General features: G+C 32.2%; 1 protein-coding gene and 1 long non-coding RNA gene across 3 annotated transcripts; both read right to left on the bottom strand.

Annotated features, from left to right (window-relative positions):
- Window positions 1-14689: 14689 nt before the first annotated feature.
- Window positions 14690-16080, bottom strand: LOC114254958. Its single transcript, XR_003626263.2, has 2 exons — window positions 15676-16080; window positions 14690-15594 (listed from the first exon to the last, which is right to left on the bottom strand). It is a non-coding gene; the product is annotated as an uncharacterized LOC114254958 (long non-coding RNA).
- A 6586-nt stretch (window positions 16081-22666) lies between these two features.
- Window positions 22667-110667, bottom strand: LOC105837425. Of its 2 annotated transcripts, XM_036292961.1 has the most exons (6): window positions 110424-110666; window positions 109681-109857; window positions 63587-63619; window positions 52025-52289; window positions 23599-23773; window positions 22667-23491 (listed from the first exon to the last, which is right to left on the bottom strand). In XM_036292961.1, the coding sequence occupies exons 2-6, from the start codon at window positions 109772-109774 to the stop codon at window positions 23465-23467; spliced, it is 594 nt and encodes a 197-aa protein (XP_036148854.1). In that variant the 5' UTR covers window positions 109775-109857; window positions 110424-110666; the 3' UTR covers window positions 22667-23464. The 2 variants fall into 2 exon arrangements, with proteins under 2 accessions (XP_036148854.1, XP_036148855.1); XM_036292962.1 differs by lacking the exon at window positions 63587-63619 and having other exon boundaries at window positions 110424-110667.
- Window positions 110668-128784: the final 18117 nt, after the last annotated feature.

The raw sequence follows: 128784 nt of genomic DNA on the forward strand, positions 1-128784 counted from the left end.
GTGTGTGTGTGTGTGTGTGCAGGAGTGTCTTTCGGCGATCCGGCGCAATAATATTATACTGTGCAAAATATAACTATAACTGCAGGATAAAACCAACCCAGTTGCACATAGAGAAAGAGAAGTCCCGTATGGGCCGCGAGAAAAAGTTGACAAAGAACTTGATGATCTAGAAAGAAGTGGCATTATTTTCAAGATGAGATGCGACTGAGAATCTCCTTTAGTCGTAATTCCAAAAGCAGATGGAGGTGTTAGACTATGTGTTGATTACAAAATGGGAGTAAACCCAAAGGTTAGTTTCAGCTAAACATCCAATCAGAAAAATTAATGAAATATTAAACAGCCTCCGAGGATCCAGATTTTTCTGCCGCTTAGATTTATTTAAGGCATATCTACATTTCCGTGTTGATAATTAAAGCAGTGAAATTCAAGCAATATCGACACACCGAGGCACATATACAATAAATCGTCTTTTATTTGGTATTAAGACAGCACTTTCAGAATTAAAAAGAATTTTGAATCAAATTCTTTCAGGCCTTGATAAAACATCATATTTTGACAACATCATGATACATGGAGCAACAAAGGAAGAATGCAAGTCTAATTTATTTAAGTGTCTTGAAAGACTACACAAATTCGACTTACACTCAAACAGGAAAAAGTGTTCTTTTTTTCAAAAACAAATTGAATATCTTGAACATGTCAAATATAATAAAATTTCAAAAGTACCAAATAGATTGCAGCTATACTAAGAATGCCAAGACCAACTAACTTTGAAGGTCCTTGGATTAGTTACGTATTATAGCTGATTTATTCCAGACGCTTCAACTAAAACTTTTCCGTTACGTGAGCTGTTTCAAAAAAATTCGAAATTCATATGGACAACTAAACGTGAAAACGCCTTTCAAAATCTTAAATCTGAAATTGCCAGTGATACGGTATTAATGATCCTGATACTGATTAATGATCCCAAATACTCCATATGATCCTGAATTACTATTGACACTTACCTGTGCCAGCCCAACAGGAATACCTGGAGTACTATCGCATTAATATAAAAACGGGAATAAACCGATTGCATTTGCTTCAAGAGCCTTGACCCTGGCAGAAAGAAATTACAGCCAGCTGGATGTACTACACCACTAAAGCTTTAGTTATTATATTTGCTGTCGACCACTTTTTCATGTATCTATTTGGGCGTAAATTCAAACTTGTCGATAATCAACCTTTGTCAAGAATTCTCCATTAACATATGAAGTTGCCTGCGATGACACCAGCTAGATTACTGCGTTACGCATTCTTTTTATTTGGATTTAATTATAAAATTATTAATAAAAAGAAAACAGATTTGACTAACGCTGAATGTTTATCTAGCACCCCAATTCTACAAAAAAAATGCCAATGAATATATAGATATGTACCTTAATCAGAAAGTGCAAATTACATGTGCAACGGCTATATTTGAAATTTTTACTGAAGGATTGACAACAAACATAATTCGAAACAAAATCGATAAAGATGACCAGTTTTTGAAAATTAAACAAAATTTTGTAAAAGGACACACCAACTCCAGTCTAGACTTCACACATGAAGATGTGTTGTGGCCCTTATTGGGATAAAGGGTCACAGGTATTATGGGATCGTCTGTCGGTACTCCTGGGATCAGGTCTAGTAAAAGATTGTAGCCGTTGGTTGAGTAGCAATGTAGATATAGTATATTTACTCTCTTAATTACACTGATTCGTAATAACACTATAACTCGTGATGAGTATAAATAGACGAGCGACATACGTTCGTCGCTATGGCACGCAAGTAAGCCCGCTCGCTGTCTGTACCTCGGTGTTTATATACACCGTTTTTGGGCGTATGACCGGGGAAGGTACTTCCGCGGTCACTGGCCTTTGGACAGTGTACTTGCTTAGCCAGCGAGTGCTGGCTATGCGGATTCCACCCAGATGATTTTGGGTGTTATTGCTTAAGCAACCGGGTGCGTTTCTTGGTGCGATGCCCGGTATGTAGGCCGGGCGATATCCGCGCGCGAGGCGTCATTTGACACCTTCTATCGCTTGCAACATGCCGTATGTGAGTGTGATGCACTCACAACAGATGGAATATTATTCAAAGGTCATTGTGTGATTATTCCAAAAACCTTTCAGGAATTATACAAAAAAACACACATAGGAGCATAAAAAATGAAACAGTTAGCAAGACAATATTGTTATTGAAAAGGAATAAACGAAGACATAGAAAGGATCGTCAAATCTTACGAAACTTGTGAATATGTTAAATCTAACTCAGCAAAAGCAGCAATGCACCACTGGGAAGAACCAACAGATAATTGGAATTGAATACACATAGATTATGATGGACCTTTTCTAAACCATCATTTTCTAATTCTCGTTGGCGCAAAATCAAAATGGTTAGAAGTACAAATTGTACGAGATGCTCCTACTTTTTTGAAATTAATTGAGCTGTTACGTGATATTTTTGCAACTCGCGAATTCTCAAATGTAATGGTATCCAATGACGCAATAATTTTTACAAGTAACACCTTTAAGGATTTTTGCAGAGAAAACGGTATTTTCCAAAAGTTTATTGTACCAGGTTATTCAGCTACAAACGATTTGCCAGAAAGGAACGTGCAAACATTCAAGCGCAAACTTAAAACCAAATAACTGAGCCAACAACATTACAAAAAAAAGTCCAAGAAATAATGTTCCGATATAGATCAACACCATTGGCAAATGGGAAATCATCGGCCGAAATGTATCTTAAACGATCCAAATCTTCTTAGACGCCATCAGACTGTTCAAGGACCCAGAAAATCAAGAAATAATTCCAAGAACTCGCAGTTTAAGCGTGGAAGATCGAGTACAAGTCAAGATCTTTGAATACAACAAGCCAACATGGAAAAATGAAAGCACCTCACACAAATATGGTCACTTCATTACATGATAAAATTGGATAATGGATACAAAGTTAAACGTCACATTAATCAACTTCGGAAGACAAAGGTTAAGAAGAAAGTATCTTTTTCATCTGCTTGCAAAGAGAAGAATCAAACGACTACGGATCGTGAACCAGATTGACAATCTTTTGAAGCACGAATCCCAGATCGACCAAAAAATCTAGACTAAGCCCTACTCGAGGAGAACTGTTATTGAAGATGGAGAAAACTCAGGACCAACCGGAAGGCAATAATCTGATAAGACCAGATGCTGTAGTAAAATGTTCAAACCGAGAACGACAATTACCATCTACAAAGTTATATTTTGCATTAAAGCGTGGGAGAACTGTTATAACCCTTATTGTATCAGAGTGAGGGCACCAAAAGGTGGCGCTCTTGTAACACACACACACACGCGCACACGCACACGCGCGCGCGCGCACACACACACACACAGACACGCAACATTTAGCATCTTACGAGTGACGTTCTCTCTTAATGTAATATACAAAATCAAGTCTAAAAATACATAATATAGCATTGTGTGAAAACCCAAGCGTAACATTTAGTCGGACGCCTCTCCTAGAATATTCAAAGCAATTTCCACAATAATTAGATACATTCAACAAAAAAGTTAGAGCGCTGCAATTAATGCGGCTTCCAACTGACCAATGGGACTTTATACTGCTTAACACTTTATTTTAAAAAACTCACTCCATCTCTTCGGAAAAAGTTTAAAGCAGAAGAACATGGAAGATCCCGAAATTCCGACATACTCAGAAATTGCAGAATTTATTCGCAAATACTGCAAAGTTTTCGCCTTCGTTTCTGATACGACAATCCTGTTAGTCAAAGCGCAGGATCCTGCATCAAAATCTAAGGCTTCGGTTTTCACATTCGTGATAAACGTGAATGCCTGCTTGGTCTGCGCTTTACTTGGACACTGTTTATTTGGACATGTTGCAAGTGGATATGGTTCAAATGAACACGAAATTTTGGGCACGGTTCAATTGGACACCGTTCATTTGGACACGAAAGAAAATACGCGCTGTTCACTTGAACACCGTTCATTTGGACACCGTTTAATCGGATAACGTTTATTTGGACATCATTCATTAGGACATTGTTCACTTGGACACGAGTATAAAATGTAATAATATAAATATCCAATAAAAATTAAAATGTTAATGTTTAATTGAAAAAATTCATTCAAGCATTAAAATTCTGTAATTTGTATTTTTAGTTGAGAATTAAAATATGTATTTTCTCAATCAACAAAGAATCTTTAACATCTAATGTTTTTGTATTTTTAATTTTAATTAAAAATTAACATCTTAATTCTATATTTAAAAAAATATTTCAGTTTTTTAAAGTCAATTTTTTATGTTTTTTATTACACAATTAATTTTTTTATGACAATTTATTAAATTGTATATATTTATTTTTACAATTATGCGTCGATCGTAATAGTCGCGAGAGTCGGCAGCTCACGCGTGATAAACATATTCCGAAAAAAGCATTAGACGCCGCAATCGGGGTCAGAACGTTAGAAGGGGCAAAGGAGAAAGGGACAAACCGGCCGCGAACGTAGCCGAGTGCATGACGGCTCACGCCGAGCGCGCACGGCTTACGGATGGACGAAGTACGATGTGTGCGTGAGCATGCCCGGGCTCGGAATCTCAACACAGTGTGGAACCTGACCAAGAGCTATTCGCATCGGTCGGAAGTAACGACTCTATCAAAGCGTGATACTTAGCCTTCATGACGTAATGCCATCGATCAAATTGAATTCTGACCGCGTCTTTTTTGTCAAAGTCAACATCCATTTCCGCTTCTTAGATGACCTTCAAGTGCACTGCATCAAAGTGTTTCGCGAGCTTTTCCACATTAGAATGACGCACGATAAACTCTGAAGAGTGTCTTCAACCGTTAAGGAAATTTTGTGAAGTTCTTCGAGATTAATATAATTTGCGCTTGATTCTTGTGTTCTTTTGCGATATTTTATTTTGAAAGGCAAATGCGACAATAAAAAAAAAACAATGCAAACGGCAATTCACACACTGTACCTAAGTAAGCTAGCAACTGAACCAAACCACAACAAAATTTTGATTACAACGAAGTGAAATAACTTGTACGCGATACCTTAAAACAACCAGCGACGTTCTGCATACTTTTTCATAACTGTGATAACAAGGATTGATATATCCTGAATAAATTTGAGACGGTTTTATTTAACCTTCACCTGCCGCGGCCGGGGTCCTTCGGCTGGCAGGGCTCTAGTTCTTACTGATTATAATTCTATTAAATTTAAAGTCTATCTATTCCGAATAAAATTTGGGCGCCAATCAATTAACGGAACTGATAACCACACACGTGATGGGAAAGGACGAGACTCACAAGGCGGGTTCCATTGGAGGACCCAAGTAATAATCGATTGCAAGACCACTGAGAGTAGACGGAGACATGAATTTATTTAACTCACAATTTACATGGCCCCGGATCACAATCTCACAACGGTTCGTCTCTACCGGCACCACTCCACTATATTTAATTATAATTTGTTCGTTCGCAACTCAAGACAGCTCCCCGCGCACCAACGACTCGCCGCTTCAACAGACGGAAGGGAAGTGTCCCCTTCCCCTGTGCTTACAACACGGCTCGGCTTCTTTCGGGGTTCCACGATCTATGGAGTCGATACATGTCGATACGACCTGTCGATTTTCGGCGCGTCGCGCAACATTTAGACTATTACTACCATTCTACATTTAGGGCCACCAACACCAGGACAAAACGATCGAGCATAGAGTCCTCGGCGAACCCCGAGGAGCAAAATCGAGCGATGACGTCAGGGAAACTTTCTATTTCCTCCCTTTCTTTCTTTTCTTTTGTCACAAATTATTGTTATAAGAGCAGTCAATAACATGAGCAATAAACGACACGAACAGTCAATCTCGACAGATTTTGAATAACTCCCCAATCCGACCGTGAGCGCTCAAGGTCGACAAACTTCTATCCTTGGTTGGAGTATTACAAAAAGGATCATCAAGGATCCGTCGTGAATCACATATACGCGCTAAGACATGAGGTGCCCTGCACTCAAATTCCAGCGTCCAGAATAACACGTATTTAGAGAACGTTTTCAGCAGTGAAAACGCGTTCAACGACAATAATACATTGTTTTTTGTCTCAGTTGCTAAGTAAGGTCGTAAACACTACTTCACGCGCGGCCAACGTCGCCCATAATGCGGTGAGGCTTGATGCTCAAGAGTACAAATATTCGTTATTATAATTCGTGACTAATTGACTATCTAGGTATGTTCTGATATTTACTGCCAATATTAAAATTATATAATATATATTGAGCGTTCAACAGACAGAACAAATCAATGTGAGCTCTCAGATTCTTTATTATGAAAAGCTTTTTGATCCAACAAAGGAGAAAACACAAGAACTAATCATATTAAAAAATTATTAAGTGTTTAAAGATCTGTTTTTTTTTGCCGAATGTACTCATTTTTTGAACAGTTTAGAAGTCAAATTATAGTATTGTAACGTGCGTGCCGCGGAAAAAAAAGACATTTCTTTTATAGAACAGGCGACTTTATTAGTTTGATTGCAAAACACGTCTTAACGAGAGCGGGGCCGAGATTCAACTCGCTTGTTGACAAACGTTGCCAAGAGCGTAACAACTGACAACGCTCTCGGTAAAATCAATGTATCGATCGGCTACAGGACAGCTGAGTCGCAGTCGCGGAGTATACCGGGCGACGCTCGTAACAGTATTCCTTTAAATGTCATTTATGTGACATCTCTTTTTTTCTAAAATCAACGTATTAGAAGACTTATTGTCATTATTTTGTTGTCTTCAAGATATGTCCAACTTTCAAACCTAAGTACTTAGAGAACATTTTTAGACATTTTGCTTTGAGAAGTTAAATATTCGATCGTAGATAATGTAAATGTGCAGTTTCTCTGAGATCGCATCTTTTGTGACATTATTTTTAATAAATAAACAAGAATGCTGTTTAACCCTCTGGCTACACACTGAATTAGGTAGGTAACCCAGGTTGATTTTGAAATGCCCGCTACTTAAAACAGTGGAACCCCGCGTTAGTGAACTCCGCGTTAGAGTGCGTTCGGGGAGACGCTATTAGCGCTATTTAGCGCTACAGGCTGTTCATGGAGATGGATTTAGCGCTAACAAACGCAATCACTACTGATGGTGTGCTACGTCACAACTATCAACGCTATTTCTTCCGAGATAGTGCAATAGTAGCGTTTGCGTTTGCAAGTTTTGTAAACGCTTACAGTTGTACGGACTGTGTTGGAACTGTTGGGAGTTAGGACGTGTTTTAGTTTTGATTTTAGTTTTCAATCAACAATTCTAAAACTGTAGAAATAACACTTTTCGATATTGAATCTAAAGAACAATATAAATTACAACTCACCATCAAGTGCTCGCAAAGCAGAAACCGGTAGGTTTCTCCTACTTGATAAATCTATTAAATACTACCTAGGTTATGCTTATTGATTGTTTTTCAATTTATTTTATTCAGATTTTATTCTAATTACTTTTTATTTCTAAAGTTTCTAATAGTATTGTCATGTTGACCTGAGTAGGTTAAATATCCGAGTTTACTCGACTACCTGAGAGAATCAGGTACCTGAAATCACAGATATGTTTTAACTTCATTTAATTTTTAACAAAATATATCTCAGAGTAAAATGTGACATTAAATTATATATATATAAATATGTTCTTGAATATAATATTATTAATTAATTGATAAAGCCGAGAAAGTTTAAATGATCTACAACTAGATCTTGGTACTGATTATAATTTTTTAATATATTAATTTAGTAATCTCGGCTTAAACTACACGCCAACAAATTCGTCAGTCTTGAAACATGCAATTATGAATTAAACATCAATGCTTATAGGCATCTTGAAATCTCCCCTTACCCCAAAAATATTAAATATAATATTACTAAATTTAAAGCATACCTGTGATTTGGAGTATTTGGTTATCTCGATTAATACTCAATTACCCAACACAATCATGTACCCAGATAATATTTGTATATTGGGTACTATTTGGATACTAGCATATGTTGATTTTGACAGTACTAGTTTCTAAGATATGAGACACGATTTAAAATGTTCTTTGAATGCTATATATGTTATATTATTTTATGTGCAGATTTGGCTTTTGCAACTATATTACTAAATGTAGCATGTCAAGTGAATAAAAAAAGTCTGAAGGTGAAGGTAAGAATTATTTTAATAATTATGATTTATAAGAAATAATATTATGTGTATTAACAATTTTATGCATCTATAAAATAATCAATACAAACGATTAATATTATATTAAATAAGATTATTATCCTTTAGGGACATCTAAACAATGCGAACCTGAATATGTGCAAACTGATACGTCACAGGAAACGTTTGGTATGTAATTAATTTAATTGGAAGCTTCTCGGATGCACACTGTGTAAAACAGACACCACCAATCAAATTACTGTTTTAGTTAAAGTTAGGATAAATTTAGAATTAGATTAGTGGTGTCCGTTTTACACTGTGCGCATCTGGAATTTACTCATTTAATTTACTTTTTTTAGAGTAATTTAAAAGTAATAATTAAAAAGTATTTTTTTAAAGTAATTTACATGTATTATTTTTATAGTTGATGGGGATATATCAGCTTCTCAAAACCAAACAGAAGAAGAAATAGAAGATTTATTGATGGAAAATAAAGAAAGTGAGAAAATTGTATAAGAGATCATAACATTTTTAATGAATATTTATTACCCTATAATATAATTTTTAAATTGTGTTTCAGATTTAGGTTTTAGATGGTCTAATGCAGCCGTAATGTTGCTAATAGAAGAATATAGATTACGAAAACTTTTCATGTCATCTGGCAAAATAAGTCATAAAAAAGCATGGAATGAAATTGCGGTACTAATGAACAATAAAGGATATGATTTCTCCAGTAAATAATGCATGACGAGAATGAATACAATGAAACGAACCTATAAAACAATTAAAGATTATAATGCAAAATCTGGAAATAATAGACGCACCTGGAAATATTATGAAGTATTACTTTAGTTGTTACTTTTATCATACTCAATGCTTCAGTTTTTAATTTTAATAAAATTAAATATTTAAAAAATTAATAATATTATCTTAAAGATTGCTTATTAATTAAACCAAATATTATGAGTGCATGGTTCCTTATTTTCAAACAAAAATTTAACAAAAATTTCAAATTAAGTATTATACTATATTAATTTAATTAAATTAAAAAGAAAGATTTATCGTTACATTTTATTACTCTCTGAAGATGAATCAAAAGTTACGTTACAAAAAATCTACTGAAAAAAAGTTATATTTTTAATACAGTAATATAGAATTGATTTTCAATAACTTTATTCTTGTTAGAAAACTAGAAATTGTGCTTTCATAATGCTCTATTTAAGTAATAGACATCCTTAATTAGGTACCCTAACTACTTTTCTTTTTTTATTTAATATATTTTCAATAATAATTTCTTCATTATTACTGTCACTTGATGATATATCTTCGAGTTCTCACATTTTGCAGTGCTAATAGCATTAACAGTTGTTTTTTATTTGCTTCCATTTCTGTTTTAACAAAACAGATTAATATATTAATCTATTAAGAGATTTATCTATTAGTCTGACAAAATTCTAACGATTCTAACCTAAGATACAGATAAGAGACGCAACTGGACGCAGTAACGGCGTAATGCAAACACTACAGTAAACTGTTCATGGAACTCACTATCGCTAGCGCGCTACTGATTCCATGAACAATGTTGGTAGCGTTTGCGGTTATAGCGCTAATAGCGTCTCCCCGAACGCACCCTTAGTAAAACCCCACGCATTAAAGCCAAATCACACTAGCGGTTGGCGTTGGCGTTGGCCGTTGCGATTGCTGTTGCCGTTGCCGTTGGGTCAATTACACTATAACGTTGAGAATGCTGTTGTAAGCGTTGTTCAACGTTTTCAATGTAATAAAAATGTTACCGCCGCTTAATGATTTTTAATATGAAAATTGTAAAAGAAGTTAATTAAATAACGGAACCATCTTTTCTCCTGTTCCTTGTTTCATTAGCAACACTGATATTCAATTTTTAAAAATATTCTCTGGCTTGATTGTCTGCAGCTAAATATTAAATAGTAATTAAATTATAATTTCATTACTGAGATATTAATTTTCAATCATTAAATTAATCCGAAGAATTTCGGAGATCGGGAAATACAACAAAAAATAATAAATAGATTTGATTTAAGTTGATTCAAATAACGCTATACAATGGTTCCTCCAAAACAAATTCAGGAGTACTATAGAAAATTACATGCTTTTCGGAAAAAGAAAATATGTGTAGTTGCGTTATTTACGATTATGGTGGAGTTTTGGCGACGCATACGAAATCGTAGATTGTGGATTCATCACTGGATTGCAAGAAGAGGACTTCATGGTGCACAAAATAATTTATTTCTTACCCTTCGAAACGAAGATCCAGAAAAATATCGCAGGTATTTAATAAATATTTAAAATAAACCTATATATTGTGACGTCACAGCCGCAGGCTGCTGTCCGTCACAAGAGCCTCATTGGCCCTTACGCGTTAACATTACGCGGATCCTGCGTCCTCCCGCTCGGGAACGGATACAAAAGCGTATTGTCTCGTGTTTTTGTGTGTGTGACGTCCCGTGTGTTGTCTGCTATTAATCGTTAAGATTTTTGCGAGCGCTGCATCGCGAGTGCGGCGGAAATCGGTGGCCACAGCGATCAATCTTGTAATTTTTTGGCGTCTCGTCGCGATGTAGAACATTCCCGGAAGTCACCAAGTGAGTGGACACCGAGGGAATAACGAAGACCCTCTTCGAGCGAGGGTCCACAGGTAATACCGCCCTTGTCTTGCCTACAATTCTCATCACGTAAGAATTTCGATACTGCCGTCAAATCACGCTTTCAGGATCCAGCGAAGATGCGCGAGGCCGATGTTCCGACGAGGCGCCTACGAATCCGATCCCGCGCTAGTCCCGGCGGAGATCACGACAATTTGACATCAGTAAACGCCCTCGTCGAGGAGGAAATACCGCCCCGGTGGCGAAGAAGGCGCCCGACCAGGAGGAAGAAATCTGCCAGAGGAAAGCGCCAGAAATTCCCGCGCACGGGGCCCAACAGTATCGACTACTGCGCCTAGATCGATCAGCCAGCGACGGCGTGCACGCCGCGCGCTGCGCGAAAATCGATTTTTGGAAAATCGACCAATAAGGGCCCGGAGTATCGGAGGCAAGGCGGGGCGCGTCGCCAAGCGGCCCCCGCGGGATCTAGGATTCTTCACTCGAGCTGTGGACGTTGTATTGTCTTGTTCGTGCGATCCAGATCCCGAGCTGAGATATCATGTAAGAGGACGCAGGAGCCGGAAACCTCCCGATCCGGACGAGGCCGAGACGAAGGAGCCGGCTTGGTGAGACGAGCGTCGCAAATTGTAAAGCCACCGATTTTGCGATTGGGCGACTCACAATAGAGTCACAAAATTTATTACGATCTTGAAGTCATTAGATTAAAGTCGCGAATTTATTACGCTCTTGTAGTATTGGATTAGAGTTACGAATTTGTTGCGATCTTGTGGTCATTAGACTAGAGTCACTACTTTATTAAAGTATCGTTGTTTCGCCCGATCGCACCCGCCCGCGTGAGTTCGCTCCATGTTGTTCGTTTCGTGTTCTAATTACGTTGTGGTGCGTCCCGATCCGCAGCTGAGTCAATTGTGATTTTGTCCTATAGTTGTGTCGCGAGTTATTAATCGCGCTGTGAATTGTCGCGCATTTATGATTTATTGTTAGAAGAATTTGGTTTAATCTATCGCATCGATATCGCGAATCGTTGTTAATTGCGCTTTCGTCTGATTTCATATTCTTGTCTTGTACTACTTCGTTGGCGAGCTCAGAATAATTATCGCGCATATTACTCGCGGGATCTTGTAACGTGCGGAGGAGCACGAACCCGCCGCGTGTCGCGTGGGCTCGGAGCTACGGTTCGTCCCGATCGCCCTTGGCGACACTGTTATTCCATCGGGAGTTTGGCGTCCACCAACGGCGCCGGATAAAAAGCGTAGACCCGTCGGAGAATTCCCGCGTACGTAAAATTGATTGTCTCGTATTCGCGACATGTAATTTCAAGCGATCGTCAGCTTGTAACGCGCGCAGGTCACCATTGCCGCCCCATAGAGCCGTCTAATTCTGTATTACTTACTGTCAAATATATTTGTTAATTTTATTGTTAAATTTATGTTGCTTCAATAGTTCTCTCGCCTTCCCGATTCCATCCACCCGCGCCGAACCTCCCCCTCTGCCATTTTAGGGCTGAGCCGCTGGATATCGAAGCCGCTAACGCTCCGGTCGTCTAACGAGCGCCCGTCTTTTCCGCGATCTTATTAACGTAACGACAATTTGTAATTTGGTGTAAATAGAGTAGTACGCTTAACGTACCTGGCGCCCAACCGAATATTTGTGTAGAAAACTTTGCTAGAAAAGGTCGCCCCGACACCCGGGCGGCTAAGGGCCGCGACCAGGGACGGAGGCGAAGTTGGCCGTCGCTCGCGAGCACGGTTACAATATAAAACAGTATCGTAATTATCCTTTTGTATCAAAGAGAAGTTATGAACATTTTTCTATTTTTAAATGCCTGAGGATGACTCCAGACATGTTTGATTGGCTGGTGGAAAAAGTTTCTCTCTTAATCAAAAAACAAGATACTTATTTGCGTTTGAGCATTCCTCCTGCTGAAGGACTTGCAATAACGTTACGGCACCGTGCAACTGGTAATTAATTTCATAATATTATTAAAAGTCTTTTCAAAATTAAATGCTTGTTTTCAGGTGAAACACAAGAATTTTTATCCCTATTATTTCGAGTAGGTCAGAGTACCATTTCAGGGATTATTAAAGAAACGTGCAAAGCTTTGTACGTTTCTTTAATAATCCCTGAAATGGTACTCTGACCTACTCGAAATAATAGGGATAAAAATTCTTGTGTTCTAAAGGAAACATATTTGAAATTTCCATCAACTGAATAGAAATGGAAAACTGTGGCTACTGAATATAGTGACAGATGGAACTTCAGTAACTGCATTGGTGCAATGGACGGAAAACATATTGTAATTGCTCCACCATTAAAGTCTGGCTCATTATATTACAATTATAAAGAAACCTTCAGTATTGTCCTTCTTACTGTTGTGGATGCTTACCTACGTATCATCTATGCTGATGTTGGTACGAATGGGCGCATATTGGACAAAGGTGTTTGGAACAAGTGCTCATTGAAGCAGCATGTAGCATGTAATACAATAAATATTCCACAAGCGGCGCCTTTACCTGGCATTCAGAAACTCTTCCCATTTGTCATTGTTGCTGATGAAAGGTTTATGTTAACTAAAAGAATTTTAATTCCATACCCTAAAGGACAACTAAGAGGCAGAAAAGATAAACAAATATTCAACTACAGGTAAGCTTTGTGTCTGAAAAGTAATGAGAAATAAAATAAAATAAATCTATAATGCTATGTTTGTAATGTTATACCTTTATTTTAGGTTGTCTCAAGCCAGACGTTGCACCGAAAATGTTTTTGGCATAATATCAAATAGATTCCAAATATTGCGGTATCCCATGCGTTACGACTCAGACGATGCCCGTGTTATAGTCTTGGCTATTTTATGTTTACATAATCTATTACGTAGTAATGTAACGAATGCGCGATTTTAGATATTCGCGAATGCGAATATCTGTTACCGACATTCGCGAATGCGAATGCGAATGCGAATATTGACTTGCACGAACCTGTTTTTCGGTTCGGTGCAGCCAGTTGACCCGCGCGTAAGGACCATCACACATGAAATGACATAAGCTGCATAAGCATAGCATAAGAGCTCTAGGCCAATAAGCATCTTATGTATATCAATATGGCGACTTTATGCTGGGAACTGATTGGTTCAACGGTCTTATGCTATAATGCTCATGCAGCTTATGTCATTTCGTGTGTGATGGTCCTAAGACTGTAGCGCTACAGTAGCAGTGTCTTGCCGGAACGCAGTCATTGTTTACAATGTAATGTTGGCCTTAAGAATGGCCAACTTTAATATAAAAAAATTATTGAATTGTCTAGTTTTTTACATTATTTTTTTTTTCCTCTAAAGAGACCAACTTTTACTAAAGTAATATTTGCCAAACATTCGCATATTTTCTGCGAATGCGAGTGCGAATGCGAATACTTTGAAATCTGCGAATATTCGCAAATGCGAATGCAAATGCGAATATTCGTTACATCACTAGTATTATACAGTGATGCAATTAAACGTACACTATACACTCCTCCTACCATGATAGATCATGAAGATGAATTGTATGGGTTGATCCGCCCTGGAGAATGGCGTCAAGAAGTTGCCCCTTAAGGTTTCTTACCCCTTGGCAATCTTGGTAGGAATCGTCATACCAATGATGCATTGAGAAATAAATGGTGTGTATACTTCAATGGTGTTGGAGCAGTTCCTTGGCAGGATCAAATGATTCGTATTCAGAATAGAAACTAATTGTTTAATTACCTGGATTTAATTAGTCATAAATAATTTAGAATTTCAAAATTTGTGATGTTATAAATCATTATTTTTATAGGAAGAAATAAATTATGACAAGTTCATAAATATTTTTTATTACATATTATCTTATTTTATTATATTCTTTTATTAAATATTATGCAAATTATTGAATCATTGAACACAAAATATTTATTGTACGTATCAAATAGACAGTGACACATATTATAAAGAACAACATAAATAATCTAGTCAGTCTACGTAAATAACTAGTAATACAAACTTATATTAATTTATATTTAAAGCATATTAAATATAAATATCTATATGTAAATGTATGAGTTATACCATCTTTCAAATGTCATTTGAAAAAAAATGTATCACAGTAGTTTTAATACAAATTAAATACAAACTTAAATATTAAATTCTTATTATTAAGATAAAAACTAATAGCAAAGTAAAAGAACTCAATAAGTAATGAAGAGAAGCTTATTATAATCTTTCAATGTATTAATTTGTTTCAAATAGTTTCTTGTCATTTTTGGTCAAAAAATAAATTATTAGAAACAGATTAATACATCATTACAATTTTAAGAATCTCATTCTCATATTCTTTCTGAGTTTCTTCTTTCATGGTACGAAGTCTGCTAGCAATGAAAGAACATAAGGCCTTACTAGCATCCATTTCCACATTCACAGTAGGCATTTCCTGATTCGTAATTTTTTCCATGGTCTTCATAGCATCCTCAAGTAGTACTATGATGTTTTCTTCACAGAACCTCGTTTATTTAAAAAATAATCTAGCGCAGTCGAACGTTTGACTGCAGAAATGGAACAAAAGGCTGAACAGGTGTAGGAATACTAGTAGGTAATGAGGTTGATTTTGCACTAGCTGAACTTGATGAACTTGATCTAGCCTCTATCACAAAATTATTTTTCACAAATGTTTTGGAGCTTTCATTAGAACTGTTTCTGCTTGAGTGTAAGATGACTCTTCAGATAGCATTACACATTGCTACAGAAGTACAAAAATAAAAATTCAGAAGTTTCAGTAATTTAAATTATAAAATTAAACATATAAAATTAAACTTCTCACTTCTGTGCATGTTTCATCATAATAAAGACCATCCAGAATAAGAGCGTTGTTGCTGCCGTTTCTTTCCTTTCAAACTGCTGAAGACAAGGCTGGCAAATTTGACTCTGATTCCGCTTGTGCACAAGACTTCTCAAGAAACTTTAATTTTTCATACAATGGCCAAACAAGTTTGAAACTATCTTCCGTTCCATTTCCACTGCACTTATTTTTACTTTCCCTCACTTTAGCTAAATTCTTCATGAATGTTTCTTTCGTGTTTTTGAATCGCTTTAATACAACTTCAGCTACAACGCATGAAAGCAAATATTACAAACAAAAAATGTAAGAAAATATACAAATACAACGGCATTTTCGCTACTTAAAATTCAGATAATTGTTGCATTGCAGTGATATTGATAGGATAGGTGTGCATATATATATATATATATATATATGTATGTATATACACTGACGCAAAAAAAAAACAAGACAAAAATTTTGACCGATTTTTAGGCAATCTTCAAAGTAATGCAAATTTGCGAAAAATTATCCAAATTACACGTACTTTTTTTTAAATTAAAGGGCAAAAACTCTACTTTGAGAATCCCTAGGCGAAAGTTTGATTTGTTAAGTGCGAACCTTTTGTATAGCATGAAAACTAAACATGTTTTTTTTAATTGAAAAAAGTAAAAGTTTGTTATCATTTTTCACAAGTTCTCGTTAAAATCTGGCTAATATTAATCCAGATTCTTAAAGTTCATTCTTTTCTAAGCAATTTAAAAAAAAAACATGTCAATACGATGTTTTTTGTTGATTGCACACGAGTTTGAAATTTGCACTGCATTTTAGGGTATTTTAGTGAATAAATACGGTATTTTTTTAATATCGTGAATTTTGAGTATCAATATGATATTGCACATTGATTTTAATCGTGTTTAATTTAATCATACCGCCGTTATCAAAGTGACCTGATGTGCACGTGGAGAAAGACGGTCGGATTTTGTACTTCATGTGGCTCTGAAATTCATCAGTAGAAATTTGTACTTACTGATCTGAATATAACGGATAGCTGACGCACCAATTTCACTGAAGTCAACAGAAGATCACATTCCTCTATACTCATAAACCCACACATACACGTAAACATACATATACACATACTCATACATAAAAAATAAAAGTTCAAATTTTATTTAAAAAAATCAGCCTTTTCAGGACCACATGATGTACAAAATCCGACCGTCATTCTCCACGTGGTGCACATCGGGTCACTTTGATGACGGCGGTATGATTGAGTTCGCACTTAACAAATCAAACTTTCGCCTATATAAGGATCGATTCTCAAAGTAGAGTCTTTGCTCTTTAATTTAAAAAAAAGTACGTGTAATTTGGATAATTTTTCGCAAAGTTGCATTACTTTGAAGATTGCCTAAAAATCGGTCAAAATTTTTGTCTCTTTTTTTGCGCCAGTATATATATGTATATATATATATATATATATATACTTTCTTTTTAAATAAATAAATTTTAAACATTTTCATAAAAACTTACGACTTATAGGCGTTCCAAAAGCAGTAACAGCATTAGCAACTGCTGCTCACGCTGCAGGTTTTAAGTCTGCCCGTTTATAGTTTTTCGAAGTCACGTCCCACAATATTGGACGCCTTTCTATTTCAAAAATAATTTTTTCTTCGACGTCTGCAGAAAATACTTTAGCTTTGGGAGGCATAATAACAATTTTGTGTATTTGGTTCCTTCTCAAAACACTACACTCAGGTCTCAATACTCAAGTCTCAAACACTAAATCAAGTCCACGGGGTTTTTGAAGGTTAGTTTACGATAATCAGACGTGCTCGATCTTCCACAGGGATACGACCCCAGGTAGCAAGGTGACGTCTAATTGACGGCATTTTTTGGTCATTTTATGACGAACCAGACGTCATAATGTCGAGATAAAATGACGTCTAAATGTCGTAAAACTGACGTACATTTGTCTCATCTTAACGACGTCATATATTGACGTCAAAAATACGTCATTATTTTCATATTATTGACGTCATTTTCAAGAAGCTAGTATCGTACATTTGACGGTATTTTATTGTTATTTTTATGACAAAACATAGGTTTTTAGATTACATTTAATAAAGACGACATTTTAACGTCATTTTTATGACTATCCCAGGTAGTAAATGCCGTTATTTTGACGTTTTAGAAAATATTTCGGGTACATGTCCTATATATGCAGTACTTGCATTATGAAAATATTGAAATAACATAATTATAATGTAAAAAAAAATCTACGTTATTTCTCAACAAGCATCACGACCCACCACACCATAGTTACATTTGGAATTGCCTAACTTCCGCGGTTACCCATCCAACTCTGAACCGCCGTCGACGTTGCTTGACTTCGAAGATCGTACACTACCTAGCCCTTTGTGATGATCCATGAACACTTGATAATCGTGAATACATATTTGTTATAGATCAGTTCAATAGATGCGAGAAACATGAAACTTGTAGTTAACTAATATTTTTATAAATAAATATAAATTTACAGTTTTTTTCCTGATTTTTACATATGCAAAATAACATGTTGAATAACTTATAGAAATATGTTTTTGTTCTGTTTTTTTGATAAAGCTAAATTATACCTCAGACAAAACGCAATATTTACAAAATATTTATAAAATATTTATAATATTTATTTAAATATTTTATAAATATTTATCCAAATATTTTATAAATATTTTTGTGGTCTTAGATTTGACAAATCATAAAGATTTATCATAAATATTATAAAAATATTTATAAATATTTACAAAATATTACTTATACAAATCTTTATCTTTTATTTACCATAAATATTATATAAAATATTTAATCTATATTTTAATATGTTGAATAAAGATTTTTTTCTTCGTATATATAAAATATGTGTAAAATATTTATATAATATTTTGAAAAAATAAATATTAATAAATATTTATCATAAATATTATGTGCTGCCTGAGATGATTCTAAAATATTGATAGTATTAATTATATAAAATATTATATTAATTTTAATAATGTTGTTTATTAACCAATCTTTAAATAATGATAGTTATAGGTAGCAAGGTGTCGTCCACTAGACCTCAATAATTTGTCATTTGAGGTCAAATCGTCAATTATTACAAAGAATTATAGTTAACGTCAGTAATTAGTCACTAATGAAATCTTATTAATACGTCGTAAAATGATCAATTAACTGACGTTATTAATTAGTCAAGAATATGACGTCGGAAATACGTTGTAGGATGGATAAATAACTGACGTAATTAATAGGTCAAAAAATGACGTTACTATTACGTCTTAATTTGGTAACATGACGTCTGCGACCTTAAATGACGAATTATTGACGTCGTATTAACGTCACCTTGCTACCTGGGACGTCACTAGGGATACATCAACTCCACAAGATACAGAGAGGTTGGTTAACTCAGGCAGGTTAGAGAGTAGCAATTAGACAAAACTTTCCTGTTCACGTGTCCATGCATTCAACCGATGCATGGACACGTGAACAGGAAAGTTTTGTGATTAGTCGCCGTTGGCGTTGGCGTTAAGAAAAATAGACACACGGTTATTCTGAAGTAGTCAACAGCCAACGCTGGCTGCTTCTCTCTAATTGATCGAGACGCAACGGCTAAAGCCAACGCCAACCGCTAGTGTGATTCAGTGAACTCCGCGTTAGTAGAAACTATCTCCTCCATATGCTCTCGGTGTATATGAGTAACATGAATAGAGGACAGTAAGGCAGTCGCGTAATAAGCAGTTTTCGTAGTTATGACATGTTTATAAAAATCAAGATTTGTACGAGACTTACTTGATCTGAAACATCGCTCTGCTCGAAATTTTATGGTCGATAGATCCGGAAAAACAAAAAAAAAACTGCCAAAAAATGCGCAGTTTCGGAACTATGTTTGTAGCGGCCTGCCAAAGAGATCACTGTCGCCAATGCGCCGCCGAATGGATTATCGCGACACGAACACATTAAAGAAAATACGGAAGCAATAAAATTTCCTACATTTAAATATATTTTTTTGTTTTATAAATTAGGTACTGAATACATTTAGTCTTGAAGCGTAAACATAAACTGGCTAAATGACAATACCGCTACGTTTCTGAATTTCACAGAGTGAGAGTGAAACCAAGCAATAGAAGATTATCCGGCGTTAGTAGACTCAGAGCCCCGAACAGTTTACGCGAAGTTCCACTGTATTTAGCAAGGGGGCCCTGGGACTGAGGGGAGAAAAAATTAGTATTGTACTCTACTTACTTCTCTTTAGGCGTTGTTAGTGTTCCGAAATCATCAAAAGTAAAATCATTAAAAGTGTATGTATGTATAGGTTAGAGTTATCCAGTGTGTAGGGAACATAACGAGAAGTGGAAAAGTTCCAAGTTTGAAATGTAAGTAAAAGTAATTTTTTTGTTCATTAAGTATCATTTACGTATATTACAGTACTTATATATATTACAATTTATATATAAAAATATAAATCAACTATACAAGACATACCAATTTTACGCGTAAGCAAAACCTTGGATCAAAAAATTAAAAATACAAAAGTTTCTTATTTTTTGACGTGGAATAAAATAGCACTTTCGAATTTTTAAAAATAATATTGTTTAACAATTTGTTTAAACAATTAAATTTTGCGAAAAAAAACACGGGTAATTTTTTTTACTCATACTATAAATTTTGTAAGTAGTTTTGTATTATCAAGATTGTGTTAGGCATTAGCTTAAATGAATTAAAAAATGATTTTCTAATAAATTTTTTTGTAATAAATATCTTTTGTATTAAACAATTTCATAATAATTATATTTTTTAAATAAATATTACTATTTTTTCTTATTATATGTTTGGACTACATTCATTTTTTACTAAATTCACATCACAAAATATATTTTTTTAACAGAACCAAAAAACTGACCATAGATTCTTAAAATACAAATAGTCACCTTTTTATTGATTACCACTTTAATTACTTTATCTTTTTTTCTAATAAATACGAGCGTTTGAAAAAAGGCAAATTTTTACAAAAATTTTTTGTTTCTTTCTCATTCTTAAAAAAAATTTTTTTTTATATATTATCTTTAACTGTTTAACCAAAACCATCATAATTCTGAAATTTTTTACTTTTGATTTAAAAAAAATATTAAAATTGATTAAATACATTTGGAGATATGAGTCAACCAAATTTGTGGGTTAGCATAATCCATGTGTGTAGGAATCGGGAGAAAAATATAATGTGTAGGCAGAGGGTTAAAGAATACAGTTAAAAAACAGTCAATTTTAGTCCAAGCGGAAAATCTGAATTTTCACCGGTTTTCTATAGATATTGACATACTGAATACGATACTGCTATTAATTTTTGGGCAAAGTGAATAGAACATTATGTTTTTTAAACTAATGAACGATATTTTGATATTTGTCATAAGACCAGTTGCCACAGGACCTTTTATAAAAACGGTAATTTATTAAAGGAAGGTGGATAATAGGGAGTGAAGTTTGCAAGAATAATTCGTAGAACGCGAGGACGTACAACGTGGATTGCGTACATCGTGTGTTGAATAAACATGCGAGTGTGAAACTCAGGTCTAGGACGTTTAAATTAGTAACAGTTCGTCTAAGGATGTTTTGCTTAGGTCTATTTCGCCCGGTGGACGTTTTGCGTGCACAGGTTATAATAAGTTTGCAAGTAACCCATTCAATGATATTTTCGTACAAAAAAATAATCTACCTCCAATCCCAAATCCCCTCCAAGTTTAAAAAATAGTTTTTTGTCGGTTACGGTTTTTCTGACAAAACGTTCTCCTGGTACATCCACCTGACGAAACATCCGCCTAGCGAAAAGTCTGACGATGAAGTATTGAAGGAGGGTGGCATTTGTCGTATTCGTCCGCGTATGCATGTTTATGCACGCGTGCGTGTGCTTGCATGGCTGCGTGCATTTGCGCGTGTATGTGTGTATGTGAGCGTGTGTGTGCGTCCACTTGATTGTGTAAAATAGTGCCCTCAGAAGATATAGATGCATCCGCGTATATATAATGTAATACATGCTGTGTAGTATATATTGTATAATAAATATAAATCATAAATATAATATAAACATATATTTCACGTACATTTGCCTGCTTGAATCTGTATAGATTAAGTTGAATAAGTTGAATAAGTTGAATAAGTGCCGTCTTCACAAAAGGTCCTATGGCGATTAGGCTTCTGACAAAGTAAAAGTATCGTCCATTAGTCTGAGATGATATAATGTTCCTTTCACTTTGCTCAAAAATTAATAGCATAATCGTATTCAGGCCAAAATCTATAGAAAACCAGTAAAAATTTAGGTTTCCCACTTGGGCTAAAATCGATGGTTTTTAATATTATTTTTTGATCACATTTATTAAATGTGATCACATTTCATCACATTTTGTAACATTTATCATTATCATACTACTTACGATAGCAACTTACTTTTTATTTTTTGGAAATCGATATAACACTTTGTAACTGAACAAAGTAATATTGTAGAAATTTATTGAAACTTTGTTTTATCTATTGCTCGTACGATGATATTGTTGATCAATCGGTCAGGACAACTGACCAATCTAACAGACGCAACAATATTATGATTTATTTTTGTGAAATAAATGTCTACAAGAAATAGGATAATTTTATTAAAATATTATTAATTATTATTTATTCTTCTTACATTTTTGTAACAATTACAACAAGAACCATTAAAATTATGATATTAACATCGATACTACACTGAAAAGAAAAGTAATATATTCAATAAGATATGTTATTGCGGGCTGCCAATTACAGATATACTCAATACAATAATATATGCTATTGCAGTACCAACATTGTACTTGAATTAATAGCAAATATTATTGTATTAAGTATTTTATGTAGTTGGCAGCCCGCAATCACATATGTTATTGGCTGTATTACATTTTTTTTCTGTGTATTATATATTTGACTTGCATTTTATCTTATTTATCTCTCTCTTATACATAATGCGATAGTTTCACCAAAATTTGATACTTTTTATCAATTTAAAGCTGATTATTTTTTATGTAATAATTTATGTCACTATTTATTATATTGTAGTCAACAACTTTATTTATATTTTCGATATATTGTGTAAAGAATATGAGATAAAAATTAATAGACGCTAAGAGAGTGTCAAAACTAAATTAAATATTTGAACTTATTTTTACATTTTTACGTGTATATACTTTTAGAAAATTTTATTGTTACTGCTTTTTAATTCAGTTATTTTTCAATATGCATACATTAATTAAATATTATAAAATTAAGACTTTAGATTTATTCGGATAAAATTTACAGAGTGGCAGGAAGATAAAAAGCATTCAATTTCAAATAAATAATTGCTCTATAGTAAATATACATGTACAGTCTCTAGTTGAAACAGAATACTGTAAAAATTAGTTAAATTTTTATTATTGAATATTTTATGCAATTAAGATTAGAATAAAATCGCTATTATAAGTTACTGAAAGTTTTATGAGATAAATGTAATTTTCAATGTGAGATTTATAATCCGAAAAGAGAAGAGAAGCGAGAGAATGAGAGAGAGAGAGAGAGAGAAGGAGAGAGGGAGAACACCAAATCAAATTGGAATTTAATAAGAAAACATATACACATATTTTTTACAGAGAATTATTACATTATTACTTTAATGTTAAGATCTGTTCTTTGAAAACTGTTTTGTCGCAATTTTTTGCAGTCTTTTGTATTCCGTTTATTTCGTTTCTCCATTCCCCTCATTCTGAAAACAAATATTACATCTCGATAAGTAAGGGCCAGTATTTAATACATTAATATTTATAACTACTTAATCAATTAGGAAAAGTTAATACTTATTAATAGAATTACCAGAAATTTGAATATATCAGACTTTTGAGGACTGTTTATTGGCTTATCGTATTCATCAGGTGATATTAAAAAAATTTCCGGATTATCTTTAAATTTTTTGTTCATATTACGTATTGTATCTTGTGTGCTGCTAATTTTCCTACCATCGTTTTTATTTTCATTGTTAATTGGAATTCTGCAAATGTATATTAATATGTAATTATTATGTTAGCTTACTAATTATGAATAAAATACAACTATTAATTAGATTACAGTCTGTATGTTTTTATTATATACATACAATATCTGAGAATATTTTAGCTGGATGTATAATCTCAGTATAATCTTGCCTTAATAACATTTTTTGTAATATTATTAAAAAGAAGAAATATAAACTACTGGACAAAATTAGAGAAACAAAAGTTTAAAATAGCGCCAAGTTCGTAAAAGTTGAGCAAAAAATCAAAATTTTTGATATGATGTAGTCCGAAGTATTGACTTGATCCCTGTGAAGTCTCCCTGCTATGAGTAAAGTAGTTTCAGAGATACGCCCCTCAAAGCAATTCCTATCGAAAACAAAAGTTGTAAGGTTGCAAAGCGTAACTTCGAAACTACAGGATCTACAGCGGGGAGACTGTAAGAATCAAGTCAACATCGAGCTACATCATATTAAAAATTCTGATTTTTGCGCAACTTTTACGAACTAGGTGCTATTTCAAATTTTTGTTTCTCTAATTTTGTCCAGTAGTTTATTTATGTCAATAAATAAACATTAAATTACTTCCTAATTTCTGTTTATTTGTAGCAAAGATTAATATTTTTTAAAATTATTTGATATTTTTCAGAATTGATATTTTTTAACTTATTTAAAATAATATGAAGAAAAAAGCAGAAAAAATGAGGAAACTTTGATGCAAAGTAAGAATTAAAACTTTTACGTATTGCGTTCTTATTTTCCGCAAGCCTGTAATTTTGTTATTTCTTTGTGAACGATCTATAACATATCTAATCGAATGTTTATTTGATTTGCATTTTTTTATTTATACTAAACAGCAAAATTAGCGCAACAAAAATTTATACCAAAATTTTGCTCAAATAATGATAACTTCGCGAAAACTTATTATATTGAAAAGTTTTTTTTATTTTAAAGCTTGAAGTCTCTACCTTAAAGAGCATTTATCAGATTTTAATCCTTTCTTTTTCCCTTTCCGGCATGTCTTCAATAGTAAGATCGTGTTTTGTGTTCAAAAATTTTTATATTTTGACGCGTTCCACAGGATACAGTAAATTTTCTTCGTAAATAAGAATTATTGTAAAATATAAACCTTTCTCTACAAATTGAAAAAAATTAAAGTTTGTACGATTTTTTGGCAGAATTATGACATATCAAAATTACTTATGCATTTTAGTTTGTTTACGATTGTTACTACGAGCATTATCATTACCCGATGCGCACGAGAAGGTTACTGGTCAGATTTTGCGCATTGGTGTGTGCGCGCGCGCGCGCGCGCGTGTGTGTGTGTGTGTGCGTGTGTGTGTGTGTGTATGTTGGACAGAAGAAAATATTGTACGAAAATAGCAACTGGAGATGGCATTACAGCGCATATAGCATGACATTCCTTAGAATGCAATTAGATTCTGCATCGTGCATCTTCAAAAAGTTTCAGAGACAAAGAGGTAAAACACATGTATTTTTTCCGGGCAATATTTTCTCATTTCGTTCGTCCAACACACACACACACACACACACACACACACACACACACACACACACACACACACACACACACACACACACACACACACACACACGATGCGCAAATCTGCAACCTCTTCGCAGTGCGCATGCTCGAGAAGTGCTAATGCTAACAACAGCCATAAACAGACTAAAATGGATAGGTAACTTTGATATATTACAACTCCGCCAAAAAAAATATAACAAACCCCGTCCGCCGACAATCAGTGATTGCATACGGCCTGACCGAACATCCGCCAGGATATGGGCACCGGTCCGTCGTAAAATTTCACAGACCGTTGAGACGAAAATCGTCTCAACCGCTCGCGCGCTTTCCCCGCCGGCCTCCTGACCACCAGGAGGTCGAGCGCGGAGGGAACCAAGGACCTCTGAGAGTCCCCGAACTAGCGACGGTACCAGTATAATTTTGATGCTCAGTATATGCACATGTATTTATCAATAAATAAGGTAAATTTTTGCGAGATGGCGTTACAATTTTGTGATATATAGCCAGATAGCAACATTCTTTAAACTATCTCATACCAAGTTTTAGCTGAAAGCGACGCTTAGTTTACGTTTGACAGATGTTTGAAGTAAGCATGTCAATAGTTGTTATAAGAATAAAAAGAGACGAATTCTCCGGATTTGTGACTTTTTTCTACTCCCATGATCTGGCTTAGGGGAAGGAAATTTTTATCAGATGTGTGAATATTTTTTTAACGGTTTGAGACTTCCTACTTTTCTGAGGGGACAAAAAAATGAAACACCTGTGGACTAAGTGTGAAGCTCCAAGGAGATTACATCGAGAAATAAAAAAGAATTTTGTGGAAAAAGGTGATTTCATTATTTTCTTATCTTACTTACTGAACAATCCTTGTATATACACATGATAAATGATGAGTGCCATACACTAATTTATGGGAAGATATAAGGGATTGACGTAAATATAAACGTCCACCATTGTTTTGAGATACTGCCAAAATAACTGAGATATTAATTCAAATTATACGAAATGAGAGCGCGCCGAGGGAAGCGTTCAAGCCACTCGAGCTACTGCACGGCCTATTGTATCAAATATTGGTGAGACGAGAGAGCGACGAATTAAGCACGGATAATAGCGCGTTTTTTCTCCCTCCCCCCCCCTTGCTGCATTGTGCCAACGGCAATCAATGCTTGATCTAGTGGACCGTGCTATAGCTTGAGCAGCTGAAGTGCTTTTTTCAAAGAGCTTTTATTCGTATAATTTGAAAAATTAATATTTTGGTTATTATTGTAGATATTTCAAAATCATGGTAGACTTTTACATTCACCTTAAGGGGATCCTAAAGTCGTCTGTTTTACCGACGACCTTTTTGTTCAACCATTTAATTTTAAATTGAATTTATAGAATTGAAAATCCTGTTACATGTTTAAAGTACGTACATCTAACAAATAAATCTGAGGACGATAAGATCACAAGAAGACGACAAGATCAAAAATGCGAAAATTTTTTTAAAGTTTATTTGTTCATAAAAATATTTGCTTCAAAATACAAATTATGTAGCTTATACATACAAATAAATGGTATTTCGCAGTTTGGAATAAATTGAGTAATAAGATCATATTCGTCAAATTACGATTACAAGAAAAAGTTATTTGTATAATCAAATTTTATTTATTTAAGCGTTTTCACTACAGATTTCTCAGTGAAAGCGCTTAAATGAATAAAATTTGATTATACAAATAATTTTTTTTACATTGTTATACCTTTCGGTGCAACAAATATATTTTCAGAATCGTTCCCAAAGAGTTGGTACTCGTGAAAGGAGTGCTGGTAAAGGCCGAGTCCACAAGTCACTGAGATACTTGTCTTTATTTTAAAAAATGTTTATTTTTATTTGCATACAGCTTAACTTTTAACACACGCGGTCGTTTGAGATGCCGTGTCGGGTTTCACGCGTAGCGATAAAATACGACGTGCGGCATTGTGCTAGCGTGCTATTTGATTGCTCGTTCGAGATGTGTTTCAAGATTTGCTAAGTTCCGGCTAAGTTCCAAAACACCTTCGCATGTTATTCTATCTCCGGCCTGTATTTAATTTTCACACACACAACACGTGTGACAACACGATTGATTATTAACTGACCCGCTGCCCGTCAATGGGCAGCCACTTAAATAATATTGTGAAGTATGGATATTGGAGGGGTAATGGGCCCCAATATGACCATATATAGTCATAGCCACGCGCATTTGGCACGCGGGAAATATTCGCGCGTTTAACAACAATTGCAAACTTGCGTTTCCGCTAGAAATGTGGCGTGATCGTTGCTAAGCTGAGATCGGTGGAATTACGAATGATGCTTGGTGCGTTGACTGGTGCGATAGCCGGCCGGCAGACATGCACGAGGCATGTGTCATCTAATACCTCGCGATAATATGAAACCTTCCTTAAGAAGTTTGATATAATCATTGACGTAACTAGGAAACATTTCTGGGGGGGGGGGAGGGCATGGCCCTCTTTTAATCTAAGACATCTGAGCATTTCAATCTAAAGCATTTTTCTTTCAATGTAGCGCTTATCTACAAAAACTTACGTAATGACGTTGTGTAAAACTTGAAAATAAATTAGATAAGCTTCAATCTTTGATCTTTTTCGATAGAGACATCAAGCACCTGTTGTGCTGTTACCTTCTGCTTGATAATCTTGTTTTTAATATTCAACAGAGCCATATTTGAGAATCTTTTTTGATTCATTGTAGTTCTTAGCCATGTTTTGATACGTCGCATAGCAGAAAAACTCCTCTCGCAGCCAGCTTGAGCTCATAGATAGGTCTATTACAACTTGTAACAGCTTATATAAATTAAAGTGTAAAGTTTAATTATTTCCATTTTCAAATTCTCTAGTTTAACCTCCATATTTTTATTTTTCAAAATATTTTTGATAACCACAGTTTTAGCCTCAAGGACAAATGTGTCAATTTTCGTAGCATCTTTATAATTTTCTATAAAAGCTTTTCCAAGCTTTAGATCCAACTTTATAAAAGAATCAATTGATTGTGCCAAGAAAAGATTTTCAAATCTATACTTAAAATTACTTGTAATGTTGTCCATTACTTGGTAATAGAAGTTTATTTTTCAATACTCAGAGGATTATATATCCGACAGCAAATCCACCAAATTACTTTTACCGAGAGTTGATTTTATATGGAAATCATTTAGCTTTTCCGGTTTTCTTTTCCTTTTTGAAATTTGAACAGGTTCTAAAAAAATTTCACATTTTTCAGCAAAATTCTTGATTTCTTCCCAGAGGTTATTAAATTGATTTTATTTCTCCTGAAAAGTAATAATTACGCCCGTTATTATTTCACTCGCTCGACCAAGAGTTATATCTTTACTTTGGAAATATTTACTCAGTACATTTATAATTAGAAGCACTGTGTGAAATATAAATAAGCTGGCAAAATCTGATTTCTTAATGCAAGTTAGTATATCAAATGCTTCCACCGAATTCTTATCTTAGGTTTAGCTGATTTCTTCTTCCAGAACATCTTTAATTGTATCATAATTATTTAATAAAGTTTTGCAGTTTTCATAACGACAGTTCCATCTTGTGCTCAAACTTTCTATTTCACGGCTGGTCTTGATACTCAGAGCGTTATAAGCTTTCATAAAATAAGTATGATTACCAGTAAAAAGGTGACTATATAAGATTTCAAGAGTGTTAAAAAACGTTGTTGCTAATGAAATTTTTGCACAAGAATCAACAATTACTAAATTAAGCGTGTGTGCTAAGCAGTGAATGTACATATATTGCTTGAGGGTGGATTTCTTTTATTCTTGCTTGAAGACCTTGGTCTTTTCCTGACATAACATTGGTTCCATCATATGACTGTGCGATTATTGGTATATCAGTCATATTACATTTGTCTAAAAATTCTAAAATCAATTTTTGTTATCCTTATGCATCTCTGAAGGCGGAACAATTTAAGAAGCCAAGGAATCGTTCTTCAATTTCTAAACCTTTTATCTATTGTAATTACTGATAATTGTTGTTCTTTATAACATCTGGCTTCATCTACCATCAACGAAAAAAACAACATGCATGCACCTTTTTAAATATTTTTTTCAAGAGAGAGTTGGGTTATAACGTCTATAATTTCATTTTGAACTTTAGGGCTGCAATAAGTCAAATGTCGTCCTAAGTGATTTGAAAAGTTTTTGTCGTATTTGGCGAAGATCTCGAGAATTCCAAAAAATTGTCTTTGTTATTGGAAATTGAATCCTTGCAATGTTCTCGTAAAGGTAAGCCTTGACGTACCATGCATAATATAACGTCAATCAGTTTTATCAAATATTTTCTGTTTCGTATTACTTCTTCTTTATGCTGTGTTACAAGCTTTTTTGCACACTTCCAGATATAACAGAATGTTTATAAGATATAAATTGCTCAGTATATTAAATATGAAGCGATGATTGCTCATGTTTTTGAAGCACTTTGTTTAGTTTTTTCCAGTTGCAAAATCTACTCTTGATGAATCTTTCATTTTGACCACGTACGAATCCTATCAGAATTGTCTGCATACAAAGTAATATATTTTGTTTTTTTTTGTACTACATTCAAGCCAGCTCTATGTATCATAGTAATTGGATGAAAATAATCATTCTTTATTTCCAAAATTACTTCTTGGAAAATTATTTCAAGGCCGAGATGGACTTCTTTCAAGAAAGCTCAAATCTAATAAATGTTCTCTTTCTTCTGTTTTCTTATTTGTCTTGTCTTCCATACTATTAATACCTGCATTATACAAATATATGAGTAATTATTTATTTCTTAACACATAATTATAATGTGAAAATTAAACTCTATGTTCAATATACATTAAAAAATATAATTGTAACCCCTATACATTAACTTACACCTAACTTTTTCTATACAATAACTTCTTTACTTGAGTTAATTGTCTCTAACATTGATTATAATGGATTACTTTGTGTAGTAGACGTAGTGGTCTTTATATTGTTGCGTGCCGCGTGTCGCCCAATACATCCCTGAAGCGCCAGTCAGCTGACGGACCGATCGGCCGGTTGCCGGAAGAATTTGTTATTAAAATAATTGAATTAAACGGCTGGTTGCCGGGAAATATTTGTAAACAAGAATTGTAGACAGTTTAACATCGGACTCCTGCCGAGGAGGACGTGTCACGCGCTTTCTCTGTTTGAGTTCATATAGCAATAAAGTTCTTGAGATCTTTAAGCGAATTGATTTCCTTTCGACGCGAGTGAGTGTGTGTGCGCGGAGTGTCTTTCGGCGATCCGGCGCAACAATATTATTGTTACAATTAATAACACCGTTAGTTGCTTCTCTAAGATGTATATTAGTATTAAAAAAAAAAAAGATTTTATGCCTTGAAACTTTTTTATTTTTTAATTATAAAAAATAAAAATTAAATAAAAATAAGATTGTACATATAGATAAATCGGTATACATATATATTATTTTTTCTTCTAAGACAACACGATGTGTATTATGTGGGCAAGACAAATCTACTTTATTTAATTATTTCCCACGATTAACACTGTCAGCACTTTGTTTCACGAGGTTATAAAAACCAATACTATACAAGTTAAACATTTGATACCCGCGTAAAGATTATTTTACATTAGTCGCGACTGCCGCAATTTGCGACAGCCAATGAACGTCAACGGAGCTCACGATTGGCTGTTTACGATGACTGACCTAAAATGACACTTATGCCACGTGTGTGAAGTTTCCCCACACTTTTCGAATTTTGTATTTTTTAAAATTGTGCTGCATTGTACTGCATTTGTGCTGTACTGTGCCATAAACCGCAACTTTGTAAATCAATGCGCACTCAAGAAAATAAAAAAAAACAAAATTTTTGATAGCCCCACACTTTTTGAATTTTGAATTTTTCTTTTTTGTACCGTATTGTGCTATGTTTGTGTTGAATTGTGCCGCAAACGGGAGATCGATAACATCAATAACAATTAAGAAAAAAAAATAAAAACAAAATTATACTAGCCCCGCAATTTTGCTGAAACAAACTTTTTTTTTTTAGGAAGGTGATAACTTGTACTACGTTGTGCCGTCAATAGAAACTCGATATCTCTATTTATTTTGTAGGTAAAAAATATTGGATTTTTAGGAATAAAAAATTTAATATTTGTATAACTTGCGAATGGCGACAGACAATCGAATTCTGCAAGTTGTGTTGAGTTGTGCTACTTACAATCAGCAAGACACCTGCGTTAAAAGTTGAGATTATCTTGAAGGTCAATAAAAGTTAACAAAAGAGGGGTAGGGGTGATTAAAAAATTTGACATTTCCAAATTTTCTTTGATTGTGCCGAATTGGGCTAGACTAGCACAACAATTTTTCCTAATGACAAAATTTCGTCAGATCGCCAAATTTCGCAGCGCAGACAAAATTAGCAATCAGACGTTAAGCATTTGCAAGGTCCATGAAGTTGGCACCCGGCTTTTATCAAATAAAATTTTCCAAAGTGTTTCTGGTAGATTTCAGCATGTAGAGCATAGTAGTAAACGTTATTTCGTTTGTAATAAAAAAATAAGCTTGATATCGATTTTTTTTAAACCGTTAAAAATTTTTTTAAGGTTAGGCCTATATAGACATCAGATTCTTATTTGGAATTGTTTGTAGTTGTTTGCAGTGATTTTCGTTTTGTTTGTAGTCGAGCCGTTCAAGAGTTATCGATTTTATAAAAACCGTTAAAAATTTTTTTAAGGCCAGGCCCATATAGACATAAGATTCTTATTTGGAATCGTTTGTAGTTGTTTGTAGTCCCACACAGCACACAGAAAGCTTTCTGAAAGATATCGGAAAAATATCTTCTGTCAGATATCTTTCAGAAACCTTTCTGAAAGATGTTTTGCTGTATGGGATGCTTTTCGTTTCGTTTGTAGTCGAACCGTTCACAGGTTATCGATTTTTTAAAAACAGGAATTTTTTTAAGTTAACGTAGAAAGTCGCAAATCCATGTGATGCAGTGAATGCTTTGCACACATAAACACACACACACACACACACACACACACACACGGATTGCCCATGTACATTGCAAGCAAAGTAAAGTCCACATAGGTTAACGACTTGGACGGGGTTGGTGCGGGAGGCGGGGCCAAAGACCATCACTTGCACCCCCGTGTGTGTGTATGATGTATGCATGAATGCGTGAGCGGCCATTTGGATGCTCACCTTTTATATATAGGACATCTGTTGAGAAGTCAAATGAAATGGAAGTCATACGATGTTGAAGCGGTCGGTAATGCACGAGATATTGCTGGAGAGCACCGCGACGGACCTTATTTTCAAGAAAAACAGCGGAGGCGTTTAGAGTTGTTGTTTGCTCACTTGTTGCCAGTTTTCAACCACGAATCAGGCAATCCTGAACAGCGATGCCATGCGGGTTGTCTTTTTTCGCGCATACGCGAGTAAGTCCCAGATGCGCACAGTAATAAACGGACACAGCAGGCTGAGTGAAACGGACACAGACCAAACGGACACAGTAACAAACGGACACAGTAACAAACGGACACAGTAACAAACGGACACAGTAATAAACGGACACAGTAATAAACGGACACAGACCAAATGCGCACACTGCACATGCGCACGGACCAAATGCACACACGGAAACTCGCAAACCCATGTGATGCAGTGAATGCTTTGCATACACACACACGTGCAGGGCCTTCGGCCCCCTCTCCCGCACCCACCCCGTCTAAGTCGCTAATCTAAGTGGACTTTACTCTGCTTGCAATGTACATGGATTGCATTTGGTCCGTGCGCACGTGCAGTGTGCGCACTTGGTCTGTGTCCGTTTGTTACTGTGTCCGTTTATTACTGTGTCCGTTTGTTACTGTGTCTGTTTTACTCAGCCTGCTGTGTCCATTTATTACTGTGCGCATCTGGGACGCTCCCGCATACGCGGCCGCAACTGGCGGTTACTAATGATGTATCACTTGTAACAGTAGTGGGCGTAAATCTGTCCAAACTTGTTGGCTTTTCGCGGGAAGCAGGAGGATAGATATAAGGTAAGTATAGGTAAGTATAATTTTTATTTATATTTATGCATTACGGATTTTAATAATAAAAAACCTATTAAATATGGAATTAAAGTTTATAAGACTTCATGGCTAGACGAAAGATGTTTTAAAGGATGGTTGGCTGGTCATCCTACAAAAAATAAAGCGCTTTGCATGGCTTGCAATACAAAAATTAATTGCTGTAAGTCCGATTTAATCAGACATTCACAGACATTCAAACATATTAAGAAAGTAAAATCATTAAATTTTGAAGCCATCGATAATAATAATAATACATCACATAATGATAAAGTTAAAAGTGCCGAAATTAAATTAGCAGCTTTTTTCGCGGAACATGACGTAGCTTTCAATACTATTGATTATTTGGTACCATTATTAATAAATATTTTTATTGATTCTGAAATTTCGCAGGACCTTTCACTTGCTCGAACAAAGTGTTCAAAAATTGTTAAAAATGTAAACACGAAACAGAAAAAATTGTTGACAATTTAAAAACTTGTAAATTTTCTGTCTTAATAGATGAAAGTACAGATATTTCAGAAGATAAAGCAATGTGTATTCTTATTAGATATATTTCTCCAATAAATAATAAAATTACAACTCAATTGTTAGATTTATTATTGTTAGATGCAACAGATTGTTCTGCAAAACAATTTTTGAGTCATTTACGAAATTATTACAAGAAAAAAAAATTCCTCTTAAAAATATTGCCGGTTTAGGATGTGACAATGCATCCGTTATGATAAGATGCAATAATGCTTTTATGAGTCACTTAGAATCAAAAGTACCTAGCTTAATTATACTAAAATGTATCTGTCATTTATCTGCACTTGTGGCCAGTAAAGCATGTAATAAATTATCTTTATATTGTGAAAATTTAATTGGGGAAATTACCACTTATATTTCGGGCAGTCCAAAGAGATGCGCAATTTTACACAAATTTCAAGATTTTTTCAGTGTTAAACGACATAAAATATTAAAACTTTCAAATACTCGGTGGTTTAGTTTACAAAAATGCGTCGATAGAGTTTTAGAAAATTGGGAAGCTTTAAAAAATTATTTTATTTTAGCGGTAATAGACGATAAATCTAAATCTGCAGAAATTATTTTAGAATAGTTGAATAATAATTATATTAAATATATTAAAGCATATTTTTATTTTTAAAATATTTTTTGAATTTTTCGAAACTTTAATGCTCAATTTCAATCACGTAACGTTTTAGTGCATAAATTATATGGAGATAGTCGACAATTAATATTTCAATTTGCTAAAAACTTTGTGAATTTAAATGTTTTAGATAATATTTTTAATTTAGATTTAAATAATAAACAGAATATAATTTAAGGCACATAGACGATACATATTTATGTGGGACCCAACTGTGAAAACTTTTTAAAAACTTTACCTTTAGAGTGCGCACAACAAGTTAAATTTAAATGCTTGGAATTTTATATTGCTGCAGTTGAAGAAATACTAAAACGTTTACCATGTAAAGATAATCTTTTTGAACAATTACAATTTTTAGATCTTCAAGTTGTTTTATACGATCAAAGTAGATTAAAAGTTAAAGATTTAACATACATTACTACGCAAATACAACATGAATATATTAATGTAACACAATTGAATTATGAATGGATCTTGCTGGGATTAATTTTGGACGAACAAAAGAAAAAAGATTTAATTTTTTTAGAGATAGATAAGATGTGGAATAATGTATGTTGTGCCCCTGATTACGAGACACGGTATTGGCGATCGCTGCCGTAATTCCTCGGGATCAGGTTCCGTGAATGATAAAGCCGATAGTGGTTTTAACACGATATATTTGCTCACAACTGAGTTACACTAATTTGTTACTTAATAAACCCGTGACAAAGATGTAATGTCGAGCGACACAGGTTCATCGATGTATGATACACAAGTAAGCCCACTCGTTATCTTTACATCGGTGTTTATATACACCGATTTTTGGCGTATAACCGGCGAGGGAACTTTCGCGGTCACTGCACTTGCTTAGTCAGCAATTGCTGGCTACGTACTTTCAACTCAAAATGAGGAGATTTTGGGTGTTCTTTATTAGGCAATCGGGTGCATTGCCCAATGCGACGCCCGGTACATGTACGATATATTTTATAATAAAAAGTTTTGAAGAAAAAATAAATTATGTATCTATAATAAAGTTATATATTTATTTATAATGCTGTTGTAATTACGCAGTCTATTTTCGTACTTAGATAATGTTAAAATATAAGATCCCACATAGAAATGAAACCTCCAGTAGACGTCTAATGGACGTCTGCCATGGAAGTTTAAACTTCCAGTGGACGTCCATTAGACGTCCAATATAGAGCCATTAGAAATCCACAGTTCCGCACTGTGGACGTCTATTAGACCTTCAACAGAGGTCGTCAAAGAGGTCTATTAGACGTTGTGTGGATCATTAACAGAGGCTTCACGGAGCCTCGATGGATGACTTACGGACGTTTTGTGGATCATTAATAGAGGCTTCACGAAGCCTCGATGGATGATTGACAAAATAAAAATTTAAAATAAAAATTTTATTTCTTTTAAATTATTTTTATCAACAGTACATACTAAATTTAGGATAAATTTTTATTAATTAATTAAATTTAAATTATATTATTTTATTTTATTCTTACTTGCCTCTGGTTTTGAACCCGGGACCTTAGGATTACAAACCTTGTACTCTATCTGCTATGCCAATTTGACTCATCGATGGGTACTTGTTATTGTCTACATATACATATATGTTATAAACTGACGCAATTATATTATTTTTTATAAAAGCAATTAAATTTTGCGAAACATATTAAAAATAAATAGCATTAATTTATTTACTTATTAATTTCATTGTTAAATTTATCTTTTTCCATAACCTTAATAATTTGATGGAAATTGCGATCTATTTAGCATTAATACTTTGAAGCGTTCAAATGGTTAATTAGATAATTTTAACCATATAGATCATATATTTTAAAAAAAATTAAATAGTTTATTATTCTGTTTTTGTATTCAGTACATGATAAATTTAGATTTTGTGCATTTCTTTGTGCGCAGTAATTGTAGACAAACCGTTATTTTTGAAAACATCTTTATGATAATTTTTTTTAATATCAAATAGATCTTTCATTCAGGATGCTATAGTGTTGTCTGATTTCTGAGTCAACTACGACGCGCATGGACGGCTCAAAAATCGGACAGCATTGTGATATCTTTTATGAGATATTAAGCTGATATCATTTAGCTGTGATATCATAAGGATAACATTATCAAGAAACTTAAATGAAACTCTTCCATGAGATATCTCAAAGACCTATCTTAGTAGACGTCTCTGATAAATGTTACCATTTGGACATTATTTCCAAGATATCTAAATGTTTTCTTTAAAAAGTCCTCTTAAAGTTTTTATTCTGACAAGCGTGTTGTCTGGGTAACTTCTACCATGAAAATAAATGTTCCATAAAGCTATGGAAGTTTAATGGATCCTTAATGGACGTCTGTCTAACTTCCATCATGGAAATAATGTTCCATAGAGCTATGGAAGTTTAGTGGACCTTAATAGACATCCATCTAACTTCCATTATGGAAGAAAACATCCAATAGAGCTATGGATGTTTAATGGATCCCTAATGGATGTCTATCTAACTTCCACCATGGAGGTAAACCTCCAATGAAGCCATGGACGTTTACTGGATCTTTAATGGACGTCTGTCTAACTTCCGCCATGGAGGTAAACCTTCAATGGAGCCATGGAAGTTTACTGGATCCCTAATGGACGTCTACCTAACTTCCGCCATGGAGGTAAACCTCCAATGGAGCTAAGGAAGTTTACTAGACCTCTAATGGACGTCCATCTGACTTCCACCATGGACATAGACGTCCCATGGATCTATGGAAGTTTAATGGACGTCCATTGGACATCCACTGCCAATTTCTATGTGGGATATAACCTCTTTTCAAATTTTTATTTTTTATAAATTTATATGTGTGTGTATTACATATACACACACACATATATATATATATATATATATATATATATATATATATATATACACTCCAGAACAAAATTAGGGAAATACCTAATTTTTCCGGTAAAAAAGTGTAAAATTCAAACTGCAGCAACTTTGCGAAGAATGATTATAGAAAAACGTTTCAAAAAGCAAATTAAAGGGCAAAATGTCGAATCTTTAATGGTTACGTCAAAATTTAAAATTTTTTTTAAACTCAAAAAATTTTTGAGTAAAAAGGAAAATTAGAAAATTAAAAAATTTTTTTTCGCGTTTGTTTAACTGCATGGGCGAAGATAAATTTTTTTTCATAAATGAAACCAATTGTTTTTAAAAGCTCAATTCTTATGCTATCTCTTTAATTTTTATACGACCCTCTACGATTTTTTTTGACCAAGAAATGTCATTTTCAAATTCGACGGTTCATATCTCGGCAACCAATCATCGTACAGTAACCAAAAAAAAAAGCAAATTGAAAGGCAAACCTTAATTTTAACAATAAATTTTCAGTTTAAAAAATACTGACTTTTACTGACTTTTTAAAAAATTTTCTCATGTCATAAAAATATACAAAAATTTTATTTATAGATAAAGAAACCTAGAACAGTTGGGACGTGGAATCCAGATGGCGCGACTTGTGATTTTAAAGTTTACACATTACTCTTTATAATCAATATTGTTTTTTTTTTATTTCGTCATTTCGGAGTCAAGATATTGCACTTTAAATATTGATAAGACAATTTTATTGTAAATTAATCAATTTTCTTCTAACAAAAAACAAAAGAATAAAACTTTCGGATATATAACAAATTTTTGATTAAAAAACTGCAGTTTCGCGAGTCGGAAATCCGCGAACAAAAAAATGATTACCGTCGGCATCAGCATTACCCGATGTGCACCGCAGAGAGGTTGCTCGATCGGATTTTGCACATTATGTGGCTCTGAAAATTTATTGTGTGTAAAATGTATTCAATAAAATTTTCGTTATGTAATTTTACTAGTAATTTCAAACATACCGTACAACTTATACGATACTTAATCTGTGAATAAAATGTAGGATGTTATAATAATCACGAATATATGGTTGTACCGTAAACTCTCGATTAAATGCCTTTTGGTAAGACACCACGGGAGCGATCCTCCCTTCCCCAGGTAGCAAACACAAGTCATTTTGATGTCAAATTTTGGTTATTCCCTGACTATTATTCATTAATTGACGTCTTAATGACGTTAAAATGACGGTCTAATGTCACAGACTGTTGACGTCACAATAAAGACGACATTTTAATGTCATTTTTATGACTATCTCAGGTAATATAAGTCGCTGTAATTTTAACGTTTTAGAAAATATTTCGGGTACATGTCCTATAAATGCAGCACATGTGAAAATATTGAGATAGCATAATTATAATGTAAAAGAAATAAATTTACGTTGTTTCTCAACAAGAATCGTTATCCCCACCACACCATAGTTACATCTGGCATTGCTTAACTTTTGCGGTCACCTATCCAACTCTAAACCGCCGTCGACATTGCTTAAGTTCGAAGATCGTACGCAATCTAGCACTTCGCGATGATCCATGAACATTTGATGCTCATGAACACATATTTGTTATAGATCAGTTCAATAGATGTCAGAAACATGAAACGTATAGTTAAATAATATTTATAAATAAATATAAATTTACAGTTTTTTTACTGATTTTTACATATGCGAAATAACACGTGGAATAACTTATAAAAATATTTTGTACTGTTCTTTTGATAAAGCTAAATTATACCCCAGACAGCACGCAATATTTATAAAATATTTACAAAATATTTATAATATTTATTTGAATATTTTATAAATATTTTGTAAATATTTTATAAATATTGCGTGCTGTCTGGGGTATAATTTAGCTTTATCAAAAGATTTTATAAATATTTTTGTGGTCTTAGAATTGACAGATTATAAAGATTTATCATAAATATTATAAAAATATTTATGAAATATTTATAAATATTTACAAAATATTACTTGTACAAATCTTTATTTTTTATTTACCATAAATATTCTATAAAATATTTAGTCTATATTTTAATAATATGCTGAATAAAGATTTTTTTCTTCATGTACTATAGATAAAATATATATGAAATATTTATATAATATTTTTAAAAAATAAATATTAAGAAATATTAATAGATAGATAGGTAGATATTCATTTACTGCGTCCCCTCGGGGTTTGCAGTCTCAACAAATGTCATACATCATATGTCATACGTCAACATTTAATATAAAATATAGTTCAGATACACCTCCCTACGTGCCCTGGTCATTGTGCGACTTTTACAAACTTCATCTCCCTCCCCTTTTCGACCCTTCTAAATCTCCAAAGTCCCCTTTCTCTTCTCTCCCGTTTCGCCCTTTTTTTTCTCTCTTCACCCTCTTTCTTCCATTTTTCTCGTTCTTCGCCTATTTTCTTCTTAAATTCTCCTTTCCTCCGTCTTCTTGTCTCTCCTCTCCCTTCTTCCTTCTCTCATCTCTCTTGTTCTCTATCCTCATTGATTCTGTCATCGGCTCTCTCATCGACCTCTTTCTCCTTTCATTTCGTTATCCACCGCCATCTCCTTCTCCTCCTTTGACCATCATCCACCTTCGCCATCCTCCGTGTCGTCTATAACATTCCAAATTTGTATCAGCCGATTTTCACATACACCCTTTCTACCCCTCCCACCCCAGGACCTCATCTCCTTTCCCTCTTCTTCCTCTTCTCCCACCCCTTCTCCCTCTCCTCCTCTTCACCCCACCTCTCTCCCTTACCTCCCAGATTCCTCCCACCATCTCTCCCTTTCCTCGTCCCATCCCCATTCCTTCCCGTCCACCCACATACTTCTGTTCCCTACCACCACCTTTTTTACTAGTCTTCTTTCCTTCCTTGCTCTCTCCAACATTCTCCACCTTATCGTTTTCTTCTTCCACGTTAAATCCTCAACTATCCCTATGCCCCACTTCCTCCTCACTTTTACCCTTCTACCTAATAACTCCTCTCTGTCTATCAACCTCCTCATTTTTACAAACATCACTACTCCTCCATCCCCGATTCTCTCCATTATTTTACCCACCTCCACTACTCTCCCTAATTCTTTTCTCATAATACTCCTCCCTCTCCTCCGCATCCTCTCCCTCCACTCCCTTCCGCAAGACGTTCCTCATTCTCTTCTCTACTAGCTTTAACCTCTCCTTCTCCCTCTCTCTTTCCTTTTCCTCTCCCTCTCCTCCAATTTTCTTTCCACCCTTCTCCACACTCCTTCCGCCTTCCCTCCCCCTCTCCACTCTTCTCCGCGTTCCCTCCTCCCATCTCTTCCCCCACTGCACTACCCTTCTTTCCCCCTCCTTCTCCCTTCTCCATCTCCTCGCTCCTTGCTTCTCCGCTGTCCTTCTTGGTCCTTTGCTTGTCCGCTCCTTGCTTTCCTATACCTTTCTACTCCCCCTGTCTGAGCTCCGGCTCGCCTCTCTTTCTGCACCATGCCTCCTTCCTCTGTCCTTTCCGCTGCTCCTCCGCCTCTGTCTCCCTTCTCCTCCTCCTTGTTCTCTCGTCCTGACATCTCCCTCCCCTTCTTTTCCGCCCTCCTTGTCTTTCCCAGTTCCTCTCCGGTCTTCTTTCTTGCCCTCTCCGGTGTTCTCACCACAAGTAGTTCTTCTCTCTCCCTCTTCCTCCAACATTTCCCACCATTTTTCTTCACCTCTTCGGTTTCTTCTCTTTTCTTTATCCTTTCCCTTCCTCCCTTCTTCATCCTCCTTGCTTCTCCTTGTCCCCTTTGCTCCTCCTTGCTTCTCATCCGGCTGATCTCTCCTCTCCTTTCACTTCCCCTTCTTTTCCACTTGTACGTCCGCTCTCTCCATCTCCTTCCTCTCCTTATTCTCCGCCATCACTCCTCCTTTGCTGATCTGAGTGGTTTTCACTTGGACACAGTACAATTGGACACAATGCAAATAGACACGGTGCAAATGGACACAAAATAATGTACACGTTTTAAATGGACACGGTTCATTTCGACACAGGAATTTTAGACACAGTAATTTTGTACAAAGGAAAAATAAATTCTGGACAAATTAAAATTTAGATTAAACACAATTACGATAAAAATGTACACCGTGCAATTAGACACGTAAAATTTGTACACCGTGCAATTAGAGACGTAAAATTTGTACACCGCCAAATTACACATCGTAAAGTTGTACACCATAAAATTGTACACCGTTCATTTAGACACGTAAAAGTTGTACACCGCAGTTGTACACCGCAAACTTGTACACCGCAAACTTGTACACCGCAAACTTGTACACCGCAAAGTTGTACACTGCAAACTTGTACTTCAGACTTTAGCATCTAAATTGTATTCTCACTTAAAAAATGTTATTAGAATAAATATTTTGTTAATTTTATGCAAAACCTTACCATTTATTCAAATTCTTAAACGACCTACCCTTTCTGCTTCTGATTAAAGATTGCACCTGTCCAGTCCCGAGTTAAAGTGATTCAATTCGCTGACTCGAAATTTGGACCTACGGGGACACGACTCGGAAAACAGGGTTATAATGGGCCTATCGGCACGCTGACCTACATTTCCCAATCACAGAAAGTGAGGCACCTACTCTTTCTTAATTTGCGTGCCTATGGGAATTTTACGTTTCGTTACGTCCTTCCCTGCTTTACCTCCACCCCGTTGAAATATCTTTTCAACCATTTAAATAAAAAATTTAATCCTATAAGCTGGACGTAACAAAATCATTATTTAATTTATTTAAAATAAGTTCCGCGGATTTTAATTAGTCTTCTACTACAGCCAACATAAAATAATTTTTTAAAACATCCTAATTATTTATTTCGCTAATTTTACAATGCACTTATGTAAAACTAATCACCGAGTATTTGATAATTAAAAAATTTTTTTTTCACATTAAAGAACTCCCGAAATTCTCGTAAAATTGCATATCTCTTTACACTGCCTGAGATGTAAAAAGTAATTCTTCGAATTAAATTTTTAGATGACTTTAGAAGTTTTTTGCAAGCTTTACTTACACCCACAAAACATAAAAATATACTCAGTACATACATTGTACATACATTTATGTATATTATATATTCCAGGTATATACTTTCTTCATGTAATTTATATACATTGGATGTGAAAAGTATGTGCAAATGAAACCGGGTTAATGTACATAAAAGATCCATAGTATATACATATGTATATAATATGTATATTGTATGTATGTATATTCTGTATATACATTTTTATATGTAATATGTATATATTATGTATATACATAAAAATATACTCAGTACATACATTGTACATACATTTATGTATATTACATAATCCAGGTATATACTTTCTTAATGTAATGTATATACATTGAATGTGAAATGTATGTGCAAATAAAACCGGATGTGTATCTAAATATACCCCACAAAACAATTTGATATACAATGTATATATTATGTATATACATTTATGTGTGTTGTATATACTATGGTTCTGTATTACACCGTACATCCATTGCATATGAAATGTTATAAGGAAAATATCCATTGCAGATCGGAAGTATATACACATGTATATGATTCGTATATTACATGTATATACATAATGTATGTCCATTTATCATTCATTTTATATACATAACATGAACATAGAATGTACATAATACATGCATAATATTATACATATGTCCATAGTATATATACATAAGATGTACATAGAATATACATGATACAAATTTGTGGAGATTGTGTGTTGGTACGGTACCGTACTCGAGGCACGGTAGCTAATAAAAATGAGATTCGAGATCTGATTGCGGAGTTGCAAGTAACCTCCTTATATATGCAAGAGAGAATCACTTGACTCCGGAGAAAGGGCTAAGTTGCACCGTCTAGCGGTGATTGCGAAAATTACTCCTTACACGTGAGCGTACAAGTTCATGTTATAAAAGAAAAATATCTTGCATATGAAATGTATATACATTTAACATTGTACGCTGTACATACATATCAAATACATTAATAGATATACACTTTATATACCATAATGTATATTTGAATCATGTATGTGAGATGTATATACATTTAACATTGTGCGCTGTATATACATATCAAATACATTAATGGATATACGCTTTATATACTATAATGTATATTCGAATCATGTATGTGAGATGTATATACATTTAACATTGTACGCTGTATATACATATCAAATACATTAATGGATATGCACTTTATATACCATAATGTATATTCGAATCATGTATGTAAGATGTATATACATTTAACATTGTGCGCTGTACATACATATTAAATACATTAATGGATATACACTTTATATACTATAATGTATATTCGAATCATGTATGTGAGATGTATATACATTTAACATTGTGCGCTGTATATACATATCAAATACATTAATGGATATACACTTTATATACCATAATGTATATTCGAATCATGTATGTGAGATGTATATACGTTTAACATACAAGATATTTTTTTCACATTATGGAAAAAAAATGCATATACATAGAATATCCGATGTTATATGGGCAATAACACAAGCACACAAAAACAAGTGATTGGTCCGGCGGACTAGATTAGTTAATCTTTATGTATTTTGACCTGTTGAATCCGAATCTAAGGTCAGAATTGCAAAGTTAGCTCGTATCTCCTGATCTCAAAAAATTTTTTTTTAATGTTAGTCCGGCGGACTAGATTAGTCAATCCTTATGTATTTTGACCCGAAAAATTCAAATCCAAGGTCAGAATTGTTGAATTAGTTCATTTTTTCTAACCTAAAAAAAATTTTTTCATAAATGTTAGTCCGGCGGATCAGAATAGTCTATTTTTATACATTTTGATTCGCTTAATCCAAATTCAAGGTCAGAATTGCTGAATTTGGTCATTTTTCCATAACCTCAAAAAACACGTTATAAAAGTGAGTCCCAGATGCGCACAGTAATAAACGGACACGACAGGCTGAGAAACTCGGACACACTAACAAACGGACACAGACCAAACGGACACAGTAACAAACGAACACAGTGCGAAACGGACACAGACTGTGGCGAGTCAGGGCTAGGCGCCCCTGACAGTACGCTACCTTAATACAATGTTAGCGAAACAGGACCACGCGCCCCTTGGTAGTAGGCTACCATGGAAACACTGTAGGAGATTTAAGATCCTACTATCGAAAAACGCGATACGCGTTCGCCACCAGAGGCACCCTTTAGTCAGGAGTAAAGTGACAGCTACCAGTCTTTATAAGGAGCGACGTCAAACCGGAGAGTCACTCTTTGCTCTCTTAACATTTAGTTACTTTTTCGAAGACCAAAGCATTGCTTTACCACGACTCAGTACATGCTACGGCGATCACCCTGGAGGAGAATACGACGTTGCGGTGGAGACTTTTGACGCTCACACTCTTGCCCGTCAGGAACACAAGGCCGCCACGAGTGCTACTGACTGAGGAGGATCGACGGATCTGGAGATACACCTCTCCACGGTACCAACTGCCGGATCTACTGAAGAGCCTCGCCCAAGACAACTGCAGCACAGCCTACCGGACACAATGTATCCGTTTGTTACTGTGTCCGTTTGGTCTGTGCGCATTCGGTCTGTGTCCGTTTGTTACTGTGTCCGTTTGTTCTGTGCGCATTCGGTCTGTGTGCATTTGGTCTGTGCGCATTTGGTCTGGGTCCGTTTCGCATTGTGTCCGTTTGTTACTGTGTCCGTTTCATTCAGCCTGCTGTGTCCGTTTATTACTGTGCGCATTTGGGACGTTCCCCGTTGTAAAAGCAGTTTGGATCACAAATGTTTAATCCAGAGTGTGCAGGCATGTGTAATCACATTATCTGAGGAAAATTCAATACGTATGACAAGTCTGAGTTTCTGTAAATAAATAGCGTAAAAAATTCATCTTCTTTTTTTATTATATACAACTCATTTATTTTCGAAGGTTTGGATTAATGAACAAACTGAAACCTGGATGTTATAAGTCTAATGAATGCAGATTATTCATCGATTCTTCTAAGAGAAACTTGAAAGCAGTGTTGCTGCACAATACTAATGTATATGCCACCATTCCTGTAGCGCACTCGGTAGTGACAAAAGAAGAGTACACAAAACTGAAAACAGTTCTTGAAAAAATTAAATACACAGAACATAAATGGCAAACTTGTGGGGATCTAAAAATTCTCACCATATTATTGGGTCAACAATCAGGTTACACAAAAAATCCGTGCTTCATATGTGAATGAGATAGTAGAGTTCGAACGAACCATTACATAAGAAAAGAATGGCCGACAAGGACATCTTTGCAACCTGGGTCTAAAAACATCATAAATGAACCGTTAGTTGAGCCTTTAAAAGTTCTTCTTCCATCTCTTCATATCAAATTAGGACTCATGAAACAATGGGTAAAAGCTCTAAATAAAAAATGTGAATGCTATCAGTATTTACAAGAAAAATTTTCCAACATTTTCGATGCAAAATTGCGAGAAGGAATTTTCGATAAACTTTAAATATGTAAAATGTTGAGAGACGACAATTTTGTCAGCAAAATAAATGAAGACGAAAGAGCAACATGACTGAGTTTCAAAAGTGTCACAAAAAATTTTTTAAAAAACCACAAAGGTCAAGATTACAGACAAAGAATAGCGGAAATGATGGAGAACTATAGAAAACTAGGTTGCTTGATGAATCTTAAGTTGCATTTCTTGGATTCTCATATCGACTACTTCCCAGAAAAACATGATAGAAAAACATATTGAACTGTCTGTCGTTTTGTAAATTAAAATAAAAAATCTACAATTTTTAATACTTTCAATAATTTTTTCAATTTCACGTTTTGCAAGTAATATTTTTGCACTTATCTTGAGCCAGTGGAAGGTCTGTCACAACTTCATTACAGATATCTTGTATCAGTAAAATTAAATAATCTGTGGAATTAAATGTAATATTGTGATCGGCAAAAAGTGCAGCTATTTTTATTTCAGCACGTTTAATTTTATCTATATAAAATCTATTATTATTCTCTGTGTCTGCAAAATTAGTATTTAAATTTTGAACATTTATGTGTCTTAAATGTTGACCGGATTGTGAATGTCGAACTAAATGTGTCTTGCAGCATGTGATGGCTTTATTGCATGCAATACATAAAGCTTTATTAATTTCTGTAGGATGGAAAGGTAACCATCCTTAAAACATGTTTTTATTTAGCCATGATAGTTTGAACTTCCAGTGGACGTCTATCGGACATCCAATACAGAGCTAGGGGAAATCCGTAGTTCCGCATTGCGTACGTTCATTGGACTTCCATTAGACGTCGTCAAGGATGTCTAATGGACGTTGTGTGGATCGTTGATGGGAGCTTTATGGAGCCTCGATGGACGTCTGACGGATGTTTCGTGGATCATTGCGTATAAAAAAAATATGTTTTTAACAAAATGCTAAAGTACTTTTATTCGAGAATATTTTATACGTAAAATAGCGTTGAGTATAAATATTTCTTGATTAAATGTATTATTATGTTTCTTATAAATATTTTTTTTAACATATCATTTTTTTAAATAAAAGTTTTTATTTTGTTCTTCTCATTTTTATCAATCTTTTTTACAGACTGATATAATTCATCAGTCTTGTACTATATGTGGATGGCGAAATCTTACTTCCTTCTGCGCTCTTGACGAGCACCTTTTATTCACTTAAAAAGTGCATTTTATTCACAAGAAACACACGCCATGTAGCGGTGAGTAGTGAAGGTTTTACGGAGCCTTGGTGTATGATAGACGGACGTTTCTTTGGATCATTAGTAGAGGAGCTCCAATTCCACGAAACGTCAGTCAGTCGTCCATCGAGGCTCCATCAAACCTCTATTAATTATCCGCGTAACGTATAATGGATATCTTTTAAGATGTTTGACAGAAATTTATTATAGAGGTAAGACGGATCATCTTTCTGACTGTCACCATGGAAGTAAATATCCCATAGAGCTTTGGAAGTTTAGTGGATTTCTAATGGATGTCTATCTAACTTCCATCATGGAAGTAAACATCCAATGGAGCTATAGAAATTTACTGGATCTCTAATGAACGCCCATCTGACTTCTACCATAGAAGTAAACATCCATTAAAGCCATGGAAGTTTACTGAATTTCTAATGAACGTCCATCTGACTTCCATCATAGATGTGGACGTCCTATGGATCTATAAAGGTTGAGTGGACGCCCATTTGACATCCACTGGATGCCAATTTCCATGTGGGAAATTTTCTAATTTTTTCTTCAGCTTTTTTTTCAATGTTAGACTCCATCATGCTATATTATATTATTTATTATATTATTATATTAACATACTATTACATATTATCTACTATATTCCCAGAAAACAAGGTAACGTCAAATGACGTTTTAATAACGACTTAGTGAGGTCTTTGACGTTATTAAAATATCATTGAAACGTTATTTAACATCATTTATTTGCTGGATTAATTAATCAAAATATACTTACCTTACAGCGAATTAATCAAGATGGGAGCGTCCCAGATGCGCACAGTAATAAACGGACACAGCAGGCTGAGTAAAACGGACACAGTAACAAACAGACACAGTAATAAACGGACACAGTAACAAACGGACACAGTAACAAACGGACACAGTAACAAACGGACACAGACCAAATGCGCACAGAGCGAAACGGACACAGTAACAAACGGACACAGACCAAATGCGCACGGACCAAATGCGCACACTGCACATGCGCACACTGCACGTGCGCACGGACTAAATGCAATCCATATACATTGCAAGCAGAGTAAAGTCCACATAGGTTAGCGACTTGGACGGGGTGAATGCGGGAGGGAGCCGAAGGCCTCCCTTGCACCCTCCCTGTGTGTGTGTGTGTGTGTGTCTGTGTGTGTGTGCGCGTGCAAAGCATTCACCGCATCACATGGGTTTGCGACTTTCCGTGTGTGCATTTGATCCGTGCGCATGTGCAGTGTGCGCATTTGGTCTGTGTCCGTTTCGCAATGTGTCCGTTTCCCACTGTGTCCGTTTATTACTGTATCCGTTTGGTCTGTGTCCGTTTCACTCAGCTTGCTGTGTCCGTTTATTACTGTGCGCATCTAAGACTCACTCATCAAGATATATCCTTTATCCCGTTAACATCCCGTCAATATCGCGCCAAGAATTCTCTGTGTCACGTGTATATATACACGTACCTCTCTTCTCCGCCGCACATGCGCAAAACCACGTATTTGCCATGTAGCGCCCAAATCGGAGCAATAGTAAAAATATAGTCACTCAAAATGGAATGACATCTCACTTTTTATAAGAATGAATTTTTCGCTCAATAAGTCTTTATTCGATTGGAGTGCATGTATTGTTCGAATAAAGTGAACGTTTCACTTTTCTTGGAGCAAATTGTTCACTCAATTAAAGTAAGTATTTCATAAAAGTATTATGCGGCTTCTCCCACATCAGACATCTCCGCGATTGCCAATTAGTGCGCGCCGCCGTGAGTATGCGGCTTAACTTTTACGTAGCTTAACTTTTACGTACTTTTATAGTTAACTTTCGTAGAAGAAAGTTAATTATTGCTTGTCCTAATTGTGCTGCGAATGGTCTTTATGTAGCGTGTCGGCTGCATCTTACCCCTGAGGGAGTTAAGCCGCCTGTCAACGGCGCCGTGCACTAACTGACGAACAAGTGCGTGGCGTGTCTTGTACGGCGCAAACGCAGTAAAGTGATTTCAATTATGACTAAAATATTCACTTCAAGAAAACATTCTCTCCAAAATAAAAGGTGAAAATGTACACTTCTTGATGAAGAGTGAAGAAATTCTGTAAAAGTGAGAAGTAACTCCAGTTCAAGTGACTCGGTATCTGACCTCATATTACTTCAAGTGAGATTTTTACTTTAAAATATCTATAGAGATTTCGTATTCCTGCACACTTGTACAGTAATACTATTAAATCTTATGTGATACAAGTTTATTTTGTCTGCATTATATAAAAATCGAGTAAGTCCCAGATGCGCACAGTAATAAACGGACACAGCAAGCTGAGTGAAACGGACACAGTAACAAACAGACACAGACCAAATGCGCACAGACCAAATGCGCACGGACAAAATGCGCACAGTCGCAAACCCATGTGGTGCAGAGAATGCTTTGTACACACACACACACACACACACACACACACGCGCGCGCGCGCGCGCGGAGGGGGGCTTTGCCCCCCTCCCACACCCACCCCGTTGGTTGAGGTGCCCTGAGAAGTCGCAACCCATGTGGTAAGTTGGTCTGTTGGTCACTGTGTCCGTTTGGTCTGTGCGCATTTGATCCGTGCGCATTTGGTTCGTGCGCATTTGGTCTGTGTCCGTTTCACTCAGCCTGCTGTGTCCGTTTTTTACTGTGCGCATCTGAAGTGCTCCCTAAAAATCATAGTATTCGTAAATTGATTATCCTTTAAAAATCATGTACATTGTGTTAAATGTAGTATAATATTTTAATCAATCTAAATTTTTAATACAAATATTTTCACATAGAAGCAGATTTATCCACAAATTATTCTCGTGGACACAAATTTATTTTATATCACGACGACGTTTTTTATTCTAGAAATATACTTGTAAAGTTTCTATAAATATTTCTTAATAAATATGTATTCACAAAAAATCTAATAGATATTTCAAGGATAAAAGAATTCGATGTAGTAATGAAAAAAGAACATTGCATCCACGTGGATAACTTGTGGAAAAACCAGCATCCATGTAATCCATATAAATCACTTAAATTCCACGTGGATATCACGTAACTGTTTTATTAGGGACGCTATCCGTGTTCTTATGGGACTCTCGAATACCCGTGTTCTTAAAGGTTAAGTATCGCAAAATTCAAATTAGGTTGTGATTAGAGTTGAATTAGGCCGGATCTACAATAAGTGTAGTAAGCTTTTATCTTTTTACTCTAAGTTTTAAGCTTGCTTTGAGCCGTAACATTTAATGCATGTCTTGTAACATGACCGTATATAATGTGCCTGAATCGTAAAACATAAGACTAATAAAAATCTCAAAGAAAGCAACAACAATTTATACATTGTATATTTGTTAGCTTATATTTTGTTCAAAAATTGATATATTACCCATTGCGGCTGCTCTACTTTGGCTGAAAGGTTATATTAATAAAAAGCTTTAAGTTCTAAGCTTTAAGAGCTGAGATCTGGCCAGCTTGCTTAAAGCTTAGAGATTAGACCTTCAAGCAGGAAACATCTTCTGACCGGAATTACGTCACACTTTAGAGCTTAGTACAGGAGGTTGAGAGCTTACTATACTTATTGTAGACCCAGCCTTAGGATAGATTAGAGTTAGATTAGGTTAGATATATCTATTTATAAGTGTCTAGAGAACTGATTTTACGCATTCGCACGCAAAAAGCACAAACACTGGCAAAATAATAAAATTTTATATCTCAGAACCTATAGACGTTTTCAACAGTTAGCATTTGAGAATTCGTTGGTAATTATGCAGAATAGGAGCGACCTCACCGATTTCAATGACTTTGATATATGTTATCAGGGTCATTATTCTGAACAACTCTTCCCTATACATGTTACTGCCGCTGGGCCTTTGTTTCCGAGTTATAAACAAAAATTTATTAACAATATTAACAAAAATTTACTAACAATGTTTTCACATTAACTAAATAGCGATATAAAATTGGTGGGTTAGAATTAGGAAAAATTACGGGGAGGGGGTGCAGCCTCTCCTCTGTTCACGTTTTCTACATCACATAAGTTTTATGAGTTTCCACACAAAACGAAACGAAAACATTTTTTCAATTTTTTTACACCTCCTTTTTTACACCTTCTCCTGCTTACAGAGCAAAGCAGAGGGACGAAGGTTCTTCCCCTGCATCCTGCCAACGCGTTTTCTGCACCCTACTCTCCTCTCTGTTTTAAAACTAATGAAATTGAAGCAAGAAATTAAAGAAAAATTTTTGTATATAACTCGGAAATTAAGGCCGAGCGGCAGTAACATGTATAGGGAAAAGTTGTTTAGAATAATAACCCTGAAAACATATATCAAGATTATTAAAATCGGTGAGGTTGCCCCTATTCTGCATAATTACCAATTCGACTTTATTTAATTGAAGATACATGCCTGTAAGATTTTATCAAAATTAGAGGTAGAAGCTATTCGAAAGTGAGCCATAAAATTCACAAAAATTCATTTTTTTTTGCTCTTCCGACTGCCTATAAGCTCAAGAAAATCAAAACTTATTCATTTAGTTTCAATTGCAACTTTAAATATACATATTTGCATATTTTACTAACTTTAATGCACGAAATCTAGTCTTGAAAAGAAAAGAATGTCCTGTTGTTTTTTTACATATATTTTCGGAATAGAGTAGAATGCTATAAAAATTTCAAGGTAAATTAAAATGATTAAGACAAAACATTGATACATTTTTTGTTAAATAATTATAAAAATTTTTGTATAAGCATAATTTTTTTAAAGAATTTTTTGGCAAAGTTGTTTAATTTTTAGATTCATTTTTTACTAAAAATTCACCTGATCGTTTCAATGCTTTCGTCAACCATTGGTAACGTGTCATGATCCCATTTTGGTTGAACGTAGGATTTATCCTTAAGCAAGTCATCCCATCTGACGCGATATTTATCCGTCAACGGTAACATGGACTGTCCAGTAATAAAACGGGATAGAACCCATTGTGTCTTAGAAGGTGTAATGCCATTTTCCGGGGATCCATTCAGCAGAGTCTTGGATGCCAAAATACGCAAGGGTATATCTCGAACATCGCTGCGTTTCCCATGCGCTACAATTTTTTGTATTAATAGGTTAATAAATAAACGAAATAACCTCTATTAAAATAAATTAGAATTAAAACGGGTAATTGCTAATGAGTCAATACAGGTCATGTGTATAAATTTATGTATAAATAAGGTAGCAATATATACTAAGCAACAAAATTGGTGTAACAAAAATTTTTATCAAAATTTAACTCAATTTTAATTAATTGTAACTACGGGAAAACTTATCGTGTTTGAAAATATTTTTTATTTTAAATAAAGTCTTTACTTTAAAAAAAATTTATCAAATTTTGATCTCTTTTTTCTTTTTGTTATCTCTTCAAAAGTAAGATTGTGTTTGTCACAAAACATTTTTTTGTTTTACGCGTTCCACGGGGTGCAACAAATTTTTTTCTCAAACTTTATAAGAATTATCGTAAAACTTCCTTACAAACTTCCTTACAAATTAAAAAATCAAAGTCTGTATGATTCTTTTGGCGCAGTTACGACGTATTAAAGTTACCTATGCATTTTAGTCTGTTTATGGTTATTACCACTAGCATTAGCATTATCCGCTGCGCATCACGAAGAGGTTCCCAAGCAGCATTAACGTCCGCCCGACGTTAAGATAAACACACTTAACATTGGTATCCAACATTTTCGCTACGTCATTTAGACCCTCTTTTGCACTAATTGGGGAATCAAATTTATGTTATACCAACGTTGGGAGCCGACTTATATAAGTTAAATTGAGGTTACATTTTTTCCACCAGTTTTTAACGTTGATGTAAGTAATTTTTGATTATGTACACTCTGCTAGATCTGAGGTTATTTTTTTACAACACTTAATATTTTAGGTGTAGTTTTCGTGCTTCTATTCAAACCATATAACGGCATTGGTGTAATAAATGTATCATAATACGTGCTTAATCAATTTGGCACAAATAAAATGACTTTAGAGGAAAAATATAGTTTGCGTAGTCTTTGATACTATTCTAATTTTGCCATAAATACACGAACCCAGCACTGAAAATTTATAACAAAACCCACTTTATTGATAAATGTGAAAATAATAAGTCGAAATTAGACAAATTCTTTCTAAAATATTCCAATTTATTAAATATTTTATTAAATAACTGAAATTTTCAAAATGTAGATTTATATTCCTTTTTATGAAAATTACTTTTAAAATAGACATGTTGTCAAAATTAACTTTAACAGATATTATTTAAATTTTTTAAATTGTTAATAAAATGCGTTAAAAATTATTAATCTAAATATACGAGAAAATGGCGAATTATTTGTCTTCCTCTTTGAAAAAGAACTGAAATGAAAATGGCGAAGTCGGCGTTTCACACTATATCAAACTTTACGTGGTAAAAGGTGCGATAAATTTTACTAAGATTTGTCTTCTCGTATAAAATAATGACTTTTCAGACTTTTGCAAACTAAGTAGTATACCACTGTAGGCAAAATTGTATCTATATTGATTAAAGATCTTAACAAGGTCGCCAAACTAACTTAACATGTCGATAAAGTATCGATTAGTTGAAAATTTTATTTGCGAACTAGATTTGCGAATTCGTCGTATATCTTAACTAAATTCGACCTATGCATACACATCTATGGTAATCTAGGTTGTGGTTATGGTATAGTGTAAGGGTCCGCGCACAGACTTTTGTATAACTCATAACATAAATGCATAAGAAATTCGATTGGTTGAATTTCTTATGCACTTTCTTTTCAGTTTTTCCATATTCACAAACATTTAACTTCTGCAAACAAGTCAAACATCACATCAAACTAAATGTTTTATTTACACTCATATCTCTACTCCCTTTTAGGCAGAATTTGTTACCATTTCTCGCGATTTCTTAACATCAGTCAGAAATGACCACAGGCGACGTTTTCATAACGTTAGCGTTTTACAGCATTTGATAACAAAACGTTGGTTTACGTTGGGAATTACGTATTAAAGTCGCTCGAAAAGTGTGGTGCAGAGTATAACGTCAAGCGAACGTTAAATACCTTAACGTCGAATAATAGAACTTAAACCATTTTATATTTGACGTTGGAAAAGTGATAAGAAAAGCACGTCGTAATTTTAACGTTAAGACAACGTCCAAAAAATGTTATTATTTTTTAATCGTAAAGGTTACAATTTATAACTTTCTTGGACCGCTTACAACGTTGTGATTAACAGAAAAGTAGTCCATAGTCGGAAAGTTAACCGAAAAATGCTACTTGGGTTATCGGTTTGATTTTGCGCATCGTGTGTATTGATGTTACTTGTTTCCGACCTTGTCCTCTTTACTAACGAAAAGCTAGATGTCAGCTGGAGAAGGTCGTCTTCTCATCAATGAAGCAAGATGCGTCAAGATCTATACGATAAATATTGTAACTAAAGTTCTCCCGCATAGACGAATTAGTATGCAAACAATCGAGAAACGTTTCCGAGGGAATAATACACATTATTAATTACAAACATGCATTTTTTTCGTGCAATATTTTCTCGTTTCTTTCGTTTAATATGCTAAACACATATGCATACACACACACACACACACACACACACACACACACACACACACACACACACACACATACGCGCGCGCGCGCGCGCGTGCGCAAAATCCAGCAACCTTCTTGTGGTGTGCATTGGGTAATACTAATGCTGGCGGTAACAGACATAAATAGACTGAAATGCATAAGTACTTTGATACGTTGTAACTCCGGCAAAAAAATCGTATAGGCTTCAATTTTTTAATTAGTAAAGAAAAGTTTATATTTTACAATAATTCTTATAAAGTTTGTGAAAAAAATTCATTGCACCCCGTAGAGCATCAAAGTAAGTAAATTTTTGGAGACACATCCTTACTTTTGAAGAAATAAAATGGCGAAAAAAAGGAGATCAAAATCTAATAAATTTTTTTTAAAGTAGAAACTTAAAGCTTCAAAATAAAAATATTCCAATAACGATGAGTTTTTCCGAAGTTACAATTAGTTACAAAATTGAATGAAATTTTGGTATCAATTTTTTTGCGTTAATTTTTTGCTGCTTAGTACATATAAACATTTTGGTCCTACGTTTGGACCATCTTCCCATACAGCACAACAATTTTCAGAAACGTTGCAACATTTCAAGTTATAATGCATTATTGCAGAAGTATTACAGAGACATACAATTTTAATATTTCACTGAAATGTTTCAGGCTGATTGCAGAAATGTTAAATGAACAACAATTTTTATATTTTGGCCGGTTTTTTAGCCTGTTTTTTTGCTGCTGCACTGCTGGTGTAATAAATTAAAAAATATACTAAAAGTATATTTGTCTCACTTTAACTAATTAGTGCACAAGTGCAGCTCTGCAGCTAAAAAGAATAGACCATTTATGAAGTTAGCACAACTGAATGCAAAGAGACGAAAAGTAGTGCCGCAAGCTCACTGTAATGTTGGTGTCAGTTTGCGTCAATTGGGTTAAAGATATATTAGAACATTAAACTCGAGGTAACGGCTACCGAATTATGCAGTATTAAAAAGTTAATTAAAATTAGGGCTGTGTTCGGGAACACCAGCCGAATGCTTCCTTACTTTGTCACTACCCAGATAGCCAAATAAAGGCAACGTGTTGTTATTTTGCTGTCACTTATTCTCTATTAATTTTATCAAAATAAAGCCAAGGTGTTTCCTCAAACTGTCTGTCGTTCTGACATCATGTAAAATTCTACATTAGAATTCAACAAACTGATGGCAAGTTGTCAACATGCATGCACAATTGCTGTCAATGTGACAAGTTTATTATTCTTCAATGCATGCACTTATAATTTTATAAACTCATGAAGGTTATTTGCTCTCCTGATGTTAACTTCGTTCCACGTTAAATTACAATGACAGCAAATTGTGGACAAGTTCACAACATACATGCAGTGCATTAATTTGTCCGATATGCTTAATCTCGCTTGGCTATCTGGGTACTTTCAAGGGACAGGCAGGTGAGCACGTGTGCGCAGCGTGCAGCGCCAGCAGGAAGCGGTGGAACGAGCGTACCCAGGAGCGGAACAGGATCGCCTAGGGACAGGAGACGATCCGGCCAATTCGCGGAGAGAAACTCCAACCACCATCGGAATTTCCGTACATTAATTGAGTCTTACAGTTCATATCTTTATGATCTTATAGAATAAAAAATAAACCCTAAGATAATATTTCCGAATGCAACTTATGGCCGATCGTTTCATTCAAAAATAATTTTTGTTACAAGGCTTGTGGTTTCTATCCCAATAAAACAGTTACGTGACATCCACATGGAATCTACATGGTGATTTACATGGATTATGTAAATGCAGGTTTTTTCACAAATTATCCACGTCGATGCAATGTTATTTTTCATCATTGAATCGAATTCTTTTATTCTCGAAATATCTATTAAATTTTCTGTAGATATATCTATTAAGAAATATTTATAGGGAATTTACATGGATATTTTGAGGAACGCCGCGCGCTTGTCCGCCAGTTAGTGCACGGCGCCGTCGATAGGCGGCGTAACTCTCTTGGAAGTAAGATGCAGCCGACGCGCTACATAAAGATCACTTGCAGCACGATTAAGACAAGCAATAATAAGCTTCCTGCCCAATGTGAAAAAAAACCGCCACATAATACATTTATGATTTACTCATTCTAATTAAATCAACAATTTGCTACAAGAAAAGTGAAACCTTATGAAACCCCACTCCAGTCGAACAAAGAAATCAATCTTATCGAGCGAAACATTTATTCTTATAAGAAATGAGATGTCACTCTATTTCGAGTGGTCGTATTTTCACTATTGTTTAGAGTGAAATTCAATACTTTTGAAGGGATGTTTCACTCCAAGAAATTTAGATAGAACGTGTATATTACAAGGATGTTTTTAAAATTCGTAAAATTTTTACGTGGTTTTTATATTGAATCTATGATCGAATCCACATTCTAGTATCGTTTTTGAGCCGATGTCCACTCAAATATTCATGTAAATTTCATGATGCCGATCCACGTAGCATTAACGCCGATATTACATACTGTTTTATTGGGGGAATTGCTTGCGAAATATACGTCTTCTTCCTTTGAACGTGGAAATTTTGTGCATTAACCTAACTTTGTGTAGAGTGTACAACTCTAATAGTTATTGCGCAAAATATTTGTATTTTTATTTTAAGTTTTTACAACTAATGGTAAAACTGCATAATAGTGGTTTATACAAGAAATCAATTGAAAAGTAATAGATCTTATTTATTTTTGGTCCCTGAATCCAAAACTGTTGTTAGAATTAGGGGGTCACTTGTATTTTTTAAGATATCATCATGAAATTAACAAAAAATGGTAAATATTTCGTTAAACGCAATATTGGAGAAGGCGGAGCCCTCTCCCTCGTATTTTTTCCTAACTCTAACCCACCAATTTTATGTCGCTATTTGGTTAATGTGAAAACATTGAAAACGAACAGTGTGGAAAGTCGCAAACCTATGTGGTACAAGCGTGGACGTCGTTTACTTTACGTAAAACACTGATATCATGTATCGTATTTATGAAACGTAAAGTAAACGACGTCCACATTTGTATAGTACCACATAGGTTTGCAACTTTCCACGCTGTTCGTTTTCAATGTTTTCACATTAACCACATAGCGACATAAAATTGGTGGGTTAGAGTTAGAAAAAATTACGGGGAGGGGATTTAAATTAAAGGGGCTCTGCCCCTCCCCCGCCCACACGTTTTCTGAGAATATATATTGTGTGTGTATGTGTGTGTATGCACTGTACTTCGTGAAACGTAATATTTACGGTTTTTTGTTATTTTTATGACAATATCTTAAAAAATACAAGCAACCCTCTAATTCTAACAACAGTTTTGGATTCAGAGACCAAAAATACATAAGATCTACTACCTTTCAATTGATTTCTTATAGGCCCTTATTATGGAGTTTTACCAAACTAATTCTTTTCTTTTAAATCAACTTATAAACAGGGTTTTATAAATAAGTGCATTATTTAATATACTTTTTTACATTTAAATCTATTGTAAGTATAATATTTACAAGTATTCCTATAATTTTAACATGTAATTTTTTTACAGTGTTTTATGATTTTAGATTGCTCATGCAATGTATCTACGTCATCTTGCTACGAACGTGGAAATATTTTGTGTTTTAATGTTGTACAAAGCGTACAAATATAGTCGTTATTTACTACTAACAATTTGATACGCAAAATATCTATACTTTTACACATAAGTGCAATAAACAATGTAATTTTTACATTAAAATCTATTGTAAGTACGTACAAGGATTTTTACATACATTTTTTGTTACAGTGCTTTATGGTTTTTCATTGCAATATACCTATATCTTTCCAGGGAAGTAACCTATTACTTGTAACATCGTTACTGTTACCGTTACTTTTTTTGATAACGATTTAGTAACGTTACTTATTTTTATTTGTAACAAAAAAGTAACGACGTTACATTTTCTTTTGTAACGGTAACGAAATTGATCGTATTTTATCGTTACTTTTTAGACTGCGTTCCACTATTCACTACTAGTATTGAAAATCTATAATTTACATTATAGTCATTACACGTGCATTTATATAATTGTAAGATTACAACCAATCGCATTGCTTAGTTCAGCTGAATTGATCAATCGCGTTGTTCATTTTCTTATGGCCGCGGTTATGGAAATGTACGAGCAATGGTTTTTATATGCTTTATATATATTTTTTTTCAGTACTGGCAATGAACATTGAAACACAGCCTTAATATTCAATGACACAATAAAAATGCTTTGTTTTGATTGATATATTTATAGTATGTTAGAAACATACAAACAGTGGAAACTGTGGACTGTGCATCATTTATAAAATACTCGATAATTGATGCTATTAGGCACGAGAAACGGCTAAAGAGATTAATTATAAAATATTAGTAAAAATATTCTGAGTTAGCTAAGTTAATATATTTTTTACTAAATTAAATTAAAGTTAATGGATTATAAAATTAATTTAATTAAGTTAAAAAAATACATAAATAAAAAATTAACTCAATTAAAGTTACGTTAATATTAATTTAACTCAAGTTAAAGTAAAAGTTACTTTTGAGAAGCTTTATTTATATTTAATTAAAAATTTATTGAAATCAAATCAATATCATTACAATATCAACCACCAAATATATTTAATATTTTAGTTGTAAATTAAATTATAATATTAATTGTATGAAATAACAACAAAATATTGTTTTCATGCAGGAACATATTTTTATTTTATAATTTTTTTCTTTTGCCCAGATAAAATTTTTAATTTAAGAAAAAAGTTAATAAGTTAAAGTTCATACGTTTTAAAAATAACTGATTAAAGTTAAAAATTAAATCATCTAAAATTAATTAAATTAAATTACAAGTTATTAACTCTTTAACTTTATAATTAACTTATAACTTTTTAACTAATTATCACCCAAGTCGGAAAATATTTAGAGATAAATATCTCTCTATAGAAAGGGCTTCCGGATACATGCTGCATCCTGGTACAGCGTTGCGCCGATGTTTCGCAAACGTTGCAGTTTGCATCATCAAGGCTAGGAGCTCCGATAGTATCGGAGTTAGAAGCAACGTCAATGGCCGTGAAAGTTTTAATTCTAAAATATCTCTCTACTTTACCTTCAATTTACATTTTTTCTCAAAGCATTCTTCAATCCTATTTTAGAATTTAAAAAAAGTAACGAAAAGTAGCGATATTTTTAGTTTTACTTTTATCAGGTCCGTAAATATAAAACCGGAATTTGCCCATAGATGGCGCTAGCTGTCAATGTAGTGTGGCGTCACTAGCCCACCAGTCCAGCAGCGCACGAGAGACGACCAATCACACGCTTAGTGACTTAATGTCCGTCGAGCGGCACACTCAGTACGCGCGCTAGTCGTTTCCAGTTCACTTTCCTCTCGACAGTTCGTTGTTGGATATCCGGGTCCGCTTACCGCCATTATTCTATCTTAGAATCTGTTGTAAACGAGCAAATATATCTATAGTCTAATCGTCTCGAGTAATTGACTATTCTTACCGCCACAGTAGTTACCGTCAAACCGCTATTTTCTTGTTTTGACATTTGATAAAGATTTTCAACTCACAACAATACAAGTTTCATACAACAATATAGTTTTTAATAGCGTTGAACATGTCGAATTTTGTGCCTGGAAACTACGATTTGCGGACAGCATTGATTTTTTGTTACCATTTGAAGAAAATTGCCGCAGAATCACATTGAATGCTTGTCGAAGCTTACGACTGCTGAGCATGCTTTTGGTAAATCACAGTACTTTAAGTGGTTTAAAAAATTTAAAAGTGGCGATTTTGACGTGAGAAACGAAGAACGTGGAAGACCACTTGAAAAAATTTGAAGACAGCGAATTGCAAGCATTGTTGGATGATGATGACGCTCAAACACAACAACAACTCGCGGATCAATTAAATGTGGCACGAAAAGTCGTCTCCATACGTTTAAAGCTCATGAGAAAGATCCAGAAGATGGGAAAATGGGTTTCACATGAACTGAATGAAAGACCGAAAAACCACTTGTAAAATGCTGCTCGCTAGGTACAAAAGAAAGTCATTTCTCCATTGAATTGTGACTGGCGATGAAAAGTGGATATGATTTAAGAATCCTAAGCGTAAAAGATCATGGGTAACTTCAGACAAACCATCGACATCGACTGCAAGGCCAAATCGCTATGGACGGAAGACAATGCTCTGTGTTTGTTGGAATCAGAAGGATATAATTTATTATGAGCTGCTGCAAAACCGTTGATACTGAACGCTATCAACAAAAAATGATCGATTTGAATCAAGCTTTGCGTAATGTCGGAAAAACGACCAGAATATCAAAAAAGTCAACATAAAGTGATTGTTTCATGATGATGCACCATCACACCCCAGATAGCACAAAGACATCCATTGTATGTCCAATGGATATCCGCTTCTGGACATTCGGATGTCCATTAAGAGTCCAAATAAGGTCCGTCGGACATTCGATGGACGTCCATAGGATATACGTTTGGCACAACTTTGTATGTTCATAGAAAGTCCTTTAATGGACGTCCATGGGATATACGTTTGTGACAATTTCGAACATTCATAGAAAGTCCAAAATAAACCAAATTTTGGACCTATTATGATTTGATTATTTCTTTTGGGCTTTTTTCAATTAAAGGGCTTGCTGTAATAGTGGGTTAATCCACATTTTGTAAAAATTATCGACATAAAGCATGGACTGCGCATTTCCTGCAAAAAGCTCTTGAAAAGTGTCCGGCAGTAAGACAAAGAGGAGACATGATCCGGGTCAATTTCTTTCTTTGTCTAGTGCCCATTATGCTACTGGTTAGACAGAGACAGCGCTTGACCCAGACCAATTGCTGTGTCCCTCTTTTGGTCAGAAAAAGAAACGAAAAAAAAAAAAAAAAAAAAAACAATAAAAAAGAAAAACAAAGAAACAAAAATAAAAAAAACAAAACAATAAAAAACGAAAAAGAAATAATAATATATTATAACAAACATTTAAAAAAATACCAATAATCAATAATGTTAATAATAAATAAAATAATAATACGTATTATTTCATATTATTTCATATCATATCTAAAAGTAGAACAATTAAAACAAACCTTTTGAAAATTAAAAATAATATAATTTATTATTATTTATAAATTAATATTAATTAGAAATATTGTAAATAATATATATATATATATATAATTTACAATATTTCTTTTAGATTATATAATAAAAATAATAAAGATAAATTATATAAAAGTAAGATCCAAGTGCAGACATAAATCAGATATCCAGCATAGGACGTTCTGAATAGAACATCCGTTTTCATTCCAATAATGGACATCCTATGAATGTCCATTTTATATCCATGGACATGCGGACCTGAATTGGACTTAAAATGGACGTCCTTGGAACATCCAGTGCTATTTAGGACGCAGCAAAACCGGTCAAGGAAACGATTGAGGTGTTTGGTTGTGAAATACTTTCGCATGCGGCTTACTCACCAGATTTCGCTCCATCTGATTATTACTTATTTGCATCGATGGGACACGCACTTGCTGAGCTTCACATCTTACGAAAATGTACGAAAATGGCTCGATGATTGGTTTGCTTCAAAAAAAGGAACACTTTTTTGGCGTGGTATCCACAAATTGTCAGATAGATGGGAAAAATGTATAGCTAGCGATGGGCAATACTTCGAATAAATTATTTTTTATCATTTTCATACAATATACGTGTATTTTCTATACAAAAATTCCGATTTCATATTTACATACCTGGTAAATAACGATAACGCCTTTTTACAGTCAGTAACGAGTAACGATAACGAGCTACTTTTTACCGAAAGTAACGGTAATGGTAACGCATTACTTTTAAAATGTAATTATTTCAACCCTGCATCTTTTTATGAACATATAAAAGTATGGACAAGTAATTGATAATAATATTAGAGAATCAATTTCTAAGTGGCTCGCCCAAGCAATTTTAAGGATTCAAAGAGCTAAGTATGTACTTACATTTTAATCTAAATATCTATATAAAAAATTAAATATTTAATTCTTATTTAATCTAATTCTAATGCGATAATATTTAATTCTTACGGATAATCAAACAAATTAACAAATAAAAGAGAGAAATCAAGATTGAAAATGTGATAACATTTTCAAACAATTTTTGTATTTGATTAAATAAACAGTTTTTTAAAATAATTACATTTGAAATATTAAAATAAGTTTAACTTCCTTTTAATAAAAAAATTATTTTAAATGTATTACATTGCAGTAATATTGTCACAATGTTTCGTTACAATATTACAAAAACCAGACATCTTAATGTTACCAAAATTTTCCAGCAATGTTGTAGTAAAATTTTGCAATCAAATTACAATATTTTATTAAAATTATTCTGCAATGTATCTGCAATTTTTTGTGCTGTATGGGTTTAGTGTAAATAAATGAAATAAGGTTAAGTACAGATTTGCCAGTCTTTATGATGCTCGAAGTCCAAATAGTGAGTTGAATTATTAAAATTAACCGGAAACGGATGTCATAATTATGTTAAATAAAACGTCTGAAGACATCCAATGCGAGTATTGACGTGAATATTATGAATATAATTCTTTTAATGATAAACGGACGAAGCATATATGACGATATTAATAGTTCAATATACTGGTTCAGTTTTAGTAAAACGTTTGTTACTACTATTTAAATAAAAAAATATCTACTATTATTGAAAACAATGCTATACGTACCTCCCCAACAAGCATTCCCATAGGTTAGACATCCTGGATTAAAATGATGTATTTGAGTTATATAATACTAAATATAATATATAATTTCCAAACTTTTAATTTTATTTTATTATTAATATACCACTCAAAAGTTTAAATAAATGTATTAAGAAAAATTTCTAAAAAATAATGATCGAATTGACTATTCTATTAAAAAGCTATTACAAATATATCATCATTTAGATTGGATAAATATCCAATTATGTTTCGTTGGGAATGAAATATCGGAATATCTGCAAAAGGACCAAATGTAAATATCTGTCCATCATTTTGAAACTGTTTTTTTTTTTCGAACATTTTGATGATTTCGTCCCCAACAAAATCAGTTTTTTTCTGATTTAAATGATCATAATCTGCTCGTTATTTTCGAAAGGATAATTTGACCGGACAGTTTCCTCAATTTGATAAACTTTGTAGAATAAATAGACACAAAATAAAAAGTAATTTGTTTTTATATATTTCAGGGGGGGTCTCATTTGCCTAATCCTCAGTTGCCTACAGCTTCGTTTGCACACAAATTTTGCAAAGGTGCCCGATTGCCTACATGCCCGATTGCCTCATCTTGACTGTCTACAGCTTCATTTGCACACACGAAAATAATTAAGGTACAAAAGTACGATTGCACACATGATATTATTTCGCTCATACACATTGCACACATGATATTAATACGTTCATACACATTGGACACATGATTTTAATACGTTTATACACATTGCACACATAAGCTAAATAAACAATATTAACACATTGCACACATAATATTAAAACGTTCATACACATTGCACACATGACATTATTGCGCATATGCACATTGCATACGTGACATTATTACGCTCATACACATTGCACACATCCCAGACAGCACAGGATATCCTATGGATATCCGTTTTATGTTCATTTCTTGTCCTGATGTCCATGGACCTTATCCATAGGAGATCCATAGGATATACATTTGTGGACACTGAAGGGATATCCACTAATGGACCACTTTGTATGTCCATATGCTATCCTTATTTGTACTCGCTCCACACCATCTGTATGCACAAGTGAACTAAAAAGCAATATGGCCGTTTAAAATCAATATGGCCGTAGTAGTGATTAGGTTTTCGTTGGTTATCGGCATGTTTTACAGTCAGGTAAGAATCCTAAAAATTTTCAGAAATCATAAATTACGAGAGCAGCAAAGAATCTTATTGTGTGCTGTTAACTTTGCCTCTGCCTGATTGATCAATTCGCTAATATATTCCACCACAAATTCTCCTTTAACGAGAATGATGATGCTCGGCCGACGCTCGCTTGCTCGTAGGCTCTGACCTACGTACGTAAACAGAACGGTTACGTGTACACGGTAGCAGCGACGAATTCTAGACGTATAATTACAGATGGTAATAGACGACGGCGAAGTGTACGCGGATTACGACGAAGATTTCGATAAAGAACAGCAACGAGATTAAAGATTGCAGCAACGGGAACAATCAGAGCCTACGATCAAGCGTCGGCCGAGCACCATCATTTTCGTTAAAGGCGAGTTTGTGATGGAATATATTGGCGAATTGATCAACCAGGTAGAGGCAAAGCCAATGGCACACAATAAGATTTTATACAGTCCACTTTGTAGCCTATGTATATATGTATATATATATGTTTGTGTATATGTGTATATAAACATAAAATTTAATTTCTGTTATACCCAGATAGCCAAATGAAAGCAACGTGTTGTTATTTTGCTGTCACTTATTCTCTATTAATTTTATCAAACTAAAGCCAAGGTGTTTCCTCAAACTGTCTGTTGTTCTGACATCATATAAAATTCTACATTAGAATTCAACAAACTGACGGCAAGTTGTCAACATGCATGCACAATTGCTGTCAATGTGACAAGTTTATTATTCCTCAATGCATGCACTTATAATTTTATAAATTCATGAAGGTTATTTGCTCTCCTGATGTTAACTTCGTTCCACGTTAAATTACAATGACAGCAAATTGTGGGCAAGTTCACAACATACATGCAGTGCATTAATTTGCCCGATATGCTTAATCTTGCTTGGCTATCTGGGTAGTTGACGAATCACAATCATTTGTTGCTTAGACGAGATCACTCGCATGCTGCAATCATTGTCTGCAATATAAAGAATATTCGTTCCACGGTAGTCGTTAAACAATGGATACACACTATATATATGTGTGTGTGATAATTACAAAATACTTTAATCTGCGCGCGTGTATGTGTGTGCCTACGCTTCGTACTGTTCCATATGGATTTGCGACTTTTAATGCAAAGCAAGGTCTATTTGCTTTTTTTTATTTTTAATCTATACCTACTTTTATTTTTATTTTTAATATGGTATATCTCCGAAATTAAAGCAGTTAGTCCTATAAGATCTATATAACTTTTGTTTAGCATAAGAAATATTAGTAGAAATTATCGTCAAATCAAGACGCCCAAGTTATTGGAATTGTGCCTCCAGAGTGTATGAGCGCAATGACATCATATGTGCAATGTGCATATGCGCAATAATGCCATGTCTGCAATATGTATGAGCATAATAATATCATGTGTGCAATGTGCATGAACGTATTAATATAATGTGTGCAATGTGTTAATATTGTTTCTTTAGCTTATGTGTGCAATGTGTTTGTGCACAATAATGTCATGTGTTCAATGTGTATGAACGTATTAATATCATGTATGTAATGTGCATGTGCGAAATAATGTCATGTGTGCAATGTGTATGAGTGAAATAATATCATGTGTACAATGTGTTTTTTTAGCTTATGTGTGCAATAATGTCATGTGTGCAATGTGTTTGTGCGCAATAATGTCATGTGTTCAATGTGTATGAACGTATTAATATCATGTATGTAATGTGCATGTGCGAAATAATGTCATGTGTGCAATGTGTATGAGTGAAATAATATCATGTGTGCAATGTGTCTGCGCGCAATATTGTCGTGTGTGCAATGTATATGGGCGCAATAATATCATGTGTGCAATCCTATTCTTGTACCTTAATTATTTTTGTGTGTTCAAACGAAGCTGTAGACAATCGAAATTGTAGGCAATCGGCAATGTAGGCAATCGGCAATGTAGGCAATCGAACTGCTCTGCTGAATTTGTGTGCAAACGAAGCTGTAGGCAATTGGTATTGTAAGCAAGTGGGACTCCCCTTCTTAGAGTCATAAAAACCCAAGACGTGAAACAAACTTTAGTAGCAAACAATTTCCGTGAAAACGTTTTACTTTTAAATACGAAAAATTGATGAAAAACTAAATAAACTAATAAAAAAGAACTCTGATTTTAAGTAATAGTTGATAGCTCCATAGCTACAAAAAAATTCATAAAAATTATGCTAGTGTATGACACATATACTAAAACATTTTAAAAAATTGTTTACATAACCTGTTTATAAACAATTCATTTTGCTACTATTTTTTATCAATAATCTCTTTCATACCTATAACAAACCGTAGTTAATATTGTCCATCGCTACTAGGTTAACTCTAAGAAAAAATTAAATTAAATATTTTAAATAATTGAATAAGTACAATAATAATAAGATAAACCGGTCAATATATCGAGCCAATATCAATTTTCCTAATACAATAATTTATTAAATCGAAGATATATAATTATAAATTATTAAAAAAAACTGTGTTAAAAATGTTAAACAAATTTCGAAACGTTTTGACTATATATAGTCCTCTTCAGTCGTGACCAAATTATCAATATTTATGAATTATTGAACTTAAACATGGGTGAAGTAACGTAAACAAAAATATAATTAACCAGTTAAAAAATAATGATGATTGAATAACCATAAAAACAACGCATATTGTCTATAAAAATGTGTCATAATAATTAAAACGTGAACAAATAAATAATACAATCAAAATAAATGAAATTATTAATATAATCAAAAATAATAAAATTTTTTTAGAAATTAACAGTCAGAAAATATGATCAAATATCTTTTCGAGAAATCTGAAAGATCAAAACCGACGGAAAACATGTAATTTATGAACAATATAAACCGATTGTAAAAAAACTATAGACTTACATACGTTGATTCCAGACAATATGAACACAAGCAAAAAAAATCAACATTTTCGACAAAGCGTTAAAACGACTGTAACGTTCGGTAGTCAAAGGCAGAATGAGCGAACTTATTGTCTGTTAGTCATTTTCGACAAAATGTCAAACAAACAATAATATGAATTGTCAAGACACTCCGTGTCTTTTTGTAGATTGATGCCATTAACTTGTTCTTCAATATGGATAATTTTTTAAATTAATCTTTTTTGGTATCTTGATTCAGAATCTAATATCTTAACGTTATCCCAGTCAAACAAGTGGTTATTTTTTAGTATGTGTTCTGTTACCACGGAGTATCTCGACAATTCTAATTTAAAATTATTCGCGTGTTCCTTAATTCTGGTAATTAAATGTTGTTTCGTCTGTCCTACATATGACGTTACAATTTTTATAGCATATTTTGTAGACAATATTATTAGATTTATGTCGGTTATATCCTTCTGCACCTTTATAAACACGTTTAATTTGTTGAGGCAACAAAAGCTAATCATGAACAAATCTTTATTAACAAAGGGGGCGGTTTTAGATATTTGCTTAATATAAGGCATTACGAAATATTTTTTCTTTGTGTGTTGACTTTCAGTTGTACCCTGATTAGTTTGAGAGTCTGTGAGTTTTATTTGATTATTGAAATGTTTCTTAAATCTGTTATTAATTTTATGAAAAATAAGATTTAATGGATAACCGTCTAGTAATATTGATGCAAATTTCGAGGTTTTTTTGCCAAAAAGATGGATCTGACAACATAACTCTATCTATTAAGCTATATCGTTCTTATTTTGTGGCAAGAAGGATGATGCGAAAAAAACGACAAATATCTTCCCGAAAACATATCTATTTGTCGTTTTTCTCGCATCACCCTCGTTGCCACAAAATAGAAATGATCTATAGCTTAATAGATAGAGCAGTTATGTTGTTAGATCCATCTTTTTGGCAAAAGAACCTCGAAATTTGCATCAATATATATATATATATATATATATTATAAATAAATAAATAAAAGTAAAAAATAATCAGAAATTCAAATAATTTCTAACTGTATTTATTCTTAATTATTTATTTATTTGTTTATTTATTTATTTTTCTCCTTTATTCATTAATTTTAATAAAATAATTAATTTATTCATTATTAATATAAAAAATTAAAATAAAGTTTTAATTTGAAAAATATGTAATAAGCCCTTGGCATGCTATTCTTCTGCATACTTCAACCGTTTGATTGATAAATTTTATTTATTAATAACTCAATAAATAATAATAGCCTTGTTCGTTTTCCCACATAGAAATTGACATCCAGTGGATGTCCAATGGACGTCCATTAAACCTCCATAGATCCATGGGACGTCTATGTCCATGGTGGAAGTCAGATGGACGTCCATTAGAGGTCTAGTAAACTTCCTTAGCTCCATTGGAGGTTTACCTTCATGGCGGAAGTTAGGTAGACGTCCATTAGGGATCCAGTAAACTTCCATGACTCCATTGAAGGATTACCTCCATGGCGGAAGTTAGACAGACGTCCATTAGAGGTCTAGTAAACGTCCATGGCTCCATTGGAGGTTTACCTCCATGGTGGAAGTTAGATAGACATCCATTAGGGATCCATTAAACATCCATAGCTCCATTGGATGTTTTCTTCCATAGTGGAAGTTAGATGGATGTCTATTAGGGATCCACTAAACTTCCATAGCTCTATGGAACATTATTTCCATGATGGAAGTTATACAGACGTCCATTAAGGATCCATTAAACTTCCATAGCTCTATGGAACATTTATTTTCATGGTAAAAGTTACCCAGACAACACGCTTGTCAGAATGAAAACTTTAAGAGAACTTTTTTAAGAAAACATTTAGATATCTTGGAAATGATGTCCAAATGGTAACATTTATCAGAGACGTCTACTAAGATAGGTCTTTGAGATATCTCATGGAAGAGTTTCATTTAAGTTTCTTGAAAATGTTATCCTTATGATATCACAGCTAAATGATATCAGCTTAATATCTCATAAAAGATATCACAATGCTGTCCGATTTTTGAGCCGTCCATGCGCGTCGTAGTTGACTCAGAAATCAGACAACACTATAGCATCCTGAATGAGAGATCTATTTGATATTTAAAAAAATTATCATAAAGATAATGTTTTCCAAAATAACGGTTTGTCTACAATTACTGCGCACAAAAAAATGCACAAAATCTAAATTTATCATGTACTGAATACAAAAACAGAATAATAAACTATTCAATTTTTCTTAAAATATATGATTTATATAGTTAAAATTATCTAATTAACCATTTGAACGCTTCAAAGTATTAATGCTAAATAGATCGCAATTTCCATCAAATTATTAAGGTTATGGAAAAAGATAAATTTAACAATGAAATTAATAAGTAAATAAATTAATGCTATTTATTTTTAATGTTTTGAAAAATTTAATTGCTTTTATAAAAAATAATATAATTGCGTCAGTTTATAACATATATGTATATGTAGACAATAACAAGTACCCATATCGATGAGTCAAATTGGCATAGCAGATATAGTACAAGGTTTGTAATCCTAAGGTCCCGGGTTCAAAACCAGAGGCAAGTAAGAATAAAATAAAATAATTTAATTTAAATTTAATTAATTAATAAAAATTTGTCCTAAATTTAGTATGTACTGTTGATAAAAATAATTTAAAAGAAATAAAATTTTTATTTTAAATTTTTATTTTGTCAATCATCCATCGAGGCTCCGTGAAGCCTCTATTAATTATCCACGAAACGTCCGTAAGTCATCCATCGAGGCTCCGTGAAGCCTCTGTTAATGATCCACACAACGTCTAATAGACCTCTTTGACGACCTCTATTGAAGGTCTAATAGACGTCCACAGTGCGGAACTGTGGATTTCTAATGGCTCTATATAGGACGTCTAATGGACGTCCACTGGAAGTTTAAACTTCCATGGCAGACGTCCATTAGACGTCTACTGGAGGTTTCATTTCTATGTGGGTTGTCTGTTCTGGATCCACTCGGAGCAAACCCAAGCAAACCAACGCACTCCAATAGGTTGGCGTAATCGGAATCAACTTATTAGAGTGCGTCGGTCTGTTTGGGTTTGCTCCGAGTAGACTCAGAACAGACAAAACGAACAAGGCTAATCTGAGTCAAAAGTGGTAAAGGAACTTTTTAGTTCAAATGTCATTTTCTTTCTCTCCCAAAATATTAATTAATTATTGAGATTCATTGTATATGTGCTATAAATGAAAAGTATTTTACAATAAATCTTGTTTTAGAAAAAAACAAAAAATTTAGTAAAATTGCATGTTTACATCTATTATATAAATTGATCAAAAATTTACATTAGTTGTATCTAATTTTCTAAAATGCTGCATAGTATATAAAACAAAATGTTATCTGTTAATTTTTTGTCTATATTATTCATTTCTCACTTACTTTATATTTCGGTTATTAAATGTTGCTTATATTAATCAAAACTTTAAAATAATGCAAAGGTATGATTTATGCGACCGGTATGTATTCAACAACTCTCCTTTATTTTGCCGCGTTATGAACAAATATAAATAAGTAAGAGAAAATGTAAACAGATATTTGTATACGAAATGAAGTTATACATAATTATGAAATAATAAGTTAGATTAATAAATAGGAACATAGATAAAGTAGGTAAAAAGTTAGAAAAAATTAGAAAATAGTTAGAAAAGTTATTTATTTATATAATATTTTATTTATATAAATTTATTTGTATAGAGAGAGATAGAAATTAGATAAAGAGTGCATTAAAATAACATAAAAATTAAATGTGAAATTTAGCTAAAAGGTGTAAAAATTTAATTGCGGTGTCTGTTTCTCTTCTATAAATAAAACAAGAATCGTATTTAATGCATCGCAAGATAGAATGTAGTAAAAATATATTTGAAAACCCCTATTGGTATTTTAGCTCTCAGACGATGCTCTACTTTGAAAATAATCTTGTGAATCATCTATAAGCAATATAGATATAATAAGGAGAAGTGCCGCTGCATTCTTTGTATACAATGGACAGATAACATTCCTGTAAAATTGGCTTTTTATTATTATTTTATTATTTTATTATTTATTACTCAATATCACGTTTTAGAACTCAAATTCTATTATACTCTTATTACAAAGAATTTGCTTATTTCGAGAAATAATACGTATTAAGAAATCAAAGATTATGAAAAAAATTATTGATGCTAAGTGTCACACATAATAATAGAGAATTAAAATAATTGAAGAGTTTCTTACGAAAATCAAAGAAATCTATCTTTAGAAAAATCTAGATTAATGCGCCATACTATTTACAGCACAATATTCATAAAACAATTAATATACAGTGTGTATATCATGTATATACATTTATGTATATTGTCTATACTGTGTATATGCTCCTGTATTACACCGTACATCCAATGAATATGAAATGTATATGCAAATGTTACAAGGATAATGTACATTGCAGACTGGAAGTATATACACATGTGTACATGATTTATATATTACATGTATATACATCATGTATGTCAATTTATCATTCATTGCATATATATAATATGAACATAGAATGTACATAATACATGATAATATTGTTGCGCCCGTTAGATTGGTCAGCTGTGCTAGCCGATCGATATATTGATTTTTGGAGGAGAGCGTTGTCAGCTGTTTAGAGCTTGACAACGCAAGCAAATAACGAGGGGAATTTCGGTCTCGCGTTTAGACGGACGTTTTTGAGTGAAGCGCTTGTATTTCTTACTAATAAAGTCTTTTGTATTACTCGAAGTGCGGTGTGTGGGTGTTCCTTATTTACGTCCGTGTTCGCGCGTAACAATATTGTACATACTCAGTAAACATTAGAACATCTTATGTATGTCCTATGTATATACATACTATACATAGATATTTCATATTCTATGTATATGCAAAGAATGTGAAAAGTATATAAAACGCATATCATATATATGTGAAAAAATTACCACATATTTATTGTGACGTTACAGTTGCCCTGCAACGTCGCCGTATCCCTCTGCCGTCACAAAGCTCGAGCTCGCGCTTGAGAGAGCGGTCGGGAGATGCAGGGAGCAAATTGCGATCCTCGACGGGCCACATTAGCAATATTATTTGCGATTATTAATTATATTTCCTTTCTTGTATTTTATGTATCGGACGTCTTACTCGTCGAAAAACACCGAGAGACGTCGCCTGGGAATCCGGCCTTGGCGGAGCGAGGGAAAATAGAGGACAGGGCCGGGATACGAGAAAAGTACCGCGAGAGTTTGAGACTCCCGACTTAAGCCGCGGAGAGCGGCACGACAGGAAACTCGACGAGACGTCACAGAAGAAACGTTGACAAATCCGATAACAGCGTAGGACACTCCAGCTGTAACACTCCCATATCGGCGCCGGAAAGACCAGACAAACTGAAAGGCCGCCAGTAAAGGAAAAGGGTCGAAGGCCCTGTGATCGAAGGACGCTTCGCGAAATTGGGGTGCGTACGTCGTTATTAGCGAGTTGTCGAAGCGCGTAACACATACCCCTTATTGGCCGACGCCACGCGCAGTCAAGTAGAGCACCCCCTGCGTGGGGAGTATCATCGACTCGCGATCGAGCACCTCTCCTCTTGATCCCTCTCTTCCGCAGTGAAAGTTTCGGCAGTCCGGCCATCCTCGCGAGGTACTATAGCGAGAGCACGAGGCAATGTCCAGAGACGAGCAAGGGCTTTGGCGAAAATCGCGAGGGACAAGAACGCCGGTGAGATTGCCCGAAGAATGTTAGTGTAAAGCCACTCGCAAGTCGGCGGAACGCATCCGCGCTCGTTAGTATAGGGTCGAATTCGTTAGTGTCGCGGAGTGTGCGTGTGTGCGCTCGTAGTGTAGGGTTAAAATGAGCGATCAACGTCCAAGCGCGGTGAGCCGCCAGGATCGCATTGGCTAAAAATTTGCGTGTCGAATTGCGATGTGATCGCGGCGTGGCAGCTGAAGATCTTAGTCCCGGATAGCATCAAGGAAAAGCCTTCGGCAGTAGCTGGAGATTGGGAGAGCGTCCGCCACAGCGCCGGGATGCGCGCGGTACGTACGCTCGGAACAATTTGTGTGTGACGACATCCGCAGCTTCGTCAACTTGCGGAAAACGCGTAGATTACGTGGAGACAGATCCTGGCGATCGGGAGCGAGATCCACCACGGCGGAGGCGCGGAGCGCGTGAAGCTCCGAGGATAGAGCGAAGCGGCGGCGGGTCGACGGAACCGCGCTGCATGCGAGTGGTGGTCGAAAGCACCGATCTCATCATCCTTACTGTCGCATTACTAACTTACGCGGAGCCTGTTCTCCTGTACCGCCTAACCCGCGACTACGTAGTTTTACTGTATTCCGTTCCGTACTCGCACTGTTATTTGTGCTTTTAGTCAAATTCGCGTCCTTGTATCTTCGTATTATTCACGCGCCCGCCTATTTCCGTCACTTTCGAGTCGTACTGCCGCTCGCAATTGTAGATCTCATGATTATCCGTGCATTTCTATTTTTGCTATTGATTTTGCTTCACGGTACGAGTTCGGCTGCGTGCGATTCTGTTGGTCGCGATAATTCCGTTCCGTTTTGGCGAATTCAGTGAGTTTTGCCTTTTTCTTTCACTATTGCCTTGTTAATTTCAATCTTCTTTACAGATGCTGTAACTTATGCTTGTTAATTAAATTTTGTCTAACTTCCAGATTTATCGATTACTATTGTTAATTTCCCTCGTAAATAAATGTTATTTTCCGTGTCTGTTCTGAACGGCGAGTATAAATTGTTGCTTCCCCTTGTCCTGTAGTATCTTGCGCGACCAAACATTCGACCGTGGCTTACTGCCCCGCCCCTCTACCGAAGAATTTGGAGCGGCCGGCTGACTGCATGGTACGAGCATTAAGCGGGACGTTAGAATAGAAGAGTTAACTACGCGAGCTTTCGTTGGTGATTCGACGCGACGGAAGAGCGCCCAACTTGATGACGTTTCCTGCGGATCGCTTCGCCGTATTTCGAGGGGTGTTTGAGGGAACGTCCATCTTCCTTTTCCTCTCGTGCCGTTTTTGCTCCGCGTCGCGGTTCCGCGCGGCGGAATGCGATACGCGTGACAGCATATACACAGGATATTCAAAGTATATACATAGATATATTCTAAAGATATGCAGTATATATTTATGGTATATACATAATGTATGTTGCAAAAATGTGTAATGTACATTCCTGACATGTATATGGGATATACCATATATATAAATATGAAACCGGAATTTTTGTATAGAAAATCCACGTTTATTGTATGAAAATGATGAAATATATTTTATTCGAAGTATTACGGCTAGCTATACATTTTTCCATTTCTCTGACAATTTGTGGATGCCATGCCAAAAAAATGTTCCTCTTTTGAGGCAAACCGATTATCGAGCCATTTTCGTATATTTTCGTAAGATTTGAAGCGCTGCTCAGCAAGTGCGTGTCCCATCGATGCAAATAAGTAATAATCGGATGAAGCCAAGTCTGGTAAGTAAGCCGCATGCAAAAGTATTTCTCAACCAAACGCCTCAATCGTTTACTTGATTGGTTTTGCTATGTGTGATGGTGCATTATCATGAAGTAAAATCACTTTGTGTTGCCTTTTTTGATATTCTGGTCGTTTTTCACGTAAAGGTTGATTCAAATCGATCATTTGTTGTCGGTAGCGTTCAGTATTAACGGTTTTGCCAGATTTTAGCTTATAATAGATCACACCGTTCTGATCCCACTAAACACAGAGCATTGTCTTCAGTCCATAGTGATTTGGCCTTGCAGTCGATGTCGATGGTTTGCCTGGAGTTACCCACGCTCTTTTACGCTTAGTATTCTCAAAATATATCCACTTTTTATCGCCAGTCACAATTCGATGGAGAAATGACTTTTTTTTGTACCTGGCGAGTAGCATTTCGCAAGTGGTTTTTCGGTTTTCCTGCTGTTTTTCATTCAGTTCATGTGGAACTCATTTTCCTATCTTCTGGATCTTTCCCATGCCTTTCAAACGTATGGAGACGGCTTTTTGTGCCACATTTAATTGATCCGCGAATTGTTACGTTTTCGCTGTTTTCAAACTTTTTCGGTGGTCTTCCACGTTCTTCGCTTCTCACCTCAAAATCGCCACTTTTGAATTTTTTAAACCACTCAAAGCACTGTGATTTACCAAGAGCATGCTCACCGTAAGCTTCGACAAGCATTCAATGTGCTCGACAAGCAGTTTTCTTCAAATGGTAACAGAAAATCAATGCTGTCTGCAAATCGTAGTTTCCAGGTAAAATTCGACATGTTCAACGCTATTGAAAACTATGCTGTTGTATGAAACCTGTATTGTTGTGAGTTGAAAATCGTTATCAGATGTCAAAACAAGAAAATGGCGCCAATGACTCGGCGGTAACTATTAACTATTAACATCTAGCGCCATCTATGGGCAAATTCCGGTTTCATATTTACAGACCTGGTAAACATATTATTTTTTATAATAAAAGTTTTTATAAATTTGTCTTTATTTTTCTCGATCCTTTTTATAGACTGACATATCAGTCTATCTAATATAATATATCGATGACAAAATCTTACTTGCTTCCACGATCTTGATAAACCCCTTTTATTCACTAGAAAGTGCACTTTGTTTACGAAAAGGGTAAAAACTGTTTACGAAAAGGGCTACGTCACGTAGCGGTGGTAGCGAAAAGAATACTTTTCACATTTTTTGTATAATATATACGTAGAATATGAAACATCTATATATACATAAAATATACATAGGATGTTCTAATGTTTGGGATACATATACAAATGTCACGTATGATTCATACAATATCCTACGGATATCCATAAATGTATCTACATCAGCGTATATTGTACATATATACATTTGATGTAAATACATGGAATATACATAAGATATATTCTATGTACATTTAGGCTGTGATTTCGTTTAAATATACAAATTATGTATTCATACTAATGTTCTATGTATATCGCATGTACATACATTTTGTCCCGTCCGCCGGCATCACCGACCGCGCACGGCCCGGCCAAACACCCGCCGGACCACGATACGGGCACCGTATCATAAAATTTCAATAACGTTGAGACGAGAATCGTCTGTGTCCGTTTGTTCTTGTGTCCGTTTGTTACTGTGTCCGTTTATTACTGTGTCCGTTTGGTCTGTGTCCGTTTGTTACTGTGCGCATTTGGTCTGTGTCCGTTTGTTACTGTGTCCGTTTCGCACTGTGTCCGTTTATTACTGTATCCGTTTGGTCTGTGTCCGTTTCACTCAGCTTGCTGTGTCCGTTTATTACTGTGCGCATCTGGGACTCACTCTCCTCAACAGGGTATTTAAAGCAAAGAAATTTGAAGTAGGCCGTATATCACCTACTTCGGCGTCCTGTGTACTACCACTATGTTCTCTATTCGGTCCTGAATTTTAATAGAGGATGGTCATGTGGACCTCCACGCAAAGATCAAAGATGCCGACACGGAGTGTCACTACTGGTTATACTGTGTAAACACTGTATCAATTCGTTAAATATATTATAATTTCATCCACGAAATCGATTTGTTGTCTCAGGCACTCTTTCCTACACCCTGGATCCCGGCGAGCTATGTCCGAGTAGGAAAAATACAGTCGTTACAATTTGATGTAAATACATGGAATATAAATACATGAGATACATTCTACGTATATTTACGCTATGATCTCGTTTGAATATATAGATCAAGTATATCCATATGATATTCTATGAATATTCCTAAACATATGTACATTTATGTATATTACATACATTCTTTGTATGTACACAGTGTATACAATATATTTTTATAACATTATGGATTTTTTTTGTATATACAGAGGATATTAAATGTTTACTAGGTATGTGCATAGTATATATATAATGTATAGAATATAAATGATACAAATTTGTGAAGGTCTGGGAGATTGTGTGTTGTGTGCGGTAGATCGTCGAAATGACTTGCTCGGAAGGTCCCACAAATAGCTTGCATGTTTATTTAAAAGATCAGAACAATGCAGATGAAATATCGTCAATTTGTAATTATATTTGTAATTTATAATCTCCTGATCTGATTTCGAAGTTGCAAGTAACCTCCTTATATATGCAAGAGAGCATCACTTTTGCACACGGTGCTTTTAGACACGTTCATTTTTTACATAAGATCTTATATGAATATAAAAACCCTAACAGTCATGTTAAAAATAGTTTCCACTTGACAAACTAAATAAATTCATTCTTGAGAATGACTATTTCTTGATGTGGTCTCTATGTTTATCGATATACCGTTAGACATGGTTAGTGAGTGCATTAAAAAAAGGTTGGAGTGGATTAAACAGAGATATTCCAATAGAAGAATTTTTTATTGAAATACACTGGCGCAAAAAAAAACAAAACAAAATTTTTGACCGATTTTTAGGCAATCTTCAAAGTAATGCAACTTCGCGAAAAATCATCCAAATTACATGTACTTTTTTTTAAATTAAAGGGCAAAGACTCTACTTTGAGAATCCCTACGCGAAAGTTTGATTTGTTAAGTGTGAACTTTTTGTATCGCATGAAAACCAAACATGTGTTTTTTAATAGAAAAAAGTAAAAGTTTGTTATCATTTTGCACAAGTTTCTCGTTAAAATCTTGCCAATATTAATTCAGATTCTTAAAGTTCATTCTTTTCTAAGCAATTTTAAAAAAAAATGTCGATACGATGTTTTTTGTTGATTGCACGCGAGTTTGAAATTTGCACTGCATTTTAAGGTATTTTAGCGAATAAATACGGTATTTTTTTAATATCATGAATTTTGAGTACCAATATGATATTGCACATTAATTTTATTTATGTTTAACTCAATCATACCGAGTGAGTTCCAGATGTGCACAGTAATAAACGGACACAGCAAGCTGAGTGAAACGGACACAATAACAAACGGACACAGACCAAACGGACACAGTAATAAACGGACACAGTGCGAAACGGATACAGTAACAAACGGACACAGTGCAAAACGGACACAGTAACAAACGGACACAGACCAAATGCGCACAGAGCGAAACGAACACAGTGCGAAACGGACACAGACCAAATGCGCACAGAGCAAAACGGACACAGTGCAAAACGGACACAGACCAAATGCGCACAGAGCAAAACGGACACAGTGCGAAATGGATACAGACCAAATGCGCACACTGCACATGCGCACAGACCAAATGCATACACGGAAAGTCGCACACCTATGTGATGCAGTGAATGCTTTGCACGCACACACACACATACACACACACACACACACACACGGGGAGGTGCAAAGTGGGCCTTCGGCCCCCCTCCCGCAACCGCCCCGTCCAAGTCGCTAACCTATGTGGACTTTACTCTGCTTGCAATGTACATGGATTGCATTTGGTCCGTGCGCACGTGCAGTGTGCGCATTTGGTCGGTGCGCATTTGGTCTGTGTCCGTTTTGCACTGTGTCCGTTTCGCTCTGTGCGCATTTGGTCTGTGTCCGTTTGTTACTGTGTCCGTTTGTTACTGTGTCCGTTTGTTACTGTGTCCGTTTATTACTGTGTCCGTTTGGTCTGTGTCCGTTTGTTACTGTGTCCGTTTCACTCAGCCTGCTGTGTCCGTTTATTACTGTGCGCATCTGGGACGCTCCCATCATACCGCCGTCATTAGAGTGACCCAATCTGCACTATGTAGAAAATGATGATCGGATTTTGTACATCATGTGACCCTGAAAAGGCTAATTTTTTAAAATAAAATTTGAACTTTTATTTTTTATGTATGAGTATGTGTATATGTATGTTTACGTGTATGTGTGGTTTTATGAGTATAGATAAATGTGATCTTCTGTTGACTTCAGTGAAATTGGTGCGTCAGCTATCCGTTATATTCAGATCAGTAAGTACAAATTTCCCTCGATGAATTTCAGAGCCACATGATGTACAAAATCCGATTGTCATTCTCCACGTGGTGCAGATCGGGTCACTTTGATGATAGCGGTATGAGTTTAATAGGAATAAAATCAATGTGCAATATCATATTGATACTCAAAATTCATGATATTAAAAAAATACGGTATTTATTCGCTAAAATACCTTAAAATGCAGTGCAAATTTCAAACTCATGTGCAATCAACAAAAAACATCGTATCGACATGTTTTTTTTAATTGCTTAGAAAAGAATGAATTTTAAGAATCTGAATTAATATTAGCAAGATTTTAACGAGAAACTTGTGCAAAATGATAACAAACTTTTACTTTTTTCAATTAAAAAACATATGTTTGGTTTTCATGCGATACAAAAGGTTCGCACTTAACAAATCAACTTTCGCCTAGGGATTCTCAAAGTAGAGTCTTTGCCCTTTAATTTAAAAAAAAAGTACGTGTAATTTGGATGATTTTTCGCAAAGTTGCATCACTTTGAAGATTGCCTAAAAATCGGTCAAAAATTTTATTTTGTTTTTCTTTTGCGCCAGTGTATAATTAGAATTAAATTCCATTTATTTCAGTTTCAACAATAAATATCATAAGCAGTTCTTTGATACTTAGTAATTTAACACATAATAATGGGAGGAAAAAAGTTCATATCTAATTATGTATAATTATATCATATTTTATATAATTACATACAGGGTGTTACAAAAGCATCGGATTTGCTTAACACCATGCGATAGAGAATGAAAATCTAAGAAGAAATGTCTAATACTATTTTTCGATGCGGTAAATAGTTTCGCCTTAATTCATCATTGTAATAAGTCAATAAACGCGGAGGTACAAGAGAAAGTCAGTGACGGAGAATACGTGAAGTTGACTCCTTGTTAAAAATGTAAAAGTGCTTCTAATGTTAATAATTATCGATAAAATTCTTTAGAAGGCTACCAAAATTTTCAATAGAACTGTCGGTTACCGAGAAATATTTCCATTTTGACGGGACTTAGAAAATTTTCGAATTTGTATCTTCAACAAAGAAATTTTTTATTCCGCAGCTTACAGCTTTGAGTGCTAATATTTATCGATAATTATTAGCATTAGAAGCATTTTTTAATTTTTAATAACAAGGAGTCAACTTCACGCATTCTCCGTCACTGACTTTCTCTTGTACCTCCGCGCCCACATAGAACATAATATGTATTACATATCTAATGGATATCCTCGACAGATATTAGGGATATCCATGAATATATAGGAAATATCCATTAGACATGCTATAAATATCCAGATGTTTGCAATATGCAATCTAATAAATATCCATAGGATATGTAGATCAATATCCAGTCGACATCTATAGAATATCCAGTGGATATCTACATAAATATCCACTAGATACTGCTATGGATGTCGATTGGATATTGATCTATATATCCCATGGATATTTACTAGATCTTATATTGCGGACATTTGGATATTTATAGCATGTCTAATGAATATTTTTTATATATTCATGGATATCCATTAGATATGTAATACATATTACGTTGTGTGTGGGAGCATGTCATAAAAATCATCAAAAGTGGGTGAAGGCCCGTCAAGCATGCTCTGAGAGGTCCTGTAGTTACCACAGAAACACCCTCGTCGCTGGGAAGTCTAATTTTAGACTTGTTTCTTGCACTGCGAGTGATCCTTATATAGCGTGGTTGTTGCATCTTACTTCCGAGTTGCACGCCGCTCTATCGGCGACGCCGCGCACTACTCGGCTGGCGAGTGCGCGGCGACCGAATATCCAATGGATATCTTTAGTAGCTGTTTAGTGGACGTGGATATGTGGACAACGCGTGGATATCTAATAGATATCTTTGGTAGCTATTTGGTGGACGTGGATATGTGGACAACGCGTGGATATCTAATAGATATCCTTGGTAGCTATTTGGTGGATGTGGATATGTGGACAATGCGTGGATATCTAATAGATATCCTTGGTAGCTTTTTGGTGGACGTGAATATGTGGATAACGCATGAATATCTAATAGATATCCTTGGTAGCTATTTGATGGACATGGATATGTGGACAACGCATGGATATCTAATGGATAGCTGTTTGGACATAGATATGTAGATAATGTGTGCATATCCATTAGATATCCCTGCTAGTTATTCAGAAGATATAGATATTTAAGACATCTATTAGATGTCTACTAGTTATCCATAGTAGATATGGACATCATATAGATATGTAGATATTTATTAGATATCTATTAGATATTTTGTTCTGTGTGGGCGCTTATTGACTTATTACAATGATAAATTAAGGCGAAACTATTTACCACATCGAAAAATAGTATTAGACATTTCTTCTTAGATTTTCATTATTTACCGCATGGTGCTAAGCAAATCCGATGCTTTTGTAACACCCTGTATAATGAGATCAATTTATACATAATTTATATATAATTATATCAAAATATTTATAACTTTATATTAAATTATGCAACATTATATTTTTAAGTGGATAATTATATATAATTGTATCAAAATATTAATAACACCATATTGAATTATACAATATTTTATTAAAATTACTTTTCAAGTAAATAAATATATATAATTATATCAAAATATTTATAAACCCATATTGAATTATACAGCATTATATTAGAATTCTTTTTTAATTTAATAATTATATATAATTATATCAAAATATTTATAACTCTATATTATATTATTCAAAGTTATATTAGAATTTTTTTAATTTAAATTATATACAAATTTATATATAATTATGTCAAATTAAATATAATTATTTCCTTTTATGTTTGATTAAAATATATATAATAATGTGTTTGCATTTAATTTGCATAAAAATACCATTTTTATATTATAGAATAACTAATTTTATTTTCATATATGTATGAGCGCGTACACAGAGTTTATCGTTCACATAATTGAAACACAGAGGTAGCACAGAGATAGCACAGAGATTCAAAAAGAACTCAGTAATATGTCATCAATTATGAATTCTTTTTGTGATTCAAAAAGAATTATTTTTATAAAAAAGATCTCAAAAAGAATTCATAATTGGTGACAGAATTAATGACATACAATTGAATTCTTTTTAAACTCTGTGTACTATCTGGGAAGATGAATTTCTATTGCATATTATAAATTTTATAATTTATAATATTTTATAATTTCACACAAATTCTAATTAAAAAATTTTTTTTATTAATAATGTTGATTTATTTTATTGCAAAATTTGAGCAATATTTTTTATATATGTATAAAATATTTTATATAAAAATGTTTATGTAAATAAATACAAGTATAAAAATAAATAATCTTTTATTCATAAAAATATATTTTAATTTACCATATTTACCACAAAAATGTGATCCATTAAATGGGATACATTAAAAATTTGATCTAATTGTATTTAAAAACATATAATTATATTTAATTATGTGTGCATATACACTGAGAGAAAAGTGTCTAGTATTTGCAATAATACCCAGATAGCACACGGACGTCCTTAGGACGTCCTCAGGACGTCCAGGACGGACTTCGTGGATATCCTGAGAACGTCCTGATTTTATCCCGGGACGTCCTCAGGGCATCCTGAGGAATAGCAAACGAACGCCACTTTTTAGTCCTCAGGACATCCTGAGGACAGTCTATCGGACATCCTGAGGACAGTCCATCGGACGTCCTGAGGATACCATAGGATTTCCTCAGGACATCCTCAGGAATAGCAAACAATGACCACTTTTTATCAAATTTTTTAGATTTCTTTTTTTAAAATTTTTGATAAATGTATCGATTTTTTATAAGAAACTTATAAGAAATTTTTTGAAACGTTTCTCAGAAAAATTTAAAAAATAAAAAATTCCGATTAATTTAGAAAATTTTTTAAATATTTCTAAGTATTTTTAAGTTTTTGAGAATTGAAAAAAAACTTTAACAAAAAATTAAAAGTTCTAATTATTTCTACGATAATTTTGTAAGAGGAAGAAGACTATACATGTTTTAGCGACAGTTGTACCTGTTAAAGCATGTTTAATCTCTGTACCCGAGAAAACGGTCACCCATCCAAGTATCAACCATCGCCGACGATGCTTGACTTCGAAGACCATACGCATCCTAACGCTTCGTGATGATCCATGAGTACTTCTTGTTTATGCATACATATTTGTTATAGATCATTACAATAGATGTTGTCAGAAGGATGAAACATATAGTTAACTTATATTTTTATAAATAAATATAAAGTTTTACAGTTTTTTAAAGTCATTTTTACACATGCGCGCGAAATAGCATGTGGAATAACTTATTAAAAAACTGTTTTTGCGCCGTTTGTATAAAATAAAATTAAAAAATTATTTAATGTCATCTTTTATAATTTTTTAGTATTGTTAATATGCCATATTGTTTCAATAAGTGTAGACATTCAATCTGACTTTAAAGTCAACATTTTTACACATTTGATTTTGCAATACATTCTAGAAATACGTACGATATTCAAAGATTTCTCACTTGCTATATTAATTTACGTTTTTTTCAAAAATTACTATACGTCCAGGATGTCCTGAATACTATTTTGGGATGTCCTGAGGACTTTCGTAGGATGTCCTGAGGACTCTCTTAGGACGTCCTAAGGATTGTCTTGGGATGTCCTGAGGATTGTTTTAGAATGTCCTGAGGACTGTCTTAGGATGTCCTGAGAACTTTCAGGATATCATTCTTAGAACATTCTGTGCTATCTAAAATGTCTGGTATTTATACAGTCATTATATTTAAGTTTATCTTCAGACATTTTGTAGCTAATGAAACTCTTTATACAATATTTTAAGAATAACGTTTTCAGCTAGAATACATATATCCTCAGGACATCCCAAGGATGTCCTCAAGACATGAGTAAAATTTCAATTTATATTAATACTATTACAGAATTTAACATTCTAAACTTACTTTAGAAGTCAAATTTATACATAAAATATTTACAATAATACAACTATTATATCCTGACAAGATCCCAGGACATCCCGGGACATATTCAGGATGATCCTGAGGACGTCCTGTGCTATCTGGGTAATTGTATAGTAAAATAATTATAGTTGCAAATATCATTTTTATAGTTATTATTGCTATAATGTTAGTGTAAATAACTATATATGTATAGTTGTGCCAAACAGGGTAAAAATTTTACTATAAATTATAATAATTTAAAATATTAATATAGTAGATCATCAAATAAGAATATCAAATAGAAATTATAGTCAATCGAATTAAACATTTTTATATAATAAATGCAATCACAGTTATGGTAAATGTAATTAAATTCCTAACATTCTATATTATATAAATTTAAAAAGTATGTAGTTCGCGGATTGCCGCTAAGCGACGCACGCGGCACCTTTTTCCTAATGCAATTTACACTCCAAAAACTACATAAGCAGACCACTCACGGTGACCGGATCAACCTGTGCTGTCGTAGTGAGCTTTCGGGACATATTTATTTTTTATTACGTCTTAAAGACACATCTTAGCTGTCATGGCTAAATTTTAGCTTCGCTAACGAATTCTTTTTAAGAAAATTTATTAAATCCGAAAAAACTTTTCGCTCTGCCCGGGAAAAAATGTATATATCTAATTATATATAATTTTGTATAACTTTGTAGATCTAATTAGATCTAATTAGATCAGGTCAAAATCCATACATAATTAGATCTACAAAGTTATACAAAATTATATATAATTAGATATATACATTTTTCCCGGGAATAGACTTAAGTTTACCATTGAATTGAGCAAGAACAATCGCAGTAACTTCCTAGACCTCACTTTAATAGTTAACAATGGCAAAATAATACTCGATTGGCACCAAAGTGACCTCTGATAAATTTCTCAATTATTTCTTTTACCACCTTAACACACACAAAGAGGGGTCATTATTGGCCTAGATAGGATTTTCTATTTATCACATCCCATGTTTCATTAAAAAATATCAATCTTATCATCAATATATTAATTTAAAATAATTGTCCTATTCCGTTTATTTTTTAAACAATACACAATAGATTGAAATATCTGTGCAATAAAAAATACTCATGGGATAATGACTAGAATAGTGATCTACAAGAATCTGAAGATAGAGCCCCTTTTCTTTTCGTTAAAACTATAATTGTTCAGGAATTTACATTTATCGCTAGGAATTTGAATTGTAGAATAGCATTTGCTAGCAATAACAATTTAAAACAACTGTTTAAAAATGGCAAGAATGTTTTAGATAGCATGTCGTGTTGTGATATAGTGTACAGAGTAGAGATGTAAATATAATCCGGATTTTCGAATATCCGGATATCCGGATGGTTCATTTACTAAATTGTCTGGCTACTAAATTTTGGATCCTTAAACTATTCGAATAATCCGGATTCAGATTTGGATCTTAATATCCGAATATTTGAATATATTCGAATCTGAATTATTTGTAACAGTTTAAATAAAAAAATAAATTATCTTTGATTATTTTTGGCAAATTGCATATGTGCAAAGTCTTATATTATTAAAAAATTTTAAAATATTAAATAACTAATTTATATAATGTTGTTTGCTAGCTACTGGCAATATTATTTAATTTCAAAAATTATATGCGAACTGACATTTCGTAATCACCCATAAACGCTTTTTTATGAATACATATTTGTTATAGATCAGTTCAATAGATATTATGAGAAAGATAAATAACATATATAGTTAAACTATATTTATATAAATGTAAATTTACAATCTTTATACTGATTTTTTTATATACATGAAGTAGCATGTGAAATAACTTGTGAAAAGATTTGTTTTCGTTCTTTTCAGAAAAAAGTAAAAAAACGGATATTATTTTTTATAGTCTTTGAGGTGAGAAAGTTGCAAAAACTAGTAAAAAATATCTTTAAACCAAAGTTGAGCAAAAAATCGGAATTTTTTATATGATGCCCGAAATGTCGAAGTGACCCTTGCAAAGTTTTGTTTTCATCTTCTCTTTGTGTTAGGTTTCCTTTCCACCCTAGATTTTCTTTATGTGCATCTTTCTTTGCTTTTATGTTTTCTCCAGCTGCGTTCTTCTTGTTTCTGATTGCCCTTTTTGTTTCTCCTGAAAAACATTACTTTTCCGTGTACTCTCTTACATTTTTTCCATATTTTTTATTTTTTATGTTGTTTGTAAAACCACAAAACATTGTTAAACCAAAAGAAAAAAAATTGTAAACACAAATTTATTGCTCTAAGGCAATGCGTCTGTACAAAAAACAAAACATGACTCAGAACACAAGAAAATAAATAAACTGAAAAAATGGAAACAAAAACAAAAAAATAATAACGAGAAAGCCGAAAACAAATGAAATTTTGATGCTTTTGTTCATCGAAACCGCTTTTCTTCTTTTGTTGGCTGCATTCTAATTCAAACTTGCTCATGTAAACAAAATCAATCAAACTATTGCCAACACTTTAAACCGTGAGAAGAACAGAAAATGATGTCAAGATGGCCCTTACCTTTAACAGGAGAAAAATCAAAAAAAGAAAGTTGTTAACAAGACACTTAGTCAAATGAAGCATTCGGAGCAAACTGAACTGTTTGCTTGAAGTGTCAGTAATATTTTGATTGACTTTGTTTACATGCACATGTTTGATTTAGAATGGCAAGAGAAAGAGAGCGATCAGCGAACGAGAGCGTCAAAATTTTATTTGTTTTCAGCTTTCTCGTTATCATTGTTTTGTTTTTGTTTCCCTTTTTTTGGTTTCCTCATTTCCGTATGTAGTCAAAAGACGAAAAACGAACAAACCTACTCGATGTAAAGAGTGTCACGCGTGTATGAGAGGTGGCGCTGTGTAGCGGGGAGGAGAGAGGAGGAGTCAGAATAAAGCCGGACGCGAAAGAGTCAACACATTCTTATGATCCTGACCCTTACGATTAAGTTAAGTGACGTGACCCCCCCTTTAAGCACCACACGTATTTTATGAGTTATGTTTTGTTTCTTATTTGTTTTGTTTTTTGTACAGACGCATTGCCTTAGAGCAATAAATTTGTGTTCACAATTTTTTTGTTTTGCTTGCGTGATCAGGGAGTCCCAGAGACCTCTACGGATGCGGTTTGGTCCATTTCCGAATTTTCCGGACGCATAGAGGCATCTGCGAGGGCTGATTAATGTTAGAAGTGGTTGCCTAAACCACTCTTGCGGGGTCATAGAAGGATGGGACTTTCGACATTTAACGGTTTTAAAGCCGAGCTATAGAGTTGTCCTCAAATGAACGGACACGATGCAAAATGTTGTCTCCACTGTCAAAGAGGTTGCAAATCAGGGTTTGAAAAGGGAGGTGTCAGAGCGCACCACTCTAAAGGATACTTACAGAACCGCCTTAACTTATTTCCGAACATTTCCGGGATGTTTTCCGCATTAGATTGCCCTGTACCTTCCAAACTGTAACCTTGTAACTTTTGTTTTTGACAGGGAGTTGTTTCGAAGGATGTAACTCCAAAACTACTGTACTTACAGCGGAGAGACTTTGCGGGAGTCAAGACGACACTTCGAGCTACAGCATATAAAAAATTCATATTTTTTGGTCAACTTTACGAACTTGGCTCTATTTTAAACTTTTGTTCCTTTAATTTTGTCCAGTAGTTTATACTATTTGTCAACAAAAAGTTCTGTTTGACGATAAGCAGTGAAAAATGATTCATTAAAGCAACATCATATCGAATCAATATTTATTATCTTTTCTATAGAGATAATATGACTAGAATAATGAAGCCAGTCGAAAACGTGTCTTGTTTATAAAAAGAGAAAGAAAATAACTCAGTTTCACTATAAAAAGAAAACTCAACTCTTTTTGAATTTCTTTAGTTTAAGTATTTATTCATTTAACTTAAATATTTGAATTTTAAATCAAATCTTTATATGTTTGACTGAAGTACAAAAATATTTGAATTAAACAAGTACAATTAATTTGAAAAATTTTGTCAAATTAACAACCTATTTTTCTCAGTGTAGACGGAGAGGATCTTCCGACCATCTCTCTTTTTTTATCGGCTGGACTTTTCCTTCCACTTATAATCAATCCTATGATTTGCCATCTCTATTTGTAATCTGTATTATTTTAATGATTATTTTATGTTATATATTTTTTATTTCTAGGTTGTACTCGTTTTGGACGCTCACGTCAAAAAACGTCTACCTTTGTTGTTCATTATGTGTTGAAGAAAGATAGAATGACGCTTTTTCAGCGTTTATTTTTTTGTATAAAACATTTTTCTATTTTTGTAATAAATAGTTAAGATCCGGATCTATTTGTAGATTCAGATAGATTCGAATATTCGAATATTATTAGGTGTATAACTTTGGTTTCGCCGTTTTTTTCGAAATTCGAGGCTTTATTGTGAAAAATTGGTTATACATTTGCGATTCAAAGTATTGTCCATCGCTGGCCATTACTTTCTCTCATTTTTCTGGCAGCATACGAATCCTGCGTCGAAAAAACTGATCATCTTTTAAGACGATCCACGAATCGATCAAATTTTTCACCTCTTCATGAGAACGAAAGTGCTGATCAGCCAGGCCGTGTGTCATTGATCGAAACAAATGATAGTCAGAGGGAGCAATGTCCGGAGAATACGGCGGATGAGGTAGGACTTCCCATTTCAACGTTTCCAAGTATGTTTCGACGGACTTTGAGACATGGGGTCGCATTGTCATGCTGCAAAATCACTTTATTGTGTCTATCGTTGTATTGCGGCCGTTTGTCTTTCAGTGCTCGGCTCAAAAACTCATCAATTGCTTTCAATACTGATCGCATGTGATTGTTTCAGTCGGTTTTAGTAGCTCATAATACACTACGCCGAGCTGGTCCCACCAAGGGACCGTAGCCGGTCTTCGACGTCAAAACGTTCTTGAAGCGTTGAAATCACTCTTAGCACATTCTTTCACTAATAGCAGCCTCATATTTATTTGAGAGCATTTGATGAGCCTCAGCCGCAGATTTTTTCATATTGAAGCAAAAAATTAAAACCTTCCACAAATGACGAGAATTTGGCTCGTAAGCTGATATTTTCAATCAAGAATAACTTTATGATGCAGACACAAATCGACTAATATTTCGATGGCATTACGTTTATAAATGCCTAAGCTTATTGTATGATGTCTACGATCTATTTATTTCGACCACCACTTACCGCTACAGCCATCTATTGGAAAACGACGGAAGCAAAGTTGTACACCTAATAAACTCCGGATCCGGATCCAAATTATCCAAATAGTTTAAGGATCCGGACTTCAATAGTCGAATAATAAATATCTCGGATAATCCGGATAATTTATCGTTTGGATATTTTCAGCTCCAGTACAGAGTATCTTGCTAAGATTGTGAGACATTTTATATGGGCTAAACTAAAAGAAAATTAATCAACAGAGTTAAAGAACACAAAAAAGATATTCATAAAAAATGTCCTCCATTGGTAATTTCTAATCATAGATTAGAAATGTCTTATAAATTTGGAAGCATGTCAAAATTTTAGACAAAGAACCGTCTTATCAAAAAAGACTTATATCGCTGATACTACATATCAAAAGGCAAAAAATGACCCTAAATAAACAAATGACACGAAATTTCCATCAGATTTGTACTTACAGATCTTATTAAACATATTACTGCAATAATAGCCCAATAAGCACACAATATTTTCTAATGTTTTTCAAATATTTATTTTTAATTATTTTTACATTATTAGCGTTTATTGTATAAATAATATTTATTTAATATTTATTAAACATTTGTTTTATATTAATTATTTATTTCAAATAATTAATTACCCGGGAAAAGAAGTTTATATCTAATTATGTATAATTATATCATATTATATATAATTACATATAATAAGATCAATTTATATATTAATTTATATATAATTATATCAAAATATTTATAACTTTATATCAAATTATGCAACATTATATTTTTGAGTGGACAATTATATACAATTGTATCAAAATATTTATAACCCCATATTGAATTATACAACATTTTATTAAAATTACTTTTCGAATAAATAAATATATATAATTATATCAAGATATTTATAAACTCATATTTAATTATACAGCATTATATTAGAATTCTTTTTTGGTTAAATAATTATATATAATTATATTAAAATATTAATTTATAATTCCATATCATATTTCCATTTTTACATATATAATCCATTTTTATATAAAAAAAATTTTATATAATTAATCTTTTTTATATAATAAATGCAATCACAATTATGGTAAATGTAATTAAATTCCTAACATTCTATATTATATAAATTTAAAAAGTATGTAGTTCGCGGCTTGCCGCTAAGCGACGTACGCGGCACCTTTCTCCTAATGCAATTTACACTCTAAAGGCTACATAAGCAGATTATCCACGGTGACAGAAACCGGATCAGCCTATGCTATCGTAGTGAGCTTTCGGGACATATGTACTTTTTATTACGTCTTAAAGACACATCTTAGCTGTCATGGCTAAATTTTCGGTAACGAATCTTTTTTAAGAAAATTTATTAAATCCGAAAGAACTTTTCTTTCTGCCCGGAAAAAATGTACATATCTAATTATATATAATTTTGTATAACTTTGTAGATCTAATTAGATCTAATTAGATCAGGTCAAAATCCATACATAATTAGATCTACAAAGTTATACAAAATTATATATAATTAGATATATACTTTTTTTCCCGGGTCGTTTAAAACAATATTTGAAAAAATATTGATTTAATATTTATGTTACAATAATTAATCATTTAGAATAATGATTTAGAACAAATATTTATATAATATTTAATTGATTTTTATAATATTAACTTAACATTGTAATAAATTGTTTAAAATAATATTACGTAACATTTATTTAATGTTTATATAATAATTATTTCATATTTAAAAAGTTTAAATATTATTTCAAAAAATATTTGACTCCTGGTTAGGAAGCTTTACTAATTATAGAGTATATACTATAAATAATATACTACAAATCAAGTGTAAAGGATTAGTGAATACATATAATGAGTGTGTTAAAAGCGTATAAATAAAACTTCTAAGAGACACAAATTGAAATATCGGAAAATAAAGAAAGTGAAGATTAAAATAAATATACTATATATATTATCGAAACAATATGGCATATTAACAATACTTAAAAATTATAAGAAATGACATATCTATCCTTTATTTTTTCACGAACAGAGCAATAGAAAGAGCAGAAATTGAACAGAGCAGAAAAAAATAGATTTTTTCATAAGTTATTCCACATACAACTATGTCGCATATGTAAAAATTAGTAGAAAACTGCAAAACTTTGTTTAATTATAAAAATATGAGTTAACTATGTTTCATCCTTCTGACAACATCTATTGAAATGACAATATGTATGCATAAACACGAAGTATTCATGGATCATCACGAAGTATTAGGTTGTGTACAATCTTCGAAATCAAGCGACGGTGGCTAATAGTTGGATGGGTTTTTTCGGGCGTATAAATGAAACATCTAATAGGTATGACTGTGGCTTGGCTGAAACATGTATAGTCTTCTCCTCTAAATTGTCGTAGAAGTTAAGCGATCCTAGACTGGTAAGGTTACGTTGAATTTATCAAAATTATTGAATAATGCGACCAATTTTTTGCTCTAAAAACATTAAACAAATGTATAGTAAATATTTAATAAAGAATTTGTTTAAACGTTAAATAAATGTATGTAAATGAAAATCCTTTAATTCAGTCAACAAACTGGCCAATGTTTTATTCGTGCAAGACAAAAGAGCACAATTCACTTTAACGTTTAACAATGAAACGTAATTAAGGTAGTTCTCCGCTTACAATAAAATTCAAAGATTATAATATTATTATAGCGAACTTCAGCATGCATTTTCGCGCAGACCTTTCTCTCCCCCTGCGAAGAAATTTTTCGTAGCGATTGTCACACACAAAAGTAACATCAGCGTGTACATATATACAAACACTAACATGACCGGGCGGATGGAAAGCGCTGGCAACGTCGTATTCTTGCGACGTGTGGCGAGAGCTGCGCAGACGCACAAGTCGCGTAATATGTCAGCAATATGTTTCAAACACGTGCTTTAAATGGCAGATTCGCGAAACGAACTGCTTGACAAAAATAAAAAAGCTATAAAAGCTATGACAATAGCTAAAAAAAAGTGTAGACAAAATATTTTGAAAAAAAAACATATGTGAAGGAAAACGCATTATTGAAATAGAAGAACTTGCAAACAACCTCAAATGTTGCACGTGCAAAGAAACATTAAGTTTGAGAAACATTAAAAACGAAAAACGTTTGGGTCTCCAATTTTAAATATAATTTGTAATAAATGTATATATCGTTGTTATATATGTTTATATCGTTCAATATTGCTTATATATTATCATTTAATTATCAAATCTTTAAAGCTTTAACTTGCCATAATTCTAATTATTAATTATTTACAATTAAATAAAAGATATGTAATATTGTGTATTTTGTGGTATTTTAAGTATTTATGTGTTTATCCTCCATAATCTTACATTAACTTTTTGGCCCATTAGCGATGAGTAATTTGTCTTATGTATTTTTTAAAATTAGAATTTTTTTATTGCGTCAAATATCTTAAAATGTGATAGTAATTGATATATGTATAGTGACAGCTGTCAATAAGTACGTAGGTTAGGAAAAGCGGCTTCTCTCTCTCTCTCTCTCTCTCTCTCTCTCTCTTTCTGTCTCTCTCTATCTCTCTCTCTCTCTCCTCTTCCTCCTCCTCTTTCACTTCTGTCAGCGCAAAGCGTTGTCAAGTCTCCGCAATGGACATGTTTCTCGCGCTCGCGAGCGTTAAGGATTTCATTATATTATGAACTTTTATCTTTTGTAACTCGAAAACGGCACCGCTAGGAGTCCCTATTTTTTAATATAAGATTTTATCTTACTATAGCTTTTTACGTTATATTATTATATATATTAGTTTTTCAAAAAAATTTTGAGAAGCGTTTAAAAGATATTGACAAGATAATAGTCTTGCGATGGTTTGGCTAAAAGATTAGGTATAAAAGTCACAAACTTTGACGTCAAATATTTTAAAAACGAGACGGTAGAAGTTTCTAAAAATTTATGAGTGCATGCATTGTAGTCTCATTAAGATATAGTTCAGAAAATTTCGAAGAAAATGTTTTTCGGAGAATCATTTTAATGAATTTTTACCGTCCTTGATTTAAATTTTTGACTCGACGTTCTAATCTTTGCTAACTACACCGTTCACTCCAACTATGATTGAAAAAAATTGTTGTATGCTTATGTTGCATCCAACTTAAATTGTTGTATTAATTATCTGCGTTTTATACTTGTATCGTAATATTGATAATGATCTAATGACGTTTATTTGATTTGTTTAAATTTTATCGATAAAATACGTTAAATACAACGACATCCAGAATTGATTAAATATCATAATAACAAAATAGTAAATTTTCATTTAAAGTTATTATTAATTATAATTTATCATCAATTATAATTAGTATAAATTAATAAAATTATTGTACAATATGTAAATAAAGATCGATCATATTATTTTTTTAATTATACAAGAAAAAAAAACGTTTTCATTAAACTTTGTAAATTGTGTAAATAAGTGGTGGAAAAATTATTGCTTAAATTTTAAATATTTTCTGTTTTACTTTTATCATTATTAATGTTATAAAGAAAAAAATAAATATAGAATACTATGGCATAAAGAGGTAATAAACCATGTAAACAAAGAGTTTCCACGAAAACTAGACAAGTCCAGAAATTTTTTAATCAATTGAGGTAAAAAAAAGGGAGTCAAAAAGTCAACAATTTTGACCTAAATAAATCTTTAGAACCTAACGGATTATATTGTATGCTACAGAAGTAGTAAGAAAGCATTTTTTAACCGGCAAAAATGACGAGGACATGGCAAATATAAATGAAAAATGCTTAAATATTGGCTACTTAAGGTAATGAACAGACAGATTTAACCAATTGGATTTTATGCTTAGACTACATGGGATACTCTCATGATATCAAAGTAACGTATATAAAGGAAAAAGCATATTAAAAAAGAATTATTTTTAGAGTATCTCACTCAGTCTAGGCATACAATTTAATGAGTTAAGTTCATTGCCTTAAGTAGCTAATATTTAGATATTTTTCATTCATTATGCCATGTCATTGATTTCCTTCTTTCAACCAGGTCATTTATTTTGAAAATTATTTTAAAATTATTAGTCTTATTTTGTTACAATTTAATACAAAGATACTTTTTATGATGTATTATTTGAATTTAAAACTAAATTATTAAAAGCCAAAATAGTGCAGCTAATATGGCGGATTAGAATTTAAAAAAATTAAGCATATTATATAAAAATTTATTAAATATAGGTTTTTAAAATTATTCAATTTATTTCTAACCTTAAAAACTGCATAATTTAAATTACAGCTTCAATATGTGAAAAAAATGTTTTAACATTATACTTTGTTAGATCAAATTTCTAATTTCTTTTTTTTAAACTTTATTAATATTATGTAAACTTATGTTAGTAGCATACCGAAACAAAAAATATTTTACGAATAAAATAAAATATTTAAAAACTTATTTACCTAATATTTATAAAAAAGTTCGATTAATAATATTATTTGTGTAATTAACATAAGTATATACGAAACAAATTAAACGTATTCTATAAAACTTCTATTATAAAAATCTGCATTAAAAATTTTGTAATGTTAAAATTATATATGAGATATTCTGTGATATTTTAATGAGCACAAAGATAAGTATAAAATTAATTTCAGGTAAATTGCACCACTATTTAAAGACTTAATTTCTTATATTAGATTCAAAACGCATAAAGTAACTAAAAAACCATAAGAAAATTATAGTTTAAAATTTTTATTTCAATTATAAAGCTTCCGTTCTAAAAGAGTTAAATTCTTAGAACGTAAATCTAAAGTCTGAAACTTTATTCTTATATTCACTATTATATATTTAAAGAAAAATTACTATACTTTTAGATTAAATGGTTTAAAATGAGAAAATTCTTTTGTTTGTAAAAAATCTAATTCTTTGCACTTATTTGGGCAATTAGTATATAATTAGTATATAATTAAAATAAGTATTTTAATATTTTTGTTCAATCTTTATATTTTTGATAAATAATACGATATGGCGTAAGGATTTGCTGGTCTGTGTCACAAATATAGATTCAAAAATCTATTCAAAATAATATCAAAATTTTAACTAATCATTAGAAATTTTAACAACTCCTCAGAAGACAACGCAACTCATCAAGAACTTAATTTACTAAGACTATCACCATACAGCATGTGCTTGCATTAAATGGAGATTACGATCTTCAGTTATGATGGATTAATTTAAGAAAATATTTATAATCGACTAACAAGAGAAACTTGCAAACCCGAAAATTCAGATTTTAATGGAATTTGCATAAACGTAGAGGGGATAAATATGTGAATTTATAAATTTTCAGTAGTGACCCAAAAATAGTTTAAAGAAGAAATTAGTCTTCAAAGATTTTCAACTTTCTTCAAAACATTTCGTAAATTAAATAAAATATCAAAAAACGTTTTACACAAATATTTTATAGTAAAGTATCTTTACTTAAAAGCGCTATTTGTTAAAAAACATTATTTTTTAAAATTTATTTTTCTTTGTAGTCCGTCTAAAATAAAATTATATTACTATAAAGTTAATGTATCTTTATTCCATGTGTTTTTATGTATTTATAACTAGTTTATTTAATTTGTAAAAAACATTTAGTAAAAAATACCAACTCTACAGGGTTTACGAGTAGGTATATACGTAAATGTCAATTAGCCTATCTTATGTTAATTATCGTATTGCATCTTACGTGTCATTACTCTTCTATGTGACAACTGTGCAATTTATAGAAAATTACGTAGAATCCAATATGACCTTTATTCCAATTTTATGCTGATATATATCACGTACAAGATTTTGACTATGCTATTTTGGAAAAACTGGTATACAAATGATGAATGCGATACTCATATTTTCAGTACAAAAGAGTAAACATAACGATTCATTATAGAGCGATAAATAATTTTAATTGAGTTATTCCGTCAAATAGTAAAAGCTTTTAATAAATCAGAGCATAATATTAAACGTAAGTGCTGCGAATGTTAATTCTTAATATGTTAATTTTTTTTCAAATTACAATTATTCCACTAATGCCTATACGTTTACGTGTAAAATTTACACTTTATATAAAAGACGAACATAATTTTTTTCATATAGCTTTACTTATTGATTTTTCGCGCGTATGTAACCTAAATTTTCGTAGCACAATTAAACATTAAAATCTAATTTTTGCAATTCGACACTGTTCCTGTTGTCTACGGATACGAATTTTGTAAGGACAAACTGTACATCTTTTATATTAAAGTAAAACAGCATAACTACAAAATTTTGCTGTAATGTGACCTGCTAGTATAAGGATAATAAAATATATTAATTTTACATACAGTTCTGATAAGCTTGCAAAATTACGAAAGAGCATAAACTGTAGTGGATTTCCAACGAATTATTCGCTTTCATTGATTTAAAATTCAAGTATATCAATAAAAATACTATGAAATGATTCTCTTAATGTTTTCAATCAACTTTTAATTTTTTTAGCTTCGCAATTTATGTAGTACAGTTTAAAAATTTATTTGAAAAATTTTAATTATGAGCTATCGTTGACCATTCTTAGTGTCCATTGCTTATATCATTTTGAAAGTTCTATCTCTGCTCTATTAATAATCAAAGTTTGAAAACAAAAACATATTACAAGATTCAGTAATGGCAGTTAATGTCAATAAAGTTGAATGTCATATTAACGCAGCTGCAACTAACCGAAACTTCTTAAATTTAATTATAACAGGTGATGAGACATGATACTACATATATTACAAATAAATATTTTACTACAAAAACTTGGCGCCGAATAATTTGATTTAATACAAAATCACTTTCTTACAATCTAATTTACATACTAAAATAATAATTATTTAATTACAAATAATAATTACTAAAGTTACAATTTTTCTACAATCGAAATCGTATAACATACACGCATGAGAGAAAGAGAAAGAGAGAGACATTTGAACGTACGCACGCATAAGAGACTGACAATTTGTGAGATATCAAAAATCGCTTTTTAATAAACGAAGTTATATACTACACAACATGCACGCACGCACGCATGCACACACACATTCAGATGCACATTTAAAAAACAAAGGAAGAACGGCAAATTATTCGGTTTAGCGGCGCCAAGTTTTTGTAGTAAAATATTTATTTGTAATATTTGTACAAATAATTATTTGTAAAAGTAGATGTTTTAGTTCGTATGAACATTTATTTTTGTAGTTCGCGCATTTCCTTTATATCATTTTTTGTAGAAAAAATACATTTTTTATACTTTTTGGGTATAATTATTATAATATTTGTAAAAGTAGATGTTCTAGTTCGTATAAACATCTATTTTTATAGTTGGCGCATTTCCTTTATATCATTACTTTTTGTAAACAAAAATACATTTTTTATTCTTTTTGGGGAAAAGATTATTTTATTAAAATTTCATACAGTTGTGCCAAATTAAAATTATTTTGTATAAGAATAGATTTTTGAGGGCATTTCTTGCGCGCGTATACTTGGCGCTTTTTTATACCTTTTTTTAAAAAGGTAATTTTGTTGTGATTTCACTTATTTTGTAGTGACAGGTATCTCTTTTCTTTTTATAATATATATGAAGGTTCATAAGACAATTTTGAAGTTCACATCATATCAAATTAAAGATCGAACCTGAGATTGAATTAAAATGACAAAACAAAGTTATATTGGTTCTTTTTTCTGATTATATTTTAATTTATTTTCATAATATACGTATTACATCGTGGAGGAAAAACCGGCTGTGACTAATTTAAAGATTATATAGTATAACATTATGCGTTGTACAATCAAATAAGTATATAACACAAAATTTTCATTTTTTTAAATGAAAATAAATATTCTCAGATAAGTTAATACTTTTGTGTTACAGTTTATTTTTAGTTATTATATTGAAAGAAAGAGAAGAAGAAACACTTTAATTGAACCTAAAGTAAAAAGATAGAAACATAAAAATGAGTGGACAAGTAAGAGAGAGAGAGAGAGAGAAAGAGAGAGAGAGAGAGAGAGAGAGAGAGAGAGAGAGAGAGAGAGAGAGAGAGAGAGAGAGAGAGAGAGAGAGAGAGAGAGAGAGAGAGAGAGAGGAAGAGAGAGAGAGAGAGAGAGAGGGGGGGGGGAGCAATTATTTTATAAAATAATGTTCTCAAAAGTTTAACCATTTTTATTTTATTGTAATAATCTACGCAAAGTTTAGACACACAGTGTATATGTGTGTATGTGTGTGCGCGCGCGCGTGGTTTGTGTGTGCGAGTATGTGTGTGTTCCTGTATATGTGTGTGTGTGTGTGTGTGTGTGTTTTTATCTATAATAATATCTCAATTTCGAAGAAGAATGAGATGTTTTGTTACACTATTTCAATTATATATTCAAAATAATTAATATTTTTAATATATTCTGTCTACAATATTTTTTATACAATAGAATTTTGCACAAACATCAAAAAAGATATTCAACGTATTCTGCAACATATCTAGAGTAATCTACGCGACAATTTTACTCGTAAAATTGTATTGGATTAAAAATCCGTGCGCGCGTGCGTGCGCTTGAAATTTGATTCTCGGTAAACCCTCCTATGAAGTAAGAAGTAATTGAAACTGCAATAGTCGGATTAAATAAATGCTCATCGAAAGGTTCACGATAAAATAAATGAAATCGGTAGTGCGTGGATATTTATTCGCGTTTTGTTTGTGAAACAGAAAAGAAATTGCAGAGTATTATTCTTTTGCACGGTATTGTTTCTTCGGTGTACATCTGTTGCTTGAATGAACAAATGCGAAGTGTGATGTATGAACGAGACAAATTCGTTTCTGTCCATCGAGATGCGTAAATTCTATCCATTGTCTTTGTGTGAGATACATACATAATATGTTAAGGGACTCTGGGTGGCTGCGCATGACTTCATTCTCAAAGCTTACACTGGTTTTTGCTAAAATCGATAAGATTTAGATTTTACACGTCTTGTTGCTGATTCAACGATCCTCTATTCTAGATGCCTTTTACACATAAAGAATCTTGGTAATCATTAAGGGAGTCTTCTACTGTAACGGGTTAAATAAATTGAAAACATTTTTTTACATATTGTGCAAGAATATAGTATAAAAAATAATGTGGTGCAAAAAAAACGAGACAAACATTTTGATTGAATTTTTAGGCAAATTTTAAAGTGATGCAACTTTGCGAAAAATCATCCAAATTATATAAACTTTTTTTTAAATTAAAGGGCAAAGATTCTACTTTAAGAGTCTCTAGGCAAAAGTTTGATTTGTTAAGTGTGACCTTTTTGTATCGCATAAAAACCGAACATGTTTTTTTTCATTGAAAAAAGTAAAAGTTTGTTATCATTTTTCACAAGTTTCTCGTTAACATTTTGCTAATATTGATCCGGATTCTTAAAGTTTATTCTTTCCTAAGCAATTTAAAAAAAAAGAACGTGTCAATACGATGTTTTTTATTGATTATACAAATAACACGAATTTGAAATTTGCACTGCATTTTAGGGTATTGTAGCGAATAAATACAGTATTCTTTCAATACCATGAAATGGTATCAATATGATGTTGCACATTGATTTTATGTGTTTAACTCAATCATACCGCTGTCATCAAAGTGACCCAATATGCACCACATGGAAGTTGACGGTCGGATTCTGTACATCATGTGGCTCTGAAATTCATCGGTGAAAATTTGCACTTACTGGTCTGAATATAGCGGATAGCTGACGCGCCAATTTCACTGAAGTCAACAGAAGATCACATTCATCTATGCTCATAAACCCACACATACACGTAAACATATATATACACATATTCACACATAAAAAATAAAAATTCAAATTTTATTTAAAAAATTGGCCTTTTTCATATGATGTGTAAAATCCAATCGTCAACCACCACATGTGTACATTGGGTCACTCTGATGACGGCGGTATAATTGAGTTAAACAATAAAATAAATGTGCAATATCATATTGATACCGTTAGTATCCAAAGAATACTGTATTTATTCGCTAAAATGCCTTAAATTGCAGTGCAAATTTCAAACCCGTGTATTATCAACATAAAACATCGTATCGACATGTTCTTTTTTAAAAAATTGTTTAGAAAAAAATAAACTTTAAGAATCCGGATTAATATCAGCAAGATTTTAACGAGAAACAAGATTTGTGAAAAATGATAAGAAACTTTTACTTTCTTCAATGAAAAAAAAACATGTTTGGTTTTCATGCGATACAAAAGGGTCACACTTAACAAATCAAACTTTCGCCTAGGGATTTTTAAAGTCAAGTCTTTGCTCTTTAATTAAAAAAAAAAAATTTATGTAATTTGCATGGTTTTTCGCAAAGTTGCATTACTTTAAAAATTGCTTAAAAATTCGATCGAAATTTTTGTCTCGTTTTTGGCGCCAGTGTATGTCTGCAAAAGGATTTTGCCTGATTCACAAAATTAATAAAGTTATAGCATGTAATAAAAAGCAGTGCTTAGCACTCGGAAGCTGCACGCCGCATAGGAGCCGCTTCCTTCTTCGCAGTGGGGAGTATTGTATTCAAACATTCTAGGGACGAAAGATCAACATTAAATAAGTTTTATGAGAACAAGGAAGATCCACTGTACGGTGCCGGTATCGCCGATTAATGTAAGTAACGTTATTTGTACGTAATCATACGAAATCGATACGAAAAACTTTAAACGCGTTTTTCTCAAAACCATGTTTTTCAAACTGGTCACAGTGATATCTCGAATTCTAATTGTCCGATTCAGATAAAGTTTTGCACATATTTAGGGTTTTTCACGTATTTAGTAGATGTGTCCGCTATATATAGCCTCTACCTCAATCTAGCTAAAAAAATTATTTTTAATAATTTTACAGCAATTTGTTTACGAAAGAAAACCGCGAAAAAGTAGATTTTTTCTTTCGAATAACGCCACTTTGCGAATTTCAATTTTTTAATAACAATTCTGGTAGGGCCTATAACCAATGTCTTATTAATTAAGAATCTTTTTGGTTTTTTTTGTTTCAGGTAACTACAAGAGTCGGAATTACTGTGACAATTTAGACATTTCTTTTTACACGCATAACTTTGTAACATTATAACTTTTTTATTTATTAATATTTTTTTTTTAAATAAAATATTAAAATAAACTTTAAAAATGTACTAATATTATAGAAAAAACCCGATCCTAAAAACCTTATAGGTTTCTCACAAAAATTTCCAAAAATAGCGCTGAAATTCACTTTTTACAATAGAAGACTTCTTTAAGGAGGCAGCTAACGTATGACTATAATAATGTAACGGATAAAAGTGTAAATTTTTGCCGGAAGATAGTTTATATTCTACAGTCTAAGCAAATTTTGGTCTCCGTAAAAAAAATCTTTACTTTTAATAGTTATTATATTACAAATAAAATAGAAAATTCTTAAAAATTATTTAAAAAATCTCTATTTTTACATTTTATGTATTTTTAAGAATATACTAGTAATAATAATGCAAATATATTATATACGTCCAGCAGAGTTTGAGATATTTTCAACAAAAATATTAAATAAATAATTAAAGTTGCTGTATGATAATTGATAATCAACATTAATTTATCCTGGAGTGTCTTTGAAATTTGATCGAGGTCGATAATGTAGAGTCATTCATGCACATTATTAATGAGATTTCATATGTATTTCTTGTATAGATTTAGAAATTCTTTCCCAGAATTAAAGTACACATATTAATATCAATCTATGAATTGAATTTCATATTGAGAACGAAAAAAAATTTTTGTCATATTGCTCTACTTATTGACTTTTTACGCGTATATAACCTAAATTTTCGTTTTCTCATTTTTCAATTTGCGAAATGCGAATCTTTTTTCTAGATTTCTAATCTTATTTCTAATTGCACGATATTGTTCCTAAAAGTTTTTTCTAGGGGGCAACGAGACCATTTTATACATAGAAACTGTAGCTTTTTCGTATAAAAAAATGTTGTCATTAGGTGACTAATAGATAATAATTTTTTTAATTTATCAGAACAAATCGTACGTCACTCCCTTTATTTTTGTGCGTACTTTAATCATGTAAAAGGATTTTGCATTTTGTTATTCCAATTTGAAGATCCAAGTTCGCAAAAAAATGTCGGTAACTCTGTCACCCCAGGATTTTCTTAATACAAAAATAATAAATTTAGACAGATAAACAATATGTAATTAATTTTAAAATATTCTGTATTTATTGAACATTGTGATACCGACCTCTTTATTTCTAATCTTTTAGTTTCTTTCTAAATTTATTTTTTGACTGGATAATAAAACAAAATAATTCTTTTATACTTTACAGTTCAAAAATTAAAATATTGAATAAACATTATATAATAATAATACATATTATACACACTCATTATTAGTCAGATCTCTGCAAAAAAAATCGTGAAAATAAAGCAAATTGTTCATATCAATTAAAACATTTATAAATAAAATTAATTTCAGTAATTTTGGAATATTCCATATTCATCGATGATATCGATTTTTTTATTTCTAACCTTTTATTACTAATAATTACTTTTTTCAAGTTTATCTGGGATGTATTAATTCTCCAGCTTATGTAAGAATCTTTTTTAATTGCTTATCTAAATATTTATATTATTTTGTACATATGCTTTAATCTAATATTTCATTCTTTTATTTTTAATATACATACGCCTAAAAAATTTCAATACAATTAAGATTTTTTTTACATTTCACAAAAAGTTAAATATAAAAATTTTTTTTTTTTAATTAAAAAAATGATTAATGCAAATTAAATATTATAACAAACTTTTTTTGTAAATTATAATAACATCAAAGTTAAGAAGAATTTTATTTGTAAATTTTATTTGTAAGGATTGAGTTTTTACATAAGATATTATTATGAGAAATCACATAACTCAATGCGCACAATATTTTCCAAACGTTTTGTTAATATTTATTTTAATATTTATTAAACATTTGTTATATTAATTATTTATTTTAAATAATGAATTAAAAAAATATTTATAAAACGTTTATTCAACGTTTGTTTAATATTTATAAATTATTAATTTTTCATAAAAAACAATATTGTTAAAAATATTTATTTAATATTGATTTAATATTCATGTTACAATAATTAATCATTAAAAATAATGATTTAGAATAAATATTTATATAACATTTAATTGGTGTTTTTATAATATTAACTTAACATTTTAATAAATCGTTTAAAGTAATATTTACGTAATATTTATTTAATGTTTATGTAATAATTATTTCACATTTAAAAAGATTAAAATATTATTTTAAAAAATATTTGACTCCTAATTAGGAAGCTTCACTAATTATGGAGAGAAAATCAAGTGTAAAAGAACAGTGAATCTATATAATGAGAGTGTCATAAGCGTATAAATGAAACCTCTAGCAGACACAAATTGAAATATCGGAACATAAAGAAAGTGGAGATTAAGACAATATATATTGCACTTATCGAAACAATATGGCATATTAATACTCACAAATTATAAAAAATGACATCTGTCCTTTATTTTTTCACGAACAGAGCAAAAATAGACCTTTTCAGTTAAGTTATTCCACATGTAGCTATTTCGCATATATAAAAATCAGTAAAAAACTGCAAAACTTTATGTTTAATTATAAAAATATAAGTTAACTATTCATGTTTCATCCTTCTGGAAACATCTATTAAAATAATTTATAACAAATATGTACACCCACAGAAAAGATTTCTGGATGCAATGCTATTAGCCTTCAATCTAGAATAAAATAAGATCGATATAAAGCCAATCATATTTAGTATTACAAAAAGAATATTTTATTCTTAAATGGAAAATTCTTAAATCTAGAATAAAATAATTTTGATGTTATCTTTTTAATTTTTTTCTCAGGTGGATTCAAATAGAAATTTATGGCAATTTCATAATATTCTTGCAGGAATGATGTCAAATGTTGTATTCTTTACCAATGCCATACGCTCAAGAAAGATAGGTTATGATGAGAGAGAAGACGTGATACCGATTCGCCGTGTCCAATATACGTTTCACTCGCACTCGGTAATAATGCCGTCTTTCGTTCGAGTGCGAGATATTTGACATCAGTGAATCGGTATCACGTATTCTCTCTCATCATAACCTATCTTTCTTGAGTATGCGGCGTTGAAGGATGCAACATCAGACACCCTTCCTGCCGGTTAACCGTGCACGACGCACTCTCTTGTTCGCGTCGCATGCTCCAAGCATGCCCCTACATGTTTCTACGCACTTCAATGAAGAGGCACGCTTGGGGCATGTTTAGGGCATGCGACGCAAACACCTTCTATTATGTTATTCACAGTAATTGTCTCGATAAGACACGACACTTTGCCGGCACTGCTGATGTTGCACAACGCACACTTTTACACGTTACGCGAGAAATTATGCGGGACAATACTCAATACGCGAAATCGCGCTGCGATCCGTGATACTTAACCACGCGACGTTAGACAAGTGCCAAATATAGCGCTAACATCGCGTGCTCTAATATCGAGTAAAGAATTATTCTACATGCAAGAATATATAAGCTTAAATTTATATATGTTGCTCTTGCTCAAGATAATAAGTCAAACTTATTGTATTCACGAGAGGAGAATAGGAATTATTGATTTAATCTAAATATTGCTTTATTTTTATGCTATTTCAGGTTGTAATGAGAATAAATATGTCAAGAATATTTTTTGTCTAGTTATCAGAAATCTTTTTTGATATGCATAAACGTGACGTATTGATGGATCATCACGAAGTGTTAGATTGCGTACGATCTTCGAAGTCAACGTCGACTAAAAGCAACGTAGCTAACAGTTGAATAGGTAACCGTTTTTTTGGGCGTATAACTTAAACATTGTTTAATATAAACATGTTCTAATATAAAGATAAAACTGTGGCTGAAACATATATTATAGTGTTTTCCCTTAAATTATCATAGAAATTAAGCGATGCTAGACAGCAACTGGTGAGGTTACGTTGAATTTATCAAAATTATTGAATAATGCAATTAATTTGTTGCTCTTAAAACATTAGGCAAATGTTTAGTAAATATTTAAAAAAGAATTTGTTTAAAGGTTAAATAAATGTTTATTAAATAAAAAAGAAAATTTTTTAAATGTAAAATAAACACTTTTTTGAGAAAAAAAGGATTTTCCCATTATTTAAATGTTTTTTAAAATGTTTTAAAAAAGTTTTTCAAACATTAAAAAAAATATGTTTCAAACATTATTGTGCTCATTGAGTAATTTTATTAAAGAAAGTATTAAAAAACTTAGTAAGAGTGCGTGCTTCAAAATAATATTTCATTAATTTTTGTTTAACGTTTTATTAACATATCGTTTTAAAATAAAAGAAATTAATTTTCAATTTTACGAAATTTAGAAACAAAATATTACAGAAAAACGAAGCAACATACAAAATTCTCTCTTTAAAATACATTTTTAAATCTTTACAATTTTTCTTTTCACCGGGATTTAATTTTCCTTAAGATATGAAGAAATCTGAAGCGTACTAAAATTTTTGAGCGGTAGTATACCGAAAGTTGTAAATTTTAGTAATAAAAGTAAAATTAAATTGATAATTTTTTTATATCTAACATTGAACTCTGAGCACTTCTATTATTCTACTATAAAATAACAAAAGTAAAAATTCTTCTTAAAGTTTATAAGTATTTTATGTACATATACCGAAATAACGCATTTATTTTAGTTACTTTTATTGAAATTTTAATGTATAAAAATAATTATTCCGAACTACGGTTCTACCTCCAAATAGACTGAAATTTTTTGTAATGGCTTTTTATGCTTAAAGAGTAATGTAAATAACAATTTTAAGTCGGGGGAAGTACAAGAAAAAATTTATAAACAAAGGTTTAAAAATGTACCATTGTTTTCTGATTAATGTGGAATGAAATTTGTTCTGCCAAGAACACACACACACACAACACACACACACACACACACACACACACACACACACACACATGCGCGTGCACGCGCGCGGGGGTACAAGAGGGTGCCTTTGGCTCTCCTCTCTCGCACTCACTCTGTTGGTAGGGGGGTATCCTGAGTAGAATTGCGCAAAAGTACGATGCGTACTTTGTTGAGAAATAATTATGTCAGTTAAGCGGTAATTTATCATCAACAAAGTACACACCGTACTTTTGCGCACTTCTATCCAGGGGCACCCCTACCGATGGAGTGGGTGCGGGAGGGAAAGAAACAAGTGTTCCCTTTGCACCCGTGTGTGTGTGTGAGTGTGTCGATTGTTTATGTATATCGGACGACGCGTTAGTCCGTTTATGACCTTGATATTTTGTCATTGGAAGGAAGCTCTCTTTTGTTAAAGATTACCCTAAAGGTTTGTAAATTTTATTGTAAATTGTATACTATTTATATTTTGAGTTAAAATTTTGCGAATGTAATGAAAAATCATGATTTGATTTTTAACGCATGCCCATATTATGACCATAGAGCATACTCATGTTGCTGTACTTCTTTTTTGTTTCTAAGTTTTTTTGTACTTCCTCCGATAAAAAATTGTTATTTATATTACTTTTTAACCATAAGAAGTTATTACAAATAAATTTCAGCCCATTTGGTGGTGGAGTTCGTGGTTCGGAATAATTACTTAAATAAATATTGAATGAATAAATGAATAAATGAATACTGCTATAATGATTGTATAAAATATTAATTTTCAAAAAATCTTGTAACCCATAGTTTGAATTTTATAGAAAAGATAATTGCGGAAAAATTTGTTGTTAACAAATGTAAATTCTATGTACATATTAATTAAACTTTTTCAATTTACTCTAATTTTAAATTAACGGCAAGTTGGAGACGAAATTCTCAAATATTGTAGCTTTCCTCATAATAATCCACTTAGTATTTCAACACCATAATAAGCTTATATTCGTTTATTTCAAATTAATGGTTATGTATCCGAGAACAGTCCACAAATATTGCAATGTCTGAAATAATTATCTTCCGCTCAATGCGCAAGCAAAATGCAATAAACATTTTCTGAGTTACTTAGATATGTTTCTGTTAAGGTTATGCGAATATTTCATTCAATGAGCACTCCGTTTTTATGAAAACGTAATCGTGATTAAAGAATAATAAGATGCAACTGCTATGGAGTTTGCATTTGTCTTACATTTGCCTTGATCACGCTGTTTTGTAAGTGTATTACGAAAAAGCAGAATATGATTTGTAGGAACTGATGTTTTGGTTGTTGATTAATTTCGCAATGTCACACACACACACACACAAACTTTGAAATAAAATTAAGTGACAAAAAACTCAATATATTACTGTGATCAAAAACGAACAGCGCCCCGGACGAGATTAAATGTTTTTAGAACCAATCGAGATTTGACGCATTTGAGGCACAAAACATCTTTTAAAATGGTTAGGGTTGATCCAAATGCCCGCAGCATCAGCAAGATCTCTAATTGTCAATCGACGATTTTCGAGTACCAAATCTTTGATTTCCTTGATGTGGCTTTCATTGGTAGATGTTAATGATCGTCCGGGGCGCTGTTCGTCTTGAACTCGTTCTCGGCCTTCTTTCAAGTCTTTGTACCACTTGTAAACATTTTTTTGCGACATAGCCTTATCACCAAAGGCTTCTGCAACATCTTCAACGTTTCCGCGGCAGAATATTCATTCCGCAAACAAAATTTAATGCAAATTCTTTGCTCAACAAAATCAGACATAGTAAAAATCGAAAAACTCAATTTTGTATGTTTACAAAAACACGTGTAGCTTTGCAGCAATTGAATATATTGACATGAAACTCTGCATAGATGTCAAAAACAGTACTACCAACCCACAAAAAAAATAATTTCATGATTTTATAATACCCGCGAAGTTTAAATGAAAAATTCACCTTATTTTTTTATCACAGTAGAATATACTTATAATTGATTTGATTGTTGACTAACAGGCCAAGTTTAAAAAAGTAATTTCAAAGTTATTTTGAAGGGATTAATTCTAAAGTGTGCACTATAATCATTTATATAAAAACGCCATAATAATGGTAAATGTAAACATTAGTGTAAAAGGATGAATACGTTGATATTTTGGGTAAACAAAATACATCAGTAAATCTGTTTAATAAACAGAGGTACATCATTTTAGTCATTTAACTAATTTAATTTTAAATATAATTTTGAAGAACTGAGTTGACTACCTATTAAGTGAGAAAGAAAAAAGTCAGTTTTAATAATTATTTATTACAAAGGTAAATCTTTACGTTAAAGATATAATTGAAATGAATAATAACAATCTTTATTGTTATAAAAATAAATATTAAAACCATTAATTAAAAGAATGAACGCTATACATCATTTTTAAAATTAATTTTGTTTACCAAATAAAATATTCTTAAATATTTTGCAATTATGTTTTACATTATTTATACTTCATGATGATAGTAATGGCAACACAATTTTTTATTTAAATGTTTTATACATTTTATGTTATAATTTTGCTATATGTATATACAGAAAACATGCTATATTTGTATAAAACGTTCTTGTAATTTCTGACTATAATTTATACCAATTAAAAATTTACTAATTAATAATTTATACTAATTAAAAGAAATTGAAAAGCAAAACTCCAATAAAAAACAGAAGTATTGTATTGTACCTACCGGCCGCATATCCGGTGGAGCAGAAGATTGACATGATGATACAAATTTGCAGAAAAATTTTTAAAGTACGAGGTTTTCTCAAAGTCAACGCCATGTGATATTTTCAGCTGATACTTCTCTATATAAACGATCGAGTAAATACGTTCCGGAAACGTAGCCCGAGGTTATTTGCCGCGCCTGCAAGTTAGTTTCAATTTATTTTTCTTAAAAATATTTTACTTTTTATACAAGTTAAAACAAAATTCTATACAAAATTTTTAAAAGAAACTTTTTTTAGTTTTATTTAGAGAAATTACTTTTCAGTTTTTATGATGTTAATTTAAGAGAAAATTTTTGAAAAACTGGCTATTTTATTTTCTAAAGAAAATTAATTTCATATATCGATTGCATGCACACAAAATTAACTATAATTATACAATAATAAAAATTATTTGTGTGCAATCAAGACACATGTTTAGTAATTCGTTGAGTTATATATATTATTTATTTTCAAAATTCTTTACTACTTTTTAATAAATAAAACAAAAGTGTTTTTTAAAAATGCAAATTACTTTACAAAAACTTAGACAAAAGTTTAGTTAAAAATTTTTAAGTAAAATATTTTCAAGTTGAAATATATTTTTTAATTTCATATTTGCTGCGTTTAGATTTTTAGTCCTTGAAAAATTTCCAAGTAAATTAAAGATAATGACACAAAGAAATAAATAAAATGTTATATCTTATTTTAGAGATATTGTACTAACTGTAGATTTTATTTGATCGGCGATTTTCAACTTTCAAGAACTTCTTCTTTTTTCCATACACTCAAAAAATAGACGTACGTATGTCACTTCTGTTCACCCTTGCAAAAACGAGCGAAACATGCTATGGACGCGTTCTACATGCGTTCAACAAATTTGATAATTCTAGCTCTGCTCACGAAAGAAGGGTCGATTTCGATCAAAGAGATCGGCGGCTGAAACTCAAAGCTGGGTGTCGCGGCCACGGCTTTTATATACGGGTAGTGCATGGTGGGGTGGCCGAGCAAACGCCTCGATGCGCACCTGCGTTCGTGACGACGAACTTTGGTGCGAGTGAACGAAAACAATCATCGTGGGTGGGATTTAATTGGAAATTTACCATAACACTCGGATTTTCATGTTAGCCTCGGCTAGATATCGAAGGTGCGTTTAATCCGAATAAACTAAACATTATTTAAAGATAAATTGTCTCCAGTATATAATTATTTCAACAACATTTAAAAAATTCTAGAAGTAAAAAGTTTTCATATTTAGGGGGTTACTGTATCAGTCACTAAATTAGTAAATATCTATTTGAAAAAAATATAAATTTATTAAAACTTTAAATCAATGCATACTGGAAATTAATTAACATTCTATATTTAATTTACACATACATATTATATTTGAATATTAAATATTATTTTTTTACTTGGAAATGTAGTCAAACATATTAAAATAAGTTAAAGGAAATTATTAATTACTTCAATCCCGATATCTTTTTATTGATACATAAAAGTAATAGTAAATACCAATTAAAAGCTGATTAATATATTCATTTTGATTTCAATCACAAAAGCACATCTTTTACATTACCTTCTTTGAACAGTAACAGAAAGAAAAAAAAATCTTTAAAAATTGGAAAAAGTTCTTCAATAGCATTTTATTATTTATATTTCATAACATAAAGTATAACATTTCCTCAACTATTCCTTTTTTCATAATTGCTTCTTAATAGTTTTGTGTATAGAATAACGAGATAAATCAAAAAGTTAATATAAAGGAACCACATAATTGTTTTAAAAAGAATTGGATAATTTTTTATAAAACATTGGAATAAAATACTCTTTTTCAAAAAGACATCCAGTGCGTGTGCGCGGGCGCGGGCGCGCGTATGTGTATGTATGTGTGTATACTGTTTTCCTCTTATTAGACGTTTATTTTATTTGCGTGTAAAATGAATGAGAGTAGACATGCAAAATTTAAGATTTAGTGTAAATAGTAAAAACAAGTGCATCTACAACAATGTATCTTATTCATGTTCGTTGGCCTAGTATAAAGAGTGCACGTTATAAACAGCATGCATTTAGAAATTTGATACGCGAGAAAAATGTTGAGAGAAAATTTTTATACTCATAACTCTTCGTGATCGTTTCTCATAAATAAAGAAAAAAGATGACACGAATAAAGTAATTAAATAAAGGAAAAAGATGACACGAATATAATTAAATTCGTTATGTTTTTTTAAATTTTGCGACAAAAAATTTTGCAATTAGTTAAAATATACTTTAGCAGATACGACGAATGATTGCTGATGACGTGCAAATTTCAGTAATTATATATGATGAGACAACTGCTTTTTGTTTTTATTTCTCAATGATTACGTTACAATTCGTAACTACGAATTGTAACGTAATCATATATTTAAGTATTTTCAAGTTATTTAGCGCTTCTTTAATACATACGTTAGTTTTCATACACTGAAAAAAAATACTTGTTAAAACAAAACAAATGTATTTTTTAAATGTATTTCTTTTAAAAAAATTATTTGCTAGATTTAAGAAAACATTTACACATACAGAGAAATATTTATTAATAATATAAATATAACTTTTTTATAAGTTTTTTAATTTTAAAAAAGATCTTTAATTTAAAATGTTGTACACTGTAAAGAAATGGTAAAATTACAGTAGGTCTATTATAGTAGACAATTTTGAAACCTCTATAATAGATGTAAAGATCATCATAATAAATGCAAATTTTCGCGTGTTTATAATTTTGTAATAAATTTATTTAAAATATATACAAAAGTTGAAAAAACAAATTAAGAAATTATTATAAAATTTATATACAAAATGATAAATACGCCAAAATTTACACTTACAGTAGATACGCAAATAAAGGCACCAGGTTAAAAAACCCAAATATGCATAAATCAAGAATATTTTGTTGAGTGCGTACTGAGGACTTTTCAGTAAATTAAATACTTTCTTATATTCGACATTTAACTGTAATTGTAAAATATATTTTAGCAAGCATATTTTTTTGATTTAACATTTTTTTAATCAACAAACTGTATTAAATTATTTTGAATAAATATTTAATTAAGAATATGTAAATAAATTAGTTTTTTATCAAGTAACATTTTTTTAATTTCCATAAGTAATTTTTTAAATGTATGGAATATATGTGTGTCTAGTGTCTACATTTCATTCCTTTTAAAATAAAGTGATTTTTATAAAAAATTGAAAAACTTATAAGAAGTAAGCTATACATTTTATTATTATTGGGGTGATATTTCTAACTTCCAGTTTCAATCAAAAATAGATACAAATCCAACGTTTGGTTTCATAAACATATATTGTGTTATACATGATACTTTTATTATGATACCTGTTATATATGTGTATATAATACATATACACATATATAACAGGTATCATAATAAAAGTATCATGTTACACACACACACACACACACACACACACACACGCACGCACACACACACACACACACACACACACACACACATGTGAGGCGTTCTTTGTGAAAACACCTTCCCCCCTGCACATTTTATTTTTTGAGGTAAATAAATGTTCAAGTGCTGAAAATTTTTGTTAATCCTTCTACTTTTGAATACCGTGTGGCAAATTTGGAAATGCAAAATGGCGGACCCAAAATGGCGGCCAAAACAAAAAAAGAAGCCATTATTTATAATATATTATAAAATAACATTTGCACATTATTGGACCCTGGAAAGGGCCGATTCAGATGTGTCCTGATTTTAAACAGTGTTGTTAACCCTTAAAATATACTTTGGGTTAAAATAACCTAAAAAGAAAAAGCAACCGCAAAAATCGCCCGTTTCGTGGACATCGAGTTTTGATACGATTTTGGTGGTAAACGATTATATATCATCAAACATTCATCCTCTAAAAATTGTGAATTGAATATTTATTGTTGAGATGTGAAGGGTTAAAGTTGATATTATTCGCGAATAAAGGTTACGCCATTTTACACGTTCAACATAAGAAACTTTAAGTTTAATAAAAAAATCACAGAATACTATTTTTGTTAACAATTCTAAGCTACCACTACTAAAATTATTAGAAAAATCATAGTAAATACTGCAGCATTTCAGAAATTGGGGTAGTACCTATATTTAAAATATTATTATAAGGTTATGGGACTTATAAAATATAAAGCAAGATAAAACCGAGTTGACATAAGATAACGTTAATAAAATACTTCCGTACATATACTTGTTTAGAGACCGCAGAGATAGATATCTGACATTAGCTAAAAAACATTTTCTTAAAAATCGCAAGTTGACCTCTAAATGACATTCACAATTTTGACTTAAACGTCGAGGTCATTAGTCAATTCTAACAGATAAACAAATCTTATCTGAAACATTTTTTATATGAGAAATAACCTCGAGGTTTTTTGTGTTGAACGGATAAAATGGCATACCCTTCATTGGTGTATAGTGACCAATTTCACCCCTCATATCTCAGTAATAAAAGATATGCTCAACCTGAAATTTTCAAAGGATGGATGTTCCATGATGTACAATTATTTACCGCCAAAATCGACTCAAACTTCGATGTCCACGAAACGAGCGATTTTAGGCCTGTTTTGCGGTCGCTCTTTATAAAATTAAAATTAAAATTTACTGATATCCATTTTGAAACAATTGGATTAACCTTAATCTCGAATGTTTAAAAAATACACTTAATTTTTAGTTCAAAATGATTTATTTTTTTGTCGCAGTAACCATTGAAAGTGGTTTTGAAGCATTTTAACTAAGTATATATTATACCTATGTCTAATACAGGAAGTGTGTATTTTAAGAGTTAAAAGTAGCATAATTTTTCTAACCTGTAGCCTACAAGGTATAGTATTTGATATTCTATAAAATGAAAAAATATTTTGTTTTTAACAATTTTGTTCTGAGGTTACCACATATTCTATAAAATCACGGATTTGTGATTGATTCTGTCAATGTAAAGTACTTATAAAAAGGTACTCTAGTGATAAAAATAAAGTAAAATGGTGGCCATATTGATACAAGTAATAAATATATACATTATGTAACCTCAAAGCAGAGTTGTTAAAAACAAAATATTTTTTTATTTTATGGAATATGAAGTACTACATCTTGTAAGCTACAGATTAGAAAAATTATTCTACTTTTAATTTTTAAAATACACACTTTCTGTATGAGACACAGGTATAATACACAAAGGGTCAAAATGACCCAAAGCTACTTTCAATGGTTACTGCGACAAAAAAATAATTTTAAAAATAAAGTAAATTTTTTAAACATTTAAGATTAAGGTTAATCCAATTGTTTCAAAAAATATCAATAAATTTTAATTTTAATTTTAATTTTATAAATTTCTTTTCAGGTTATTTTAACTCAGAGTGTATTTTAAGGGTTAACAACACGGCCTAAAATCAAGACATATCTGAATCGGCCCTTTTCAAAGACAAATAATGTGCAAATGTTATTTTATATTATGAATAATGGCTTCTTTCTTTGTTTTGGCCACCATTTTGGATCCGCTATTTTAGGTCTGTTATTTTGCATTTTCAAATTTGACACACGAAATTCAAAAGTAGAAGAATCAAAGTTGTTAAAAACAAAATTTTCAGTAATTAAACATTTATTTATTTTAAAAAATAAAATGTGCAGGGGCGGCCGTTTTCACAAAGAACGCCCCATATATATATAAATATAAATAAATAAATATATATATATATGTATGGATATATAAAACGTGATACTTATTATTATAGATTAGAATTACATGCAGAAAAATGAGAAATTTTTGTTTTAAATATGTTTTCCTGAAAATCCTCTATTAATCTCAAAATAATTCTGAAAGTAAAAAAATGAAAAATTAAGCTTTAACTAAAGGGTTAACTGGCGGCATTCTTTTTTTAAGAAAAAATATTGAAGACAAAATTTTTTTTACATTTAATTTAAATCTGCGATAAAAACTACTGTTTCTTTTATTTTAAAAAATATGTAGGTTAACATACCCTACATAATCTATATGAAATGTCAACTAATCGGAGTGATCCTAATAATATTGCATTTTAATGTGTATAAATATACTTTCAGAAAATTGTGATCTGCGTTATCTAGCATTATTGTTAGTACAGGGTCTGTATTTCATCAAAATATCTCTTGGTAGCCATGTGGCTGTAAAACTTGTAATTAGATATCATCTGGAAAAAAGCCACAATAATGTTTCAAGAAATATTTCTTATAAGGCGTATAAATAAAAATTTTCGCCGAAATGTTGCTACCCACTGCGTAATATTATTAACGTGCTTTTTAAATTACGTAAATGGACTGGGGAGTTTCGCACAAGAAAAGCGCAACAAGTTTCCGGGTGACTGTAGATCATTTAGACTCTTGCAGGTGATATAGGTATTACGCACGATGCGTTGCATCGTATCTCAAATACACTAGTTTTAAATATTAATCAAACAATGATGATTCGATGGAGCTTATGCAGAGGGAAAAAACTTGTTTCAAAAATACCTTTATTTCTGAAATGTTAAATATTGAAGTAAAATAATATAAACGTTTATAGCTTTAAACAGATATAATTGGCTTATATAAAGACACTTTACAGTTTTGTCCAGAAAAATATATTCTCATTATTAAATAATTTTAAAAAATTCAAAATGTCCAATATTAATCGTAAATTTATTTTTAAATTTAATCAAATTTTTATATTATATGTATTTGTATTATATAAAGAAAGACGCAAAATTGTTTTTAATTATATCTGCAATTGACGTTTGTAAATATATAGAATTTTAATCAGTTGAAACAATAATTTGTTTGAACAATAAAAAGAGCTTTCAATGTCGATGTGTTCCACTTGCAAGACAAAACAATTCTGATATTATATTAATCCATTTTAATGCTCATGGCTAAACCAACGGCAGGATCGAAAAAATAACTATTGCTTCACTTTAGGTTAAAAGAATATTTTGGGCGTAAAAAATTTTTTTTTAATTTGTTTAAACAAATTTTGTTATACAATTTTTTTGTAAAAATTTTTTAAAATTTGTTTAAATAAATTTTGTTATAAACAAATTAAAAAATTTTTTACGCCGAAATTCTTTTAATCTAAAGTGAAGCTTCCAATAGTTACTTTTCCGATCTTTCCGTTGATCATAGCTATGGGCATTAATGAATTAATACAACGTCAGAATTGTTTTGTCTTGCAAGAGGAACACATTGACATTGAAAGCTCTTCTTATTGTCCGAACTGATTACAATTCCTGATATTTACGAGCATCAATTGCAGATATAATTTTAAAAAAAATTTGCAGATTTTCTTTACAAATACATATAATATAACATTTGATTAAGTTTAAAAATAAATTTATGACTATTATTGGGCATTTCTAATTAAAAAAATTTTTTGTTAAACAAATTTTTTTATAAACAAATTAAAAAAATTTTGTCCACGTCTAAAATGTTCTTTTGACCTAAAGTAAAGCTTTTAATTTTCTGATCTTCCCGTTAATTTAGCATGGGCATTACTGGATTAATGTGAACGTAACGTCTGAAAGAAAAGAGGATCTGACAAGAAAAATACGAGTACTTTATCAATAGATTCTACAGCTAATTTTGGATAAAGAATGTTGAGAAGATGAAATGTATGCGATTAATATTATATTTTTTTATTTAAAATTGTAATGAATCTGAAAGCATACAAATTATTTGTATTTCTTCCTTATCTGCACATAATAACAGTTTTTTATTTGGGATACATTACAGTTTAATAAATTTATTCCTTATATTGTACCTTGTAAATAAAGAAATACAATTAATATTAATTATATATACATCGACACTTGAGAAAATAATTTTGATGAACTTTGTTAATAATGTGTGAAATGCAAACTTTCAAGAACTGGTTGTCACGTGTAAACATTTCTCTCTATAACAGCAGAACAACGCTAAGAAATTTATTGTTTAAAAGAGCAAAACATTATATTGTCTAATATCTAAGCGCTTAAATATTTTAATTAATGTTTGTCATTGAACTTTAAAACACGTTAAACATTATGACAACACTTTAATAAACTTCGTGTCTCTCAGACATTGAAAAATTACTATTTCTGTTGTTCAGATAATATACCTTTCTGGGAAGGATTATTTCAGGATCGTTGTTGACACATTGAAATTTCGGTACAAGAAAACTTGAATATAAGTACATACACAATATGATGTCAGTTGACAAAATTCGGGTCGAGAGGTGTTACAAGGAGAAAATCTTTAATAAGTAAAAAGAATAGTTTACTATTTGCAAAACACTATATTAATTGGACATAAGAAAAATGTGCAAAAATCATTACTGATGAATTCCAATTAATGTATTATTCGCTTTAGCTCTGATGTTAAAATATTCAACGTTGTGTGATGGATTTAAAGAAAAGTGTCTGAAACTGGCGAAGGCAGATGGGAATACTCTGATAGAGTTAGCTAGTATATATTTAATTGATTCTAGCTCCATTTGGTTCCTATCAATGGAATTGTGGATTGCCATTTTCACATAAATATTCTAGAAAAAGGAAAGAGTAAAATATTAGTTGACGAACTGGTAGTATTTATTGTACATTAGAGTCTTACGACGTTTCGACCATAGAATTGGGTTTTTTCTCAAGTGCATTAATTGCTTACAAAGATAAAATATACGCAAGACAGCAACAGTACATTAACAGTAAACTTATGCCAACGAATTTATAAAGGTTGTATCTTGTTGTCAGAAAATCGAGTAAATGTATAAATAAATTGTAACGCATACAAGTCAGTACAATAATTTAAAAAAATGTTACAGACATAATTTAAAAACGTGATTTAAAAAAATATCAGGCACAGTCAAAGGTAATAGAAGGACCTTCTGCCTTCTTGCCAACAGTCCTTCTATTACCTTTGACTGTGCCTGATATTTTTTTAAATCACGTTTTTAAATTATGTCTGTAACATTTTTTAAAATTATTGTACTGACTTGTATGCGTTACAATTTATTTATACATTTACTCGGTTTTTTGACAACAAGACACAACTTTTATGAATTCGTTGGCATGAGCTTATGAACTGTTGCTGTTTTGCGTATATTTTATCTTTGTAAGCAATTAATGCACTTGAAAAGGACCAAATCCTATGGTCAAAACGTCGTGAGACTTTAATGTACAATAAATACTGCCAGTTCGTCGACTAATAATATTTTACTCATTCCTTGATTATAATTATTGACGACATCAAGCTGTATTAATATTTTGTTGATTGTAGAAAAAATTTGCTTTTTTATGCTGTTGAGCGCTTTTTCCAACACTGGATTATCCGCAAACAGATAAGGATCCAAAACATACATCAAAAGAAGCTAGAGAATTTCTTAAAAATAATAATGTAAATGTTATGACATGGCCAACTCATTTTCCGGATCTTATTTCCGAGCCATTAAGATACTTTAGAATGATATGGAGAAAGTGCTCCAAGAAAATAAATTATCAAATCTCAACGAAATTGTTCGAAAAGAATGAAGTAACATTGATTGTTTATCGCTACAATGTCACGAAAATATCAATCATCAGAAACAGAAGAAAGACAAAATATTAATTTCTAGTAAAATTTCCATTTGCAAGTAGTTTATTATTTATTTAAATCCTGATAAAAGGAAAATAATATGTTAATTTGATACTATTAATCTACTGCGAAAATTCTCTATTTATATTCTTGGAAATAGAAGAATCAAATTTAAATGATATATCTTTTATTTAATATAAGTTGTGTTATTTATTCAATTTATTCAACTATTTATGTTAAAATGTGTCCACTAAGTAATTTGGTAATAATTAAATTGTTTAAAGTTTCACTAGCTACGTAAAAATTTCTTTTGTCAGTTACATTTCTATATTTATACTTTTTTATAATGGATAATATAAATACCTACCTTCAAATACCTACATCAATGATGATATATTTCTTGTCATTTTGGTATACTGAAACATCGAATGCATCGCAAGTTTGTGTATCGAGAAGTTCAATATCACGTCGCGTCGCAAGAATTATGTCAACAGTGGTGTATCACTCGCTCTGTTTCATCATAGAAGAGAGTGGTCTTGCGTGCCAGTCGTAAAACCTAAGTCATCAGAAAGAGGAAGAGTGGCACAAGTTGCTTTCGTTGTCAATTACTTTCGTCGCAGCTCTTCACATAGAAGACAATAAACGAGCGATCCACCGACGATTTAATCTAATGCGCGTACGGAGAATAGTTACCGAATTACGCATTTGAATGTTGGGTTGCTTTCATCATTTCGCAATTCACGATTAATATAATTTTATGGCGTCGGCTTTAATGGTGTGAAATTCGTTGGATCGATATAACCTCTTGCCTTGTAAGCGGCATACGAATTATCTCTCTTAATTTTTTCAACGTAATATTCTAATATTTAATAAAAGCGCAGAAAAATTATGGTCAAATAAAAATTATTATACGCTGTTTAGCAATGATTATTATAAGAAAGAATTATATATTCTTACTTATGTATAAAAAAATAACAATTTTTCTTATTTATAATTTCATCTTCTTTGAAGAATTTTTAATTTCAGCAGAAATATATTTTTATTTTTATATGAACTGAAAAAAGGGTCTTGTTGAATTAATTAGAAATCTGGTTGAACCTACTCATTAATTTAACAAGACTTTTTTTCAGTGTTATAACAGTCATCTGAGAAAAGAATATAAGAAAACAATACAATTGTTTTGATATTAAAATAGTGTTAAAAAATTTTAATTTTTAATTTAAAGATATTTTCTTCAAATTTAGTTTAACAAATTAAAAATTATCTTCGAATTTTTCTAAATTCGATCCGATTCTATCCGATTTTTTCTCTCAATTCATGAAAATGTTTCTGTGCCAATTTCAAATCCATACAGAATTTTTTACAAGATTTTTACTTACAAGATTTTAATTAGTCACTATCTCTTAGAAGATAATGGCAAACTACGGAGAACATCTTTGCCAAGACAATCATTATTGAATGTATGTATGAGCATCAAATGGAGATCACGATTTTCAGTTATAAAAAACCGATTTGAAGGAATATGAAAATTATTATTGAAAGCTGAGAATATATTTTTCTTGATAAAACTGTACAAAATTCTTCATAGCAGCAACTTATGTTTAACGCTATATAACTTTTTGTTCCAATTTCTTATTTTAATATTTTATATTCCAAAAATAAAAATATTTTTGAAATAAGAATCTTCTTCTGTGAAGAATATTACGTATTATATCTCGACTGAGGTATCTCGGTTATCTTTAAAAATTTCGGATATATTTAAAGAAGGTAAAAATGAAAGGGATAAAAGTAATATAAAAATTCTTATATTTTATTTTAATTAAATTCTAATTAAATTCTCGAGGCAGGAACAGAAAATAAATATAATAACAGGCATAATTTTCTCTCTTTATAATAATCTTTATAAAATCGTCAAGCTTCTTATAAACTATTTGAATCTATAAGCGAAATTCCTACTCGCATATTAAACTCGATGAATCTCAAAAAGAATTTCTTAAGAATCAAGAAGCAATAGGCTGAATTATTAGGCTTGCAGGTAGTGTTCTACTTACTATGAACACGTCAGTTCCGTTCGGAGATTTACGAAGCTTCTAGATTTTACGAAATAAGTCTGATTTTTTTTATTTGGAGATTAAAATGTAATTAAGTATATAATAGAATCACAAGAAATCTTCTGCAGACAAAAACATGGATATTAAATATATGTTTGTACATTTACATATATTCACTATGTTTTTTTTATATTATACGGAGATGCTTTTGAAATACTTTTGAAATTAATCCTTAAAATTATGGTATAAAATTGTAAGACAACATGTATTCATCAAAAAATTTTATTATTATTTTAATAAATTATTAAATTAAGTAATTTATTCTATAATTAATATTCTATAAGTAATTTATTTTATAATTAAGAAAATTTTTTCCGTGTGCGTAGTTTTTTATTCACGTATTGACAACAATAACTTTAATTCGAAAAGTTTAAAACGTGATAGCAATTTCGAATTATTATTATTCTCTCATTCGATCTGTTAAAATATTCATGAGATTAATTTAATTAAATTCATTATCAGCTTACAACCTGTTAACATTTGTTTTTCATATAATTTACAAACGGTAATAACGAAATATTTATGTAGAAAAATACGTTCTTCATAATTAATTTACGCTTTAAAAAAACAGACAGTTAATAGTTATTAATTAATAAATTTTTCTCTCTTAACAATACATTTTATTGCGAATCAATAAAGATATATTATATATCAAACAGCGAAAGGTTACTCGTATTAGTGTAAAAGCATTTTAATACAAATACGTAGAAAAAAATAATATTCTTGTTTTAAAAATATTTTTATTTTTGAAATGTTAAAATAAGACTTTATAGCGTTAAATAGATATAATTTGTTTACATGAAGAAATTTGGTATAATTTTATTTAAAAAATTATATTTTTATTATTTAGTAATAATTTTATGATTAAAAGAAAAATATTAGATAGAAATCATCTTTAAATGAAAAATTAAAAATTGTACTTACTTATTAATCAAAATTTATTATTATCAAAACAATATGGTGCTCTTATTAGATGATTAATATTATAATATTGAACTAAAAATATAATATTTTGTTAAAATTTTATTAAATTTTTCAAAAAAGTTTGAATTATATACACTGATAGAAAAATATATGATATTTGTGACTAATTGCACAGTAAAACAATTATAGCCAGGAATATTATTTTTATAGTATTTATTACAATAATATTAATAATTATAATTATATAGTGATGCTTACTATAAAAAAATAGTACTATAAATTATACAGCTTTAAAATATAGCATGTGGTTATTATTAATATTGATAATAATTACTTTAAAAATGACATTCCTAATTATAATTATTTTACTAATTATCGTCACAAATACAACTCATTTTTCTATCAATATATAAGAAGATACAAATATTTGCTTGTACGTGAAACAATGATTGTTAAATAGAATATATTATATTTAATTTAATACTGCTTTTTTTTGTGTGTTGACAGGATATGTATCCTCGACAAGCAAGTAATATAATATTACGCGGATAGTTTGAGAACGTTGGTGAAATAGAATTTTGAAAATGTAACAATGAGGCACACGAGCCACGCGTTTTATGTCGGATGACAATATGTCGCAAGTACGGGCCATTTCACAACGGCATTCGATATACGCTTGCAATAAAAAAGAGGAACAAACGGGCCGTGTAAAATGTAGCAACAGCGTGTCGATTCCGTAGGTGGTAAGCTCCACATGTTTCGCCATTAATATTCTATTTTCGTAACCATTTAAGCTTCTTCGTATGTCGTAGTATGGTAAATTCGACCTTATAACGTCACACATCATATCATAAGCGTTCGTCCTTCGCAAATGTGCTATCAAAAGCCTTGAATGCCATCGGTATCATGACGATTTCCAAAAACGCTTCAATGAACTGTGCAAGGCCAAAAGACATTTCGCACTTCCGCAAGGTCTCGGTATTTATCGTATCTTTATAAGACGAACTATTAGATATTAATTGGATTAATTCACCCAAAAGAAGTATGTTGCGTTTAAAGTGATTCTTATCATAATCTCATATCCCAATTTTAATGTTTTATTATAAACTCTTTCAATAAAGCATTCATCGCAAGTTTAGGATATATTATTCTGTTTTCCTCTTGTATTAAGAGGAATATAAAAATATCTAATATAAAAAAGAATATGCTGATTTGAAGCAGATTGGCCTTTTATGTGCAGCACAAAGAAACAACGAGCAGTGGATTTCTCTATTTGTAAAAATATTACGTTTATCCTATTTTTCTCTTTGAATTTGGGAGGGAAATCCTTTTGAGGCCTAAATAAGAGTAAAATCTTCTAAGATTTAAATATGTTCACATATACTAAAATTATTTTTTAAGGCTGTTATCTTTTCTCCTTTTCAGTTAAAGAATTATCAGAATAGCTTAAAATTTACTGAGATTCTAAAAAAATTAAAATACTTTCGTATTCTTTTGATTTCTCGTAAAAGAAATAATAGTAAAGGAAATTTTTAGTAAATATAATAAACATGTAGTTGTTATTAATTTTACATGGCTATTTAATTTGTATAAAACTTTAAAATGTTATAATATTTTGACAATGTAAACGTAAAATACACAGAAATAATAGACATTTTTTTATTAATTAAAACATTAAAAAATACATGTGCACTTCCAGCTTTTTTCGATTAAGCAGGAATTTATATTAGTTGCAATAGGATAGTGTGCGTTACGGTAGGAGACAGACTTTATTGGTTTTTTATACGTATTTTTAACTAAACATTGAGAAATATGAAACCGCTTATACCGAAAATCCGTTTAATTGTTGAAATTCGAGGACAAAGTTTTAAATAACAATGTTTGAAAATGTCGCTAAATACCGTTTAAAGTTTCTTCTTCGTTATATAACCAAATATCAAAAAAGATAAGCACGTAAAAAGATTTAAATAATTTTTTGTACAATAACTGCTTTTTACATCATTCTTTATTAAATCTCAGCTGCCTTCTTTTTTTATTTAAATATAAAAAAGGTTTAAAAAAAGTCTATTATTTAAAGACACTTAGAAATACAAGTTTTTAAATTTACTTTTGTTGCAAAGTTTAATTAATACTAAAGATAAAAATAATAATCTGCATAATTAATACTAAATTAACTACGATTGATTGATAAATTGATTAGACACATTTATTTAAAAAAACTTCAATTCGTTAGTTAATGAAAAATCTAACTGATACTGCTATTTATTATTATGTTAATTAATTGTGATTTTATATATTAATAACATTTTCTTTTAATCTTAATGCGATGTTATGTATAAACATTATCTTTCTACAAAATATCACATTATCTTTCCACAAAATTTGAAATTGCTTCTTTATCACGTATCTCCGTATTTACAATATTAATGCCAATCTTTTTCTTCTTATTCTGATTGTACAATAGTATTATAGTACAACATAAGATCAGATATGCAGAGTAAAGAACGATATCGATAGCTCTCGGCAGCGTTTGTATCATCTGCGAGTAGCATCATGTGTAGTCGATGGAATGTGATGTGAATGTCAATTAGAATGAAAAGTATGCCGCAAATCAAAAGGCACGGTAATGCCTCGCGCTAAGTGTACGCGCAGCGAGGCACCACCGTGCTTCTTTTACGCGAGACGTCGTTTGCGAGAAGACCGTAATTATCGGATCTCAATAACGACTGAATTGATTGATTTTTAAATAGGCTTAATGGATAGCTTACACCCGATTTATATAATAAAACTGTTTTTATTTCTCCGCTACGTGACTTACGAGCAAAAATATCGTGATTTAAAGATTCACATCAAGAGTAAAATATTTTAAGAGACGTCGTTATTATTGTCATCATCGTCGTCATAACCTGGGACAGATGGTGGGGACAAATTTGTACTCTTGCTTTCTGCGCAACAGATAGCGTGCGAGTTGACACGGACACGAGAATTGACAAAAAGCGCGTGTTCGTATCCACAGCGAGTTTCACAGCGATGATGTCACAGTCGGGTTTAATAACGCGATGACGTGCGCGAAGTTAATGGCGAGTTAGTTTTTAGTTTTTGTATGTCTATATGCATATTACATCGTAGAAGAAAAGTCAAATTTGAAGATTCGTACAATACATGCATTGTACAATAAAATAAATACATTACACAAAATTTTCATTTTTTTTTATGGAAATAAGTATTCTAAGATAAGTTAATATTTTGTGTTGTATGTTAAGTTTTATTTTTAGTTATTATATTAAAAGAAAGAGAGGAAGAAACACTTTCTTAGATGTTAAAGTAGAAGAAAAATAGATAAAAGAAAAAAGAGTGGACAAGTAAGGAAAGAGAGAGAAAGAAAAAGAGAGAGAGAGAGAGAGAGAAAAAGAGAGAGAGAGAGAGAGAGATTTAGAAATAGTTAAGAAATAATTAGAAAAAGTAAGAAGATTAAAATAAAGTAAAGACTGTAGTTCCGAAAATAATAAGAAAAAGTAAGAAGAGTAAAATAAAGTAAGGACTGTAGTTCCGAAAACGTCCAATCTCCGGTTTAGTTCAAATTTTAAAAATAGATTTAAAAAAAAAAACATACAAGAAAGATTTTTGGCAACCAAAAAATTTTTTTTATGTTGGTAAGTAGGAAATTAAAAAATTGTAGATAAAAATCTAAATCCACGCTATTTGTTTCCACATTGGTCTGTGCCACGAAGATATGTTATACATATTAATGCGGGAATATATAGGGGGAGCGGTAAAGCTCAGAACGATGTGGAAACAATAGATAGCGGATTTAACTCTTTAACGTTCAAATGCACAAGATTTTTTTGTAAACTTTGACGGCGTAGATAACGGACAAACTTTTTATTCAAGAGTGCTATTTTAAAAGGTTTCGAGTGTGCTCTTTCGAATGCCGCCAAGAAAAATTAAAAAATAAGTCAAAAACATCGAGTTTTTAAGCTTTTTTTTAAAAAAGTTAAAATTTTCTGTGTAAAATTTATTTAAAAATAGATTTTCTTTATTGTAACGGGTTTGGATTGGGATCAAAACTGCATAAAGCGTGTACTTTTTAATTGTACTTGAAGCCTTTGCAGCGCAAAATTTTTTTTAGCATAGCAGATCTCATATAGCTGCCTAAATGACAGAAATTTTGAAAATCTCCATTTTTACAATTTTTTTTATTCAATTGTAATTTGATTTACTAATGCTCATTAATCATTTACAACTTGTTAAAAACGTTCGACCATATTAGTTTGTAATTTAAATCACTTTCAATATGGCGGCTAGGATTGACGGAAACATCGAAAAAACTATAATTCGTAGTTATTTTTATATTTCCGTGTATTAATGTGACTTGGGAGTCACTATGCAGTAAAAACAACTATGTACACTGTGTGCGAGTGTGTGTATATACGCTAATCCAATTCAGGGTATCAATCATGTAATTTTTCTCCTAGGGCGGAAACGTGAAATGTGAAAAGTTTCAAGTTACTGTCGCTTTCTACACTAATAGAAAGAGATAGTTACATAAAACTTTTCACTTTTCACGTTTCCGCTCTAAGGAAAAAGTTACATGATGGCTGCCAAGCAAATAATTATAAATGAAAACTGATGACATAACTGACTTCTAAATCGTCCTTTATCGATGACTTCATGTCAGTGTTACCTATTCTCATTGCGTGGAGGTGGACCATTATTGAAAATCATTTTCGTTTTGTTTTTTTATTGTTTTGTATTTTTTTATATTTATTTACTTTTTAAATATTTTTCATATTTTCATTTTTTACTTAAAAAATTGCTTCCAATAGAAAGGGTTTCCAGATACATGCCGCGTCCTGATACAGCGTTGCGCCGACATTTCGCAAACGTTAAAGTTTGCATTATTAGGGCTAGGAACTTTGATACTGAGCTCTCTTGGATTGTAACCGTCCCGCGTCTTTATATACCCCTTGTCCTGGTGGTAGGGATGGGGGTGAGGGGAGGGGACGGAGTTGTTCGTCCCATAGTAGCACAGTTCATTGGCCTACTATTGGAACGGAGATGGTACTGTAAGCCATCCGGTCTATCGAAAATCAACAAACACCGACATCGATATCTTCACGCCACCTCTTACCATCATCCTTCGCAAAAGAATTCTGTCATTAGTTCACTAGTGTTTAGAGCCCTTAAAATTTCTGACCAACTTCTTTGAATGGGAAATTAGAAAATCAATTTCTAACAAAAAATAGATGTAGTAGTAGAAACATTTGTCAAACAGTCCAAAAATTGAAGAACAAAATTTCCAGTCTCAACATCGAGCCGCCGAATGAAGAGAAAGAAAAAGAAAGAGAAGAAAACAAGAAGAAGACACGGCTTTCCGTCCGTATCTTCAAGGTACAGAACGCATCAGCAAAATTTTGCGTAGACGCAATATAAAAGTAATCTTCAAACCATAAAGGAAGATTTTCCAGTTACTTCCTAATCCAAAGGATTAGAGACCACGCTTAGAATCACCAGGTGTATACAAAATCCCCTGCTCTTGCGGAAAAGTGTACATAGGAGAAACCGGGAGGAAGATTAGTACACGAATCAAAGAACATCAACGGTGTACCAAATACGGCCACTTTTCTCAATCAACCTTAGCCGAACACTGGATGGAGACTGGACACTCTGTGCAATACGAAAAAGTTGCAATGGTAGCTCCCTCTCAAAGTTACTTTGGCAGGAAACATCGTAAAAGTCTAGAAATTTTGAAACATTCCGATAATCTTAACCATGATAAAAGTTATCAGACAAGCCTAATTTGTCACACTGTCCTCCCGGTTTTTTAATTGATCAATTAAAAACATTTCCGAATAGCACATATTAATTGGCAAATACTAAACCAATATTGGATTAAGATTGGCCAACAGTTGACCAAGAGTAGGTCAATGAACTGTGCTACTATTGGACGAACAACTTCGTCCCCTCCCCCACCCCATTCTTACCACCGGGACAAGAAGTATATAAGGACAGTTACAATCCAAGAGAGCTCAGTATCGGAGCTCCTAGACCTGATGATGCAAATTGTAACGTTTGCGAAACGTTGGCGTAATGCTGTATCAGGACGTGGCACATATCCGGAAGCCCTTTTTATTGGAAGCAACGTCAATGGCCGTGAAAGCTTTAAGTCTAAAATACTTAAAAATTTTTTTGTAATTGAATCTGATAATTATATTTAAAACATATTTTACAAATATATAAATTGCAAAGTTTATATAATTTTTTTGTTCTCACTTTACTTTAAGAATATTAAAGAATAGAAAATTAAGTCAGTTAGCTCATAGAAATATTGCTTAACAAAAACATGTACAGTAAGAACAAGAAAACTCTATAAACACTGCAATTTATATTTTTGTGTGACATTTAAAAAATAATTATTAGATTCAATTCCAATAAAAAGATTTATAAA

The sequence above is a fragment of the Monomorium pharaonis genome, chromosome 10 (genome assembly GCF_013373865.1).
Source record: "Monomorium pharaonis isolate MP-MQ-018 chromosome 10, ASM1337386v2, whole genome shotgun sequence".
In the NCBI taxonomy this organism is placed as follows: domain Eukaryota; kingdom Metazoa; phylum Arthropoda; class Insecta; order Hymenoptera; family Formicidae; genus Monomorium; species Monomorium pharaonis.

Bases quoted from the DNA above. Each gene is read 5' to 3' on its own strand.
- LOC105837425 (XM_036292961.1), bottom strand. From the start codon at position 109,774: ATGGCGTTGACTTTGAGAAAACCTCGTACTTTAAAAATTTTTCTGCAA. The intron at 52,290-63,586 runs GTACGTATAGCA...AAAAAATTGTAG, and splicing joins TGGGAATGCTTGTTGGGGAG to CGCATGGGAAACGCAGCGAT. The intron at 23,492-23,598 runs GTAATTCTATTA...ATTTGTTTTCAG, and splicing joins CTGATATATTCAAATTTCTG to AATGAGGGGAATGGAGAAAC.